The sequence below is a fragment of the Carica papaya genome, chromosome 2, assembly GCF_054855325.1.
Source record: "Carica papaya isolate Zhongbai chromosome 2, ASM5485532v1, whole genome shotgun sequence".
Classification (NCBI taxonomy): domain Eukaryota; kingdom Viridiplantae; phylum Streptophyta; class Magnoliopsida; order Brassicales; family Caricaceae; genus Carica; species Carica papaya.
The window spans coordinates 17,070,870-17,197,913 of NC_142310.1; the positions used below are offsets into that span (position 1 = coordinate 17,070,870).

At 35.5% G+C, this 127,044-nt stretch overlaps 4 protein-coding genes across 7 annotated transcripts; 2 read left to right on the forward strand and 2 right to left on the reverse strand.

The window, feature by feature from the left end:
* Positions 1 to 1,507: 1,507 nt before the first annotated feature.
* On the forward strand, positions 1,508 to 76,418 carry FTSH12 (FTSH protease 12). 4 transcript variants are annotated; one of them, XM_088213437.1, is made up of 19 exons: positions 1,508 to 2,031; positions 4,516 to 4,700; positions 11,321 to 11,559; positions 24,249 to 24,526; positions 24,881 to 24,958; positions 25,040 to 25,282; positions 25,368 to 25,508; positions 25,606 to 25,773; positions 28,035 to 28,147; positions 28,750 to 28,966; positions 40,796 to 40,867; positions 42,218 to 42,337; positions 42,432 to 42,548; positions 43,530 to 43,706; positions 51,621 to 51,740; positions 51,925 to 51,999; positions 52,633 to 52,740; positions 53,743 to 53,823; positions 75,756 to 76,418. In XM_088213437.1, the coding sequence occupies exons 1-19, from the start codon at positions 1,684 to 1,686 to the stop codon at positions 75,831 to 75,833; spliced, it is 2,958 nt and encodes a 985-aa protein (XP_088069563.1). In that variant the 5' UTR covers positions 1,508 to 1,683; the 3' UTR covers positions 75,834 to 76,418. The 4 variants fall into 4 exon arrangements, with proteins under 4 accessions (XP_088069563.1, XP_088069564.1, XP_088069565.1 ...); XM_088213438.1 differs by having other exon boundaries at positions 11,321 to 11,547; XM_088213439.1 differs by lacking the exon at positions 53,743 to 53,823.
* A 1,877-nt stretch (positions 76,419 to 78,295) lies between these two features.
* LOC110808853 (ATP-dependent zinc metalloprotease) lies at positions 78,296 to 100,234 on the reverse strand. The gene is made up of 7 exons (XM_088213441.1): positions 99,743 to 100,234; positions 96,820 to 96,879; positions 96,426 to 96,674; positions 96,058 to 96,134; positions 94,934 to 95,010; positions 78,681 to 78,813; positions 78,296 to 78,562 (listed from the first exon to the last, which is right to left on the reverse strand). Exons 1-7 carry the CDS (start codon positions 100,197 to 100,199, stop codon positions 78,407 to 78,409), a joined length of 1,209 nt encoding a protein of 402 aa, XP_088069567.1. The 5' UTR covers positions 100,200 to 100,234; the 3' UTR covers positions 78,296 to 78,406.
* Positions 100,235 to 103,685: 3,451 nt separating this feature from the next.
* Positions 103,686 to 106,154, forward strand: LOC110808310 (phosphoglycerate kinase, chloroplastic). The gene is made up of 6 exons (XM_022033778.2): positions 103,686 to 104,318; positions 104,473 to 104,550; positions 104,620 to 104,880; positions 105,007 to 105,324; positions 105,407 to 105,565; positions 105,773 to 106,154. Exons 1-6 carry the CDS (start codon positions 103,881 to 103,883, stop codon positions 105,980 to 105,982), a joined length of 1,464 nt encoding a protein of 487 aa, XP_021889470.1. The 5' UTR covers positions 103,686 to 103,880; the 3' UTR covers positions 105,983 to 106,154.
* Positions 106,155 to 108,974: 2,820 nt separating this feature from the next.
* LOC148268819 (secreted RxLR effector protein 161-like) lies at positions 108,975 to 109,546 on the reverse strand. Its single transcript, XM_088212192.1, has 3 exons — positions 109,444 to 109,546; positions 109,251 to 109,359; positions 108,975 to 109,200 (listed from the first exon to the last, which is right to left on the reverse strand). Exons 1-3 carry the CDS (start codon positions 109,544 to 109,546, stop codon positions 108,975 to 108,977), a joined length of 438 nt encoding a protein of 145 aa, XP_088068318.1.
* Between the last annotated feature and the right edge of the window lie 17,498 nt (positions 109,547 to 127,044).

Consider the following 127,044-nt stretch of genomic DNA (forward strand, 5'->3'; position numbering starts at 1 on the left):
CTAATGCTTTTTATATTTTTCGAACATTATTGTTGTTAGTTCTTTTATCATTTTATTTGAACTCAAAAGTCATCGAGATAAAGTCATTATAATCTCACACACTTTTGAAAATAAAAATTAGTGGTAATATATTTATTTTTATAAACAACTTGATCACAATATAGAAACTTTCAAGTATGGACAAATAATTTCAGCTAATTTACATTCATCCTCATTATGCAAAATGTTCTAACTTTGTTCATATTGTTGGAATCCATAAAATACTTCCTTATAGGCTAATGCAGTGCTAAGCATCAAGTAAGTAGAATTTCACATAGTTTTATAATCAAGAGATAATTATTTTCTACATAAAATATTTAATTATCAAGCTGCTATTTAAAATTTTTATTTTTTTATGACGTTATTCAATATGAAGCACTTTTATTAATTTTACTAATCCCCTCCTTAATGACATTTAAACCATCACTGACTATCGAATTTAATAGATGATATAATCTCACATATAGAAAAATCTATCACAAAAAATAAGAGAACTTTTATGAATTGTTTTTTATAAAAATATCAAACACGACATTTTTAGTGGAACAATTATCAAACATAATTATATATATATATATGTTACAATCAATGTTTCAGTCCAATAATAGTTTAACTAAAATTTCAATGGTTATGGAGATCATTTGTTTTCTTGGAGGTTTTGTTATAGGAGTGTCTCTTCCTTTGCTCTCTTGTTCTTGCTCTTGGAAAGGAAACTTAGTGAAGGATAAAACTTGCTCTTGCTTTGATGATTTCCTTTAATTTTTGGTTGCTTTTGAGAACTCTTTTTACATGTTGATATAGACCTCTATTTATAGGAATTATAAGTGGTTGGACTTTAAAAAATTGTACAATAAATTGAATGGTGTTCGTATCTTCTTGAACCCACTATTTAATTAAAATTTTATAAAAATTAAATTTATTAACATAATTAGGCTTGATCCACCTATGTGAATTGGGCCCGATTAAATAATAAATTTGTCTTATTAATTAATTAATTATTATTTAATTAATATTTTTATTAACTAATTAAATAATATATTTAGAGAAATTTATAATATTTTGATCTCTATACTATTATATGTACTATCACATTGATTATATTTTTGTATTTTAAAGATTTTGAATATTACTTAACTTTTATTTTTATATTTTAAAAATTTAAATAAATAAATATATTTAAATTAATTAAAAAAGATTTAAACGCTTATTAATTGTGTAATATGATAAACATACCAACACGCTAATTCTAGTTTCATATTTAAAAATTATTATTTTTTTAAAAAATTCACGCATAAAATTTTCAATTATATTTTTATATTCTACTATATTTTTTAATGTATAATAAACGAGTTAAATTGTATTTTTGTTTGTAATTTATTTAAAATTAAATATAATTAATTAAAAAAGTACTAGTTTTTAAAAGAATAAAATATAAAATTTAATTTTCCTAATTACAAAAGATACAGAATTAGCTGTTAGATTTTCTTGCCGGAGACTATAAGCAGCGGGGAATTCAGATAAACCTCCAAAACCCTCAAAATAGGCTACGAACTGCTTGGATGTTGAGTGACAGTCAACAGTCACAGAATCTCCGCATGTTGCAGTAGATTCCCGAGTAAAATACTCAAGTTGTATACACCAGAAATGGACATTGTTGTTTCATCCAGACCACCACCATTTATTTTCTCTTCAACCTCGCTCAGACGAAAACCTCTTGCTTTCACTCCTTATCAGTTACCCTTAAGGCGCAGACGTGGAAATGCCCCCAAAAAAATCATCTTTAGAATTCATTCTTCTGCAAATCAAGGTGGAGTTGATGGGTTTTCTTGGCCGAGCTTGGCTGCGTCTTTTCGACATGGCGTGGAACGGTTCTGGTTGAAACTCCGCGAGTCTGTGAAGAAGGAAACTGGTTTTGACTTGGAGGAGGCTAACGTGAAGGTGGATAAGTCTATGCAAGAGTTTGTGAATTGGAATCGTTGGGAGCGTTGGAAGGTAAGATTTCCTATGCACTTCGAGACTGTTGGGTTCATTTTATGTTTGGTTGCATGTCAAGTGTAGGGAAAGGAGGAGATAAAAAATAAAAGCTTCTATTCTTTAGTTCAGTTTGATTGGGAATCCTAATTCTGTGAAGTGACAATAACAGTACAATTATGACAGAAATTTGAATGAAGATAATATTTTGATTTCAAATCAATTTCATGTCTAAGTTTTTTGTAATGATGAGAACATAAATTTATGATTGTGGGTGAAGTTGATTTAATTATATACTAAACGGAAAAATTATAATTAACTATATATAAGAAGTAAGTAGGACATAGGAATTGAATGAGAATAGAATAAGTTTGAACCAAAAGCATTATTCTAATTTTTAAAACATGTAAGGATTCCAGTTTCATCAATGTAGGTTTTTTTTTTTTTTTTTTTTGAATAAACAAACATAATGTTGTGGTATGAATATATTCCAAGTCAAAATACTGGATTTCATCATATCAGATTGACCACTATGAATCAGCTCATGGAGTTTGCTTAAGTAGGCTTGACAGTGCTAAGGAGTGAAAATTCATGTCAAATGCATGGTTTTTTTGAGCACTTGCATAAGTTTTGCATGATGGACTAAGGAGACCAAACAAGAGAAATAAAATTGATGAAAGTGGCAAATTTTGGCATTTAGTGTAGTCAATATCTAGAAGAATGTGTTCTGGAAACTTCAAGTTCCTATAAAAATTAAGGTGTTTGTATGTATTGCATCTCTTAACAGGCTCAACATAAATGAGCTGTTGCAAATGTATAAAGCTGAATTGTGCTCTTTAACCCAATCTTTCTTGTACGAAGTTGTGGTGAGACACACCGTCGTGTTTTCTTGTAGTGTGATATGGCATGGCAATTTTGGACAAGGTTGTTTGCCACTTGTGGAGTGTTTCTTGAGTTACACTCTCTAGGGCTTTGGAGTGGGGAAGGGAGCATGACCTCTTTGATGAGGAGCAATGATTTTGCTAGAGAGGAACCATAGAGTTTTTGAAGATCGCTTTTCATTAGGTGTAGATATATGAGATATATGACTTTTTTGGCATCTCTCTTGGCCAAGGCTCATGGGAATCTTTTTGACATCACATTCTCCATATTACATGGAAACTAGGGGCTATAATTTTTGAACCTTTGTGGATTTGCATGTACGCTTGTTGCGTGCATGGTTTTCATGCCATATATATTTTTTTGATAGAGAAGAAGCTTTATTAATCGGAGAGGGGAAAGAATAACAAAATCAAAGGATGAGACATCCTCTTAAAAAAATCACAATGCCAGAAAAGTACAAAAATCGACTCCATCCTATGGGATGTCTTATTCTTTTTTCTTTTAGACAATTTGGAGGACGTTTTATTCTTTATTTTGTAATTATATCTTTCTAATCTTAATAATACTTCTTTTTCTATGAAAAAGTATATCTAGAAGAATGTATTGGGGATGACATGGAAGAATGTCTTGTGAAGCAATTGTTTGGTGAAGTCCAAAACTCAAATAAAATCTTCCAATTGTCTAGTAAATTTTTATGAAAAGATACTATTGAGAAGGAAAGAGAGTATAAAGAATGGGGATAAGGTATCCTCACACAAAAGGAAACAAAAACAAGGGAGAAACTAAAATTAAAGGTGGCTGATTTTAGTATAAGACCGCCTTCCCAGTTCCTTTACAAAATAGATAAAAGGCAACCATTTAATTGTTGGACTCATTTCCTCGTTGTAGGAGGATGTGGTGATGAGAAGTCCTTTTTGTCTAATTTACTTCTCGCTGCTAAAAGCTTTCTTCGCATAAATCATTTATCCTATTACTCTTAAAATTTGACACTTGTGTGATGTGTTCTTTAACACAAGAGGCAAATAACCATCGGCCAATTCATCATGGGGTGGCTTTACAACTTTGAAATAACAATATTGCACTGTTTGGGGAGTCTTGTATTTTTCCTATTCTTGATGTGATTTTCTTATCCTATTTGAGGGATTCTATGAAGAATATGGAGCATTGAGTGTCATGGAAGAGTGCCATTGTTGTTGAGTGTTAAGCTTTGGTGCTGGAACATGGTGCCATTATCTTTAATTATCATGTTAAACTTGCATATTTTATTTTTGAATTAGAATGATTTGCATGGCTTTTTTTGAGTTAGTTTTTCTTTGGGGTTCTTTTGTCAATTATGCAAAGCAATTGGAAGTTTATTTTACATATTCATTTGTCCTTTTTTTGATCTTCTGCATATGGTCTTTATTTATAGAGGCAACATATGCTCTCCCTTTGTACTTCTATTTTTATTTTGATAATATTTCTTTTTCTATCAAGAAAAAAATAGAGAAATACATGGTAAAATATAGATTTTTTTTTCTCTTGACCTTTGTGTTTGGTAGTAATATTACATGTCTTTCTTAATAACTCAATATAGACATTCGCTTGTCACCTAATTCATGATACAACTCTTAATATTATCAGGATATCAAGAATTGGGAACCCAAACGAATTGGCGTCTTGGTTCTTTATGCTTTTGTTGTGATATTTTGTTGTCGAAGAGTTTATGTTGCAGCTCGAGCTCCTCAATTAGCTCGAGAAAGAAAAGAATTAACAGAGGCTTATATGGAGGCATTGATACCTGAGCCCTCTCCAAGTAATATTAGAAAGTAAATGTTCTTTTTACCTTTTGCAATTGTTATATGCCAAATTCAAAGTTTAATTTGGTGGATAATGTCCTTTCAATATAATTATATGAAATTATTTGGTGGAAATGCTCGTGCTAGTTTTGAAATATTTTTTCTTCATTTCTTTTCATATGAAAAAAACTGTTAACAGTAATTTGATGTGTATTCTATTAGATATTACATCTCTATATATGCAGTTCTTCTCGGACAAAAAAGAAAATAAAAAATTAATTACAATTAATTATAAAAGGGAGTAATTTATACTTATACCCTGTAACTTAATTTATTTCCTCTTTAACATAACTTACTTCCTCTTTAACACTTTTCAAGCTTTAGAGTAAATGGTGTCTATTCCCAACTTACCAATAAGAGTTTGAAATGCTTGATTGCTTACGTCTTTAGTTAATACATCTGCTAGTTGAGTATTGGTGGGTATCTATGGAGTGTATATTAGACTGCTGTCGAGTTTTTCTTTGATAAAATATCTGTTGATCTTAATGTTTTTGGTCCAATCGTGTTGCATAAGATTGTGAACAATGCTTATGACCTACTTGTTATCATAATATAACCACATAGGATTTTTTCACTTAATTCTAAGATATTCCGAAATTCTTTTTATCCATGATGGTTTACATAGTCCTTGTACTATTGCATGAAACTCTGATTCTGCATTTGATCTTTATTTCATAAGATGATTAGGTTGCTTTCAAGGAAGGTACAGTAGCATGTAGTAGATCTTCTGTCGATAATTGACTCTGTGTAATCTGTATCAGTATAGACTTGTAGAAGCAATTTTTTATTCTTCTTGAATATAATTCCTATGTTTGGTGATCCTTTGAAGTATTGCAGTATTTTAATAAGCTGCTTGTAAGTGTACTTTTAGATTGTGCATAAATTGACTTATAATATTTATTGCATAAACGATGTTTGGTCTCATGTAGGATATGTAGATTAATCTCTCAACTAATTTTCTGATACATTTCCTTGTTAGACTGACGTATCTTATCTACCTAGAGTTTGTGATTAGGATCAGTAAGATTGCTAATTGGTTTGCATGCTAGCTTGCCGGTGTCCTTTAACAGATCATGAATATATTTTTGTTGAGAAATAAAAATTTTAAATTTAGAGCAAACAATTACAATTCTCAAAAAATTCTTTAACTTGCCTAGTTCTTTAATTTCGACGTGGTATACGAAAGAAAGAAGGATGATGAGATGTCGATAAGTGAAAACAGGAAAGGATTCAGAATTTCAATCTTGTTGGAGGAAGGTGACGTGAATTGGTTGATGGACTCTCTGGAGGATTTTTACTGGAGGAAGGGTGGGAGAATGTGGGGTAAAAATAGATTAGAGGAAAACCACAAATTGTGGTTTGCCTTAGGAAGAAACAAAAGTCGGTGTTTCTTGGTATTGACGGAAGAGAAAGGCAAGTCGGTCAAACTCTCTTCATTCCAGAAGGGATCGAAGTCGCTAGATGGCGGAATTTGATGCACGTGGTGCTTGAGCTGGTGGAGAGACCAATAGCGAATCTAGACACACCAAAACTAGAGGAAGCGGCGGTGGCTGATTAGGAGGAAGGGAAAAAGGAGATTATGCAAAAGAAAATTGCTTCAGATGCCCTCATCGTTAAGGGGAAATATGGTATGAAGTTGAGAAGTCGTATGTTGTACAGTGTTACACAGAGAAGTTGAGGGGAGTCAGGTTGAGAAGACGAGATCTGGTACAGAGTCGGGTCGGATGGTTTTTGAATTTCAAATTGGGAAAAAATGGGGCAAGGGTTTGTTTGATCAGAAGCAAGATTGGGTAGTCGTTTTGATCTAAGGGAGTCGGATAGGCTAGAGAAAACACGAAATAGGGGTAGAAGTAGAAATGAGCCAAGCATGGGCCGGAAGTACACTTGGGGATAGAAAGGCAAATGGGTTGACATACCTAGACCGAGTAGGATGCCCAAAAGAAGGAAGAGCCCAAGGATCAAATGGGTCTGGAGGCCCGTGGTGAAAAGCCCGGCCCAGATCCTTGACCCAATATCGCAAGAACACTCCAAGGTGTATGTGATGAACGAAGAAGGAGAAGCAACTGAAAGAAAGAAGAAGAGGAAAGAGAAACTGATGCGAATGTGTCAGAAACGGAGGTAATGAATGTGGTTGACGTTGCTGAGGATGCACAGTCTGAGCAGAAGGAAGAGGAGTTTCGGGTGGTTCGTGCGACGGAGGTACCGGAAGAGAGAGAAAGGAGGAATGGTGAGATGGCTAAAGACAAAGAAGGGAGAAGAAGGATGAAATGGCCATAGTGGTGAGAGGGGATGACCAAAAGTAGTTGGTGGTGAGAGAGGAGAGTGACTTCTGACTAGTTGGAAGATTAGATGTATCAGTTGTATCAATTGTTTGTAGAGATTGAAAGGAGAAGAAAGGAAAAAAAGATAGGAGAAGAACCAATGATAATAGAAAAAAGGAAGCAAGGGAAACTAGGCATAAGGGAGTTAGAAAGATTGGAAAATATCAATTAATTATGATAGTAGGGGGAGGAGGGACAAGAAAAGTGGAGGGAGCTGGAAAAATATTTAAAAATGTAAATGTCAACAAAATCATTTCATGGAATGTTAGAGGAAGTAATGTAGGAAGAAAAGACAAACAATTAAGGGATATTTGAATGGATGGAGGCCAGATATAGTATGTTTACAAGAAACAAAGATGGAAGATGTGAATGAGAGGGTCATCCAGAGTTTGTGGAGAGTAAAAAAAGTAGGATGCATTAAGTTACCTGTTATTGTATCAACCAATGGTATTATTGTTATACGGAGGAAGGAGAAAATTCAAATGTGGAGAGTGCTTGGCGGATGAGATCACCGTATCCTGTTTAATGAAAAATAGCAAGGGTGGGGAGGAGTGGGTTTTTACTAGTGTCTACTGTAGATGCAATTACAATGAAAAGGAGGCATTGTGGAGGGAGTAAGGGAAGAGTAAGAGGAAGTGGGGAGGGAGGTGGATTGTGGACAAGGATTTTTAATATGGTTTTGAGGAGAGGGGAAAGAACCAGCGAGACTATTTCCAGAGTCTTGGTTGAGGAATTCAAGATCACCTTGGAAAATCTAGACCTGGTGGATTTGCCTCTGACTGGAGGAAAGTGGACATGGACTAATCAGCGTAGCTGTCTGCTGTGATCCTAGAAGGCTCAAATTTAATTCCAATGATGCAATTCCGCACCAAGGAGGTATTCTTTGGTAATCAGGATTTCCGCAGGATAATTACACTCGAGTTTACAGCTATACGAGAAGGAAGACATGCAGCACGCACAAGCAAGCGCATAGATGATGCGCATGCATGCCACACGACACGCGGACACAGACCTGCACGCGCAACCCATGATGGACTCCGGTTAAGACTTTAGATGAAGCTAGCAGGATCGAACTTGAGAAGGAATTTTCTAAAAATGAAATACTTAAGGGTTGTAAGGATTGCAATGGGGAGAAAGCCCCATGGTAAGATGATTTTAATATGAATTTTCTTCAAGAGTTTTGGCCTATTATTAATTAAGATCTAATCGATGTATTTAATGAATTCCACAAGGTTGAGACTTTCGTGAAATCGTTGAACTCCACTTTCTTAATGCGTATAACAAAAGTTGAAGGAGGTAACACAATAATGAGTGCAGATCTATCAGTTTAGTGGGATATATTTATAAGTTAATTGCGAAGGTTTTGGCTAGAGAATGACCGAGGTATTGGGTCAGGTTATTGGTGAGAGTTAACATGCTTTTGTGGAAGGGAGATTGATCTTGGATACTGTTATGGTGACTTCTGAAATGGTGGATGATTTGATCAGTAATACCTCTTAGGGGCCCTTTGTAAGCTTGACATGAAAAAACTTATGATCATGTAAGTTAGGACTTTGTTTATTATATGCTGGGTAGGCTTGGTTTTGGGTAAATATGGAGGAGATTGATACTCATATGTATTACTTCACCTTTATTCGCTGTGATGGTGAAAGGTTTGTCCTCTTTTTTCAAGTCTCTTTGAGTTTGAGACAAGGCGACCTACTATCCTCATTGTTGTTCATTATTGTTATGGAGATTCTGCATAAGTTAATCGAGAAGGTAAAGGAAGTTGGTTCGCTGAGAGGCATTCAGATTGGGAGAGATGCTAATCAAGATTAAGATATCACACCTTTTAGTTGTTGATGATATTTTGATATTCAGTCATGCTGAGTTGGGGATACTGTTGAATTTGAGATGTATTCTGCTATGCTTTCAAGCAGTAACTGGGTTGAAATTAACCTTTCTAAATCTGAGATGGTGGTCTTTGGTGTCAACAAAGATGATGATAGTTTTGTTGGGGTTCTGGGTTATAAATTAGCTAAGTTGCCCATAATATATCTTAGATTCCTTTAGGCTCTAAATACAAAGATGAGAGTCTATGGGAGCCAGTTATTGGTAAATTTGAGAAAAGATTGGCAGGTTGGAAGAAAACTTTTTCGTTCAAAGGGGGTAGACTCACTCTTATTAAAAATCTCAAACCTTCCCATTTATTACTTGTATGTCTTAACTATCCTCATGAGGGTTGGAAAGAGGTTGGAGTCAGGTCGGAGCCATTTCCTATGGGGTGATATGAAGGGAAGTAGGAGGTGGGTATTATTTAGTGAAGTGAGGTGAAGTTACCTTTTGAGAGAGGGGATCTGGGGGTGAGATTTTTAATTGAGATGAATATAACACTTCAAGAAAAATGGATTCGGAGGTATCTAAGGTGAATATCTTTTGGAAGAGGGTGGTGGATGTTCGGTGGGGTTCAGGTGGAGGAGAGGGGGGTCTTGTCCAAAAATTTGGGAAGACCATATGGAAGGGCTATGGAAGAGCATTTGGGATAGGAGGCAGCTATTTCATGATTGTGTGTCCTGGAAGGTGGATAGAGGGGATAAGGTTCTCTTTTGGCGTGATAATTGGTTGGGCGAGGGTCGCCTGAAGGATCGATTCCCACAGATCTTTGCCATTGCTCAATTAAAGGACTTGTTGTGATGGACACGACTGAGGGTGATAACTCCAGAAGGGAGTGGATGGTTAGTGTGACAAAAAATCTGAATGACTGGGAGGTTGAAAAATATGAAGCATTACTTCAGCTCCTGGCCAATGTTCAACTGAATCCAAATGGTGATTAGCTTGTGTGGAAACTGAGCAAGAATGAATCTTTCACAATGAGATCTTTGTGTAATTATTTGACCACTAGAGAGAATGCAGAGGGGGGAGAGCATCTTTTTCTGACAAGCAAGTATGGAAGACTAAAGCACCACATAGAATTGTTTTTTTCTTTTTGGCGTGGGAAGCAGGTAGAGAATGTATTTTGACAATTGATAAACTGATGAGAAGAGGCAGAACCTGGCTGAATAGATGCTACTTGTGCAAGAATGTAGCAGAATCTTATAACCACATACTGCTTTGGTGCCCAGGTGGTATATAGTTTATGGTCTATGGTGTATAGTTTGCTAGGGATTTTTTGGGTTATTGCAGAGTTGGTTAAGGATGAGATATGAGCTTGTGAAAGCTTATGTAAAAAGAAAAAAAAATGTTGAACTCATTCATTTTATTATTTTTTGGGCAATCTAGAAAGAGAGAAATAGTAGGTTTTTTTATGGGATGGAAAAAGAAATTTATAAATTAAGGGATAAGTGGTTTCATTATTTTGGGTCTCTTTGGATAGGGCATGACATTTATGGGATGTAAGATTTTGGGTATATAGTTGATACCTTGACTAATATGTAAATATTTTGTACATGTGCAGTACCCCCTTGGTACCTTTGATTCTTTAATATAATTTTACCTTTTACATTAAAAAAAAGAATCATGAAGGATACTTTTTTTGTTGAAGAGGAAATAATTATATTTTTTGTAAACTATGTGAGGATGACAGTAGGTCTTTTCTTGAGGTTGTGGCATGGGTGTCCCATCCGTGATTTAAAAGCTAATTACAAAGAGAGACCTCTTAAGGAGGATGAAATTAAGACAGCTGTTTAGGAGTTCGCTGATGAAAAAGCCCAAGCCCAAATGATTTCTCGATTGCTTTTTTTTCCCCCCTGGTTTGAAAGAAACAACTCAAAAATTTTTAATCAGCAATTCTGTTCTGTTATTAATGTGTGGGACAAGATTGTGTTCTTAGCTTGTCTTTGGACTAAAGTGCAAGATTGTCAGGGGAATTCCTCTTTCTATGTTTAAGAGTGATTTTGTTATTATATTATATTGATTCCTTACGTTTTTCTTTTTGTTTTTCCTATTTTGGCATGTTTTCCTTTTTTCTTTACTGGATAATAGGTTGTCTTCCTATAGAATGTATTCCTTTTTTCTTTATCTAATATATCTAGTTTTCTATAAAAAAAGTTGATGAGTTATCAATCGATTATTTAGTATTTAGCATTAAAAAATATGTGGAATATTCTGCTGAGCATATATGATAGAAGAGATATACGGTGGATATAAAACGTTAAAAGTTCTTTCGTATAAAATCCAGGCACAGAAGATGCACTATTAGAAAATGTATTCTTTTTCACTTGGATTTTGCTTTCTAGGAAATTTGTTTTGATTTGATATTTCAGAGTGCATTGACTTTATGAAGAATGACAGGTTCAAGAAGAGTATATGGAGGAAGACAACCCCCAAGGGCCTGAAGTTGAAGAAATTTGTTGAAGGACCTGATGGAACACTTATTCATGATAGTTCTTATGTTGGAGAAAATGCATGGGACGATGATCCAGAGCCTCTCGAGGAAAATATGAAGCAAATTATAGATAAGGATGCAAAACTAGATTTTGAAGAAAAGAAGGAACTTGGTGAAGAGTTGGGCATTTCAGGTTTATATGCATGTAGATGTCGTTGATTTGAGCTTTGTATTTGCCTTATGTTCATTCAACATTCTCAAAATACTTCTGTTTCTTGCTTGTTAGAGGTAGGAACACTTTTTACATAGTTTATTAGGAAATAGTAGAGAATTTTCTTTTATCCAGAAAAACAATAAAATATTTTCCTTGCCGTCTCTTCCTATGTGGTTAACTAGAAAAACAGCTTGTGATCATCAAGGGCAACCTTTCATTTGTGCTAGACAATTGGGACAAGATATAAATATTTTCACAAAATACACTTTACAAATTTCAAGACTCTCCTCACTAACCTTTGAACAATTGGCAAAAGTTTCTGTAATCTCTTTGAATACTGTATGGAGTAGAGACAACAGCTTTACAGAGATGTAATTGCTTTCTTGTAAAGGGGTAGTTATAGTTATGTCTATTTATGAGAGAAGAGCCTTGCATAAAGATTGAATAGACTTCAGGAAGTGCTTGAACGTGTCCATAATGAATCCCTTACAATCAAGATTCAACATCACTAGTCACAGCCACATCTTGCAACCCTTTAATGAATTAAGATTTCCTAGACATGTGATTACCTAGTGCTATCATTTAAGATTTCCAGTGTAGAAACAGTCAACTCAAGAATCTTATTCATCTATGTACCATCATAAGAAATATGGTGAATTATTTCAGTTTGTTCACATATGCAATAAGAAAATTCAAGTTGTACATAAATATTTGAGTAGTTGAGAAGTAGATCATCTAACTGCGGGTTTTAGTAATAGACAGAGTGTTTCCCTAAGGGATTTGGTTGGTTCTTGGCATGATAAACAATATTTTACTTGGTCGAGAGTGCGTAGAAGTTCAATAGTTAAATGAGGAGGATGTACAAGCATAGAACCCTGCACATCTTTTTTTTACCATTGTGATATGCATCAAAGTTGTGGACCAAGATCATTGATCTATTTGGTCTACTGATGGCGCAAGCAATTATAGGATTTCATTTAGCGTTGGAGTATTTTTAGTTTATTATTTAAGAATCTTATTAGAGTTAGGAGTTTATTTTATTAGTATCGTTTTCTTTTTGTATTAGGATTAGTATTTTTAATTTTTTTTTTTGAAACAAAGGACTAGTATTCTTAATTATATTAGATTACTATTTCTCAATGTAATTCTATGTAGGAAAAGGTACTAAAAAATTATTATAAAACAACTTTATAATTTCATTTATTAATCATTCAAATATTCAATAATAATTTTTTGAGAATTTCATAATTAATTGTGTGATTCAATCAACCTTTAGATGTGATGTGTAAGAAACCTAGATATGATATCTAATTTTTTTCCCCAATTTCTTAGGAGGCAAATGAACCCTAATTTGTACCACATCAATTTGGTATTAGAGTTAAAAGTATCATACACCCATATTCTCAAAATACTACATTTAAAACAGTCCTAAATCCATCTAAAAAAAAATAAAAAATCCTAGAACAACCGCCAGCACCATTCACTAATCACTTGCTGGAGGTGGTGATGGCAGTGTCGACACTGCCATCACCACCAGCTACAGAAAGGCCCAATCAACAGATCCCTGAAGCCCCGTTGCAAAGCTCCACCAGAAACTGCCACACTTGCTGGCAGAAGCTCCCAATAGCCGCTGCCTTTGAAATTTTCAACTGCGAAGAAACTTAAAACTCCCTGGGAGGAACTCTGGAATAAATTATGATGTATGAGCAGGTTCTGCACAATGAGCTTTACCTCGGGAAAAAATCAATTCCCAATACAAGTGGCAACAAAATAGTTTGCTTCAGATGTGGGAGGCCAGACCATATGGGTTATCAATGCTCTAAGAAAAATGACTTGTGTGTTGGAATGGAGGAAGATGAAGTAGATAACAGAGTAGATAGAGAGGGTGATGTTTCCCTTGATGATGATGACTTAACTGATGATGACTGTTGAGTGGATCCTTTCCTTGTGTCTATTGTTTGCTGTATTCTTGGAACACCTAAAGTTGAGGAAGAAGATTGTCGTCGTATTACCAAAACCCTTGTTATTTGTGGACCAAAAGGCAAAAAGTTCATTATTGACAGGGGGGAGTTGCATGAATGTAGTAGCGGCTTCAACCATAGAGCACATCTCAATCTTCCAACAAAATGACATCTACAACCATGCAAGGTAGCATGGATTGATGACACAACAATTCCTGTAACTCAACAATGTCTTGTCTTTCTCCAATGTGATAAGTATAAAGATAATCATATGTGATATTGTTCGCATGCAAGTAATTCATATTATCCTTGGTCGCCCTTCGGTATATGATCACAATGTACACCATAAGGGAAGGAAAAATAAATATTCCTTTTCCATGGGAAAAAGAGACTTCTCTTAGAATCCATAAACACAAAAGATATCAGAAAATTCAAAGCCAAGAAGATTAAAAAAATTGCAACAGTTGATAAAAAGAAACAATTCCATTTTTGTCAAGGAGGCAGTTTGAAGTCGAAAGTAAAGAATGAAAATTTGTTTATGTTATAGATAGTCGTGAGGTAAAGGAACAAATACTTTGTTCAAAAAAACACTACGACCAGAAGTGACTAGTGTATTGTCTGACTATTCTAATATTGCTTCACTAGACCTGCCAAATGAACTTCCTCAACCTCATTGCATTCAACATGCGATTGACTTACTTATGGGATCTCAATTGCCTAACTTATCATCATATCATACGAATCCAAGTGAATGTGCTAAGCTTAAGCGACAAGTTGATGAATTACTGTATAAAGGTATGATAAGAAAGTTTAAGCTCATGAGCTATGCTGACATTATTCACACCCAAAAAAGATAGGACCTGGAGCATGGGTGTTGATAGTCGTGTAATCGACAAGATTACCATCAAGAATAGATTTTTCATACCTCGTCTTAATGATATGTTACATCTCATGTTAGGCTTGAAATACATTTCCAAGATAGAGTTAAGAGCTGAGATCACCAAATCCACATATGAATAGGGGATGAATGGAGAACAACATTCAAAGTAATAGATGGCTTGTATAAGTGGTTAGTCATCTCATTTGGACTGTCTAATTTCCTAAGTACCTTTTTGCGCTACATGAATCAAGTCTTCCAAGCTTTTAATGAGAGATTTTATGTTGTCTATTTTGATAATATTCTTATTGTCAGTAAATCTAAGGTAGAGCACATCTTTTATTTGCAACAAGTTATAAGAATGTCCCGGCAAGAGAATTTCTATATTAACATGAAAAAATGTGTATTTATGAGAATAAGTATTGTATTTTGGGATTTGTTGTCTCTTCCAAAGGATTAAAAGCTATCCAAGAATGGCCAACTCCCAAGATCTTACATGAAGCGCAAAGTTTCCATGGGTTGGCATCTTTTTACTGAAGTTTTATTGAAGATTGTAGTGCTATAATGACACTCATTCCGAACTGCACAAAGAATGGGAAATTTGCTTGGATTGAAATAGCTTTTAGAGCTTTTGAGATCATCAAGAAGAAATTGACAGAAGCACTAGTATTATGTCTTCTAGAGTTCTCCAAGATACTTGAAGTGACTTGTGATGCGTTTCAAGTAGGTAGTGGTAGCATACTTGTCAAGAAAGACATCAAATGTCTACTTTCAGAAGCCTAATGATGCAAAACATAGGTATACCACATACGACAAAAAATTTGTACCATCATCCAAGCTCTTAGACACTAGCGTTATTATCTATTCTCAAGAGGCTAAAACTTTATTATACATGCCAGATTCTATGATTTCAACTTGACGGAGTCGAGCCACCCTTCTTGGGCAGAGTAGATGGCACATAATCATGATAAGATTTTATTTATTGTGGGAGTATTTTTAGTTTATTATTTAAGAGTTTTACTAGAGTTAGGAGTTTATTTTTATTAGTATAATTTTTTATTTGTATTAGGATCAATATTCTTAATTTTATTAAATTATTGTTTCCTAGTTTAATTTTAATTAGGAAAAGTTACTTAGAAATTATTATAAATAGTTTTGTGATTTCATTTATTACTCATCTAAGTATTCAATAATAATTTTTTGATATTTTCTCATAATTTATTATGTGATTTAATCAGCCTTTATATATGATGTTTGAGAACCCTAGATGTGATATCTAGGTTTTTTTTCCAATTTCTTATTAGTAGACAAATTAACCCTAATTTGTTCAACATCATCTATATTGGATCATCCCCCATGGTAGAGGGCTTATGGGTTCATGTAATCGTGAAGTAGGGTTTTGGAAGGGAGCCAAGCTCCAATGGCAAGGGGTGATATTTGTAGGATTATGGGTGATTTGGCTGGAAAGGATCCGCGTAAGTTTTGATGACTATTATTCTTCTTTTCATGAGTTGTGGGATAGAGTTGCATTTCTTTGGATTATGGATCGAAAGTTATTAGAAATACTATTAGATAGCCAATCTAAGAGCTTCATTGAATCTAAGAACCTATTATTTTTGTATGTTAGAGTATTTTCATTCATGTATTTCTTTTCATTGTATCTGATCTAATTCTTTGAGGAGGATGTCTTGCTCTCTGCATTGTTTTTTTTTCTTTTTCTATAAAAAAGTAAAATAATTAAATAAAAGAAAACATAAATCCAAGGTATAATAACATAAATTAACAACAACCACGATAACAGGGTTAAAAAGAACTCCATTGAATGAGAGAAAATAAAATATTTTTATTCATAAGCAATGTGTTAAATAATAATTACTCACTCATGTATATATAGGGATTTTACATTGCTTAATATGACAAATTCTTAGATAGAAAAACAATAACAAAATAAAAATTTTAACTGACTCAGGAATAAAATGTTGAGCTTAATAAGTCTATTTTTAGCAGTTCCTTAAGCTAAATGTTCCTAGTTTTTTTTTTTTATAGAAAAAGAAGTCTTATTAAGAAAGGAAGAAAAGGAAGTACATAAAACTAAATATTCTTAATAATAGATAAAATTATAGTTAAATGAACATCTCATAAGAGTAAAACATATATATATTATAGGATATTCTTATTTTGCATCACTAGTTGCCCCTGAAAGTTGTGAACTCTTAGAGCTTGTTGTTCACTGGCAATAAAAGGCTTTTTGCCGTAAAGAATAAGTTTTTGATTTGTTGTTTGTTGAAATTGGTAGCAAGTTGTTGGTAAGGTTTATGGTTGTGGTTCATGTGAGGTCTATAGCTGCTGTTGGTGGATACAATGTCTAGTTGTTGAGGACAAGTAATAAGTTAATACCTGATTGAGCTCATTGATTTGCAATTTGTGGAACTTGCCAATCTTATTGTAATAATTTTTTTGAACTTACTGGTTTTATCGCAAGCATTTTGTGAATTCTGTCAAGCCACAAGGGTGCTAGTTTTGGTTTTTTCTTTTTTTTTTTTTCTAACAAACTTCAGCTTTTTTAACTTAGACTTGATGGGAAGTGTTAGAGAAATTGACTAAATCTTATATAGGTCTTCTGGGAGGGGGTACGACAGAAATTTTAACAATTGACAATGTAATGAAGAGTGCCAAAATCTTGGTGAACCAATGTTCTTGTGTCTAAATAAGCATTGAGGTGTGATAAAATCATACATGTCTTGTAACGGCTCTTTTTCTCTCTAAACTGTCTCTCTCTCTAAACTCTCTTGAAATACTTTGCTTGTAACGGCTATTTCTGGCCGATTTCGGCCGGATAGGCGGGGCTATTCTTATGAGCTCGCTTGGCAGACGATATCTCTACATTGAGAATAAAGCATTCGACTTGATCTGTGAAGGAAGAAACACAGAATGTTTGCGAGTCTGCGAAAATGGGAGAGGATTCAGAAGATTGGTATTTCTTGAATGAGACGAGTTTAGATGGTTCCTGGAAGGGCTTAACGAGTTTTGGTGGAGCAGAAAGCTGGGAACTTGGGTGAAACACCTGGTGAAGAACAACTATGAGCTGTGGCTTGCGCATGGAAGAACAGAAGAGGTGAGTTTCTTGCATTGACGGTCCAAAGCAATCGAAACACGAAGCGGATTGTCTTTCTGCCTGACGTCCAATGGAAAGGATGGTGGAAGCTGGTGGTGGCTGCGAACTCGCAAATAAACTGATTAAGCCGCCAAAAAGTGAACCACGAAACACAAAATCAAACTTCTCAGATCCTGCACCAAACGCAAGACACCCGGATTCCTCTTGAAACGTTACCATTAACTGTCCTCACTGTGCTTCTCCGATCCCATTCAATGTTGGATTCGGGAACTTTCAATCCTATGCGGCTGCTCTCCGATCTGTTGGGGGAAGGAGTTTTCGGGTAGGACAGATGATTCCGAATATGAAAACGGGCGGCTCTGACCTGGCTACTCACACTCGTAGAAAAGAGGGGCAGAAAAGGAATTTCAGACATAATATTAGGGTTAGTAATGATAGGCCAGTTGGAAAGGATAACCCAGTGTTACTGGGCTAAGAGAAAACAAAGAAATTCAAAAGAAGTGGGTTGTTAAAGAAGAGAAAGTTCACTTGGAAGGAAAAGGAAAAATGGCATGCTGATCCGTTTAGGAAGGAGGAAGATGCTTTAGGGCTGGGTCTTTCTGATGGTCCGGAGCAGGGCGTTTTCAACTCGACCCGAGGAGAACCCTTAGGTGCGAAATCAAGTCCCGACGCGTCTGTTTGCCCCGAACGGAGTATTGGTGGCTTGCATTTGAGTGACTGAACGAAGAAGGTGAAAAATGTATGTGATTTGGACGACGAAACCGGTAATGGGAGATTGGAGGAATGTGAAGATGATGACTTTCGGTCTGTTGCATCATCTAAAGAAGAGGTAAGTGTTGATGATGGTTTTTTCAGTTCTAAATCCCATGGCAACTATTTTCTGGATAAGAATATGTAGATGGTGTTGGTTGAAGAGGAAGGTCAAGCTTTAGTTACTTTCCCTAATCCAGAAATTGAGGAGATTCTGAAGTTAAGTTTAGAAGGGGTTAATGCGGTGGATGGAGTTGAAGACGGCTGCTCTACTTGGGTATTGCAGAACATTCAGAAATTCAGAAAAACTATGGAAATTTCTCTTGAAGGTGTGGAATCTATTTCTCTGCTATTTTTATCTAAATTGGAAAAAAAGGAAATTGCTGGCAAAAAAGAAGGGTCAATCCGATTTAAAAGAGAAGAAAAAACAAGGTAGTTATATTTCTAGAGAGCTTAAAAGATTAGAATCCTCTATCAACTATGATCGTAAAAGGAAGGAGGATAGGATGAGTGAGGAATTGGAGTTGTTACGTCAATGATTGGAAATATTGTCTCTTGGAATGTTAGGGGCATAAACAACCAATGTAAGAGGCTTTTCCTTAGAGGTTGTTTTCGAAAATAGAATCCTTCAGTCGTCTGTTTACAGGAAACCAAAATTGATAATTACATCGAGAAAGTGATCAAGGGGCATTGGGGCATCAAAAATTTGAGATGACATGGCATTCCTGCAAAGGGTTCGGCAAGTGGCATTGTCATCCTGTGGAATAAAAATTTTGTGAAATGCAAGGATGTCATAAAAGGGGAATGCTCGGTCTCTTGTCTATTTAAGAATTGTAGAGGTGGATTCACTTGAGCGTTCACGGGTGTTTATTACAAAGGAAGTAGAGAGGAAAAACATATCCTTTGAAAAGAACTAGGCAAGTGTAAAATGAAATGGGGTGGCAACTGGATTGTCGGCGATGACTTTAATATGGTCTTAGGAAAGGGGGAACGTAGTGGAAACAATATCTCGACTTTTGAGATGGATAAATTTAAAGATGAGGTGTACAGACTTGAGGTTATTGATCTCTCTTTATTTGGAGGTCAGTGGACCTGGTCCAATTGAATGAGCAGATTGATGATTGACAGATTTTTAGTATCAGCTAGTTTTATGACGCAACTTCTTGGGGTCTTTCAAAAAACCCTACCTAGGCCCACCTCTGATCACTTCCCTATATGCGTGATTGCTGATGTCCAATGGGGTCCTGTCCCATTCAGATTTGACAAGAAGTGGTTAGGGAATAACAATTTTTGATCTATGGTTGAAGAAAAATGGAAAAGTTATGATTTTAGTGGGTGTTTAAATTTTAGGATTGCTTTTAAGTTGAGGGTATTGAAAAATGACATCAAAGGATGGTCTAAGATGGGGAGCGAGAAGAAAGCGGTTAAGTTTGATTATATTATGGGTAAGATCAATGAGCTTGACTCAAAAGAGGAGAGTGGTGGGCTTAATGATGTTGAGCGCGAGAGGAGGGTTGAACCAAAGTTATAAATGGCCTCGACTCTGAAAGACGAGGAAATATTGTAGAGACAGAAATTCAGGGAAAGGTGGATTGCGGAGGGCGATCGTAATACAAAATATTTTCACGCCCTGGCCACCTATAGAAGAGATTGCAACTTCATTGGTGAAATTTGGTGTGGGGATAAGATGATCTTGGGCAATGAGGAGTTAAGGGAGGCAGCCAGGCAACACTTATTAATGCTCTACAATGAGGAGACTTGCTGTAGGTCTACCCTTGATGGCTTGGAGTTCAAAAGAATTTTTGAAGCTAGCTCCAGTATATACGTTGGAGGAGGAATTCTCTCTGAAAGAAGTGGGGGGATGCTTAAAATCCTATGGCGGCAACAAAGCTCCTTCAAACATTTTGGTACTTACTGAAAGATGATGTAATGAGTGTTTTTAAGGACTTCTATAGAACTAAAAAATTTGTTAGATCTCTGAACTCCACATTCATTGCACTCATCCCAAAGAGTTCAATGATTTCAGACCAATGAGTTTAGTGGGATGCATTTATAAGTTGATTGCTAAAGTGTTGGCCATGAGACTATCTAGGGTGCTTAGCGAGGTGATTGGGGAATGTCAGCATGCGTTCGTGGAAGGCAGACAAATTCTGGATGCCGTAATGACTGCTAATGAATCCATGGATGACCTTATTGTTAGGGGCAAGGACAGCCTATTGTGTAAATTGGATATGGAGAAAACATATGACAATGTCAATTGAAACTTTGTGGGTTAAATGCTTAGTAAGTTAGGTTTCAGGCAGAGATGGCAAGGCTGGATGAAGCATTGCATATCCACCTCTATGTTTGCGGTGTTCATGAATGGTGGTACATCCAAATTCTTTGATGCATCCAAAGGTCTAAGATAGGGTGATCCCCTTTCACCATTATTGTTTAACATAATGACCTCTTAACCAGGGCTGTTGATCTTCAGTTAGTGAAGGGGATCGTGGTAGGTAAAAAGAATCACGAGGTTCAGGTGTCTCACCTATTCTTCGCGGACGATATGCGCAAATTTTGTCAATCGGATGCGAGGTGCTTGCTGAATTTGAGATGTGTTCTCATTTGCTTTTAGGTTGTATCCGGTTTAAAAATTAATCTCGATAAATCTGAGTTGGCCATGATTGGCGGGAAGGGGAGGCTAAGCTGTTTGCTAGGGTGCTTAGGTGTAAAGCGGGTAGGTTCTCCATGAAGTAATTGGATATATCTCTAGGGGTTAAATATAAAGACACTACTTCTTGGGAACCAATTGTGGAATTATTTGAGAGAGAACTTGCAGGGTGGAAGCGTAACTTCCTCTCAAAGGGTGATAGATATACTTTAATCAAAAGCACTTTGGTTAACCTTCCGATCTATTATCTTTCTACTCTTTTGATACCAACAAAGGTGGCCGAGAGACTAGAAACAATTCAATGCCGCTTCCTTTGGAGGGATGTTGACGGGAAATGCAAGTACCATTTGATAATGTGGGAGGATATTAAAAAACCCCATTGTTTGGGTGGACTTGGCATTAAATCTATGGTGAAAATGAATGATGCTCTACTTGACAAATGGTTGTGGAAGTACATGATTAAGGATAAAAGGTTGTGGAGGAGGATTGTGGAGGCTCGTTGGGGTGATCCTAATACGATTATGAGAAGTAGACTCTCTACTCCGCATGACAGAGGCTTATGGCAGAAAATCTTATCTCTTTGGCTCCAATTCAGTCTGTGCTCACAATATAAGCTGAGGAAAGGTAATAAAATCAAATTTTGGACTAACGAGTGGCTGGAGAGGGGTAGTCTCAAAAATTATTTTTTGAGGATCTTTTCTATTGCCTAATCGACGAACATGGTCATTGAAGATGCGTATCAATGATCAATGGTAATGTAATTTGGGACATTAAAGTTGTAAGAAACTTAAATGATTGGGAAAACAGTAATTATGCGGAGATTTTTAAGGTGTTATATTCACAACAAATCTCTTCATCTCCTGAAAATTTGTTTGCAAATTAGGAGTCTGAAAGATTCTTGATTAGTTCCTACTACAACTTCTTAATGAAGGATATTACGGTGGTTCATTGGAACTTCCTTTACAAACAAATCTGGAAAACGAATATCGCTCAGAGGGTCGCTTTCTTTGCGTGGGAAGCCTGTTGGGAGAAGATTCTCACAATTGATAAACTCAGAGCTAGAGGTCAGATTTTTGTGAACGGGTGTTATATGTGTTTGATGGCTGAGGAGTCCTGTAATCATCTACTGCTTTGGTGCCCTGTGGTTTGGGACCTTTAGTGTGTGATCTATGGGTTGTTAGGGATTCAATGGGTGATGACGGGCTCAGTCCATGAGGAAATTTGGGCTTGGGATGGGCTATATGTAAAAAGAAACTTTGTAAACATTATTCCTTTAACTGTTTTATGAGTTTATCTGGAAAGAACGGAACTTAAGAGCTTTTGAGGGTAGAGTTTGCAGCCTATATAGCATTAGAGATAAATGGTTACATTCTTTTGAGAGCATATTGTTAAGTCATGACATTATTAGCGATATAAATTTTGGGAATGTCATTGAAACTTTAACTCTTTTGTAAATCTTTTGTACATAGGTGGTACTCCTGTTTTGGTACTCTGTTAATACAATACTTTATATCTTTTATTTTAAAAAAAATGTCTTATGTCTAAATAGCCTATGAATCTCCAGACCACTTTTTTATATGATGCTTGATAGTTAAAAGGCTTTAGAATTCAACTCCTAATTATCTAATTTAACTTGGATCCTCAATGACTTAGTAAGCTATGAGTTACAAAACAATGGTGTTTCTACGTCCAAGCATCAGAAAAAATTCTTGTCCCTCTTTCCTTTCTCCATTTTTTGAGTAACTTGAAAAGAGAGGAACTACATTTTTTGAGTCTCTTGAAAAAGGAGGACCTATAGAGCTTTTGAGAATTCATCTTCTTCTTTTGCCTCTATCAAGGACCATTGGTATAGACCTTTGTATGTTATACAAGGGTCATCATGGGGTGGATGGTGTAGATATTGTTGATCCTTTTCATCTTTTCTCTATGTAATCTTTTTACATGGATTACACCCCCTTGTTGCCCTTTTAATATATAATATGTTCTATCCTACAAGAAAAATCCATTACAAAATAGTAAGGTGGTTCCCACAGTATGGTCCATAAAGTCGATATTCCATACTAGTTAAGCTCTACTCTTAGTTTTTCTTTTTGATAGAAAAAAAAGTTTTATAAAGAGTAATAGGAAATAAATTACATCAACTAAGAATAAGATAGCCTCCTGGAATCTTTACATAGAAGAGCTCTGAACAAAAAAACAAATTATAAAAACGCAATTATACCCTGTAGGTCAATCTATTATTGGATCATAATTCCTATGAAGAATGGAAGTATAGATATCTGCAAATCTCCATTACCCTTCATCCATAATGTGGAGAAAATTTTGGTTTTCTCCTATAAATTGGATTGGGAGTGGACACTCTTGAAAAACCTTTTGATTCTTCTCAAGCATATGTCCACAAATCGGCAACCGAAGCACCTTGCCAAAGGAGCTTAGCCACTTTTCTTTAAGCTCTCTTCATAAAAGTAGGACTACATGAAACACTCCAAAGAGGGAGGTATAACCCAAGACAAATATATTAAATAACCGTGTCCAAAAATACCAAGCTACTGTAACATAAAAGGAATAGATGCTATGGGTCTTTGCTTTATTGCTACACATAACACAATATCTGCTAGTTGATTATTCTATCCTCATGGGTCTACTCTTAGTTTTTTTGTTCTTATTCATAGGTCTTCCTATAAATATCATGTATTCTAATAACAAGAGAAATACCACAGTATTACGATGGTTTATTATTCTAGCATGGCTGTTTTATTTTAAATTGAGGAAAATTTCTATATCATTTTAGAGAAAAGGAGGTTTTTTATAGAAAGCGAGAGAGATAGTTATAAACATGGAAAATAAGGCATCCTCCAAAAAATATTAAAAAGCAGTAGAATAGTGCACAAAATGTTGCATCCTATGTGCTAAAGATCATTTCATCCAGTTTTGGTGGGGCTCCAAGATATTTGTGTTGGGATAAAGCCCATGTACTTCAGCCCATAAGGTTTCCAGGAAATTTGCGCTTTCTAGCAACTTGTAGAATGAGGTGGGTCAATCATTGAATATCCGATGTTCCGTGTGCAAGTCAGATGCTCCATATTCCTGCAAATTTTACCCCTTTCCATGGAGGTTTAGCTTCTTTCCTCACACCTTCTTTCCTTTTGCTCTCAAGCAGTAAGCATCTTGTAGATTAAATTTCTTGGGATTAGCTCATTAAGGGATCGCAAATTTAACTCTAAGGCTAATCTTTGATTATTATTGTAACTGAAAATGAAGTTTTTGGTGGTTTTGGTTACTGTATCTCTTTGTAACATAATGGCCAGTTATGCCATATTTTGATAGGTCAAATTGAACGAAAAAGCGGAACATGGCATGAAAGGCTTAATACATGGAAGGAGATCTTGGAAAAGGATAAGCTATCAGAGCAGTTAGCTTCATTAAATGCCAAGTATGTAGTTGAATTCGACATGAAAGAGGTAGAAAACAGCCTTCGAAAGGATGTTCTTGACAAAGTAAAAAATCCACAAGGTGCTAGAGCTCTCTGGATATCAAAGAGATGGTGGCTATATCGTCCTAAACTTCCTTACACATATTTTCTTCAGAAACTTGATTGCTCTGAGGTAAACAGTTGTTTAATTTGATTCCCTCCTTGTGGGAAGAATTTTTCGTTGTTCTTGCTTCCTTGCATACAAATCTTTTCCCGCTTTCGTTTTCTGTTTGAGTAAGTTATTTGAAAATCTATTAAATTTTAATTCCTTCACATTATTGTGGTCATGCGCTGTGCACAGATGTATTCAATCTTTGTGCAAATATATGTGTCAATATATTTAATTTTTCAATAGTGTAAGAAGTAAAATTATTATATTCTCAAAACATTGACTGAAAGTTTTTTATTATTTAATTATTTCTTTATACTTCTGTCCTGCATCTAAATCTTACGCAGGCATTTATGAATCTCTGGGTTCTTTTAACAGGTTGCTGCTGTTGTATTCACAGAAGATCTGAAAAGATTGTATGTAACAATGAAAGAAGGTTTTCCATTAGAATATATTGTAAGTTTAATGTCTAATTTTTATCAGTACTGAAAACTGAATGACATATCCTAGTTTGTTGATATTAACTCTTATTTGCAGGTTGATATTCCTCTCGATCCCCACTTGTTTGAGTCAATCTCGAGCTCTGGAGTTGAAGTTGATCTCCTTCAGAAGCGGCAGATCCATTATTTTATGAAAGTCGTGATCTCATTGGTGCCTGGGATACTGATTCTGTGGCTAATTAGGGAATCTGTTATGCTTCTCAACATAACTTCTAAACGGTTTCTTTACAAGAAGTACAACCAATTATTCGATATGGCTTATGCAGAAAATTTCATCCTGGTAAAATTTTAATTTTCCAATAATTTTCCCTTGTATGTTTGTCATTGAGCTTCTTTAAATATCGCTACTTTTTGTACTCATCCAGCCAGTTGGCGATGTTGGTGAAACAAAATCCATGCACAAAGAAGTGGTGTTAGGAGGTGATGTTTGGGATCTTCTTGATGAGCTGATGATTTATATGGGGAATCCCATGCAATACTATGAAAGAGAAGTGCAGTTTGTTCGGGTTAACATTCTCTAATTTCATCAAATAGTAATATTGGAGTCTTACATGAAGCTGAAGATTGGTGATTTAAAAGTCTTTTACTTTTGTCTTATGGCAGGGTGTGCTTCTTTCTGGACCTCCTGGGACAGGCAAAACACTGTTTGCACGAACACTTGCAAAGGAAAGCGGGATGCCTTTTGTTTTTGCTTCCGGTGCAGAGTTTACAGATAGTGAAAAAAGTGGTGCTGCAAGGATCAATGAGATGTTTTCCATTGCAAGGAGAAATGTAAGCTCTCTAATTCTCTAATTTGAAATGCAATACGTCTCTTATTTTCTCTTGCAAGTCCTTTAGTTTTGGCTATTATTCACGCCAAAGTGTATGAACAGCTTTATGAGAATGTTCCATTCATCACTTTGTCCAGCGTTTTAGTCATCACACCCAATACGAAGATTAGTTTTGAAAACCGAATTTGAGTCAAGTAACTTATCAAATAATCCTTAAATTTAGGGATTGGAAACCTATCCGTCATGGTGATCGTATTAATGATTTTACCAGTCACAAGCACATTCCTGTGGTCATTACTATAAGACTCATTAGCATCCCCTCAAGCAATTTACTTGTTAAGTCATTAGATTTCACATCATTATTTTCATTTGTTGATTGATTCAATTCTGAAACAAAGTCAATGTTAAGCTTAGATGAATGTAGAGGCTTAGACTCAGAACGGTTTGAAGACATCAGATCAGAACTTTTTTCATCACTTGACCACGATTAGATCTAGTTTAGCAATGACCATTGAATCTGAAGACTTAGGTTCAAGAAGGTCGGGTGATACCACAAAAGAAGGTGGTTCAGAAGGTCAGAAGATATCACAAAAGAAAGTTAGTGTACTGAGCACTATCACATTTATATTTAGAAGAGCATAGGGCTTTAATACAAGGGGAGATCTCTTTAGATTCAGATGAACATAGTAATTACCCTCTCTCTCTTGTTTCTCAAGAACATTTTGACTCAGCATGTGACAATCCTTCGTGGTGGTAACTTGTGGAAAAATAGATTCTTCCTCCTCCTTAATACGATGAGAAGGTTTAACAACTGTTTCTTTTTTCTTTTATATTTAAACATATAGTTAACTCTTTCATGCACTATCACATGAAGGTAATAAAACCAAAGGTGACAGAAAAGTAAGTATTTTCACAGGCTAAACATCACATTTAATGTTATCCTTATAAATGCCCATCTCAGTCGGAAGTTTACACTTATGACTGACTATAAGCTTGGTAGTCATCCTCCAAAAGAACTTGAAAATGATTTGGATGTGGCTTTATCTAAGATGTAACTTGGTAGCAACGAACCAAATTCAGTACACAAGCATTATCAAGGATTAACTTGCATCTTTTGTTGTGGCAGCTAAGGATAGTCTGGAGTGTGATAGTGCTTGTTGATTTTCCAGTTCCTATTGACTTAGGATAAGGACTTGACTTGAGGATTGGCATCTCTAATTGCTTGAGGTCCAAGATTATCGGTATGCCCATGTCTATAGTTATATTTATCCTGTGAGTTCCCAAGAATATCCTAGTGAGGGTTAAGATTAGGACCCTTAAATTCCTGCCTCTCTTGGGCCCAAGACCTTTAAAGTGGACATATTTGCTAAGTCGGGATCCTTATCTGGACTAGGTTGGTGAACACATATACTATTGTTACAACACTTGTAAAACATCCTTGGATTCTGGAACATTTGTACCTTTGAAATATCTACCCCTTACGGGCCAAGGTTACAACTAGTTTCCTGAATTAATCTGGTTAGGGCATCAAGTGTTGCATCAAGCTTAACATTTGGAAGCATAGTAGCAGCAGTATTGAAGGCAGAGGTTGCCGATGGTGGGGGTGGTAATGTCTCAACTCTGGACGATGGCTGAAGATCTGAAGAAGCTAGTGATTGTTGTAATGTTTCTCTCTCATGCTGTTGGTGGTTGATTTCGGGTTTAGGGTTTTTTATTGTTTAAAAATTATGGCATTTTGTGGTGTGAAAGCATGATGCCAAAAGTAGGAAGTTTGCTGTAAGACAAAATTAATGTGCTCAAGGACGTTCTAGGTAACCATTCTAAGGAGCATAGGAAGCGAATTGGGCATTTTTGTGGGTCATTTGACTGGAACCGAATTCTAGTATTTCTAAGAATCACTTTCTGCCTCTTGTGGTTTATGGTTTGATTAGTTTCTTGCCTTCTCTTTTGGTTAATAAACATGATCTTTTTGGTGGGATGACTTTTTCTACTTTACGAAGTGATTTGGCTTCTATTATATCTATATTAGTGGTCGGAGGATGTTTTCTCCTCATTGCTTCTTGCTAAACTGCTATGTTACCTATCAGTCATATATTTCTTTTATCACAAAATGATGCTAGTCCAAATGTTCTAAAACTGCATATTTGCAGCTGCTTTTCATTTTTGCATTCTAGATGGTCAGTCTGTCTTCTCACTATAAGGAATAATACAACTCAGTCTTGGGAAATACAGATAACATTAAACATGTATCCTTTGGTGCAGGCCCCTTCGTTTGTATTTGTAGATGAAATTGATGCCATTGCCGGCAGGCATGCAAGAAAGGATCCACGGCGCAGAGCAACATTTGAGGCTCTGATTGCACAGCTTGATGGGGAGTAAGTGTATTAGTTTTTCTGATTGGTGATGTGTAACCTAATATTTTCTAGTCCAGATGCTTAAGAAGGCAATAGATGGGCTGCAGAAATTTGTGAATTATTTTGATCTCCTTCATTTTGTTATTTTTGATTTATTCTCTTTGGTTGTTTTTGAAAGTAATCAAGCCACTCTGATGGAGATCATTTCATGAGTTCTGGAATTGGTGATGATTAAACTGGATCTGGACTGCATGATATATGTCGCATGACCATATTATTTTCTTTGTTCCGTGTTTAATCTGTGGAGCTTCCTTTTAAGGGAACAATTTATCACCATTTGACCCGATTCTTTTGACCACTTCTGTAAACGAACTCTAGTTTCTGATATTTTTATTAGCTCTTCTTTTCTGTGCTTCTTTCACATGTCTTGTGCACTAGACATGTCTTCATGATTTTGACTACCAATCATTTGCTAGGCTGTCCACTAATTATAATTGGTTAATTCTAAACATAAAATGATGATTTATTTAAAAAATGATGATTTATTTAAAAAATGATGATTTATTTAATCCTATTACCTATTTTCAAATACATTTTCATATTAAATGTGGGATCATGTGCAGCAAGGAGAGAACTGGTGTTGATCGTTTTTCACTGAGACAAGCTGTGATATTTATTTGTGCTACCAATAGACCTGATGAATTGGACCTTGAATTTATCCGCCCTGGACGAATTGACCGTCGTTTATACATTGGTTTGCCTGATGCACAGCAACGTGTGGCGATATTTGGTGTGCATAGTGCAGGAAAACAACTTGCAGAAGATGTTGAATTTGAAAAAGTAAGTATTAACTGGACAACTGATTTACTTGTAAATGTTTGTAAGTATAATGAATTTTTATGTTGAAAAAGAAATATTATGTAATAGAGAGAAAAAAATGTACAAAAAAACAGAGGATTAAAAATCCTCCTGGAATAAAAGAACAGGAACAAAAAAGGGAAGTACTCCAGTGATTCTTAGAGAACAATAATTGGCTGATCTCTATGCAACATGGACAGAGAGTAATCTTTTTAAAATGCTCATGTACCTGAGGTAAGAAAGACTCCAAAAAGGACAAGTTATCCTAAGAAGCAAAAAAAGGGGAAAAATGATCTTCAAGATCTTTGTGTTCCTTTATGAAGAAATCACCCACAAACCGGTAAAAATGAAACTCCACCACACTCCCTTGCTAAGCAATCTTTCCTCTTGCCGCATTTGCAACTAGCAATTGTTGCAAACCCATCAAGGTTACAACCCATCAAGGTTACAACCCAAAGCAAATCACCAACGAAAAACTTTTATTGTGAACATCATTTTGAATGCAAGATCTATGGGTCGAAAGGGCAAAGAGAAAATTGAGAAGTACCCGAATAGTTTAAGGACCATCCTCCACAATCTGGGGTTACAGCAAAAGCAAGAGAAAATTGAGAAGTTGAAGCAAAGAGGTTGTATTGACAGCTTCATGATCGTTAAAATTTTGGAAAAAAGAGATAGGAGTTGATCCAAGAGAAGGGATGGGAGTATTATAAATGTTGGGATAATTTATATGAGCAGGGAATTGATTTGTTCAGAATTGCTAGGAGGTGAGAGAGGGTGAAGTGCGAAAGAGAGAGAGAGACACACATATTTTTAATGGTCTTTGGCCGGTCGATGCAGCCGACCACGTTGGGGAAAAATAAGATGTCAAATGGGCAAAGATTTTTGGCCATCGAAAACAAATTGTTTGATTTAGTGTGCAAGGGAAGGAGATTGGACGGGTTGAGAATCAGTGAGAACAGGTGTGGGTATGAAAATTGATTTTCTTAAATGGAGCAGAGTTATGGTTGTTAGATGCACTCGAAGGTTTTTTTGAAAGAGAAAAGATGGAACTTAGGCAAAACATTTGGTGCGAAGAAATTACGCGCTGTGGATTTCCTTCGGCAGCAACAGCCATGGTGAATATTTAGTGCTATCTATACAACGGGACAAGTATGCGAAAAGGATTTTCATCCTAGGAGTAGATAAAGGGAAAAGATGGGGGAAATTGATGGTCTCGGCTTTCGAACATGCGAACAGACCTTTTTGTAAACCTAAGTCTTGCGAGACAGTAATGGATGTTCACAAGTGAGTCACTCAGAACATTCAGAAGTTCAACAAATTGATGGAGGTCTCCTTGGAAGGCATGAAAAATCAAGCTTATCTATTTTTATCTGAAATTGAAAAAAGAAGATTAGTTAAAAAGAAAAAGCAGATAGTTTTGTCTAAGGGAAGGAAAAAATACATTGACAGTATTTGTAGAGAAATGAAAAAATTGGAGTCATCAGTTAACTATGAGGGGACAAGGAAAGAAGGCGAGAAAACAGGGAGGGGGAGAGAAGTTGCTGTTGTAAATAATTGGCAAGATAATTTCCTGGAATGTGAGGAGAATTAACAAACAAGAGACTTATAATTAGTGGCTGTCTAATCTAAATGGAAACTGTAAATAGTGTGTTTGCAAGAATATAAAATGGGTAAGTGGTCTGACAAAGTTATTAATAGTCTATGGCAGATTAAAGAGAAAGGGTGGCATAGCATACCTGCGATTAGTACAGCAGGAGGGGTAATCTTAATGTAGAGGGAGGAAAGTGTGAACTGTATTGAGGTTGTGAAAGGGGAGACCACTTTGTCCTCTCTCTTCAGAAGTTGCAGGGGGGAGATTAGAGTGGGCTTTCACAGGTGTTTATTGCAGGGGGTATGTCAGGAAAGGGAGACACTTTGGAGGGAGCTAGAGGAGTGTAGGAGGAAATGGGGCGAGAATTGGATCGTTGTGGGGATTTCAACATGATTATGAGGAGTGAGGAGAGGAATAACGGTAATTTTGTGGCTTCGGGTGCAAATGAGTTCAGGGAGATGATAGATAAGCTTATACTGGCTGACTTGCCGCTTTTGGGGGGTCAATGGATATGGACTAATATGAAGAATCAACTAGCCTGTTCACGGATAGATAGATTCCTCATTTCTCCAGGTTTTTTGGTACAGCTTACTGGTGTTTATCAAAAGATCCTTCTACGTCCTATCTCGAACCATTATCCTACTTTTTTAGAGTCGGAGGGCATCCAATGGGATTCAATACCTTTCTGGATAGATACTAAGTGGTTGAATGATTTGAAGTTTTGTGCTCTTGTTGAAGAAAAATGGAAAAATACAGTGATCCAGGGCAAAGCAAGTTTCAGAATAGCCAGAAAATTGAAAGAATTGAAGGACTTGATCAAGGTGTGGACGGGAAGAGAGGAAGAGGGAAGGGGAAGGTTTCGTCAACATTCTGAATGAAATCAGCAAGATCGACCAGAGGGAGGGTGAGGGAGAGGTGGAAGCGGCTGAGTTAACCAGAAGAGACAGCTTGAAGATGAACCTGACTAATTTGCTAAAGGCAGAAGAGATTTCCTGGAAACAAAAGTTTAGGGAAAGATGGCTGCAGGAAGGGGACAAAAACATAAAGTATTTCCATGCCCTGACTAGCCATAGGAGGAGAAGCAATTATATTTCTGAACTTTGGGTTGTTGACTAGAAGGTGTGTGATAAATTTGAGATGAGAGAAGTTGCTAGGGAGTTTTTTTTTTTTTCAAAGCTGTATGAGGAAGCTGAACTTCAGTAGGCTATCTGAGAGTAGCAGAGATCTACTGGAGGAAGAATTTTCTGAGGAAGAAATTAAAGAGAGTTTGAATATGCGTAATCGGGAAAAAGCCTTGGGGCCGGATGGTTTTAATATGAAGTTTTTGCAAACATTTCTGTATGTGATTAAGGGTGATATAGTGGAGCTGTTTAGAGAGTTGCATAAATCCAGCAAGTTCGTGAAAGCCCTCAATACCACATTTATAGTTCTCATTCCCAAGAAGCAAGGTGCTAAGAAGTTTAGTGACTTTAGACCAATAAGTTTGGTGAGATATATTTATAAACTTATTGCTAAAGTCTTGGCAAGAAGGCTTTCCAAGGTCATTAGGAAGATCATTGGGGAAAGTCAACACGCATTTATGGAAGGAAGACAAATCCTTGATGCTGTTATGACGGCAAATGAAGTGGTTGATGACTTAGTGGCCGGTAAGAAAGAGAGGTTGACATGTAAACTTGACATGGAGAAGGTGTATTACGATGTTAACTGGAATTTTGTGGACTATATGCTGGGGAGGCTAGGTTTTGGACAGAAATGGAGACGTTGGATGCACACGTGCATGAGTACAATCTGTTTTGCAGTCCTTATTAACAGTGGACTGTCGGTCTTCTTTAAGGCATTACGGGGGCTAAGACAGGGAGATATCCTTTCCCAGCTTCTGTTTATATTAGTTATGGAAGCTTTGAATGGACTGATGAATGAGGTGAAGGAGCTGCAAGTAGTTAAGGGGGTGAAAGTGGGCAGGGGCAATTTGTCTCTTGAGGTTTCCCACATTTTTTTCGCGGATGATACTTCAATATTTTGCCAGTCTGAAGTGAGGAACCTTCTTCATTTGAGATATATATTATTGTGTTTCCAGGGGGTCTGGGGTTTGAAGATTAACCTCCGAAAAACGGAATTGGTCAAAGTTGGGGGAGATGGGGATGGAAGACAATTTGCGAGTGTGCTGGAATGTAAAACATTATCTCTACCAATCAAGTACCTTGGTTTGCCGTTGGGAGCCAAATATAAAAATAAAGCTACATGAGAACCAGGTGGTTGAAATGCAGGAGAGAAGACTTGCTAGTTGGAAGATGAATTTTTTATCTAAGGGAGACAGACTTACCTAATAAAGAGAACTATGGCCAACCCACCTATCTATCATTTATCTACTCTTACGGTCTCGGTGAATATTGCTAAGAAATTGGAAGCCAGTCGATGTAAATTTTTTTGGGGCGATGATGAGGAGAACCGAAAATTCTATTTGGTTAAATGGGTGGATATCAAAAGGCCTCTCAAGCAAGGTAGACTGAGAATTAGGTCTATGGTAGCTTTGAATCAGGCTTTGCAAGAGAAATGACTTTGGAGATTTCTGATGGAGGAAAATAGGTTGTGGAGGAAGATAGTTCATATTAGAAGGAATGAATTGAACTGCGATAACAGAGACCGGGAGATTAGGAGACCGCATGGCAGGAGTTTATGGAGGAAAATCTTGATGCAGTGGCCTCATTTCCAGAATAATCTGCAGTGGAAAATTGGTAGGAGAAACAAGATCAGATTTTGGAGGGACATTTGGATTGATAATGATTGCTTGATAAGGAGGTTTCCTAGAGTTTTTGCTATAACACAGTAAAAAAATATGGTTGTGCAGGATGCATACAAAATCAATTATAGCAGTGTTGATTGGTCGATTAATGTTACAAGAAATCTTTATGACTGGGAAGTCAAAGAGTTTGAAGGTCTGTTACAGCTCTTGCATCTCAGCAGGTGAATCTTGGGGAGGATAGGGTGCTTTGGAAACTGGAAAAGAATGGAGGTTATTCTGTCAAATTCTATAATATTCATTTAATGAGGAGTGACCATGATAGGGTTCCTAAATTTCCGATTATGCGGATATGGAAAGCAAAGGTGCCCCCCAAGAGTAACCTTTTTTGCTTGGGAAGCTTGCAGGAAGTGTATTTTGACAATTGATAAATTAAGATCTAGAGGGCTGTTTATTCCAAACAGGTGCCATATGTGTATGAAAGATGAAGAATTTTGTAACTATGTATTGCTATGGTGTCCTGCAGCCTTCGGCTTTTGGAGTTCAATATATAGCCTCTTAGGTGTAAATTGGGTAATATCAGGGTCTGTAAGGGAGGAGTTATGAAAGTGTGCATTTAACTAGTAGAATGACTAAACTTATTCCATTGATCATTTTTTAGGTTCTTTAGAAAGAGAGAAATTCTAGAACTTATGAGGGTAAATAGGTAAAATTGTATAGAATGAGAGACAGATAGATGCATTATTTTGAGTCTATTTTATTAGAACGTGACGTTATTAGTAATGAGAATTTTGAAAATGTCATTGACACTCTAACTACATTATAAATTTTTTGTAAATGGGTGGTACCCCCTTCTTCTTGGTACTCTTTTAATATATAATTTATACTTTTTATTTTTTTAAAAATAATTTATATAAATAGGAAAAAGCAAAACCAATGGAAAAATATTCCTCCTAAAAGAGAAAAAAGGACCCATCACCCACCATCTACCTTAGCAATGGAAAAAAAGTCCTGCATAGGCAAGTGAATAGCTCTCTGAAGGCTCCTAAAAGTAGTTGAAACACTAACTTTGGTGTACACTGCTCACCGAACTTATTCTTAATCAATTTGTGCCATAAAGAGTTAGGTTCTAGCCATTTAACTAATTAAAGTAAATTTTTAAATAATTATTTCCAATGTCCATGCCTCTCTAACTTACGCAAACCACATACCCTCCTATTTGATTAAATGGTCCCTTGAAGTGGCCCTTGAACTCAATGAATGGAGATTCTTCATCATCCTCTCTATTCTTAGCTACACCTCTAGGAATTTTAAAGAGAGAGATAATAACGGGGAATACTAGAAAGACAAGCTAATTAACTTTACTGCTTAGGAAAAAAGGAGCGCCTTTCCAACACTGAAGAGACTTAGAAACCTTATTTATGACGGAATCCCAAGAAAGAGACAGCCCAAGGGTTGGCCAACCAAAGGAACGCCTAAATATTTAAGACATCACTCCTATAGATTGATGTAAGTTGAGGGACTTTCCTCTTATTAATCCCTGGTTTACATGGTCGGTTGATAATGGAGGAATTAAGTCTTCTCTCATGGATTAATTCTTGATGTCTGCTTTGCTCTATAGGATCACTTTTCTATCATCCTTGATTCTTATCACATTTAGAGAGGTCCTAATCATTTTCATTTTGAAAATATCTGGTTACAATTCCCTGATTTTTAGAAAATATGAAAGAGTATGTAGGACGATGCACTAGAGGCTTGGGAAGGATATAAATTAATGAAAAAGTGCTAATACCTTAAATATAAGCTAAAAATCATAGAAGGTGTTCGGAAGTCTGAAAATTGACTGAGTAAATTATCATTGTCCAAAAGTGAATATGAGGAAATGTTAGTGTAAGAGAAGATGAGTTGGAGACCAGAATCTTAAATAAAGTAGGTATAGGGGAGGGATGCTAATATGGAGCTGTTCCACGGAATCTAACATACAAAGGAAGAGTGATATCAAGGAGTTGAAACTGGAGAATGAGGTAATAAAACTGGATAGTGGTGCTATAGGGAGGCAGATAAGCATGGCCCTTTCCTAGAAGGAAATTATTAGAGTCTCATTGGAGTTGATAGAGCATAATCTTTGGAGGGGCCCTTCGAGGAGGAAGTTAAGAAAGCTTTTTCAAACCCTGGGTACTAATACGGGCGAATATTTTTCATATAGCTTTCTTCCAAATATGTTGGGATATTGTTTGCGTGGACTTAATAGGGGTTTTCCAAGAATTCCATCTCGATGGCAGTATTAGTAACAACAGGGATTCAACTTTCATTGTTTTGGTACCTAAAAAGTATAGATCTACGAAGTTTATCTGATCATTACACTACCGGTGAAGTGATGAGCTTACATAAGATCTTACTGAGGTACTAGCTTTAAGATTAAGCGAGGTTTTGGACAATATAGTTGTCCTAAATCAAAGTGTTTTTTTGAGTGGTCGACAAGTCTTGAATGCATCTCGTCACTAATGAAGTGGTGGAATATGTTATGAAATCCAAGGAGAAAAAAATTAGCTATAAAATTTGATTTTGAAAATGTTTACTTTTTTGAGATAAAAAGAATGTATATTAAGTATAAGACATTAAGTAGGTGTCATCCCTGTATAAAGTATTTATATATCTGTTAAAGCGCCAAAAACTTTCCCAAAATCATCCCACCCATATAAATCATGCTCCAAAATAAGAGCCCCAAAAGTAGTATCCACTTATCTCTAATTCTGCTCAGATCTCCCACATACCCTTCAAATGTTTTGTTGTTTCTCTCTTTTCATATCATCCAAAAAATAATTAAGGGAATGAGCTTTACAATTTTTGAATTTTTACAAAACCCATTTCGAGCCCAAAGTTCATCCTTCACATTATCCCTAATCGCCTAATTTATACGCAGTAAACTGTAAATCAGATTCCAAATATTATAAGTCACTGAATACCAGAGAAGGAGATGGTTGCATGATTCTGCCACCTCCTTAAACAAATAAAAACCATTAACCATAATGTGGTCCCTTCTTATCAACTTGTCTATAGTAAGAGTATATTCCTGACCTATTTCCCAAGTGAAACAAGCGATTCTCAGAAGCACCTTCATTTTCCATATCTGTAAAGCCGAAAATCTCACATCGTCCCCATTTTTATTGGTCAAATGCTCATAAAAGGATTTGACAGTAAACGTACCATATTTCTTCAATTTCCACACTGCCCTATCCTTGGTAACTTCTAAATGCATATTGGCCAGTAATTGAAGTAGCATTGTAAACCCATCAACCTCCCAATCATCAAGGTTTCTAGCCAAATTCGTGTTCCAACCTCTCCTCCCATCCACCCATTTGAAAATCTCCTCCACCGCCACATTTTTTCTTAGAGCTGAAGTATAAATTCTTGGGAATTGGTCCCTAAGTTTACCCCTCATTCCACTCATCCTCCCAAAAGTGAATGATATTACTCCTCCCAAGCTTCCATTGAATGTAATCAAGAAACTGAGGACGCCCCAAACCAATCTTCCTCCATAGCCCCAGACCATGAGGCCTTGCCATCTCCCTACTACTCCCTCTGCTAACTAACATCCCCCACCTTGCCGCAATGACCCGACACCACAACCTCCTCTCCTTCGATAAGTATCTCCACAACCACTTCCCCTTTAATGCCCTATTCAAATCCACCATAGACTAGAGACCCAGACCTCCCCTGCTAACCGGTTTCTTCACTTCCTCCCATTAACTAGATAATATTTTATGCTCCTCTCGTCATCCCCCCTCAAAAAACAATATTGAATATTCTCCAATTTCTTAACAATTTTTATAGGAATAGCCAATACTGATAAAAAATAAATAGGAAGATTGATGAGAATATTTTTGATAAGAGTTAATCTTCACCCTTTTGATAGAAGGTTCATTCTCCACCCTGCAAGTCTCCTCTCAAACAATTCAATTATTGGATCCCAAGTTCTCACATCTTTATATTTATCCATACAAAAGAATGCATATAGATTCAAGATAATATTCTCGTCAGGTTGACAGAAAATCAAGGTATCATCAACAAAAAATAAATATGAGACCTCGACTTGAGACCCACCTCTACCCACCACAATTCCCTTCAACAATTCCTCATCTCTAGTTTTGTCGAGTAGTCTGTTCAAAGCTTCAATAACAATGATGAATAAGAGTGAAAATAAAAATCCCCTTATCTCAAATCTCTGCAAACTTTGAAGAAATAAGGACCACCATTGACTATCACCACGAACAAAGTAGTAGTAACACAAGCCTTCATCCATCTCCTCCATATCCACCTAAATCCCAATCTGTCCAACATATAATCAACCAATTCCCAACTAACATGGTCATACGCCTTTTCCAATCCAATTTACATAGAAGGACATCCTTTCCTTTACCCACCATCTCATCTACTACTTCATTAGCCACCAAAATTGCATTAAGAATCCACCTTCCCTCCACAAAAGCATGCTGACACTCATCAATCACCCCCCTAACACTGGAGACAACCTTCTAGCAAGTACTTTCGACATGAGCTTGTAAATGCATCCCACTAAACTGATAGTTCTGAAATTTTTAATATTTTTGCTCCTTCCACCTTAGCTGTTAACACAATGAATGTAGAGTTGAGACATTCCACAAATGTGATTATAATTTTTGAAGATTTTAAAAAAGTTTATGATAGAGTAAATTAGAATTTTTTTGAAGACACTGATGTTAGGGAAAGGGTTTTGGGATAGACAACAGAGACAATGGGTTTATGGGTGCTTATCATTTGTATTTTTGTAGTAATTAATTGTGATACAATCTTAGTTCCCCTTTCTTTCTTCTCTTTATGTTGGTGGTTGATGTATTAAGTCGGATGTTGATGCAATGATCGAAGAGAGGTTTCGTCAAGAGACTTGTTGTTGGAGAGGGCAGAGTGGAAGTATCTCACCTCCAGTTTGTGGATGATATACTATATTATTACTATCATACAATGAGAGGTTAATTAAGAATGCGTTCACTATTGTTCAAAATATTTAGATTATTTTGGGCTCTCAAATAAAACTGTTTAATAGTGATCTAGTGGGGTTAATATGGAGGACAATATTGTCTAGTGATTTGGCAGAGGATATTGGGTGTGTTGTAAAAGAGGGTCAATGTTGTTCCTGGCAGCTTGAAAATTGTGTCAATCTTTAGGATGCTTAATCCAGGAAGATGGCATTCACTTAAACTTGATTTCCCCTCATGGCCCCATTCTCCCCTTTAGTTTTTATTTTACCAAAAATAACCTAGCAATTAGAAAACCACTAACCAAGATTCTCATCTGCCTCCCAATCCAAATCCCTTTCACCCACCTCGAGAAAGATGGCATGCTTCTGAAGCTTTTAAGCCAGATGATTGCTCAACCCTGTAGCAACAATAAAGCAGCACTTCTTTAAAACATGATCCAAGTTTCGAGGACCATTTCAGAAAAAGGGCATTTGCAATCCATGCACTATACCCTTCTTGATTATGTGATCTCTCGTTGGAGCAACATTAATTATTATCCCCAGTCAAAACTGTTAATTTTTCTGGCACATTCAACTTCATAATCTGTTTTGGTTAGACATAAAAGAAGTCTCCTTAGGTGAAGAAGGAAGTTGGTTGGGAACATCCCCTATCCCCTTCAGGAGTAGCTAATTTCTGCTCTTCACTGAATAAAGCCCATTCCTGTTATAATGCTGAATTCCGACTTCTTCATCCCTTCCTCACAGAAATTGGCATTGTGAAAATTATTCCTTGAATCATATCCTTCAAACATCGCCCTGATCCTTCCATATTTCAATTTTTGTTTTTCTATCACCAATTAAAGCAACCACCTTTTCCTCATTATTAAAATGTTGAGGAATACTAAAAAATATTTCTTCCTTCTTTTCCAAGGATTTTGCCAGATTCTAATCTTCACATCTACCAATTTTCTAATTCCACCAAGAACATCTCTACCTTCCATCAAAATACTCTAAACCATAGATGGGCGTTTCTTTGCTTCTGCATCTGAGAAGTCCTCATCAGGAAAGTATTTCCATCTAAAAACTCTGCTGCATAATCATCTACACAGACCTTCTGCCTTACTTTGCAAACATGGCCTTGTTAAACAACTTGTACTTATTGAAATACGGCTTTCTATTGCCCTTCCTTATACACATCTTTTTCTAAATCCAGTTAAGCTTCCTGCCATCTGACCCATTGCCCCATCAGAGATTAGCTTACAGAGCATTTATTTCATTAAAATTTCACTGGCATTTTGAAAACACATCGTGAACATTGGCATCGACTGTATAACAGCCTTAATTAGTAGTTCTTACTAGCTTGAGACAATAATTTTTCCTCCCACCTTCGAGCCTTTTAATTATCTTCCATTTCAATTTGAAAGCAAAAACAGAATTTCATACACATACACATACGTTGGTGACCCTACATACCTTTCATTTAGGAACAAACAATCATCACCACCAACACCTCCAAGTCCTTGCTTTCATCATCCCTGCAGTTACTAGTGATGGCCTCAACAATTCACATTTTCCCATGACCGCCTCCCTCACTTTTTTGTCATCTCCTTCAAGGACTCAAAACATCCCCATCTGCTTGCAAAATATTAGTCAATTAGTAGCTAAAAGTGGATGATGGGTAGTTCACAACTGTCATTTTCACTACACTATTCCATTGTACACCAATCTTTGGTAAATCAATCATCAATAGCTAACCCAAAGCCTTTCCAACTTTTTCAATAACAGACTTCAGTTTTGCACATATTGGAAAATAAGCAATTATGTAATTTAAGTTATTTAAAATAATATTTCTTTAATATACTTACTGACTTGTAAATAATTTTGTACATAGGAAGCATCCTTTTGGTGCTTGTATTTAATATATTTCGTATACTTTTTATTTAAAAAACAAAAAGTTATTTAAAATGATCATGTGCTTATTTACAAAATAAGAAATTATCTTTAAGAAGGCAAAGGAAAATTATTTAGATGAAAAATTATTACCAAAGAAAAACTTTGGAATGTGACACTTTTTCCCTGCTTAACGGTTGTTTTAAGCACCTTACCTTTCCTTTAGCAGATGCGTAAATTGAAGAGTGTCAAAAAGTTACTTGTAAGCGGCAATAAGTAATTCCAAACACCTTCTATATAACAGTTAGTTCAAGATCAGCGAAAATATTCTATGATGTAATTCAAATTAGAATAATGTCTATTTCATCATGTATTTTAGAGACTAGAGGTAACCCACCTGTGAAAAGGCTTATGAATTTTCCTTTCATTTTATGTTATTATGGTCCTCTTGTTTTCTTCAATAGTCATACTTAGATGGGCTCTTTGTTGTTTTCGCATTAGCTTTCACTTTATCTTTATATTTGAAATTTTAATTTGGTGTGTATATCTCTGTTTTTTCTTTTTTTGAAGAATTCTTTTTCATCCATTCTACAGTTGGTATTCCGCACGGTTGGCTTTTCTGGAGCAGATATTAGGAATCTGGTCAATGAAGCTGCAATAATGTCTGTAAGTTACATTTGCATATTAGTAAAAGTCAATAAAATTGTCACTGCCCCACCAAGGTAAATGGTATTCACTTGCAACTGCAATGACCTTACCTTGATAAGGGTTAGATAACCACTTTACAGTTAAGCAATTAACTATTAGGGGGTTGTCCATGTAATAATTTAATGGACAATTTAGGATAGTAATTTGTCCTTCAATCCTTGTTCTCCTTTTTCATCCCATGATAACTGCTTCTCATAAGGAAACGATGATTGGGTTGAAAATAATTGGGATTTTCCATCTGATACAGACCATAAGATGCTTTTCATCGTCATCTTCCCTTCTCTCATAGAGATGCATACCAGTGCCAATGGATCTATCTTGTGTTTTCTTTTCCTCCCTTGGTTTCTCTTGGTCTTCTTTTCTCCCCTTTTCATCATCTTCTTCTCTTTCAAGAATGGACACTTTTGGTGAAGGCTGCACCAGTTTCGCATCGGCATAACTTGGATTATGTTTCTTACTTTGAGATCCAAACAAAGTTAAGTACATCAATCTAATTGGTCATTTCCTGGTGTTGAGACACTCTAGAAGCCCTATTATGGTTCTTACTAGGGAAATCAAGTTTGATGTACTTTGAAAGGAAAGCACCCCTGTTCATGTGTCCACTTACGCTGACCGAAAGTTCTCCATATACTTCATCGAAACAAGTTGCCAACAAATAAAACTTGATGTAGGCTTGATCTTGATCCTCATTGTAAGTTTTGAGAAAAGATTCAAATATCGAATGTAAATCGTCCGTAACTTCTAGTTATGATACCAATTTTTATGATCCACTCGTAGGATCTAGTTATTATTAGATTTTGATAATAGTATGAGCTCGTTAAGAGAGAAGCCGATTATCTCTTAAGAGTTTAAAGTACGCAAGAATTTTTCTGATAAACTTTTCTGCATATCTTATTCAGATTATTTTTATATTTCTATACAAGAAAGCATAACTTCTCCCAAGAATAATAACTTCTTTAGTTGGAAGTAACTTTCGCCACGTGCTAGAAATTTCCTTCACACTTAATAACTACTTATGTTCTTAAATAAAAAAACTAGATACTGAAAAAATGTTAATTAGAATCTAATCCAACAACAGAATTTTTATTAAATAAAAATTCTGTTCTAGCAGCATGTGTCAATCATTTCCAGAGCCATGTGGCTCATAACAAAGTAGGGATTTGCAAATTTATAGTTAAAAAGGATATTTTGGTCATGCTATGGCTCCATGTTGAAGAACCTCACTGCATCCTCTTATGATTTTATGCATTTTAGCTGAAGCTTTTTATAGATCTAGTTTCAATGCATACAATCTTATAATTGTTGCAGGTAAGGAAAGGCCATTCCAAGATCTACCAGCAAGACATAGTTGATGTGTTAGATAAACAATTGCTTGAAGGTATGGGCGTACTTCTCACAGAGGAAGAGCAGCAGAAATGTGAACAGAGTGTAAGTTACTGGGTTGTGGTTTACTGGTGCATATGAAATTAAAGACTGCAATGAGGTTCTCACTACCTTCTTTCTTCAATGGATCTGACTTCAGGTGTCTTATGAAAAGAGGAGACTTCTGGCTGTTCATGAAGCTGGTCACATACTTTTGGCTCACTTGTTTCCTCGATTTGATTGGCATGCATTTTCTCAACTTCTACCTGGTGGCAAGGTATTAATTGCTTTCACAGGATTGAAGTGCAGCAAATGACCCGTTCCTGAAATGTTCTGTTCAATAAGACATGCTTCCCCTTTGTTTTCTTCATGATTTCCCACTACGTTGTCATAATGGTCGCGTTCAAACTAGGTTTCACTGTTCCACTTAGAGGTCTCATTTAAACTCGACTTTCATTTTAGTGTCAATGCACTCCATAAATTCACTTATCAGCCTCAAGCAGCAGCGTTTTACTGCTTGTTTCTAATAATCCATCTTTTGTTTATTTTTTATTTTTAAAAACTCTTTGTTGTAAAAAGAAGTTTTTACCATCAGCATTTTTACCTTCTGAACATGTTTTTGGAATTCAAATTGTCTGAAAACAACATATGAATAATGTGTTCTATTCAAGTTTAACTGGAGGGAAGAACATAGGGGATGGAGCTGGGTAGGAGAAAGTGCTTTGTGATGCAGCATAGGAAGTTTCTAAAGTAACATATTTCAATAGTAGGAAATGTGAGGTAGGACTAATAAAGAAATATAAACGGTTTGGGAAATTAATTAAAATGAATAAGAAGACTTAATTTCCTTTTCTGAGTTTTGGAAAGTTTAATAAAAGAAAATAGGAAGATTTATTTTCCTAATGTCTAGATTTCCTATCTCCTTTGTTCTTTCTATTTAATTTTTTTCATACATACTAGATCTTTTAGATTTTTAACTTTTGATGTATTTGGTGCCTATAAATAAGGTACCTAGTTTAGTTATTAGTTAAACTATTCATGATAATTATTTAAATATTGATATGTTACTTTGATTATTGAGATTCAGGATTTGTAAATGTAGTTCTTAATAAAATTTCTTGTATTTTTAAACTCTTTTTGTCCAACATCATTTTGGCAAAGATTATTTACAGAATGTCTAATGGCCAGCACCACGGAGGCTGTTGTTCATGGTTGGCTTTTATTAATTTTTTAACCCGTTGTTCCAATATATATACAGGAAACTGCAATATCTGTCTTCTATCCCCGTGAAGACATGGTTGACCAAGGTTATACAACATTTGGGTACATGAAAATGCAAATGGTGGTAGCTCATGGTGGGCGATGTGCTGAACAGATTGTGTTTGGTGATGACATAACAGATGGAGGAAGGGATGATCTAGAGAAGATAACTAAGGTTATTTTGTTTTCTCGTATATTCAGCACATTTTATGCTTTTGATGGAAATTTGTAAACTGCATATCTCTCTCTCTCTCTCTCTCTCTCTCTCATATGCCTACAAGGATGCATGCATAGGTCATACATCAACTATCAACTGACTAATACAAACACATGGAAATATTGTATAGATTTTGAACTTTGGCGTAATTTTCTTAAATGGTGAAGGAAGCAATTTTCTTGTTTAGATGATTTAGATGAAATCAGAAAGAGAAAGAGAAAGATGTTCTCTTAGAAGATAAAGATTGAAAAATTGAGAGAAACAAAAGTATTTATGGAAAACTGAATTATAACCAACCTTTCCAGCTATAGATCCTTCCTTATATGGTTCCTATGAATTTCTAAAACTGAAAGCCCATACAAGGCTGTCCTTTTGACTGGCTACTAAAGATTTATGCTTTGAGGAGATCTTGAAGCAACAACCATAAGAAATATATTTGTTGATTAGAATATTTTATTATTTAATTAGACTTCTATGACAATAGCAATTTTCTTATCTGTAAATTAAGAATTTTATAAATACTTTAGGTGCAATAACATAAAGAGTGTGGAAAATAAAATTTATATTTTTTCTCCAAAATTAACATAGTATTAGAGACAAATTAAAGGTATTTTAGGGTTTCCTTCAAACGCTAAAATAACACAATAAGCTGAGTTGATTCTTGTGTATCAAAGAGTTACATCCCACCAACAGCGGTTTGCCTCACTGTTGGCCTATTGCGCCTACTTTGGTGGTTTTTTCCGAGCGTGTAAGCCACACATGCCGTTAGAAATCTTCTCCTTCAGCTAGAATCGGTCTTCTGGTGTGTGCACGGGGACCAGCTTTATAGATTCGGTACATATTCCCCTCTGTCGTGCAAACTCGACCGCATCGGGATAGATTTCACAATTCGGCGCAGATCTACTTCCCCCGCACTCGAGCCGCTCCGACCGGCTTTATTTGGTCATTTTTCTAGCTCTTCCGCGCGCGTCCACCTTTGGTTTCGCGACACCGGCACTGATATGATTTTTCCGCACGTGAACTGCTCTGATTAGTTTTCTTTGCTCCTTTTTCCGGCTCTTTCATGCATGTTTGCCTCTACTTTTGAGATACCGGTGCTGATTCGGTTCCTTCGCGCGCGAGTCGCTCGAATTGACCTTATTTGGTCTTTTTCCTGAGCATCACCGCCATTGCTGCCGCCTCTTTGTCGGACTGGTCTTTTTCCGGTCACTATCTTCACGCTTGCAACATATTTTTTTGGAATTTGGTCTGCAAGTTGAGCATGCATGATATTTTTGTACCAACTTGGGGGAGTGTTGACTAAAATATTTTGTTATTTAATTCGTCAATATGATATAATTAGAATTATACTAGAATAATAATCTCATGTAATTAAAATTCTATTAAAATAGTAATTTTTTTATCTGTAGGTTAAGAATTTTATAAATATATCAAGTTTAACAATATAAAGGGTATGAAAAAATAATATTTATATTTTTTTTCTAAAATCAACAATATTATATACTATTTAAGATCTACAGTCAAACATTTTTCCATCAGAAGGACCTTGACATTTAGTATTTGCAGCTTTAAATTGATATTAAGATTACTGTTCGTAAAAAAAATTTAACTTGGTTCTATCTTTTCTTCTCTTGTTCACCCTGTAAGAATTTTTAAGTACTATTTCAAAAATTCATTTTCATTCCAAAATGCATAAGCATAAGGATTACCACCCAAAGGAACCGTATTTAAGTTAGGTGAATGATTGAGTTTCAATCGCGACTTCTTTGTATGCAACTATCATTCATCCTACTAGAGATGATTCGCTATATTCTGAGGCTTTCTAAGGATGGTATTTTCTCTGAGACCCTTTTATGAACATTTGAATGTTTTCCTCATTCCTATCGTTACTTTTTGGGTTATATAGAACACGAGGAATTGTAGAGCCTTTTGAAAACTCCAATTTTCCTTTTTCTTCTATTACTAATAAATTATTTCATAAACTTTGCATTTCATTTAGAGATTATCTACTATTTGATAGATGATCTAGGAGATGCTACTCCTATCTTGGCCTTTCTTTCTTTGTAAAATTTTGTATATGGGTGACACTTTCTTTTTGTCTTCTCAATGTTATATCCCTTTCTCTCTCTCTCTCTCTCTATATATATATGTCTCAAGTATATATATTGGCATCTCCACTTCTCTCTCTCTCTATATATATGTATATATGTCTCAAGTATATATGTTGGCATCTCCACTTAATGTAGTTTCTAGAGATCAGAGAATGCTATTGTTCATTTTATTTTGAAAATTAAATATATGGTATGTAGCAGGTACTTGATCGGTAATTTCACCACTTTATGCCCCAAGACTTTTGCCAATCTAGTAGTGTTACTCGCATAGTCCAGTCTCACAAGTTTTGAATTTGTAAAGTTGATATTAAGAGCAAAACGACTTGAAAGCACAAGAGAACAAGTCGAAGGTTGAATGGTGCACATTCGTCCGGTTTACAAAATATTAATGTATCATCTAAAAAAGACAAGTAGATTGCCTCCTGTCGCGAAGTCTTTAAGGTGTATAACAGGAGAAGGGTGAAAAGAGGAATTCATGTATAAGGGTTAAATAGAAAAAGCACACACTAGGGTAAATGTCATTTCACCGTTAAAAGAATATGGAAGAGCGGTTTGGGTTTTTTGGTAGGTGGTTTTGCCGATCGTTGTAACACCGACAATTGTAACAAATTTATTGCATTGGTTACAATTGATGCAAGCAATCAGTAACAAATCGACGCATCTAAAAATTAGTGTGCCCAATAATATTTGAGTTAGTTCGAGTCACTATAAAATTTAATTATGGAGATTTACTCATAGTACTTAACGAAACGACTTCTTTGAAAAGTCAACCACTTAAACAAAAGAAGGTAGAGTAAGGAAGTGGGCCAAACAAAAGCAAGCAATTGAGGGTGGCATCGAATTCTTGGTAATGAAAATTCCAAAAGAGATATAGACTCTAGAGATCTCCAACAAATCATTGGAAGAACTATTTAACCAATATAAGGATGTCTACTTGGAGCCCTAAGAGTTGCATTCAATCAGAGCCTTCGACTATGCCATCACATTATCTTAGGAGAATGTTACAGTGAATATACGTTCTTACAGATATTTGTTCCATAAGAAGAACAAAAAGGAGAAGCCAATAAACAGAATGTTAGATGACTTGCTAATTCGACTCAGTCGTAGCCATTTCTCTTCACCAATATTATTGGTCAAAAAGAAGGATGAGACCTTGAGGATTTGTGTTGATTATAGAAAATTCAATTCTCTGATTGTAAAACATAAGTTTCCAACACCTATTATTGATGATCTTCTTGATGAATTACATGATGTATCTATATTCTCTAAAATTAATCTTTGAGTAGAGTCTCATTAGATTCAGGTAAAGGAAGAAACAACCTTCAGAATGCATCAAGGTTACTATGTATTCAAACTTATGCCCTTCATCATCACTAATGCTAGATCTACATTCCAGATCCTCGTGAATCACATTTTCGAAGTCTTTTTACGAAATTTTGTTCTTGCTTTCTTTAATGATATATTGATTTATAGTACGACCGAACAAAAGTACCTTGACTAGTTGGAAGAAGTCCTAAAGTTACTCAAAAGCAGCAAGTTGTTTGATGAACAATCTAAATGCTGTTTTTTTCCAGATGAAGGTAGAATATGCGGATCATATAATCTCCTAACAAGACATAGAACTGGGCCCCCAAAAAATCATAGCTACAGTCAAGTAGCCGACTACAAAAATATTAAAAGCCGTAAGAAAGTTTCTAGGCCTAATATGGTACTATTACACATTCATATAAAATTATGGAGTCGTAGTGAAACTATTACTAACTTATTGAAGAAATGTGCCTTTTAGTGGAATAGAGAGACTGACCAAGTCTTTGAATTTTAAAAAAATCAACCATGATTTCTAGTCCCGTACTGAGACTACTAAAATTTGGGAACTTGTTCACTATAGAGAATGATAACAACAACAAAGGAATTTGTGTAGTTCTAATGTAAGACAATTGACCCATAGCTTTCATTAATAAAGCTCTCAGCCCAAGGAATCAAGCAAAATCAGTGTACGAAAAAAACTCATGGCGGTTTTGTATGTCGTAGGTCAATGATGACAGTATTTGGAAAGAACCCCTTTCGTCGTCAAAACCGACCAATGCAGCTTTAAGTATCTGTTCGATCAAAAAATGACCTAGATGATATAATAGAAGGGAATCGTGAAGCTATTAGGTTAAATTATACTACCTAGTACAAAAGAGGATCGTCCAACACCGTCGCCACCGATGCTCTCTCAAGAAAGGAATCGGATGATCCTGAGGCAGAAGTATTGTACATTGTATCCACCTCCACCCTTGCTTGGACAATAAGTAAGCAACAACTACGCCAATGATCTCTTCACTCGACAGTTATAGAATTGATGGTTTTTCCAAATAGCAGATCTCCTTTTAACCTGCAATAAGGCATCATTAGGTACAAATGAAGGTTGGTAATAGATGATAAAGAATTGTGGAATCAACTAATATACTAATGTCAACAACTTAGCAATGGTTGGGGGGGGCACTTAGGAACTAGAACCACTTTAAGTGGACCAAACAACACTTCTGTTGACGTAATATGAAGAATCATATTCTACTATGGGTCCAATAATATTATACAAATCTACGTTGCAAAACAGAGAAGATTCCTACATTGGGTCTACTCTGGTCATACCCTCAGATGCTTGAACTCATATATTCATAGATTTCATCAAGATGCTACCAAAATCTGATGGAAAAGACACCATATTAGTAGTTGTGAATCGTTTTACCAAATACGGATACTTCATATTATTACACCACCCGTTCATTGTAGCTTGAGTCGTCAGCTGTTATATGGATACTATGCATAGAGTACATGGAATTCCACAAGTTATAGTGTTTGACAGAGACAAAATTTTCAGCAATTTGTTCGGGAAAGAGTCGATGAAAGCGGTAGGAGCAAACTTGCATTTCAGTTTTGCATATCATCTGTAGATGGACGGTCAAACTAAATAGGTACCAATTTATCAGGATGTATCTATATTATATGGCTAATCAACAACCAAAGATTTGAGGTAAATAGATGGTCGCTGCTGAATGATGGTACAATACCTCCTATCACACGAGTCTAAAACTAACCCCTTTTTAAGCACTTTATGGATATCCTCCTCCAGATTTCTTAAACTATGTAGAACTTTATTCAGTTTCACCTTTAATCGAAATGCTCTTATCTGAAAGAGAAGAAACTAACAAAACAATCCATCAGTAGCTATTGAGAGCACAGTTAAGGATGAAATAGTACATAGACAACTACTAAAGTGAAAGAAGCTCTAAAGTCTAAGACTGAGTACTGCTCAACTTATAATCCTTCAAACAAGGGTCAGTAAAACAGGGAAGAGAGTCTAAATTATCTCCTCAATACCACAACCCATTTTAAGTCTCACAAAAAATTGGTGATGTAGCTTACAAACCCAAGTTGCCAACAACCTCACAAATCCACCCTGTCTTTCATGTGTCTCAACTCAAGAGATACGTCCCGAGCACAGAGATGATCCAACAAGACTTACCTCCCAATATTTATGAGGTTTCGTCAGTGTGCAACCTCAACGAGTCGTGCAACAACAAACTGTACTGCGTGGCAACTAGCCTGTGGATCAAGCTCTTGTCCAATGGAAAGCAGCTTCAGCTGAAGAATTTACATGGGAAGACTGTGAGTATATTTGGCATTAGTTTCTTAATCTCAACCTTGGGGATATGGTTGTTGTTAAAGGGAATTGTATTGTCACGAAGCCTTCGAAGGTGTATGGTAGGAGAAGGGTAAAAAGGGAATTAATTTACAAGGGTAATATGGGAAAAACACATAAAATGATAAAAATGTTAGTTGATCCTTAGAAGAATCTAGAAGATGTGGTTAAGGTTTTTCATTAGGTGGTTTCACTGGCCGTTGTAACAAATCCATTGCATCAATTGCAACCTTTGCAATCAATCTATAATGGATTGATGTGCCTAAAAATTGGCGCGTCCAACCCTCGATTATGCCTATAAGTAGGCTAATTTTATGTTATTTAAAAAAAGGCTAATTTTAGTGGAGAATGCATCGAAAAATTTATTTAGAAATATCTTTCATATTCTCTTTCGATCTTTGCTTCTCTGCTTTCTCTCTGTTCTTTCTCTCACTATCTTTTTCTCAAAAAACTCAGTCAGAATCATGATCGAGGGTTTTGACACCTCCTCAGTTAACTCTCCTTCTCCTTCCTTGAGTCCTCTGAACAGATCCATCTCCCTAGCTCTCAATATCAATTTGTTCAAAACTTCTATAACAACATTAAATAGTAGTAGAGATAGCTGAGTCTCATTTTCTAAGACTTCTAGATGCGTTAATGAAAGGAGATGGACCCCCATTCGCTAAGACTGCAAAAGATGTTGTAGTGATGCAGGAGTTGATTCATTTACATCATCTATCTTTGAAGCTTATTCGCACTAGCATATAGTCAATAAATCTCTAATTAAAATGATCATGGTTTTTCTTTATATCAAGTTCGCATAGGACTCCATCTCTATTCAGAAATAGTAAATCATCCACAACCTCATTAGCCACCTGAACTGCATCCATAATTTTTCATCCTTCCACAAAAGTATGTTGACATTCCCCTACCACTTTATCCATCATGTATACCATATGTCTAGCTAACACCTTCACTATGAGCTTGTATGTGCTCCCACCTAAACTGATAGGTCGGAAGTCCTTAATGTTAACTGCCCCTCCACCTTAGGAATTAATAACAACAAAGATTAGTTTAAAGATTTCACAAAAGTTCCTGCATCATGCAGTTCTTTAAAAAACTCTAAGATATCCTCTTTCATTAAATGTAAGAATTTCTAGAAAAAACCCATGCTAAAACCATCAGGTTTAGGAACTTTATCCTTACTGCAACGTAGAAGTCGCTCATAGATTCCTCTTCAGTGAATTCTTTTCCGAATGAAACACAACTTATCTCATCTTCTTCAGAGAATGCTATTGTTCACACAAGGTCAATTTTTTAAATTGATTTTTTTGGAAGCATACAATTCAAAATTAGACACTGCTACTGTGTGCTCATTCATAACATTTTAGAAATTTCTTTATTATTGTTATTAGAATTCTCCTAAACAAGCTTTTTCCATTTTAATCTAGTGTGCTCCCTTTTAATATTAATCTTTTCTTTATTTTCATTCATTCTTTTATCCATATGTTTTGCCTAAGTTATGACTATTCTTTGATCACTGGTATTATCTTGACTGCTATCTAGTGGCACCCTGCTTTAGTTGGTTTTGAAATTTCTTTAGACTCGAGATAAATACAGGTTAGCTAGGTTCTTTTCTGATGAAAATTGGGCTTTTCTCTTAGGAACATGAAAATACTTAACTGTTTATTTTCTTAAAATTTTCATTAAATCTGGTAGTAAAGAAATTTCGTACACAGTATATTCTGTGGTACTCTGAAGTTTGCAGCTTCATTTGTAGTCAATGATCTTGCTCAAATGTCCAATTGCTGCAAACAGTTTCTTCAATAAATCCAGTTTAATTACTTCTGTACTTTGAAGAGCACATTTGCAAGACTCAGTATGCTATAAACTCTAACTATAAACTTTTTTTCACAAAAACAAATCTTCTTACTGCAATTACTAGCAATTAGAGGGCTTTTATTTAAATCCGTGGTCTCTGGATTTAGTAATTTAGTGTTCGCCCTGTCCTAGATATTCATATTTATGTTCAGTTTTCTTTAAATTTGCAGGGCTCTTGTTCTAATGTATATTTCACTTCAATTTTCTCTTCAGATTGCTAGGGAAATGGTGATTAGTCCACAAAATGCTAGATTGGGGCTCACCCCTTTGACAAAAAGGATTGGACTCCTGGATCGTCCTGATAATGCTGATGGAGAGATGATAAGATACAGGGTATGTTAATCTATCATGAGTTGCAATTCGAAACAGAGATATTGTGAAGACCCTCTTCATTTTTTACAGATGCATGTATATATGGAGAGATGTTTGTCTGCACATGCATGTGCACAATGTATTTTTATATACTCAACAATCTTGATTTACTGACTCCTTGTTTCCTCTTCTTTATGTTGTTAAGTGGGATGATCCTCAAGTTATTCCTGCCAATATGACAGTTGAAGTTTCTGAGCTACTTACTCGCGAGTTGACGAGGGTAATATTTTGTTTCTTCCTTCATGATTGTTAGAATATGAAACAATGACAATAGATGATGGTGTCTCACTGCATCCCGAAAGTGAGTTTTCCTAAAGAAACCTTCTACTTTAAGCAGCTGTCATTATGTAGTGGATGCATATTGACATTACAAAATGAGCTAAAAGTACAAAGAGATGAGATGGTTTCAGTTGAGCTTCTTGGCTTTCTATGGTTGTTTGTGTTGAGCCACTTAAAAGGACATACTATTGATCACTTACGATAACAACTTCCTCCTCCTATCTGTGCTTTCCCACCTGCATATTAATATATTCTAATCAGATACAAGTATTTTGAAGTTTTCCCTCTTAGCGAATCAGCTACCATAAAGTAGTTCCTCATTTACAACGAAGTTACTTCTAATTTATTGTTTAACCTCAAAATATGCATCATGTTCTTCGAAGTGTATAACAGTAATCTGTCCAACATATACAGATAACTGCTGCTGGAAATCATTTCCAACCTGTGCATGGGATAAATCTGCAGATGGCTAAATAAATGATAACTGAAGATCATGAAACTTTGTTTGATGGCCTCTTTCATTTTTATATTGAGATCTAACCATTGAAGTTGTGATGTTTTATGCTGGTGACAGTATATTGAGGAGTCAGAAGACTTTGCCATCAATGGTCTTATGGCTAACCAACACGTACTGGACTGGATAGTGAGCGAACTGTTGGAAAAGTCAAGAATTACTGGATTGGTATGCTAGATTTATTTTTTGTTTACTCTATTCTTAGTAAATGGTTGTTCCAAAGGCGTCATTTTAGTTTCTTTCTTTCATAATCAATTCTTAAGTCCTTCTATCAGTTTCAGGTAGATTTACTAAGTTTTCCTCAACTTAAATTCAGTTCATAATTCTTGGAATTAGTATTGACTAAGATCTATTGATAGGCTGCTGAGGAGGAAAGCTGATTAACCCATTTTTCGGTGATGCATATTTTGGTTTTTCTAGCAATTGTGATACTACTAGAAATTAGGTGGTCGATGCCATGAGTGGCCCCCATTGCCATTTGAGAATTTGTACACTACCCTCTTAAAGTTACAATGCACGTATGTAGTGTTTCTTCCTCTTATTTTTAGGCCTATGGCCATCATAGACACTTGAACATGAGTTCTTGGTAAACCCTGAGAAGGGAAACTGCCAATACACCGAACTGACAGGCATGTTGTGCTACGAGATATTAAAACAAAGTGACTATTTCTCAAACGGAGGAGCTAAAAATGATAGCTTTGAAAAGTTTGTGACGGAGAGACATCTCAAGTAGTCGAGTGCTTTTCATTAGAGGTCTGTTTAAAATTAGCAACTGATTCAGGTCCTTGGTTGTGGTTCTATTTTAAGACAGAAATAACTCTTCCATCTTGGAAAGTTGTCCTCAATAAAGAAACATGAAAGAGGAAAGAGAAAAGAGAAAGTTAAGAATCCTACCCAAGCAACTTGGTCCTGTGTTTATTGGAGTACATTCTTGAAATATATAAATACTATCATTGTAGGTCGCAAATCATACCTTCTAGTAGAACCAACAGAATTTAACATTGTTTTTATATAAGATCATATATTTATTTATAGCCAAGTGACAGGAATCGATTGTTTCGTAAACTAATGATCTGCAAATAGTAGTGCATTGCCTTCTGCCCTAAAAACTAAACTTTCATTTATTTTGCGAACTAGCTCCAACCATATTTTCCTTGTTTCTTGTCATAGGAAGTTGAAGCAAAGATGAAGGAATTGTCTCCTATACTATTTGAGGATTTTGTGAAACCGTTCCAGATTAACATGGAAGAGGTACTTTCTTATTCTACCAATTAAGTCAACCATGTCAATCATGAAACAGATGGTTTCTTTTTCTTCTTGATTATTATTATTATTGTCATTGTTCTCCCTCCACCCCCCCCCCCCCCCCCCCCCCGGCTTGCCTTTGCCTTGCAGGGGTGTAGCAAGGTTATGAGCTAGGCAAACCATTCCTTTACTTTCGCCATGTGAACTTTTAGAGAAAGAGGATAAATCCTTGGTAACTTTTTTGAAGGGAAGATAAATGAAATCCTCGAGCTCCAAAAAATTGATTTTGATTTAATTTCTCCTTCTGCTTGTTTATTTTAGATTTCTTGGTTTTTCGTGTTTTTCTGCGAGTTCTAGGTAAAACATCGAAGGTCTCAAAAAGGGCTTTTAAAGTGTTGGTAATTCAATTTATGTCGTGGATAGATTAGAAATAAAAAAAATTTAGATGAGAAATAAAAGAATAGAGATAGATACTAGAGGAAATTTGTAATCAAGGTAAAGAAACATAGTGAGCAATACCTGAATTAGATAGATTAGATAAAATAATAACCAGAAGAACAAACAAAAAGGGAAATTCAGAGGATAAAACCCTAGCAAAGAAATATTAATTCATAATCATCTATCTATTCTTTGTAGGTAGCTACTAGTCTTTTATATGCAGCATTGGTTACATCTAATAAAGAAATTTGTAAGAAAAAAAAAATTAAAAGATTCTAATTGCTATAATACTTAAAATCTATCTAAATAACTCAAGTTTCAATTAATTTAAAAGATACCTAAATAAGCTTCTTTAGGAAAAAGAAAAACTACCTAAAAAAGCTAAAATAAATTAAAGATAGTAAATGCTAACAATAGTTACATAGATCTTTCTTGAGACACAAACTATTCCAATTTACCACTCTCGTGTGCTGTATCATTGTACCTTAGTTGGTAAAAACTTTATCTTGAGCTTTGAAGTGGCATAGTGTTAAGAGTGGAAAGACTTAGGCATACTTTTCACAATCTTCAAAAAATTCAAGGCTTATGATAATCTCCACGGAAAAATTGGAACGTAACCAAAATTATAGGTTCCTTAGGAGCATTAAGCTAACAAGAAAAATTAAATCATCCCAAATTATCTATTCAATGCAATCATCATAGACACTTACGACTTTAATAATACCTTGAGGTAGAGGAGGATTATTGAAAGCAGTAAGTTGTTTAACATCATTAGCATGAACAAAGCAACTTTAATGAGAATAAGAATTTCTCAAGCTGCAACTGCTGGACCTAAAGGAGCATCTTCTAAGATAAGGAAAGTGTTAGTCCTACTCTTGAGCTTAGAGTTGAATTATTGCAGAAAACTCCATACTTTTGACTTCCGAGTACAGGTCTTTTTTATGCATCGTATTTAACAGACAATAGTTAGCATTATATGCAACAACTATTGAAAGTAATTTTAGCATATATAGTATCTTCAACAAATTGATATTAGATATGAGCTAATTATAGATTGTCAACTACCATGTTTTATTATTTAATTAATTTATTAGTTTATTATTTAATTAATTGTTATGATATAATTTAGAATTTACCAGAATAGTAATTTAATGTAACTAGAATTTTAGTAAAATAGTAATTTCTTTATTAGTAGGTTAAAAATTTTATAAATATTTGAGATGTAACAATCTAAAAAATGAGAAATAAAATTATTATTTTTTCTTCAAAATTTGCATGGTATCAGAGAAAAATAAACTATCTTAAGGTTTTAATTTCAGGGTTTCCTTCAAAGTCTAAAATAACACAATAAGTTAGTACTCAATTATCCAGATCTACTCTCATCACTACCTCAACTAGTGTTAAAGACTCATAAGAGGCAGCGTCTTCTGGTGGAGAAGATGAAGCGGCGCGCGGCAGTCGATCAATAGTGGTGCGGCGGATGATCTATCAGATCAGTAGAGACCGTGGAAAAAGGCAGATTTATGCGTGAACGGCTTGTCCTGTTAGATTTGTGTAGGTGCATGGCCAGAAAGCTGGAAGACGAACCGACCGGCGATAGATTCGGTGAGCGACTTGAGACTAGAAAAGTCGTGGTTGCTCCCGATCTGCGCGAAGAGAGATCCGAAAAAGGAGAGCAACAAATCTGGTGAGAGAAGACAAACCCTCTGGCGAGCGAGAAGGCGGAGCAGCTCGCGTGACAAATCCATCTGGAGAAGGCGAATCCCGCTGTGTTTTTCCAAATCTGTCTGGAGGAGGAGTTAGAGCCATTTTTTAGTGAGTTCGAGCTAGTTTTGAGCTGAGTTCGAGTCGTTTTTGAGCCAATTTCAATCCATTTTTGAGCCGTTTTTTACCAAAGTTCGAGTTGTTTTTGAGCTGACTTCAAGCTATTTTTGAGCTGAACATGAGTTGTTTTTAAATCGAGTTTAAGCCGTTTTGAGCCAAGCAGAGTCAAGCTTTTGCCTGACAGATCTAGTTCCAGTTTGCAACACTTTTTGGGCATCCTTTGACACTGATAAAATGAAGGGATGGCTTTTCATAACTTGATCAGCAAGTTGAGCATGTGTGATATTCCTATACTAACTTGAGGGGGGTGTTGATTATCATATTTTATTATTTAATTATTTTATTAGTTTATTATTTAATTAGTTATGATGATATAACTAGAATTTTTCTACAATAGTAGTTTCATGTAACTAGAATTGTAGGAAAATAATAATTTTCTTATTAATAGGTTAAGAATTTTATAAATTTCTCAGATGTAACAATTTAAATAGTGAGAAACAAAATTATTATTTTTTTTCCAAAATCTACATAGACGTATCTTCATACTCTATTTGCATCTATAAAGACAAAAAACTTGGTGATGCAGAACAAGAAACTCATAAAATGAACATATTTCAATAATGCGAATATGAGGCAGAATCAGTAAAGAAACATAAATGTTTGAGGAAGTTAACTAAAAGGAATAAGAGGATTTAATTTTCTTACTTTAAGTTTTGAAAGTTTTACAATAAAGAAAAATAGGAAGATTTATCTCCTTATTTCCTAGATTTCCTATTTCCCTAATTCTTTTGAGTTAACTTATTTTCCTATTTATTGAGTTTTTTAGGTTTCCTGTTTTTGATATATTTGGTGCCCATAAATAAGGTATCTGGTTTAGTTATTGAGTGAACTATTCATGATAATTATTAAAATATTAAGAGAACTACTTTAATTATTGAGATTTGATATCTCCAAATTTTTGTTCTTAGTAATATTTTTCTATGTTTTGTTTATAAGCTCTTTTTGTCATACATCAGTTAAGTATTAGAGCCTAAATTCATTTCATCATGCTGTCTTAATTTACTCATTTCAAACGTACAAAGTACAACTCTACTATCTCCTAAAAAGAAACTCTAAGATCTTAAAATAGCTCCAGCAGCAACAAATAATGAAGATATCAATAGTTGACTTGTGATTTCTGGCCAACACCGTGAGGTGGTCAACACTGCACTTTTTGTTCACTTCAGATGCTGCTAAGCTCCTCCACCATATTTCAGCCTCTTACCGTCGCCGAAATCCTCCTTTCTCACCATAAACTCATAGGATTGACTCTGGAATCAGAAGATCTTCTCCTCGACCGTGACAAGTAGTGCCATGCCCAAATAAGAGACTAGCTCTATAGTAGAGCTCCCCACCACAAAAACAAAGTAAGAGGGTAACCGGAAGCTAGCCTGACCACTACACATGATCGGAGCATGTGGATTTCGGTATTCTGAAGCCCTTTGTTCACTGGTTCAAAGCAGTTTGACCATATTCGATTCGGCTTGTCCTAGTTCAGCTTTTCAGATTGGTTCTCTACATTTTTGGCATGATATTTCACTTGTCTAGGTTAGTTTCGTGGAATTCATATTCAGTCTCACTTTTCTTTTGGCTGGTTAATAATTTCAAGAAGTAAATCAATATCTATTCACGTGTTCAACAAAAGTAATTTGACTTAAGCGTAAATTATTGAGTCTCTAAATCGCATTGATGGAAGAGAAAATGAATGCATAGCTAGTAGCTTTATGACATCATGCGGAAAAAGGCTTGAAAGATGGCGTATGGACATCGATTATCTGCTTATTAACACTTGTCATTCAATCAGTGAGATTTTTTGACTTTTGAATCAAGTATTTCCTCTGAAAGGTATGTCAACAGCCATTGTGAGATGCCCTTTATCCATTATTAAAACCATTAGTTGTTGATCAACTTCTCAAGCACTCTAATACCAATGTAAAACTTGAAGTTGGTTATTGCAAATGTGAGTTAAGTAGAATAACTGCACTAGATATTCCTTATGATCATACAAAAATGAAAAAGGTTTTTGAGCAATTTATTTCTACATTTAAATTATTAAGGGATCGGACAAGACAATCACATTTTAGTGAAATCTTAATTCCTAAAATTTTTGCAAGAATTAGGCCATATCTGGTGATGTTGTCCTTGATTCTGAAGATTAATGATAGAAATGGTCAAGTACTTCTTCATGTCCATCCAATGGCAAAGGAAGAGATCATGATCACACTTTTACAAGAAAGTGATTATATCTCAATGGAATTGCTATCTCCACTTCTGCACAGTGTCCTCTAAAAGTCTCACAGTTTGAAGAGATAAGGAAAAATCTGCAGGAATTCTCTTGCAGGATTATAGTCATGTAGTAACGACCATATTTCACTATTTATCTCTTCCTATAGAACAAGATGATCTCAATATCATTGACGATAATGATCTAGTGACCACTAGATGCCACGACTTTGCTCTTTCTAGAGAGCAAGATTATCTCACTATCATTGATAATCTAACTCGTGAGAATAAGTTAATGAATGAGGTAAATGAAGAGATCACCATTTGAGCATCCAACTAATAGCAAGTCAATAAGTAAGACAATTGAGGAGACTATAAAGAATATTGCAATTTCTATCACACAATTTGACTCACCTAGTGATGCATCTCTTAATTAGTTGCAAGCAATGATGTTTCTAAAGTTGAAAAATAATGATAATTCTCAATAAAGAGGGCCCACCTGAAGGTACTACTTCAGAAATTTCTTTGGCTCCTACAACAATGAGGAAAATTTGGTTATTCCTTTTACGAATTTGTCATTTTTAATTGGTCCATTCTTCAAAATCCTTGATTTTGGAAGCATTCATGTTTTCTCAAGTTTCTTAAGCTTCATTTGTTTAGAAGACAAGTTACAACTTTGATATTCTTTTTACTTCAACATTTCAAAACTTGACTTCCAGTTTTCATCAAGTGAGAGAGAATGATGCAGATTAGAAAGTTTCTAAAATTGAAATCTTTCAATAATAAGAAATATGAAACAGAATCAATAAAGGAATATAAATGTTTTGAAAAGTTAAATAAAAGGAATTTGAAGATTTAATTTGCTTTTCTAAATTTTAGAAAGTTTAACAATAAAGGAATATGAAAAGCTTATTTTTCTATTTTTAGGTTTCCTATTTCACTAGCTTTTTCTTTTTTTTTTTTGAAATAAAAAGTGTGAAATGTATATTAATAAGGTATCAAAAGGGGATACCATCCATATACAAAAGATTTACAAGTGTGTTAAAGTGTTTACGACAATTTCAAAATTCTCATACCTAATAATGTCATAACCCAATAAAATAAAATCAAACTAGTGAAGCTATTTATCCCTTAACCTATACAAATCAATTTCTTTACCTTCAAACGCTCTACAATTTCTTTTCTTCGAAAGAACCCAAAAAACGATCAGTGGAATCATCTTTACAAAATTTCTTTTCCTATTTAAACCTTCCCATGCCCAAATCTCCTCAATGACAGGTCCCGCAATTACCCACTTGATACCCAGCAAGCCATAAACCACGGTCCACAACCCATAAGCCACCAACAGAACGTGCTTACAAGTTTCCTCAGCATTCGTGCATAAAAAATCTGTTAACCAACATCTATCCTCTATATTTCAATTTGTCGATAGTTATGATACATTTTTTACAAGCTTCCCAGCCAAAAAAGGCGATTTTGTGGACCCTGGTTTTCCATATCTAGAAGGCTGGGAAACAATGACTTCTCCCAAAATCCTCCCTCATAATATGTTTATAATAAGATCTAACTGAGAATTCCCCATCATTTTCCAGTTTCCATTTCACATGGTCCCTATTAGAGTTGATCCGTTGAGTTGCTAGAATCTGAAGAAGTTCTACATATTCTCTGACCTCCCAATCATTCAGGTTTCTTGTGACATTGACCGGATTTAGTGTTGCCATTAATAATCCTGTAGGGCTCTTCAATTACCATATTCCTAAATTGTGTTATTGCAAAAATTCTTGGGAATCTGCTGTTGAGACTTCTGCCTTCAGTCCACTCATTAGACCGGAATTTAAATTTGTCACCTCTGCCAAGCTCCCAGTGAATGCAGTTCTAGAAATGGGACCACTGGGACAAAATCTTCTTCAAAATTCCTAGGTCGTGGGGTTTTCTGTCCCTTCTCCCAGCACCACACGCCTCGAAATCACCCCACCTCAGTTGAACAATCGTCCTCCAAAGACTGTTTTCCTCCTTTAGAAATTTTCACAGCCATTTTTCTTGGAGTGCCTTATTCATCTCCACCAATGACTTGATGCCTAAACCACCATGGTTTAGTGGTTTTTTGATGTCATCCCACTTAATCAAGTGGTATTTTCTATTCCCACCTTCATCACCCCAAAAAAATCGGCATTGGATGGCTTCTAGCTCTTTGTTATATTCAAGGAATCGATAGAGTAGAAAAGAAATAAACGGGAAGATTGGCAAAGGTACTTTTGATTAAACTTAGCCTCTCACCCTTAACTAGCTTTTTTTATTTAACTTATTTTCCTTTTTACTAGATTTTCTGGACTTCTTATTTTTTATGTATTTGGTACTAATAGATAAGGTACCTAATTTAGTTATTAGGTATATTATTCACGATAATTTTTCAAATATTGGATATTAATTTGATTATTGAGATTTAAATCTCTAATTTTTTTCTTAATAAAATTTCTCTAAATGTTGTCTTTAAGCTCTTTTTGTCCTATGTAAGTTGGTACTAGAAATCATATGTAACTGGGTAGCATTACATGATTAGTTCTAACTAAAAGTTTATTTCATTCTTTGCCAAGTGGTCATCTTTAATGTTGATTTGCTCTGAAAGTATCCGTAAGGTGTTAATTGATCAAACTAACCTAAAATATTGATTCAACACGCTGGAAAACCTAAGAACCAATTTTTTAGCCAATGAAAAACTGGTTGACATGAATACTTATGAAAATTCAAAGGGTTATGGATTCTCCTTCATCGTCGATGAAGGGATAAAGATTCCTCAACTCTTCTTCTCTTTATAATATTTCCCATTAGTAATAAACAAATTTAGTTCCATTTTCATTAATTCATAATAATACTTGGGGACCAATTCGCACACTTCATATTTTGGGACTCAATGGTTTGGTCATTTGTTGACAATTGCAATAGAGTCACCTAACTATTTTTACTCACAACCTAATATGATGTTAGATATATCATATTTTAGTTCTACAACTTGATAAAAAATCAATTTGGAACTGTAAAAAAGATTTCGCACCGATAATATTGAATATTTTTTTAACCACACACTTTTGTCATTCTTCTATCGAGAAGAATTTCGCGCCATTACTATAGATTTCGTTTTTCAAACGATGTCCCAAAACAATATTGGGGCAAGTCGTTCTTACCATCACCTGGATTATTAACCGTTTGCCCATCAGCGTTCTTAACTTTAAAAGTCCTCTAGAAACATTTCAAAAATTTTACCCAGTAGTAAATGCCACAAATCATCTGGTCCCTCGAGTATTTAACATAATCTGTGGGCCCTGAAATGTATATTTGTAGTGTACTCCTCTGAAAATGGTAGAAATGTTACCATCTATTATCCAAAAGCTCAATGTGTCTGTAGATGTTACATTTGTTGAGTAAGAATTGTACTTTACCCAATCTTATTTTCAGGAGAGCCTATATTGAAGAAAAGGATATGGAATTCTTAACAGATTTTACCCGACCACCTTTGCCACACAATTATTACTACACACTTCAACACCATCACCACAAAAGAACTTTTAGAATTCACTAAAAAATTCAGTTAATCAAGAGATCATACCGACTCTAAGTTTTCTTAGGTGTATATAAGGAAGAAGATGCTGAGCACTAAACCTAAGCTAGTCAAAGAATCCGACCTTGATCATGAAACTGAGATAAGACATGACAAAACGATACAGTTTGATAATGACATACCCATTATACTTTGTAAAGATATGAGAGAATACATAAACATTCTCTTTATCTCATCTCATAGTTTGTGTCATTTGATAAGTGGTCACCATTCCATAGAAATTTCTTCACAAATTTGAATGCTGATTCTATTCGTAATATAGTATCTGAGGCATTATTTTGTGAGTTATGGAAGAATACTATGAATTGAGAAAAGTCAGACATGGGAAAATGTGACTCTACCTAAAGGATTGGGATGCAAATGAATCTTTACTATCAAATACAAGATAATTCGGACAATTGAGAGATATAAAGTGAGATTAGTAGCAAATGACTATACACAAACTTATGGAATATATTATCAGAAGACATTCACACTAGTAGCTAAGATGAACAAATCTTGTTGTTATTAGCTGCTCTTTTTTATTTATAACTAAAACAATTTGATATAAAAAATACTTTCTTAGATGAAAATTTAGAAGAAGAAATTTGCATGGATATCATACTAGACATTGATGAAGAAGTAGGACCCAATAAAGTATATAAACTAAAGAAAACTATGTATGAATTCAAACAACTGCCAAACAGAGTTTGGCAAGTTAAAAAGGATGATGATAAATCTGGAATCTAAGCAGGTTCAAGGAGACCATATTCTATTTACCAAACACTAAGAGGTAGGAGTTATAGCTCTCTTAATATACGTTGATGACATTATCGTAACAGAAGATGATGAGAAAGGAAAACTAATACTAAAACAGTGCCTAGGAAAAGATATGAAATCGAAGAACTTGATAAGAAGAAATATTTTCTAGGAATTAAAGTCGCCTACTCAAAATATGATATTTTTATTTTTCAACAAAAATACATTTATGACCTGTTGAGGGAAACTAACAAGTTAACATGCAAACCAGGTAACACTTCTATTGATTTTAATAACAAATTAGTAATAGCAAAAGAAAATATGCTGGTAAACTAGGAAATGTATCAGAGATTAGTTGGAAGATTGATATACTTATTCCGCATGAGAGTAGACATTGCCTATGTATTGAGTGTTCAATCAATTTATGCACAGTTCAAAAGAAATACACCTACAAGCAGTTTATAGAGTACTATATTATCTTAAAAGGTCATGTAGAAAAGAAATTATGTTCAGAAAGAGTGATAAGCTACTCCTAAAAGTCTATATTTATGCAAGGTTAGTCTTACACAGAGTGCTTACCACATAATACTGTATCTTTCTTGGGTGCAACTTAGTCACCTAGAGAAATAAGAAGCAACATATAGTTGCAAGATCAAGTAGAGAATCAGAATTCTTGGAAATGGTGCAAGGAGTATGTGAAATATTAAGAATAAAAAAATTCTAAAAGATCTTATAATCAAGTGGGAAAACCCTATATGCCTGTACTGTTTCAACAAATTAGCCATAAGATCGTTCAAACAATCTGGTGCAGTATAACTAGAGCAAACACATCGATATTAGTAGACATTTTATCAAAGAAACATTTGATAGTAATCTAATATATACGCCATATATGTCTACCAATTTTTAATTGGCAGATGTGTTAATTAAAGATTTAAGCAATCCAACATTTCAAGTTTTTATTGGCAAGTTAGGGATGAACAACATTTATTCTCCAGGTTAAGAAGTGTTAAAGAAATAATAAATTAGATTGGCTATATGAGTAAATTAGACCATTTGTGATTAATTATAATTTATTATTTATTTCTTTTTTCGTTCTCAAAATATGTGTATATATAGGCTGTAATATTCAATAAACTATACATCAAACTATTCTTAACCTTTTATTTTCCATTTTTTTTTCAAACTAGTAGGATATAGATTTAAATATTTTGTAGGTTTTTTCAAGTAGAAGGTAGGGATAGTAATTAGGCTTCGGTAGTAATTAGGGTCTGATTATTGCAAGATAGCAATGATTAAATTAACTCATTCTACAGATCGATTTAGAAGAGAAAAATTGAAGTTGCTAAAGGAAGTTGGAGATCAAATTAAAGAAATTTTGGGAGAAATAGAATGCATGGGATATGTTAGACAAAATAATAATAAGAACAATCATAGAGAAATGATAAGGAATAAAATCCTAGCAAAAGAATTCTTAATTCATGTATATGCATCAACTGCAACTTAGGAAATTAGAAAGGATAAATATAAAATATTTTAATTCCTATAATATTGAAAATCTACCTAAATAGGAGAAATATTATAATTCTTAAATATACCTAATTAGCATAACAAATTAAAAATTCAAAATAATAGTAATTATAAAAAAAATTTGCTTTAGTTAAAAATTTTTTTCCAAAATAATATTTTTTTATTCTACATCAAATGAAAGGGAGTTGTTTGTGAGTATAAAAAGTGAGAACTTCTTTAAGCTCAAAGAAGCGACAAGGGAGGTTTATGTAGATTTTGGAAAAAAAATATTAATTTTATTTTCTTATACAATTTATGTTGTTATAAGTGAGGTATTTATACAGAATTCCTATCTACAGATAAAAAAAATAACATTTTTGTAGAAATTTTAATTGATTTTAATTAATTACATCATTATGAGAATAATTATACAGGAAAAAATATTTCAACTAAATGGGCAACATAATCTTCTAGTCAACACTCTCCATCAAATTAGTGCAAAGATATCATATATGCCAACTTGCAGACCAAGTTATGGAAAGATTTGTTGTAACGTTTTTTAGTGAATACATCTGCCACCTGTTCACTCGAAGACACGTGATATAGGATAAAGAGTCATCAATTACTTTCTCTTTTATGAAGTGTCAATCAATCTCAATGTATTTTGTTCGGTCATGTTGAACTAAATTATGAGTTATGCTAATAGCTGTTTTATTGTTACAAAATAAGGATAAATTCTATTTTTGGAACAGTTTTAATTCTTTCACTACCTTTTGCAACTATAATAATTTACATATTCCTTGGGTCATTACTTTATATTCTGATTCAGCACTGAAATGAGCAACTACATTTTGTTTTTTATTTTTTCAAGTAATCAGATTGTTTCCTACAAGTGTGCAATAGCCAGTAATTGATCTCCTAACATTTAGAGATTTAGCTCAATCAGCATCTGTAAATGCTTCTATCTTACGGTGGTTATTTTTGGAGAATAGCAGATATTTTTCCTGATGCAGATTTTAAATATCTCAATATGCGAAAGATGGCATGTGAATGAAGCTCGCGAGGATCCTGCATGTACTGACTTACCAAGCCAACTACATACGCTATATTAGGTCTAGTATGTGAGAAATAAATGAGTTTTTCAACCAATATCTAATATCTTCCCAAGCCTACTGATGTACTAATTCCCACTTGTAGTTTGTGATTGCTTTAAATAGGAAACTTTGTCAGCTTGCAGCCCATCATACCAGTCTCTTCTAATAGGTGTAGGATATATCTTCTTTGAGAAATGAAGATTCCTTTATTAGATCTTGCAATTTCAATTCACAAGGAATACTATAGTTTTCTTAGATCCTTTATTTCAAACTCTTGAGGAAGAAGAAGTTTCAGTTGAGTCATCTCCTTTTTATCATGTCCAATGACAACAATATCATCTACATAAAAAACAAGAAGAGTAATCTTACCTTCATAATGTTTGATAAATAGGGTATGATCAATATTGCTTTGTTGATATGCAAAAAAGATCGTAATCCTTCTAAACTTTTTAAACCATGCTCTTAAAAACTGTTTCAACCCATATAAGGTCTTCTTTAATTTGCAAAACTTATTTTGTGTTTTTTCATCTTCATGCAAAAAAGATCGTAGTCCTTCTAAACCTTTCAAACCAACTCTTAAAGACTGTTCAACCCATATAAAGTCTTCTTTAATTTGCAAAACTTATTTTGTGTTTTTTCATCTTCAAACCCAAGGGAAATATGCACGTATATCTCTTCTTCTAAGTCTCTATGGAAGAGGGCATCTTTCACATCAAACTGTTGTAGATCCTAATCAAAGTTGATTGCACAAGATAGCAATATTCTGATTATTCATCTTCATAACATGTGCAAATGTCTCCTCATAATCTACTCCATCGGTTTGAGTAAACCTTTTAGTTACCAATCTAGTTTTATACCTTTCAATTGATCTGTTTGATTTGTGTTTCATAGTAAATACTCATTTACAGTCAATCATCTTTTTTCTCACTAGAGGCGAAACAAGTTTGCAGATTTCATTTTTTGCCAAATCTTTCATCTCTTCAATCATGACTTCCTTTTATTTAGTGTCCTGTAGAACTTCTCTCCAATCTTGTGGAATAGACACAGAGCAAATAGAAAAGAAAATGTTCTATAGGAGGGAGATGAAGAGTCATAAGAAACAAAAGTTAAATATAAAGTATTTAGTGCAAGATCTGATTGTTTTTCTAAGAGTAATAGGTTTATCCATATCATCAGATAAATCACAAAATAAAGGTAATTCACCAATATTTTCAAAACTAAGGAAGATTCTTGACCCAAGATAGACTGTATGATGACTTTCTATGTTTTATTCTTCCTTGATTATCTCTTTAAGTCTAGTTTATCCAGTCTCTAACATTATTTTCTTGAATGAAACTTTCCGAAGACTTTTCCCTTGAATATGATTGTCAAGAGTTAACAAATCGGCCATAATCTCTTCCTTCTCACTCTCCCCCTAAAGAGGTGTTGGGCTTGAACTGAAATAAGGCTCGAATTCCCCTAAAAGTAACATTCATGGTTACAAAGTATTTTCTATACGAATGATGATAACACTTGTAATATTTATGAGTAGGAGAATATTCAACAAATACATAAGAGATCTGTATTGTAACTTGCCAACATTTGTAGTATGGATAAAACAAATATATCCAAAGACTTTTAAGGGACCGGTATAAGAATTTTTTCCTTACAACACCTCCAAAGGACTTCTAAGGTCAAGAGTTCTAAAAAAATATTTTGTTGATAAGATAAGTGGCTAAAAGAACTGCATCTCCCATTAACTTTTTGGTAGATTCATGGTGAGTATAAGAGACCCAGCTACATCTAATATGTGTTTGTTTTTCTTTTCAGCAACACCATTTTGTTCGTTAGTGAAGGCATAATGCGTCTGATGGATTATCCCATTAGACTTTAAGTAGACACAAAATCCACCATCCATATATTCTGCACTGTTCTTAGAATTATAACTTTAGCATCAAAATGTGTACGTATTATTTTATTAAATAAGTGAAAGCATGAGAACACACCAATTTTTGTTTTCAACAGATAAATCCATGTTAATCTAATATAACCGTCAATAAAGTGTTGACTAACATATTTTATTATTTAATTATTTAGTATTATGTAATTAGGATTTTATTATAATAATAATCTCATTATTAGAATTATAGTAGAATAAGAATTTCGTTATTAATAGATTAGGAATTGTATAAATATCCTAAATGTAACAACACAAAAGGTGATAAATAAAATTATTTTTTTTCCAAACTCTATATTGTATCAGAGTTAAATAAATCTATTTTAGAGTTTTAATTTTATGATTTCCTTAAAATCCTAAAATAGCACAATAGTGTGAATTGGTACCTATTTATTCAAATCTACTCTCATTATCACCCCAGATGATGTTGTAGACTGACCGACGACCTTCACTCGACTCTGCCAGCCGCCAACAGCTACAACAAAAGAAAGGAAGTCGGATTTATTAGTGTGCTGCTCGGAGAACACAACTAAACTTGCTCCCGACCATGACACTAGAAGGTCGTGCAACAGGCAGAAGATGGAGTAGCATATAAAACATGATCCGCACGACTGGAAGCGGAGGAGACTAACTGTTTTCGGCTCTGCGCACGAAGAGACGACGATAGAAGAGGAATCAAAGATGGATCTCCAACATCCGTCCTCGTTTGTGTGAAAAATCAGAGCCGAAGAGAGAAAAGGTGCACCAGAGAAGATGAACCAGCACGCCAACGGCCTGATTGCGTGAAGCTTGATCTATGGTGTTTCTGGGCAGTTTTCAGCCCGATCTCACAAGATCCGTGCTTGATTTGGAACCGCTGGTGTTTTCTGTAGTGTTTTGGTGATTTCCGGCAACAATGTGTGGTGGTTGCTGGCGATGCTGGTAGTTCTGGCGAAGGCTCGTGGACGGCGTGTGACGGTCCGGTTAAGGCGCATGACACTCTAGTGGCTGCACGGGGTGGTGCTTTCAGCAGTGGCGCATGGTTGTCTGGTGACTGCTCGTTCATCGGCCCATGGCGGCATGTGAGAGCTCGTGTGGTACTCCAGTGGAAGCCGAGCCATTTTAGAGTTGAACCCAAGCTGTTTTGAGCCAGATCGAGCCGTTTTAAGTCAAGTCAAGCCGAGTTGCTGCCTGACAGATCTGGTTCCAGTTTGCAGCACTTATTTAGCATCATTTGGCACTGGTAAACTGCATGATAGCTCTTCAAAACTTGGTACATAAGTTGGGCATGTGTGATATCTTGCACCAACTTGGGGGGGTGTTGAGTAGCATATTTTATTATTTAATTATTTGGTATTATGTAATTAAAATTTTATGAGAATAATAATCTCATATTAGTAGAATTCTATTAGGATAAGAATTTCTTTATTAATAGGTTAGAAATTCTATAAATATCATAAATGTAGCAACCTGATAGGTGAGAAATAAAATTATTATTTTTTCTCCAAAATCTATAAATAGTAATAAATCATCTATAATAACATAAATAGGTATTCTGAGTAGGTCCCCGAACATCAAAATGAATAGTCATAAATGACAACTTTTATGGTTATTCATATGATATGAACTCTTTATATGTTTAGATAGTTCATATGTATTACAAAATTAAAAATTTATGGAAATTCTTTTAAATAAATTGAGATATAATTTTTCTAAAATAAAAAAATAAGGATGTTCCGACCATCAAGGCAACTGTAGAATTTTCCATTTGACCTTGGTATTTTCGAAGGCAATTTGATTTCCAATTAAATTGTAACTTCTATTTAAAACAAATAAGTCATCCTGTAGCCTACCAATGTCAATCTTCTTCCCTATTTGAAGATTTTAAAGGATATAATAATTAGGAAAAAATTTAATTTTACTGTTAAGTTCTCTAATGAGGGCACTATTAGACAAAAAACTGTTAGAAAAACTAAACTAAACGCATGAATGACTGAAGACAATATAATGGTAGGAGTACAATTAATAGAATCTGTTCCATATACAGGGGTGTATGATTCATCTGCTGTATGGGCATTTTCCCCTTTAGTAGAAAGAAAGTAGGTTAAGAAATATTTACAAGAGTTTATCATATGTCTGTTAATTTCAGAATCTATAATTTAAGTATTAAAATTAGAGATAGTAGGGAGATGAGCAATATTTGGTTTTACCATATTTGATGTACTAATAGTTGATGAAGGATTATCTAAACTAGGAACAACCAATCTCTATGCTTCTATCATGGTTTAAAGTAACAGAGAAAAAGCAACACGAAGTAATTAATCTCACAAAGATAGAAAAAACCTTCTAATCAGTACCCACGGGGTCGGGAACAATAAAACTAGACCAGAAAAGGGAAATATGTTGCGAGCCTGAAGTCAGTGACTAGAAACGTACCCATTTGGCGGCAGACGCGGCGGCTGAAGTGGCGGCTCAACTCAGTGCACGGACAAACCAGATCAGAAGGGCTCATCGTGTGGAATGGCCAGATCGGTCATCTATGTGTGCGGCGGGACACGGTGGAATGCACAGATCGGCGGAGTGTGCGGCAACCGCGTGAAGCTGGTTTAGAGAGGTGCGATTAGGCTCGAATTGCATGCAATAAGACCGAATCCGTCCTGATCGGGACTTTTTGGCAAGTACGATGCGATTCGGGCCGGAAAAAGGTTTTTTGGCGGCTGTCACCGACAGTGCATGTGGCTCACGCACTTCTATTGCTTACGGCACATGTGGTTCACACACATGTAAGATGGTCACCTCATTCAAGGGGTAGGCCAGCGGTGAGGCTACGACTCCGTCTAGGGGGATGGTGAGAATAGATTTTGATAGATGGATACCATATTAGTCTATTATGCCATTTAGGTTTTGAAAAAAAAAAACTGAAATTAAAATTCTAAAATAGTCTTATTTTGCCTTTGACACCATATAGGTTTTGGAGAAAAAATGTTAACTTTATTTTCTCATACAACTTATATTGTTACAATTTTGGTATTTATAGAGAATTTTTATATACAAATAAGAAAATTAATATTATAGTAGGAATTCTAATTGATTCTAATGAATCACATTATTATGGGAATGATTATATAGGTATAAGTATCTCAACAATTGAGCAGTAGAATATTTTAATTAACAATTCATGAATAATGATGTTTTTACAAGGAGTTTTTAAAAAGTGGGAACTTCCTAAAGTACAATGAGGATGAGTACGGTTAAACTAATTTATTTTGCAAGTTTTTCAGAAGTAGAGAAAATTTAAGCAATAAAGATAGGCAAGAGGAAATTAGAGATCAAGGTGAAGAATATAGAGAGAAATTGGTTGGAAGATAGGTTAGTTAGAATAGTAATTGGAAGAATGAAATAAAGAAAGATAATAGAAAGTAAAACCTTAGTAAAGAGATTCATAATTCATCACCGTCTACCATTTTCATTTAATTACTACTTTATATAAGCATTATTTACAACTAATAAGGAAAAGTATAAATTAAAAATTGAGGATATTCTAGTTCCTATATTAATCAACCTACCTAAATAGAAAACTAGATGTAATGTTTAAAAAATCTAAATGACTAGAAGATGCAAAATAATAATAATTCTTAGTAAAAGTTTTTGATAAAACAATTTGTTCCAAGATAAGATTTTCTTATTCTCCATAATTCCATCCTATCTGATGAAAATTGGATTTCGACTGTTCGGTTACAAAGCATCAAAAGAGGAAAGGTTAAACATGTTCTTCAAAATCTTCAAAAAGTCGAGGTGTGTAATAATTTTCATGGAAAAGTTGAAGGTTAACCAAAGTTATAAGACCCTCAGAATCACAATATCAAAATAAGATCATCTCCAAAAATCTCTTTAATGCAATCATCATAGATGAGAACTACTCTGGTTGTAACAGGAGAACAAAATTTAGAAAGGAGGAAGCTGTTTAACATCGCCAACATAAGCATAAACTTCAATAAGAGACAATATTTCTTGAGTTGCAATTAGTTCAAGAAAAATTTAAAGTTTTTCATCTTCTAACACATAAAGTTTTAGTTATGCTCTTAAACTTAGCTTTTAATTATTGTAGGGATTTTTTTGAGATAAAAGAGTAGGAAAAGTGTTGAGTAATATAATTTATTATTTAAATATTTTAGTTATTAGTTGGTATTATATAATTAGAATTCTATTAAAATAGTAATTTTATGTAATTAAGATTTTAGTAAAATAGTTGTTTCCTAATTAATAGTTTAAACATTCTATAAATATTCAAGTGTTACAACCTAAAGGGTTAGAAATAAAATTATATTTTTTCTCCAATTCTATATGGTTTCAGAGCAAAGTAAGGTTATTTTGGGGTTTAAAACAGCAAAAGAAAGCAGAGGAAAAAGAGAGTTAGACCAGGGGAAAGAGAGGAAAGATCAGAGGAAGGGAGAAGGCATCCGGATCCTTCCTCCACCAGTTTCTTCCTCCACCGCGCATAAAGTCGCGCGGCTAGTTCCTTCTTCCACCGTGCGCAGAGACACGAAGACGCTCTTAGTTTTCTTCTTCTTCAGCTGTGCGCAGAGACGCACAAGCCAGTTCCCTTCTTCAGCCACGCGCAGAGACGCACGACCCAGTTCCCTCTTCAACCGCGCCCAGAGCTGCGCAGGGCACCGAGGTTTCCTTCTTCTTTAGCCGCGCGCAGAGCCGTGCGACAACCTCTGGTTTCTTCTTCCTCCACGCGCAGAGACGCGCGATCTACCTCACTCCGATCGTACGAAGCCTCTGGCCGCGACCTACCGGCCTTTTACTAGGCACAAGTTTTCCCCTTCGCCGCACGCATAGCCGTGCGCAAGGAATTTTTTTGACCAGCTACATTGAGCAGATCTGATCTGTTGAGCCAATCTGATCCGTTGAGCCAAACTGATTTCATCCCGAGCCAAGCTGCCTGCACCAAGCCGAGCCGAGCCGTTTTCTGAGCTGAGCCGTTTTTCGAGCTGAGCTGTTTTTTCGACCCGAGCCATACAGATCTGATTTCAGTATTTTTTATCCTTTTTAGCTATTTTGGTGCAAATTACGAGGTCTATTTTTATTATTCCATATTTTTCTACTTATCTTTACTACTCTAAAATGATATAAACAAAAAAGTTGATGGTTTTTTATCCGGATAATCTCTCATTGCAAATCTATCCTGTAAAACTTGATGGAACTAATTATGTTGTTTGTCAAGATCTTATTTATTGTTTATCAAGGTTAAAGGATTGCAGTGGTAGATTACAAGTGATATGAAGAAACTAGAATACGTAATTTGGAATATAACATATAGGAGTCTGAAAATTCTTTAGTAATGTCTTGGCTAATCAATTACATGCATCCACATATTGCTCGAATATATTTGTTACTCGATATTGCAATAAAATTATGGAACACGACATCTTTTATATATTTAGAAGTGGGTAATGATGCCCAAGTTTATGAATTTCGCAGTAAAATTCATGACACAAAAAAAGAATACGACTATTTCACAATATTTTTTTGAACTGAGTGGATTATGTCAGGAATTAAATTACTATCAAAACCTTCAAGTAGATTGTTTTGCAGATGCAGTCAAATTTTAGAAATTGATAGAAAAAGAGCAAATTTATTATTTCTTAACTGGTTTGAATACCGAATATGATCAAATACGGATTCAGGTGCTTAGTAAAGATCTTTTTTCTTCATTAGAACAAACTTATGCGTATGTCCAGTAAGAAGAAAGTAGAAGGAATATCATGTTTTACATAGCACCAATTGAAAAAACTATATTAGTTGCTCAATCTAAACAATTCAAGGATTTACGGAGGTGTGACTATTGTGATAAGCCAAAACACACCAAAGAGACTTGCTGTAAGTTGCACGGAAAGCCAACTAGAGGTAGTGAGAGAAAGAATGGTGGACCTACGAGAGCTCAAGAAAATTTAGTTGAGAAAAGTGAAACACTCGACACACCAACAATTGGAGCTTTGTGAATGAAGAGATTCAAGTCTTGAAGCGTCTTTTGTCTCAATTTAATTCTTCATCAATTATAGGCGCAACAAATCTAGTAAAATCATAATTTTCGAACAAGGAAGAAGATTGGTACTGGTAAACTGTAGGATGACTCCTCAGAACTTGATCTGCAAGTTGGGCATGAGAGATATTTCTACACCAATTTGAGGGAGGGGGTGTTGAGTAGTATAATTTATTATTTAAGTATTTTAGTTATTAGTTGGTATTATGTAATTTAAATTTTATTAAAATAGTAATTTTATGTAATTATGATTCTAGTAGAATAGTTATTTTTTAATTAATAGTTTAAGAATTTTATAAATATTCAGGTGTTACAATTTAAAATGTGAGAAATAGAATTATATTTTTTCTCCAAATTCTACAAAAAGTTATTGAATTATAGGCACCAAGGAGGTACCGCCCATGTACTATGACAAGATATCCCATGCTTTCCTAACTTTTGAGTATAAGTCTATTACAAATATGAGTACTTGTAGAATGAAGGGATTAGATTTTAGGATCAGGACCAAAAGAAGGGTGAAAAGGTTCCAATAGAGTTATTGGAGATGCTAGATCTAAAGTTTCTCGCTCATTTGAGCTTCTATGAAAGTAGAGATTTCCAATAAATATATCACGAGGGTACAAAAAGAAGCAATGGGTAGATTTCTCTTGGTAGATAATTTGTGAAGGTTGGGAAAAAGGAAGATTTGTATATCCCCTGTCCACCTCCTTTTCCATAAAAGACAATAAGGTTGATTTCCGGCCCTAACCCCCAACAAGTGGGCGCAAAAAGCCATATAACTGACTAACTGCTTTCAAAAGGCTTTTACAGGAGATGAAGACCCTGATTTAATGTCCTAACCACTGTGGTCTGAGCTTTTTAAATAATAAACTTATTATCATAAAAGTTTAACCTGATAGCAAATGACCCATCTGTTACTTACACGTTAATACGTCCTTTGAGGCTTAAGTCTGTCACGCTGAATGCATGAATAGGCACATAAACATCCTACCTTCTGCTGAAACTAATAATAAAAATTGGAGGAGTCAAGATTCTATAGCTAGAAATCTGACTCTGTACCATATTAAACGATAAAGTTGAACTGTGTTTTCCAAACTGAGAGGAAAATACCAAATATATTGTTTCGTCATTAACAAGCCTGAACATGCTTCTGACTGCCTTTGCCATAAAGATATGTGTTCATTTGGAAAACATCATAACCATTTGGTTAAGAGGGCAGAGTTTTTGGAAACTAAATTCCCCAAATCTTAACTCCTTTCTTCTTAGGAAGATAATAAACGTAACAGCTTACAATATGCTCGCTAACTTCCTCGGAAGCACCTGAGCAGGAGAAGTCTTTTGTGATTGTCTAATGGTTCCCTTCCAACTTCGGAACCTCTTAGAGTCAGACACATAAATCATTTTTTCATTTTTCTCATTATCTAAAATGAGCCTAATTGCTTTCCAAGAAATAGAGAGGATAGGTCGGTCTTAGGACCCTTTGGTCTAGGGAAAAGGGAGGTCCTAATTTCAGGATGGAGCCATATGACACTGTAGTGAAGACTATTGAACTCATTTTTAGTGGTGAAGAAAAAAATCCTTTTTTTTCGTCTTTCCCACAATTGAATTCTAAGAAAAGAGTTTTTCCAATAAATGATTGACCAATATAAAATACTTCATCCCACAAGATTAGCCAGGTTCAATAATATTCCTTTCGAGATTGATGCCAGCCAAACCACTTTTGTACAAATTGATTACTTGAGAATTTTGCAAGAGAGAGATGGCAGTGAAAAAGTTAGTTTTCTTGGGGCGAAGAGAGGATCGAGTCATTTACAAACTGTAAAAGAGAAACTTACACCCAGTGTTTCTCGTGGAGAAGGTAGTTTTGCCTTCTCTTCTCTTTCCATGGTAAAACTAAGTTGCATCTTTGTCACTATTTATCTTGCATTTACCTGACCAAATAAGTTTATTAATGTAAATTGCTTTATCCCTTAAGCTAGCCAATTATATCAGATGTATGACAGTAATAGCTGTTTTTCTGCATGCATAAATTCATTTCCGGAAGTGTAGCTTGTCAAATGTGGTTTTTGGATTTGAAGGAAAGGTAACCTTATGCTTTGTTGTGGGTGGGGGAGAGGTTGATTCTAGAAGCAACATAGTAGTCTCCTTCCTTGAATCGTCATTTCCACTCTACCCGTTATCATTTAACTAATATTTTTGCATGGAAAACTAAAACCTTATTTTTCCTAAAGTTTGCATGCTATGCTTCACTATCTGTTTTATGGTCTTCCTTATTGATTGTTGTTGTCTGTCCTAGCTAATTCACATTAGCTGACTAGGCTCCTTGTCATTCATTGATGTCAATTTCCAGTTTATCCACACAAATTTGTGTCATTTCCAATTTATCCATACATACAGATACAAAAACCATGAATGCTGGTTGGTTAGCATCTTGGTCTTGTTTACTTAATCAAGTTTGATATCCATTAACATGTCCGTTTGATTCAATTTCAGGAGGGGCCACTGCCTCGAAATGATAGACTCCGATATCAACCACTGGAAGTATATCCTGCACCCCTTCACAGATGCTAAACATTACATCAGTATTAATGCCAATGTTCATGGGCAATTTTCCTTGGTTGGTTTGATCAATCTGTAACAAGGATGTTAAGGGCTGCCTGACGGATGTGCTTCTAGAGAAAGTTCATGATGGCAAGAATTTGCAGTGACCACTCTCTAGCTGGAAGCTTTACAATCAGTGAGACCTGTAACAGCCTTGTTTGAACTGAAGCATTTTTTGAGTACCTTTATGCAGGATAACAACAACAATTTTTGCGGTCAATCCTGTATATATCCCTCAATCAAACATGAGCTTATAGATTTTGGAATCGGACTGAGCGGCATGTGTCCATTTTTGGTTATTAAGCATTGTCCGTTCGTCCACAGCAAAAAGTCAAAGTTGTAGTCCTGTAACATTTGCTCAAAGAACGAATAGTAGTACTTTTCAGTCATATTTTAAAGCAGGTAATTATAGCTTGCGGTTATGAATCATCTTTTGGAAGAAACAATAAAGTTTGAGTATTGTTCGTTAGGGTTACAGCACCTTATTGCTCATTATTACATCTTTTGTCTGGTGCACTAACAATGAAAATAATAATAATGTCTTTTGATCCCTAAGCATTGGCATGTTGATTAGTTCTATTGACTTTTCTTCACTTTCCTGTAAGTGTTATGGTTAGAATCGTTTAAAGGATAAAAATATTACGTTTATCGATGGTAGTGCTAGCAGCAACAATAACAATAATAATGATAATGTCTTTTATTTGTTTGGTAGGTTGTAATAATTTTTTCTTGTTCGGTTTTTGATCTTTTATTTATGATATTGGATAAAATATTTTATATTAAATATTTTATTTTATTATTAATATATTGATGATTTTAGTATAACTGTGATAATGGATTGAAAATTGAATAAGAACTTAAACATAAGAAAGGAGACTTTTATATTAATTTACCACAGTTGTCAAAGCTGATTTAATATGATTTCAAGGTTGTGGGTAGCAGGTTTGCTCTTTTGTTTCAGAGAAATCTGATTCATCTGCAACCCTAATGTTCCATGAGGATGAAGTGAAACCCAGTGAAGGATGGTGGAATGGGGAGAGGATAGGGGTGAATTTTTTTGTTTTTTATTTATTTTATTTCTTTTGTTTCTAGTAGTTGAAACTCTAGTTGAGGTGAATAATGTATGCCTTCCAAAGTTTTAAAGTTTCTACGTTTCTGTGTTAATTATAAGTAAACGTCAATAGTTCCATCTTTGTATTGGAGATAAAGAAAGATAACTTTTTTTTTTTTTTTTAAATTCCTTGTCTAATGGCAAAGATTACACAGTATGAAACTCCAACCCATACGTTATTTTTGTTTGTGTATTATTAAAATGTATATTTATTCATATGCTTAGATTAAAATATATTAAAAACAATTAATTTTATGTGTTTAATGAATGTGTATCATCTACATTACAGATAAGTAGAGTTTGAAAATTAGCTTAATTTCCCTTTTTTTCCATTTTCATTTATGAATCTGAAACCTTTTTTTAATTATTAGTTTCTAAAATCTTAAAATTGATAATTCAGATTTTTTTTCTAATATCTATTCTCTTTGAAAAAATGGTTTTTTTTCTTACTTAATCAAAGTTATGCTGTATTTGCCAACTCTTCTCATTCCAACCACAAAACTTAGGCGTGGAAGATCCATTGAAGCTATTCAAACAGATTCTTCTGAGAACCATAATTCTATGACAACCAAAATTTTAGCATGAATTTTGATCAACATCGTAACGGATTGCACTATATATTATGTCTAGCATTTGTTTACAGTTTCTGTAAATTTCCTAAGAATCTCGTATGTATCAAAAGGATCAACATGGAATTCATTCCACTATCATCCCCCACCTTCGTTTGAATTGAAGAAAGTAATGAAAATCGATTATTATCAAACTGATTATAACTTTTCTTTCCGTTTATGAAAATTTCACAAGAACACCTTCTACTTCTAAAAAGTCATGAATTATATTAGTATCATTCTCAATTTATTCATAAGAAATAATTCTTTTTTTTTATCAGATATGAGTAAAAATTAAAAATTTTAAGTGACCGATCCCGTATAACAACTGAAAATATAAAAATATATCATTAATTTTTTATACTAGCTCCAAAATTTAAATATTATTTGTTCAAATAAAATTTCATTCATTACATAATTTTTTCTTCAGATAGATAAATATAAAATTTATGGAGCAATTATTTTTAAGTATATTTTATGCACTAATCTTTCATATCTGATAGAAAATAATTATATGATTTTAACCAATCTTAAAATGCACGTAAAATCCAAATTTGTCTTAAAAAGCATATCTAATTGTGTTAGTTTGTAAAACTGATTTCTTATGTGTAAAATTAATCAATAGAATTTTTTCAAGATCCCGTGCAAAATCCAGACATAAATGGCTTGGTGGCTCTACGTCTCTCCACCTCCAACACCTACTGCACACAGCATTTCTTTTCAAGTTATTCTAGAATTTCCACCAGGAAGAAGCAAATTTACAAAAAATAGAAGCTCTTACCATTTATATACATGAACAAAGCACTTATGTTTACAACATTATTTCATCTGCAGGAAGACATGGCTTCCTCAATGCTTCTTATTACAACACTAAGAGGAGCCCCATTTTCCAGAGCTTTAACTGCAGCACGATGAGCGTGCCTGTGCCATTTAAGTAGATTGTAAGATTGTAGAACTGACCACCGTGCTTGATTTGACATCTACCCAGCAAAATGGCCAAGATTTAGTTTTTATCTTATATAAGAATACTGCCTAAGGTGAGGGTTAAAAATATAAAACAAAAAAAAAAAAAACCAGGTGCATTTGTTGGAGAGATACCTGGGCTACTGACGATGGGGGCTGCAGAAGAACACAGATGCTCCTGAACAAATTTTCATCATTCTCTCCACCCTCAGCCTCCCCGTAGACAAGTGCTTCAGCAGCAATACCGGCAAAAAGAACCATGCAGTACCTGACAACAAAATATGCCCCCAACATCAGATGTAATTCTCCACGACAGTAGGCCAATTGGTTGAGTTAAACTGCAGTGACAGTTTCTTGGATATTTAAATGTCAAAATGCAAACCCTGATGGCAACTGAACATTTAAGATAAAGGCTTTAAAAATTCAAAGAAGAAGAAATACCATTTGCGTACTAACACGAATATGAATAACAATGGAAAACTAATTCTTTGTAACAAAGACAGGAGACATAATTCTCTCAATACATAATAGATAATTGGTATTTAAATGGAACATTAAATTACTACGGATTAAAAGGCAACATGAAAAGAAATCAGTTTACCCATTAACTGGTAAAGAAAGGTCCTATTCTAGAGTGCTATTATACAATATTATACCCATTCAATACCATACTTCAGGCCACTGATGAGACTAGTATATAGGACAAAGATGCCAAAGACAGCAATTATTTGATGTTTTATCTGTTCTGACTTGGAAAGGAATGAGCATCTGGAGTTGAAATCCTTTTATGGAAGTCAAAAATGATTGTCCGTCCCAAAGCTGTCTAAAAATTGAGTCCATCTAAAGAAAACTATTACGGCTCATTTGATCAGTCTAATAGACTAAGAAACCACAGAAATAAATAAAGGAATTCTTTTTATAGAAAAAGAAACACTATTAGCAATGGAAAGAAAAGAATACATATACGGAGAATAAGACATCCTCTCAAACAATGTTAAAAGAGAAAATTACATGCGGTCAAAAAAAGCAAACATGGAACCAAAAAACCACCTATAGGAAAAAAATAATTGCTTCCAATTCCGGAGAAGGCCGAAGAAAGCTAGACTAGAGTAATTCAAAAGAGTTTTAGCCCATAGAATGACAAGCAAAGGTCCTCAAATATCTTGCAGTTCCTCTGAGGCCATGTACTCCACAATCTAGTAAAAGAGTCCCTTGCTAGAGAGGTTTTGCCACCTTCTTGACCCCTTACCCATGAATACATAAACTCATCAAGCTTTCAACCGTAGGAGTAACCCAGCATAAACCAAACCAAACAGATATTCTCATCCACATTTTCCATACCTTTCACAATATATGAAGTAGTAGGAATGTCTCCCCTCCTCTATAACACATGACATAAAATATTCGGAGACATAGCGCGGTTAGGCCAAAGGACTTTTAACATCTTATTAGTGTTAAGCCATTGATATATAGCCATCTATATAAACGCCTCTATTTCTGACCGAACTGGAGCTTTCCAAAAGTCCTTGGCACTGGTAAAATGGTTAAGGGCTGAGTGTTTTAGTAAGAGGAACAAAGAAAGGCTTACAAGTGTATAAACCCGAAGGTTCCAAGGTCCAAATTCCAGTATCAGGCTGTGTATTACTATGAACCGGCCGCAACAAGGTCAAGACGTTGAGCACATCAGGAGCCTCCCTATTGCAAAGGTTATGATGCAAAAGAGGTTAGGGAAGGAGAGAAGGGCAACCATCACGAGATATTTTTACACCTCAGTAGAAGAGAAAATACAAGATTCCGCAAGTGTTCTTCATCAAGGAGTGACAGATATTTAAACAAAATAATTAAAGAACCTAGTAAGTCTTATACCGTCCTACATCCACCATTCTACAAACTTCTGAAGAGGGGACCCCATGCACAAAAGATATTTACACCTCAGCAGATGACAAAATAGCAGATTCCTTAAATCAGATGTCCTAAAATTTCTACTACTTTCTTCCAGTACGCTAAAAGGATGGCCAAAGGAAATGGGGAAACAAGCTTCTTCCTAGCCTTGCAACTCTTATAAAATCCTAATCCACCATGCTAAAACTTAGAAGATTGAGGGTTGAGTCGGAAAACCTTTAGCCTGTAGACACCAACAGAAAAAATGATTCCAGAATTCGTTCTCACAAAATAATGGGAGAGAAAATATAAATCTGAAATTGTTTGGTGGAAATTGTATTCTTGCTCTTTAAACAGGAGAGCTCTTCGATCAGCTTAAATCATACAAAGCCCAAAATTACAGTAACCTACTGCTACTGAGGTTACAGACTTACAACAAAGTAGTGGACTGCTAAACAGAAAGCTAGATTGCACAGTGAAAGATGCAAACTGATGAGGCAGATGCTAGTTATTTTCAATATCCCCTTCCCTGATGTCGAGACTGTAAAGGTGGATGAATTCACTATATTCAGTTCAGTAGGAACCAGTGTATAAAAAATACAAGTGTGGAGCCAACAAAAGTGGGAGTGAAACAGTAAAATATAATTAAAATCAACAACTGAACATACATATTGTTATAAGATTACAGAATATTTCTATATATAATAGTGTGATTATCTTTCAATATATATTAGCATAATTATAGACAGTAAATTAATAGGGTAATATATATTAGTTACCATACATAGATTCTTCTATATGTATATCTATCCCTAGCCTATTGGAATTAAACACAAGAAATATTTTACCTAGTTTTTCTATTATTTTACATGGTATCAGAGTCATGCGTTAGAGAGAGAAAGATCACTCCCAACCGCCACCTGAAGGAGGAACCAGAGACAGCAGTGCGGCGGCTTTACCAGCGACAACAAGATCTGTGAGTGGCAACCAGATCCGGCACAGGAACAGAAGAACGTGCATTCCCGGCAAAACGATCGGCGCAGAAGCCCCGATCAAACAGAACAGTACGCAGCTCTGCGCAAAGTGAAGCAGATCACAGTGGAAGAAGTTGTGTGGATGGTGCGCGGCACGGCAGAAGGCCAAATCTATGCGCGGCGCAGCCAGAGAGTTTTGTGCGCGTGGCTTTGCACACGGCGGAAGAAGAAGATCATTGTGTAGCGGACAGATCTGCATGTTAGTGGCGGACCCAATCGGAGAAGTCGAATCACGTGGTGGTTTTCCACATCTGCATGCAACGCGGCTTCGACCAGATCCCCAACGTTTTCTATCCATTCCGGCGAGTTTAAGCGCTCCTTTCGGTGATTTCCGACGGCAACGCGTGGTGGCCGGAGGCAGCGCGTGAAGCTCCAGTGACAGTGCGTGGCGGTGCGTGAGAACGCATGGATACTCCGGCGATTGAGCATGGTAGTTTTGTACAGTGGTGTTTCCCAGTGAGTGGTTGTCTATTTTTAACAGTGGTAATTATCTATATTTATTTTTCGTTTACTTTAAGTGTTTATAGTTGTTGATTTTCTAGTTGTTTCAAGTGGTTTTTTATCGAATAGTTTAATTCTTGGATTAAAGTGGGTGGTGATATTATCTGCTACTACTACAGTAAACAAGGGTATACAAAGCGATACTGTAAAAAACTGCATAATCGGAAAAGGAGAACACAGACCACTAATCTTGTTGCTGCTACTATTAACTCATTTTCTGAGACAATTGTTATGATTTCAACTGACAAGTACACTAAATTCTCTTACTATCAGGAATTTTTGAAAAAAATTTCTACTCTTTCTAAATCAATCGAAAAATGTCTTATTTTCTTTTCAAACAGTTGGGTGATTAATTTTAATATTACAGATCACATGACAGACAATACTAATATTTTTTTTAGTTTTCGACCACACAAAAAATATTTTCTTGTAACCATTGTTGATTGGTTAACTTATAACATTGTGATTTCTGAGACTACAAAACCAACTTCATGTATTACCTTGTCATTTGTATTTAAATCTGCCTAAACTTACTTTAAAGCTGATTTTTGTTAGTCTGACTTACTAAGGCAACTATTGTATCACATTCTTTTATGATCATTGTTTTTTTCAAGATCTTATGACAAAACGAATTATTGGTAAGGGACATGTATCAGATGATCTCTACATTCTTGATACTTGGGTGACTCGATCGGTTGCTTACTCTAGTATCGTTTCTTCATTTGAAGCACATTATCAATTAGAACATCCTTCTCTTCCTATATTGAAGAAACTATGTCCCTAGTTTCATGATGCACCTTCATTAGATTGCGAGTTATGTCGATTTACAAAATATCACCATAGTTTATCAGGTCTAAGAATTAATAAATAAGTTGAGTTTGTTTTTGAATTAATTCATTCTAATGTTCGGAGTCCTTGTCCTGTTCCGTCTAAAACAGAATTTAAATATTTTGTTATTTTTGTGAATGATCATTTTAGAATGACTTAAATATATTTTATGAAAAATCATTTCAAAATATTTTCTCACTTTTGTACCTTTTGTGCAGAAGTCAAAACCCAATTTGATATTTCTGTGTATATATTGAGAAGTGATAATATCAAAAAATATATGTTAAATTCATTTCAAAACTATATGAATCAACATGGGATTCTTCACCAATCCTCTTATCTTGATACACCCTCTCAAAATGGAATCGCTGCTAGGAAGAACAAACATTTACTTGAGACAACTTGAATCTTTTTGTTTCAGATGCAGGTCCCTAAGCAATTTTGAGCCAATGTTGTTTCCACGACTTGTTTTTTTATTAATCGCCTAATATCTACAGTACTCGATGGAGATGTCCCTTACAGTGTTCTTTTTCCAAACAAGTCTTTGTTTCCAGTACAACCTAAAGTATTTTTAGTAGCACCTGTTATGTTCGAGATGTGCGGCCTAATATTACAAAATTGAATCCAAAGGTCTTGAAGTGTGTTTTTTTTGGGGATATTCTCTCCTTTAAAAAGGATATCAGTGCTACTCTCCAGATATTAATAAATATTTGGTATCAACCGATGTGGTCTTCTCAGAGAATAAACCGTTCTTCTCTTCATTATTCAATTCTACAAGTCAGGGGGAGGACGATGAGTGGTTCATCTATAGGTTCGCACCAAATGTCTCTACTGAGCAAACAGATAATAGTGTTTCTCCGGATGATGTAATTCTATCTCTAATTAAGCAAGTTGATGATAGTGTTGGTATGCCTCTGATCCAAGTATCACCTCAAATTGTTTGTGTTTATTTTAGAAGACAACAGACGAATGATACATATCTTGCACCAACTTTCTCGTCATCTGATCCTGCCTTACATGATCTTGATCTTTTTAGTAGTTTTTGTAAAAGTAAACGTCATTGCACCATTCCTAAATCTACTCATCTTATTATTAATTTTATTTCATATGACCATCTATCTCCTTCATAACTCTTTAATTGATTTTATAGATTTAATTTTCATACTCAATATAGTTAAAGAGGCTTTGAATCACCCTAATGGGTATATTTAACGTTTGGGGAGATAAATGCTCTCGATAAAAATTATACTTGGGATTTGGTGGATTTATCCAATGGCAAACAGGTTGTGGGTTACAAATGGGCATTTTCAATCAGAGTGAACCCAGATGGTGTGACAAGGCTTAAAATCATACTTGTAGCAAAAGACTATGTTCAAACTTATAAAGTAAATTATTTGATACATTCTCTCCTGTGGCCAAACTTACATATGTCTGTTTATTTATCTCTATTGCGGCCTCCCGAAACTAACCTTTATACTAGTTGGATTTTAAGAATGTATTTTTTCATGGTGATCTCTTATAAGAAGTGTATCTGAAGCAACTACCTGCATTTGTTGCTCAGGGAGAGATTGAAAAGTTTGTCATTTGAAGAAATTTTTGTATAGTTTGAAGCAGAGTTCTCGTGCGTGGTTTGGCAAGTTTAGTAAAGTAGTTTTAGAGTTTGGACTGAAGAATAGCAAATGTGATCATTCGGTCTTCTATAGAGAATCAACAGCTGATATTATACCTCTTACTATTTATATTGATGATATTGTTATTATAGAAGATAATCATGCAGGAATATCTTCTCTCAAGTCATTCATGCATACCAAATTTCACACCAAATACTTTGATCAGCTAAAATACTTTTTGGGAATCGAAGTAACAAGCAAGAGGAATTTTTTTATCTCAGATGAAATATGTACTCAATCTACTGGCAAAAATCGAAAAATTGGGAGCTAAGCCATGTAATACACTGATGGTGTCAAATGTTCATGTTACAAAAGATGATGGAGATCTTCCTGATGATCCGGAAAAGTACAAGCGACTAGTTGAAAAATTGAACTACCTCATAGTGACTTGTCTATATATTGCATATTTTGTCAATGTTGCTAACTAATTTATATCTATAACTACAATTAAATACTGAAATGCTCAGGAACAGATTCTGTGTTACTTAAAATGTGCTCCGTAACTTGACATATTATTCAGCAATCATGGCCACACTCATATTAAGTGATTTACAAATGTTGATTGGGCTGGATCTAAAATTGATAGACCATCCACTACAAGCTATTGCATTTTCGTTAGTAGGAACCTCGTATCATGGAGAAGAAGCAGATCGCTGCGTTCCGATCCAATGTAGAGTCCAACTATAGAGATATGACCCACTCCACATGTGAAGTCTTATGGATACATCACATTTTACTTGAAATGGGTTTGAAGCTCATGTTACTTGCAAAACTCTGGTGTAATAATCAGGTTGTCCTTCATATTATCTCAAATCCGGTATACCATGAAAGAACCAAACATATCGAGACTGATTGTCACTTCATTCGTGAGAAGATTCAGGAAAACTTGATCTCTATTGCCTATGTGAAAACAGAAGAACAACTAGGTAATATAGAATATCTTCGTAACAAAATGCGCATGAATCATATTTATACTCTAACTTGAAGGAAAGTGTATTACAATATCACAGAATATTCTCATGTATAATAGCGTGATTATCTTTCTATATATATTAGCATAATTATAGACAGCAAATTAATAGGGTAATTTATATTGGTTACCATACATAAACTCTTTTGTATATATATATATATATCCTTAACCTACTGAAATAAAGTACAATAAATATTTTATCTATTTTTTCTGTTATTTTACACATATAATATATCATATAGATTATATCATAGTAACTCAAAACACCTAGACAGGAGTCCTTTGATGAAAACATCCACAAGTTTCTCTTGAGTGGAAACATATCTTAATTGAAGTAGATAGCAAGAACTGCTCATGCGCAAAACTAATGTGCAATTCAACATGTTTAAAATGAGCATGTCGGATTGAACTAGAGGCCATACAAGTTTCACTTACACAAAACTACTAGAAATTTCAACTAGTAAATGGTTGCAGATACAAAAAAATCCACAATGAGATGCCATCGCATGATACTCCATTTTAGCCTGGAGCAAGAAATATTAGGCTATTTCTTAACACTCCATCAAATTAAATGGAATTGAGAAACCAAAATAGTCAGTGATTTATCTGCAAGTGTCAGAAAATCCAGCCCAATCGAGAATAGCAAAGCCTGCAAGTTGTTGAGAAGAACTTGAGTACAATTGTAAGCCACAATGAAATATACTATTGATGTCGTGCAGAACAAACTTTCATTGCTTGAAAGTGACCATCACGAGGGTCATGCAGGAATTGGTAGATTTGATTAAGAGTATGGACAATATCTTATCTTGTGAAGGCTAGATATTGCAACACTTTAACCAAATTGCAATAGTGAGTTGCACCATATACTAGCAGACTTGATTCTTATGGTAATTTTGCATTAAACTAATATAGGAAAGAAACTTCAAGAATTCCAAATCACTGTCCCTAAAAAAGATTTTGCGCCTACATAGATTGGCTCATAAACAAAAGCTTCCTAATTCTTAGTGACCTTAATACCCAAGAAATAATGAAGGGTTAGATCATTTAGTTAAAATTGAAGCTTTAAGGGGTGCAACATAACCTATAATGGACTCATGAGACATGGTCAAAAACATATTGTCCTCTTATAGCATGCAGGAGGATCCCATGCCATTACCTGACTAATAAATGAACAAAGAAGGGGTCAACTTTACTTCTCACATAACCATATAAAAAAAATTGGCAAACCTATAGGCACAAGCACAGGGAGCTTATTTCTAACTTTACAAGGACTATTGTAATTTTCAAACAAATTCTAGATGAGAAGAATCTTCAAATTGTCGTGATTGGTACGTGTAAACTTCTTTCAGGTGACCATTCAAGAGTGATCTCTTTACATCAAGTTCATAAATTGAGCACTCGTGTGAAATAACCAGAGAAAGAAGAAAAGGAATAAAGGCCAATTTCAGCATTGTACTGTAAGTCACATAACAATTGATCCCCTCCAGCTACTTAAAGCCTTAAGCCACCAAAAGCGTCTTGTGTCGCTCCACAGAATCATTAGAAAGTTGGTTTTGAAACCCATTCGGGTCGAGAATCTTAACTTCAGGAGAAATATGTGTTTGTGTCTTGTTGTTAAGACAATAAATTCATATGCCATCTTGTCTCATTTCCAACTTTTTCTTGGATTTGGTGAATTATTTAAGTTGAAAATGCAGGATAGAGTATGGAGCAAAGGGAAGAAAAATGGTACTTTGGCTTGACAATACCAGCTTAGCACTAGTCAGCATGGGGTTGAACCTTGGTGAGTATCAGGGAAGAGAAGCAATTTGAGTACTGGTGGATTTCATATTAATGACCTTGTACATCTGATACATTCAAAAGATTAGTGAATAAGGTGTGAGGTGCCCCAGGTAAGTTTGAATTTCTGTGGAAGGAAGAACTAGATAAGGCTTTTGAAGAACAATGGCAAGAAGAATGATAGGTAGTTTTGGCTTGAAACTATCAACTTAGCACCGGTCAGCATGGGGGTGAACCTTAGTGAGAATCAGGGAAGAAAAAAGCAATACGAGTAGTGGAGGATTTCCATATTAATGACCTTGTACATCAGATACATTCAAAAGATATGAGGATAAGGTGCGAGGTGCCCTGGGTAAGTTTGAATTTCTATGGAAAAAAGAACCAGATTAGGTTGTTGAAGGAGAAAAGAGGATTAACCAAGGTAGACATCTACGTCAGGGGTGATGATAAGTTTGGGTTTTAGACAAACAGTAAAAGCTAACTATGTGAGATATTTGGAGAGGTTGGATGACGTGAGAAATTTAAATTGGGTTAGTTCATAACAAAATGTTTATCAATTTCTATATGTTTAGTTCGATCATGATGAATTGGGTTCTTTGCTATGCTTATTGTGGATTGAAGTCACATAACATATTGAAGAAAATAAAGAAAAAAAGTTTGTGAGAAGAGGAGAATTCCTCTGATTTTCCTTGTGATTACATGGGCACAAATGTGTCATTATATAGGCCATCGACCAAGACAAAAACCGTTAAAAAATATTAACAAAATAGTTAAAAATGGAGAGAAATACCCAACTGTCCTAACAATATCAGCTATCCTAACAACTTGAGAAAAGACTAAGTTGCCCCTAGTATAAGTATACATGTATATATCAACATTTCCTACATATGTATATTCTACACTCCCCCTCAGTCTAGGTTACATAGATATTAAGTAACCCTAGATTGGATACAAGATTATTAAACTCCCTTTTTGATAGTACTTTAGTGAGTATGTCTGTTATTTGTTGATTTATCGAGATGTATAGAAGTGACATATCTTGACTTTCAATTTTTTCTCTGATGAAGTGGCGATCAATCTCAATGTGTTTAATTCTATCATGGTACACATGATTTTTGACCACACTAATAGTTGATTGATTGTCACACCAAATCCTCATTGCAATGGGAGCAGAAAATCTTAATTCAAATAGAATCTTTTTAAGCCATACTTCTTCACATATTCTATGTGTAAGTGATCGTAATTCAGCTTCAGCGCTGCTTCTTGATACAACATATTGTTTTTTACTACGCCAAGTGACTAAATTACTTCACATATATGAGCAATAACCAGAAGTGGATCTCCTATCTATTATAGATCCAGCCCAATCAGCATCAGTATAGATTTCAATATCTCTTACCATAGTCTTTTGAAAGAATAATCCCTGTCCAGGTGTCATCTTTAGGTATCTCAAAATACGATAGACAGCATTCATGTGTTCCTCAGTAGGTTGAGACATGAACTGACTCACAGTACTAACAGCAAAATAGATGTCAGATCTTATTTGAACCAAGTAGATAAGTTTGCCTACAAGTCTTTGATACCTCTCTTTATCAACAGGTTTACTGTCACTTTTGCAACTAAGTTTAGTATTTCTTTCCATAGGAGTCTCTGTAGGTTTACAACCAAGCATACATGTCTTATTCAGGAGATCTAAGATGTACTTCCGCTGAAATATAGAAAGTCCCTTCTTGGATCTGACAATTTCCATTCCAAGGAACTATTTGAGTATCCCAATGTCTTTGATTTCAAATTCTCTAACTAGAAAGTCTTTCAATTTCTGAATCTCTTCACTATGATCACCTGTTAGGATAATATCATCCACATAAACAATTAGTATAACTCTATTTCCTGTGATACAATGCTTGACAAACAGTGTGCGATCAGATTGACATTGTTCATATCCCATATGTTTCACCACCCCAATGAATCTTTCAAACCACGCCCTTAGAGACTGTTTGAGACCATACAGTGTCTTTTTTAGTTTGCATACTTTTTGAGGATTCATCTTGAGTCCAGGTGGGACTTCCATATACACTACTTCCTCTAGATCACCATTAAAGAAAGCATTTTTCACATCAAGTTAGAAGAAAGGTCAATCAAGATTAGAAACTAAAGAGAATAATACCCGAATTGTGTTATACTTGGCTACAGGAGCAAATGTCTCTTGATAGTCGATTCCATAAGATTGAGTAAACCCTTAATAACAAATCGAGCTTTGTAGCTGCTTACACTACCATTAGGATTGTACTTAGTGGTGAAAATCCACTTGCATCCTACAAGAGTCTTCCCTGAAGGTAGATCAGATAACTCTCATATCCCATTTTTCTCGAACTATAATTTCTTCTTGGATAGCAGTATTCCATTCAGGGATCTTGAGAGCTTCATGAACTGTTCTTGGTTCAGGAGGGATACTGTCAAACTTACTCACAAGTGCATGATATTTTGAAGACAGCTTGCCATAAGAGACATAATCCTGTATGGGATGCACTGTACAATAACGAACACCCTTTTCTAAAGCGATAGGTAACCAATATCAACAGTTGAGTCAGAGATCTCATTACCTGTGCTATTCTAGGTGCTTGGTTCAGGAGTTGAGTCATGACAGTGTATAGCTGGCTCCAATACTTTATCTTTACCTTGAGTTTTGTTCCTCCTAGTATAGACATGTAACTTACTAACTGCAGGTAATGTGCTATCAGTCTCTGTGGTGGGTTCAAGTTCTTTGGTGGTTTCAAGAACAGGTTCTTTTTCTGAAGTTATTAATGGAATCTGTAGTGGAGGTATGTTCACATCCCACAATTGATATTCCTGAATTCTAAATGTCTCCCCATGAATATCAAGAGTGGGATAAAAGAGTTGGTTTTCAAAAAAAGTGATATTCATAGTGTTATAGAACCGGCGGATTATTGGACAAAAACATTTATAACCTTTCTGAGAAGTGGAATACTCGACAAAAACACATTTGAGGGCTCTAAAATCTAGTTTTCCTCTGAGGTGACTGTGAATGTGAACATAGACAGAGCAGCCAAAGACTTTAAAAGGAATTGTGTGAAGAATGTGTGATATTGGGAATGCTTGAACAAGAAAATCATAAAGTATTTTAAACTTAAGGATACGAGAGGGCATCCTGTTGATCAGACATGTAGCAGTGAGAATAGTCCATCTCCAAAAGAATTTAGGAACATTTGTAGTAAACATAAGTGAACGGGATACTTCAAGAATGTGTCTATTTTTCCTTTTGGCTACACCGTTCTATTGAGGTATGTAAGGACAAGAAATTTGATGGATAATGCCTTGATCAGTAAGAAATTTTCCTAGATTGGATGCAAAATACTCACATGCATTGTCAGTTTTCAACATTTGTATTTTTGTTTGAAATTGGGTTTGAATCATAGTGTTGAATTTGTGAAAGATTGGACCAACCTCAGATCTTTCTTTCATCAGATAGACCCAGATTATTTTAATGTGATTATCAATAAAGGATACAAACCATTTTGTGCCAGTAACATTTTTTATCTGTGTCGATCCCCAGACATCACTATGAATCAATCCAAAGTGTTTTGATGGTGAGTAAGTAATACCGGGATATGAATTGCGGATATATTTAGAAAATTGACATATTTCACATTGAAATGAACTCAAATTTTTATTTCTGAATAAAGTAGAAAATAGTTATTTTAAGTACATAAAGTTTGGATATCCTAATCTATAATGGCATAACATAACATATTGGTCAATATTAGAACATCCTACAGATACTGAGTTAGCACATACTGCACTTAAAGTTTATCCATTTCGAGGATAGTTTCTAACTGGTAGAAGATAAAGTCCTGATTCATTCTTAGCCCAACCAATCATCGTTCCTGTGACCAAGTCCTGAAAAATACATAAATCACTATCAATTTTAATAACACAATTCAAGTCTTTACATAATTTTCTTACAGATAGCAGATTGCAGTCGAGATTTAGCACATAAAGAACAAACTGCAATATCATATTTGGTGATATAATGGTTGAGCTAACCCCTGCTACTTTAGAAATGGTTCCATCAACAATCTTGATGGAAGAAATTTTCTTATTCATTGTACCGATGAAGGAGTGTAATATCTCCGGTCATATGATCGGATCCCCCTTAATCAATAATCCACATTTGTTTTTTCACAGGGTAAGCAGATAAACTGAGTAAACAATTATCTCTTTGAGCAACGGAAGCATTACCGAGAATACCTTTCTGAGAAAACGTTTGCAGGAGAGCCTCCATCTAAGCTGGACCGAAAGAAGAACTCTCTGTAGGTGTGGATGCAAGGGATGATTCCTCTAAAATGACCATATTGCCCTGAGTGTCATTTCTGGAATTCTTTTTATCTGTTGGTTTACCCTGTAATTTTCAGCACTTATCTTTAATGTGACCTAGTTTTTTGCAAAAGTCACACCAAGGTCTTCCTTTCCTTCCTCTTGTTTCTGAAGCACGGCCGACGAGAGAAGAGGCATGCTCGGGAGCTAGGGCACCGAGCTGGAATTCACCCAACAGCAACTTCCTCTGAGCAGCAAGAGTAGAGTTCATCTCTGTCGAGTTCGGGCTAGAGTAAAGATCCCCCATCATGATTCTCTTCTACTCTCTTCTCGACGAATCTCAGAGAAGGCTTCTATGAGACTTGGCAGCGGTTTGGCACCCAAAACGCGACCTTGAACTTCATCTAGATTCTTGTTGAGACCCATCAAAAATTTGAAGACCTGTTTGCGTTCGGTGAGAGTTTTGAAGAATTTTGAGTTCTCGGGACAGCTCCACTGATGTTCTTTGAAGACGTCAAGCTGCTGCCAGTTTCAAGTGAATGGGTTGTAATATTGGGTCACAGTGAGTTCCTCCTATCGCAGGTCATGCAGATGTGTTTCAATCTCGAAGATAATCGAGGTATTGTCTCGGCTGGAGTAGAACTCACGCGCGGCCACCCAGATGTCGTGCACGGTTTCATACAACAAGAAATTCTCTCCAATCTCTGTTGTCATTGAGTTGACCAACCAAAACATTACAAGGTTGCTTTTGGCCTTCCATGAACGAGTTCCTGGATCATCCACTGGTGGTTGAACGGCTTCTCCCGTAAGCTTTTCATCTCTACTCTTCCCTCGGATGAACATGAGTACAGACGATGACCATTGGAGATAATTGCTCACATTCAGTTTGTGTCTAGTGACAAATGAAGGTGTCTGATCAACGTGAGAATGGTTGATAGGCATTGAATTATAAGAACCTGAAATAACTTCAGGAGGAGAGGAGTTTTGCTCATCCATGGCCATTTCGGCTTAAGTTGGATGATGAATGATTATGGATCAGAGTTGCTGCTCTGATACTATGAAGAAATAAAGAAAGAGGGTTTGTGATAAGAGGAGAATTCCTCTGATTTTCCTTGTGATTACATGGGCACAAATGTACCATTATATAGGCCATCGGCTAGGACAAAAAACCGTTAAAAAGATACTAACAAAATAGCTAAAAATGGTGGAGAAAAATACCCAACTGTCCTAACATTATCAGTTGTCCTAACAACCTGAGAAAAGATTAAGTTGCCCCTAATGTAAGTATACATGTATATATATATACATTTCCTACATATGTACATTCTACACATATCATAGACTCTGAAGAGAGAATTCTCAATTCACCAAATACTCTTTATAGACGCATTCTTTCACATATACCATATGCTAAATCTCTAAACTCAGCCTCAATACTACTTCTTAATACCACAAACTGCTTGTTGCTTCTCCAAGTAACTAAATTTCTCTAAACATATATACAGTATTCAGATATGAATCTTCTATCAGTTATAAAATTATCCCAATCTGCAATATATACTTTAATTTCTTAGCTTCCGTTTTTCTTAAAAAATAGTCTCTGCTCAGCTATCATTTTTAGATACTTGAAAATATGAAATACTGTCTCCATAAGTTTTTCAGTTGGGTTATTTATGATTAACTCATCACATTGATTGCAAATTGATATCTGGTCTAATATGTGAGAGGTGAATCAATTTACTCATTAAATGTTGGTATCTTTCTTTGTTAACTGGAGCACTATCAATTTAACTTCTCAGTTCAATGTTGGGATCCATGTGTGTCTGTGCGCTTGCTTCCAAGTATTATTGTCTTTTAGAAGACCTAACACATATTTTGTTGAGAAACCAAAATTCCTCCTTGACATAACAATGTCCATTCCCAAAAAATATTTTAGATTTCCTACATCTTTAATTTCAAATTTTTAAGCTAAAATTTTTTTAAATTTGAGTATCTACTCTATTTCATCCCTTGCAATTAATATATTATCTACATATACGATGAGGGTTTTCTTTTTTTCTGAAGGATCATGCTTAACAAACATAATATGATCTATTTGGCATTGATTATACCCAATTCTCTTAACTGCGTTAGTAAATTTTTCAAACCATGCTATTGGAGATTGTTCGAATCCATATAGGGACTTTTTCAATCAACAGACTTTTCTATTAGTGACTTAACTTTCAAAATTTGACGTCATCTCCATATAGGCTTCTTCCTCTAGTTCTCCATTAGAAAAAGCATCCTTCACATCTGGTTGGAATAGTGGCTAATCCAGATTGGCAACTAGAGACATTAGTATTTGAAGTGTGTTAAGCTTTACTACTGATATAAATGTCTCTAGATAATCGATTTCATAGAACTGAGTAAAATCTTTATCTACTAATCAAGCTTTAAACCTATTGATACTACCATCAGCATTCTACTTGATTGTGAACACCCATTTGCAGCCACCTAGGTTTTTCCCAGGTGGTAATTCTGCTATTCCCAAGTTTCGTTTTTTTATAAGGCTTGGATTTTCTACATGATTGCAGTTTTTCATTCGGTTACTTTTAGTGCTTCATGTATCGTTCTTGGTATCTGTACTTTGTCAATATTACTAACAAATGTCTGGTGAGTTAATGAAAGTCACATTTTCTTATACTTGCATAAGACATTCTTGTACCCAAACCTTATAGCACCATTTGAAAAAATTCTTGAATCATTTTTGGAGCTATAATTGATTACCTATACCATAGGCAAACACCATAATGGTAAGATCACTATCCTCACTATACATAATTGTGTCAAGAATAGATAACAAAGTTGAAGAAATATCAAGTTAATGAATTTGAGAAAGCACTTGACAAGCTACAGTACTTCCTTGATATGAAGGTTGCCAAATGGAAAAAGGCATCTTTATGTCCCAAAGAAAACATCTTCAGTTACTTGAAGGGAATGGTCTATTGGGGTACAAACCTACTGGTTCTCTGATCCTTTTATTGAGGCTAATGTCCATCTTCGACATACAATATATACATATATTATATTGTAACTCTGGTGTCCAACCATTAGATCAATGGAAGATGGACGATTTCTGAACACATATGAAACAACATATAAGAAATATTAAGAGTTTGCATATGATATGAATATCTGATTCAGAATGCGAAGTGGAAAAAATGTGAGTTAAAGCACCCTTAGAGAACCATTAAGTAAATACTCATAGATATCTAAATATTTTTTACCATACAAACCAGAAGCAGAAGCCTTATACTCTCCCTTCTAGCCATATGACAAGAATTCTACTTTCAACTATAGCAGTAAAAACACTAGAGCCATACACAGAGAACTTTATGTCATAACCACCTGTCAAATGCGATACCACTCAGTTGTCCTTTGGCAATTTCATTATCCATTTTCTCATCCCAAAACTGCGTTCCAGCCTGCATGAACAAAATGAATACGAGGAAATGCTGCTATTCTAGAAGCTTACACTATATAATGAAGTACAAAGTTTTTCACGTAGGGATTAAAATTCAAAACATCATTGGAGAAAATAAAATGTATAAATCATTAATGCCTGATCAAAAAGTAAAAGATAATTTCTGAAATTTAGAGAGAAACTGATATCTTCATATATTGAGAATGAGCATATACATGGATATATAAAGCTGTTATAAATAGAAAAAATAGAAAACTGATTTCAGCAAATCAAATTCCATATCAATGGGATTCCCTAACCAGTAACCCATGTTTTTAGGAAGATTAATTCCTAATATTGAGACAGAATATTAAAGGATTTTCCAAGGATTTCCCTTTCAAAGTGGTGAATATGCATATTTCATTCTCAGCTTGGGGGAAAGTCCCTAGAATGTCACAGTACTGAGTCCTCTTGTTAGCACATCTGCAAGTGGATCATTAATTCACATATAGGGTACAAATTAACCCCCTATCCAACTTTTCCTTTATGAAATGTCTATTAACTTCAATGTGCTTCATTTTGTCATATTCCGCAGGATTGTGGGAAATATTAATGATAAACCTGATTATGAGGAAGCAGTTTGCTGCTCATAACAAATACTGAAAACAACAAAAAAGAGAAAAACTCTCCTTTACAGAAATACTAGGAAACAGCTAAGGAAGTGAATCTCATTTGATCACAACAGTCCAACTAGTCTCTGTTTCACCCATCAGGAAAGTGTTCTATCATTTTTTTTCCAAAACGAAAAGGCATAAATTTGACCAATTCCACACCAGTATCTTCCTTATTAGACACTGGTTTTGTATTTGAACCCATCACAGAGCTGAAACAAATATAGTCATGACATAATGTTAGCGACAAGTTGCAATAAGTCGTCAAATCAATTAAAGGTACATTTTGAACTGGTTTTTCAGCCTTTGTTTGTGAAGTGTCAGGGAAAAAAAACCAAAACAACTTATATAGACAAAATACAGACAAGATAAACATGAAAAGAAGTACAAAGGAGTACCTGCCCTTGAATGCCCATCTGCATTGCAACAATTGGGTCTAAAATCACCCCTCGAATTGGACAACCCATAAGATATGCTACAAAATATATCAAGAATGAAAATTTATGTTGGTAAGAACAAAAAAATATATATTCTTTATTCTAAATTATTGATTTAATTATGAGAAACTGTTGTGCTTAATACAAAACAAATTCAAAGCACCATTAAAGAAGTGCTAGGATGATTTTCGATCAATCTTATGTTTGATATTCATTTAAGATGATGATTTTTGGATGTGGGTGAATAATCCTCTAATTAGAATCTAATGGAAGGAGGCAGGATAAATTATCCTGTTCAAAGAAGATGAACATATCTACTGTGTTCATACCTACCAACAAATGACCTGCTTCATGAACTAGGATCCTTCGTTTATACGGAGGCCAATAACTAGAAATTTGAGCTAAACAGCTACCACCAAGGAAAATGGAATCTACAATGGCTAGCCCTAATATTGCTGCAAGGTTAGGCCTTATATCAATTCCATGAGAAAGAAGAAAAGACACTCCAGCCAGAAAAGCAGCCAGTATAATGCTCGAGCTTCCAGAAAGACCCCACTTCTTAGGAGAAAGTTTAGACACTGAAAGAAGAAAGGAAGGAAAGATTAAAATGACACTCCTCAAAGGGATTTAGAATTTTCACTTATACAAGTCAAAGCAGTAAGATAAAATCATTGAACAAAAAATCAAAAAGATCAAAGTATGGTTAAAAATATTTACAAGTACCTTCTAGACCAGTTGAAGACTTCAGAACAGTCGGTGTAACGTCTCTAGGTCCCTCCAAAACTGTGGTAGGCATGGAGAAGGAAAATGTCTAAGCGAAATTAAGGAATGAAGTAATAAAATGGACCTCATAAAAATGGAGCTATCATTTTCAGATAAGAAACCATTTGAAGTGATTGCAAAACATGTAGTTAGCTTTAGATGAGTATATTATAACAACAACTATACTAATGCTCCAAGTTTGCAGGCTGAATCATGCTTTGTCCCCAAGGATATGTATGATGTGTTCTCATGTTGGCGAGTCTCACAACCATCTTTCTTTTTATATGGCCTGCACACTTTTTACTCTGATTTATTCAACACTTTCAGTGTTTCCTAGGTTCCTCCCCAAAACCTTAAGAGCTTCGATTACATTTTTCTTTTTTTTTTTTTTTTTTGCAATATTGGGTAGAAAAAAAAAAAAAGTTAGGTCTCTTATGAGATGCACTTTTTTACTAAGTTATAGTTGTGTTTGGAGAAAAATGCTAAGACCCTTGAGGTTTCTTTTCTTTTTTCTATTTTTGGTTTCTGTGGGATAGGTTAACTTTTTTAGCCTCTTTGGCTAACATGCATGGCCTTTACAAAAGATTTATTCGTCTATTTTACATAGAGATTAGCTGGCTATCCTTGCTCTATTTTCATTTTGGCTTTTATGCTTTTTCACCTTTTCGGAAGGATAACTAATTCTCCTGTTATGTGCTTTTGGTTTTCTCTCTAATAATTTTTCTTTTTCTATCAAAAGGAACAAAGACACTATTATAATTCTAAAGGTAAGTCAAGGAAATTATCATTGAGATGCACATATATTAGCAAAGGTACTTTATAACCAAAGTTAGCAAATAGGTGAATGCCAAGATGTGAAGACCAAAAATATTTAACTCATAATTCAACAGCTGCAAGATGACATCTAATGTTAGAATGACAAGATAATCAACAGGTGTACCTGATTCTTATTTCAAGTACAAAGCTACGTTTACAGGAGGCTGAAGGGATGTGAAGGAGCAAGTGGTTGAATATTTAACCTTGTTAGGACGGTATTTAAATAACAAAGCAGAAAGAGAACGAGGCAAATATTTCACCCAAGTTCCCTCCAGATGATAAAGCTCTTCTTCCCAAAACTAGAGGGTGAATGGGAAGTAACTGGGAGTCAAATATTATTTCTTGTGATCCCACAAGAACGTTTTTCTTCATTTCCGTTTGTGCTGGAGATTATGGGCTTGGCTTTTCAAAATTTTTGGAGTGAGTTTGGTTTGTCTCCCATCCATTGAAGCCTTTGTTTCTTCCTCTCTAACAATTTTTGGTAGGAACATAGGATTAAAAAATGTTTCAAAGAGGGTTTATTTTTGCTAGTTTGTGGTCTTCTGAATGGAAAGAACTGTCCGGTTTCTCAGACAGATCCATTGTGCTTTTTTGTTGAATAACATGTTAGACTTTTTGGCATCTCAATAGGTAAAGCTTGTGGCCTTTTTTTCCATGTTCTCTTCAACTATTTTACAGACTGGCTACTATCTTTTTTTTCCTTATGTCGAATTTACTTTTAGCAATGCATTTGGTTCACTAAATGAAATAAGACAAAAATAAAGCACCGATTAAATGACAATCAAATGACATTGTTACAATTAAGTTCAATGTGCAATTCAGGAATAGCTCATTAGTTCGATATTTTTTTTAGAGAAAAAAAAAATGCACAATTTTATTAAATAAAGCACCTACCGGCGTCTCCCTTGCACAACAATTATGAATTTATGAATTGATCAAAATGTCTATTAAGTCGCCCAAAATACCCTTGAAGCAAAACGCCCAAGGTTTAGAACTATAAATCTCTAAGTCTACCAAAAGAAGATGAAATGTCCTCAAAATTTCTTCTATTTCTCTCTTTCCAAACCCTGTCACACCCATATACCCCATAACACCTATAGCTCCCTTTGCACAGTTTGCACCATCATGCAATTCAAACACAAATAGTCAAAGCAGAGTATCATAACTGATAAGGTAGCTGAAAATGCAAGAAATTAATATCGATATTTGGCATCCCTCTTACATAAATAGCATTTGATTGGCTAGGATTGCCTCTCTTTCTCAGATTATCAACCATGAAGCCTTGCAAGCAAAATATTTCTAAAAAGAAACCTTACAGAACTTTCTCAACAATCTAGACCAATCTTGTGACAAGGAAACATAATCATAGCCCCTAGAAATGCTTAAACACAAATAATAACCCAACTTGGCTCTGAGTCAATGATGGAACATTTCTCAATTAACCAATTTACAAAATTAACAAATTTCAATCAGCAGAACAGAGACAAATCTGCAAATTCTCATCTTTCTTTTTAGAGATAGAGTCATAGAGGCACACCAATTATTGCTTTCAAATGAGCAACGAAATCCTCTCATCTAATTGATGCCACAAACAACAATAAACAAAAGGAATCATACATTTTCCCGTGAACATATAACAAGTATCAAATGAACAGAACACCAGATAGGGTTAGTTTTGTAAGAAATCCGGAAATAAAGTAGAATTCATTTGTAAATCCACAAGAAGTTTAAGTAGAAAAATGTGTAAATTAGGTTAACATAACTAAAAAAATAAGCACCAATAGAATTTGAAATGTAATATTCTAATTTCACAAAGAATTCTATACAAATTCAAATTTGATTATTTTAGTAAAACTCTAGTCATTTAATAATTTATAAAGTTCGAAATTCTAAATAGACTCAAACTTTATAATTTTAGTAGAACTCTGTATATCTTATAATCAAACTAAAATATTACTTTGCAAATCCATTTGACTCTAATTTTACATCTATTACAAACAACGCAAGTTGCAGCTTTACCAATACCAGCAATAATGTAATAGTATGAAGTCGTAGCTCATGTGGTTACCAATACTGCCGAATTTTCCAAAATTGGGCAAAAATCCTCTCTCCTTAAGAAACCTAAAAGCACTGCCGACAAGCCTCATATCATCCGCATTCAAGCATGTATCTAAAACTTCCCAGTCTCTCTCGTATTCAAGCATCCCCAAAGCATCGAGCCGGGGCGTAGTTGACTCAGCCGATAAAGAAACGCCAGCTTGTTTATTTGGCTCGCTGCTGTTATTGTTTTCAATTGATTTCAAGAACCTTAGAGCCCTCGCTAGGTCCTTCCGCTTCACCGCCTCCTCGTATTCTTTCCATTCTCTCAGAGCCCTCGGAGTGAACTGTTTTAGTATTAAGGTTCTCGTGGTAGTTTGTGGGGGTTTTGCGGGGAAACCGAAGGAAAATCGGCAAGAAAATGGATCAACAGAGAGAAAATGAGGGAGTTTTTCTATTGTTGGGAAAGTGGAAAAAGAGACTGCCATGAGAAAAGACTGATTATTAACAGAAACATCTTTTATTTGATTTTATAACGGTTCTGCTAAGTCCACCATTAACGGACAAAATTTTCATTTAAAAAAAAAAAAAATTCTTTAATGCAATTACAATTATGTTTTTAAGCTTTTAAATAGTATTTAATTAAACATTAAATATATCAATAATTCAGAAGAAATATATAAATTTCTATTGGAAGAAATTAAATATTAGACATAATAGTTTAACTTAAATATATATGACATATTAAAGAAATTTAATTTTATATTTTTAAAACCTATTTAATATGTTGATGGGATATTAATGATTCGTCTAATATTAAAATTTATTTAACAAAAATTGTACTTGTATTGCAAGTGATAACCATGCTACTAAAATAATTTTTAAATAAAAATATTTTTAGTAAAAAAATTATAATGTTTTAGATAAAAATAATTGAAAAATATATTGTTTACTTTACAAATTACTTATAATTTTTAGATTATTTTAATTATCTATTTGATTCGATTTGCATTTTATATTAGTTGAACTATTTATTTTAGGTTTAAAATATAATTAAACAATTATTATTAAGTTATTATGACATAGAATAATGTTTAAATGTTGAATTAATAAAAAAATGTTAAAAATAAATTTAATTTGAATTATTATTCGTACAACAATCTCATAAATAAATATTAATTAAGTTATTATTTTTTTAATTTTAATAATATTTAAATAATAAAAATAAATTTTATTTCATTTCTCTTCGAAATAACAATCCACTAATAATCATAAGACGGTGTAAGGATTTTCTAAAATGTCGATTTGAAATAAGTAAATGAGGTATAATTTTTGTGTAATTAAATAGAGATATAGTTAAATAATTTGAATGAAAATAATTTTGACAATAAATTTGGTTTTCCTTGAAAGCAGAAGTATATTAGCAAAAAAAGGTTTGATACGTGGAATATGCTATGAACAGAATAGAACTTGGCATAATAAGCATGCTATAAAATTTGATTTGGTCAATTTAAATCCACCATAGAGGGATGTTTAATCAAAAAATGATTTCACATAAGTTAATACATTTTAATACGATCTAATATATAATCTACATACAAAAAATATTTGAAAACTAATCTAATTAGGATAGTTAATTATGCCTTAAAAATGACAATTAATTAAACAATCCAAAATTCTACCATTACATCCATGTTCAATAATTAGACTAACTTATTCATGACTCTTTCCTAACATTTATTTGCCATTGGATTTTACTCTTGCAAAGAATGCTATAGTTATAAGTTTAATTTTTTTTTTTTATCTTTTTAATTGGAATTATTCTTGTTTTGATATAGTTATATTATAACGCAATAAATTTAATCAATCATTATAGAAACAAGATCTTATATATCATTATAATACTTGTACGCCTAATGTTTTTACTAATTTATTTAGGTTGCATTATCTAGTATTTGGTAGAATACATAAACATTATTGTTGAGTGCATTGGTATAAACTCGTTTTTTAGCTTATACTCTTACCTAAGGACTAAAACTTATTGTGTTTAAGGAAACATAAGTATTTTGGAGTTTTTTAGTGTACTGAGCTATTAAGAGTTTAACTTATCAATGTATGAATCATTTTGACTATTATTCGAGTCTATTATGTAATTGAGTAGTGTTTCACGATATGGAATAGAATTCATGATGCTTATCATTTTATTGTTCAATATGCGCTCTTTTTTAGATGCATGAATTAATGACATGTCATGATTATGAAACCATGAGTCTTGGTGTCAGCTTTAAGTATGATTATCATATTAATTTTAGCTTGTAACACGAAATTTGAGTTAAAAATATATTTTTTTCTTAAAAGTATAGAAAAAAATTTAGATATATCGTATATAATATTTTGGTAATGAAAAATAGTGTTATGAACAAATAAATGAAATAACTTGTTAAGATTTACATTTCGATTATTTCTTGTTGTATTATCATTTCTATAATCATTTTCAATATCATGTTAAGAAACGTCATTATAACTAGTTATATATAATTACAAAATAGACCAACCATCTTTATTCATTATTGATTGATTTTATTATAGTTGATTGGTCTTGAGAGGTGTGTCCATAACCATTTATTTTTTTTTAAAATTTCTTACATAAAAATTTAACTATTTAGTGTATAATTTTTTTTTACTTATATCTTTATGTAAATAATAATAATTATTAAAACTCAATTAATGATTGATAAGTTGACCATTATTAAAATTAATTGGTTTTTATTTAATTACAAACTTATAGTTTATTGAAAATTGGCTCAACCAAAACTTTAGACATAATTAAATTGGGCAAATTATGTTATCTAAATAAAATATGTGTAGTTTATTTAGAATATTAAGAATATTGACTCAACTTAGTATAGGATCATACATAACCTAAGAATAAACACATAACGAGAGGGTTTTGTATGAGAAATCACTCGAGGTAGCATCATTCTCGCCATTCTTATATATATAACTCATTGCACTAGGAGTCACCATTGTGGAAAAATAAGATGCGGAAGACTTAGATGTGACTTTGATAATTAGTAATTGATATGCTTTAATGGAATATGTTGTGCATTATAATATCTCAATTAAATATGTATGCTGCATATTATTTAGTTTATTATACATTTTAGATTTGTTTAATTGAGTGTAGATTTATATGTGCTATCAAAAGTCTTATCGTATTAGAGAAAGACGTCATATTTCATATAATGTTCATGGTGTTATAACTCTACATTGTACATTTATTTTAATAGGATAAAATATATTTATTTATTTTGACTTATACAGAAGTAATATGTTTAAATTTAATTAGAGTAATCACGATCTGTTGTATGACAACAAGAGCGCATTGGGTCTGAATGAAAAATTTGATCAAGAATTGTATGAGGTAAAATTGGTAAGAATAACGAATTGTGAAATTGACTTTGACTTCTACCTTTGCATGATCATAGTGCTATATAGATTAATAGAATATTGAATTAGTAGGCAAAAAACATGTTTTATATAATGTAGGATTTATTGAATTTAAAAAATGTAATAAGAGAATAACACATTAACTAAGACATTATTAATTCAGTTTATTATAGTTAAAATAAATTTTATACTGTTTAAAAATATATAATAAATTATTAAATAATGTGGTTCAAACTTTATTAATTCTGTAAAAATGTGTAAAATGTTCTTACCAAAAAATGAAAATTGTTTATTTTTACAATAAATTCGAAATTTATTTATAACTGAATTATTATTATTTTTAAAGTATAATAGAATGTAATGATATAAATTTGATACAATTTTTAAATAAAAAATAATTTTATTATTTTCTCAATTATTGTATCATTTTTATGATAAAAAAATAGTTTTATTTCAAACACGGAAGGGAGCATAGTGTCTCTCTGTACTGTAACTTTACAGTTTAAAAAGAATCGATCTTCAACCTCTCCTCAACGATAAGAGAAAATCTGAAGCCTCTACATATTGCCCAATCATTCTCATCGCTCTTCCCCTCCACATCTTCTCTCTCTCTCTCTCTCTCTCTCTCTGCAAAAACCATTTTCACATCTACAAAAACCTTCCCATCTCTCTACACTCTCTCTCACTCTCCGCACAAACTCATACCTCTATCTACCAAAATGGCCTCTGCAACTACAAGCACTGCCCTCTCCCTCCTCAAATCTACAACCGCTTCTGGTTCCTCCAACGTCACTAGTCGCACCCGCGCCTCGCTCTTGCGCATGCCGGCCACCACCTCCCGCAATGGTGGATTCTCTGCCGTCCGTCGTCTTGGATTCTCCGCCGTGGCAGACCCACTCTTCTCCCTCTATGTGACCTCCAAAGTCCGATCTGTGAGCAGAAAAGCCTCGAGAGGAGTGGTGTCAATGGCCAAGAAGAGCGTGGGCGACTTGACCGAGGCGGACTTGAAAGGGAAGAAGGTGTTCGTGAGAGCCGACTTGAATGTACCTTTGGATGATAACCAGAATATCACAGACGATACAAGAGTCAGGGCCGCGATTCCGACTATCAAGCATTTGATTGAAAAGGGAGCCAAAGTCATTCTGTCGAGCCATTTGGTATGTTGACTATCTATGGATTTGCGTTTGAGTTTATCGGTTTGGTCTGGTGATGTTCTGTTGATCATTGGGGATTTTAGGTTTTGATTTTCTGGATTTTCCTACAAGTGAATTCAATTTGAGATGATTTTGTATTTGATTGAAAATTTTTCAGGGAAGACCAAAGGGAGTGACTCCCAAATTCAGCTTGGCGCCTCTTGTACCTAGGCTTTCTGAACTCCTTGGCATTCGGGTAACTGGTTCAGCATTATATTTTTTTGATGTTTCTGTGATGTAAGACGGATTATGTGGTTGTGGACAGGTAGTGAAAGCTGATGACTGTATTGGTCCTGAGGTTGAAAAGCTAGTTGCTTCTCTTCCTGAAGGTGGTGTTCTTCTTCTTGAGAATGTAAGGTTTTACAAGGAAGAAGAGAAGAATGAGCCAGAATTTGCTAAGAAGCTTGCATCTCTGGCTGATCTGTATGTTAATGATGCATTTGGAACTGCTCACAGAGCCCATGCCTCAACTGAAGGGGTAACAAAGTTCTTGAAGCCATCAGTTGCTGGTTTTCTTTTGCAGAAGGTCAGATTCCCATGTCTTCTTCAGTGATCATAATAAATTACTCATAACTGCTTTTCTTAGGCATCTTTTACTGTTATGGATGGGACAGGATGATCTCAGAATTACTGTCTTGTTATGTTGCTACAGGAGCTAGACTACCTTGTTGGTGCAGTTTCAAGCCCCAAGAGACCATTTGCTGCCATTGTAGGTGGTTCAAAGGTCTCATCTAAGATTGGGGTTATTGAATCGCTTCTGGAGAAGTGTGATATCCTATTACTTGGTGGTGGTATGATTTTCACATTTTACAAGGCACAAGGCCTCTCAGTTGGTTCATCCTTGGTAGAGGAAGATAAGCTTGAACTGGCAACATCTCTGCTTGAAAAGGCCAAGGCTAAAGGAGTATCTCTTTTGCTACCAACTGATGTTGTCATTGCAGACAAGTTTGCTTCTGATGCTAACAGCAAGGTTTGTTACTCAAATTCTTCTATTGGGATTAATCCATAAAAATTTGATTGGTTAATCCCCATTCAATAATTGATTATTGCAGGTTGTCGCTGCATCTGCCATCCCAGATGGGTGGATGGGATTGGACATCGGACCAGAATCCGTGAAGACATTCAACGAAGCTTTGGATACTACCCAGACCATAATCTGGAATGGCCCAATGGGAGTTTTTGAGTTTGACAAGTTTGCTGTTGGGACAGAGGTAAGCAAGAAGTTAAACAAGCTTCGAGGAGATTGCTTATTTAGTACTTATAAATTACTTTTAAGCGCTCATACAGCTAAAATATTTGTATATTTCTTTAAGCACCCTATTATATAAGAAGTATATTTCTTTTGGTAATTTGAAACATCCTCTCAAATGTTAGCTACCGGGGCGATAACGAATTGAAATGAGGGGCTTTTGTTGCAGGCTATTGCAAAGAAACTCGCAGAGCTTAGCGGGAAGGGAGTGACAACAATCATTGGAGGTGGAGACTCAGTTGCAGCTGTAGAAAAGGTAGGAGTTGCTAACGTGATGAGCCACATATCAACCGGTGGTGGTGCTAGTTTGGAGCTGCTGGAAGGCAAGGAACTCCCTGGTGTGCTCGCTCTCGATGAAGCAGTACCAGTTGCCGTTTAATACCAATATATATATATATATATATATATATATTTTTCCCTTTTCCGAATCCAACATTATTTTTGAAGGAGAATTGAGAATGTTGTAGGGAGAGACAAGTTGTTGCTGTTGTTGTAGTTGTAAATTTTAACAGTGGCTTCAGGCTCAATAAAAATTCCAACTTGTTCTGCCATGTTGTGGCTAAGATTACTGGAACAGACAGTAAGGACAGCAAAACAGAGCAATTCAAACAAGTTTCATGGCTTTCTTAATCATTGCCTAAGTTATACTTTTTTATTATATTTATTTTCATTAACAAAATAAAATTTATATATATTGTATTTATTGATAGAAATTTAATAGAAGTAAATTCTGAAACATGTGTTTTAAGCATGCAACTTATTAAGTTGTAAAAATCCCCTTCATTTTTTTTTTCCCGTCCAGAATGATGGTTTGCTCCTTCTAAACTTTTGCAATTTTTGGTGCAAAATAGAATTGCAAATTTATTGGTTGAATTGGACAAGCTATTGTATCTTTGATGACGGGTGGTGGGGTCATTGAGTTGTGGAGAGTCTTAACCTCTCTCTGGTCTCCACCAATGGTTGTGGTGGAGATACTTCAACTGCCCCCCCCCCCCCCCCCCCCCAATACATGGTATTGACAAAGAAGGTATGGAAAGAGACGTAGGAGTCCTCCCTCTTTCACAATTCAAGGCCAGCAAACTTAAAAAAAATCACAAGAAAGATCTAAATCAAAATTAAATCTATAGAATAGAAATTATGCATTTTTACCTAAGATTTCTCGAGAATTTTTGGTAGTATTTGGTTCATAGAAGTCATTTTCAATTCTATTGTAATTTCTAGATAGATCAAAATGCTATGTTACATTTTGCAATATTATAAGATAACTGGGTTTAATTTGCTTATAATAATTTTGACATTGAAAAATATATGTTGGATGCTCATAAATCCTTTTGATATTTAGAATTTCTAGATCTATGATTATCCAATTTACCTCAATTTTGGAAAAAAAAAAAAATTGAATCATAATTATCACCACATATATTATTTTCCGATATTTCTCAATTTAAAATACATAATTTATTTTAAATAAATTTTAAAAATTGAAATAAATTTTTAATTTAAAATCCGAGCCGATTAGAATTTTTAACATCATTACAATTTAAATATACATGTAAAGTTAATGGGCGGAGAAGTCTAGTGTTATACATACTGTGAGAAATTAGGATTAACCTTACTGCGAAGCAATATGAACATATACTTGTTTACTGCCCACAGAGAATGATTCCCCTTGTTGAAGCTCTTAAGTATCTTTGTCTTCTCTCAGATACTATTACATTACCGGGTAATATTTACACCCCAAAATATAAGTCTATTAATTGTCTGATTTAATGTGAGAGAAAAAACGATGATATCGTGTTTTACTGGGTGCAATCTACCTCTTGATAAACAATAGCAATTTTTTTTTTTTGTATAGGCTCACAAAGAGTCGTTATTTGACTCATCTACATCCCTAGAAAATAAGGCGTTGAATAGGAAGTGGAACTGCCCACAACTCCCTTTGTGGCTATTGTGGGCGTTCATAATATTATGCAACGTATCTCAATCAGCCAAATAAGTCATACTAACCAAAATATATATTACCACAGTAACATATCCTCACGTTTCATACAGAAAATAGGGCGTGTGACTAAAAAGTAATAAGTAGTGTTATAGTAAATCACCATCTAACTAATACAACACTTCATATTTGTAATACCCCAAATCATTTGAATATCATCATTAGCATACATTGTCCCTCTATGCTATAATTATATTACTTGGCTGTATACAAAATATAACCACCTGGACTTATGTGATGATATCAGAAATATTCTTTTTTAGACACTCGTGATAATTTATCTCAACTTGATTGTTTTCCTAACATGCTCTGCTGGACTGTATATATCGTGGCCCTTATAAAGATATTAAAGTAGCAACACCAAATCTTGACTTCATGTGATCGCTCTAAATCGAAGGGTATCATACAAGGAGGACACAAGAGTCCATAGGTTTCACACAATGACAAAGCTGGGAATCATTTTGTTACTTCCTATATCGGTCATCATATAACACATACAGTATGATATATATGTCATAACACAACTTTTGTTAAGTTGGGCATGTCACTCTTATATGTTGTGTGAATCATAAGTCTAGATTCTATTCAAGTATCTAACTCGAGCCACTTGATCAACATACTCAAGCGTAATCTGACACTTGAGATTCGGCTATAAGGCTTTAGTATGAAACCGTGTATATTTCATACTTGACTCTCTAGAATATCATCTTAGACATACTTAAATGACTATAAAACCTTAATATTTTGTCATTAATACAACACAAATATAAAAAGTACATACATATTGCATATACTTAACACTAATATGATTTAGTCTTATCCTACTTCTTACTCAAACATTAGGGAGATCACCAGCGTGATAAAGTCGATCATAAAGTCTGGTGACATTGTTATGTATCTAATCATGTAATTGTGTTCATGAATATTTTATAAGAAAATAACAACTTTTATTTCATAAATGCTCAATACACAAAAATATATGTCCATTACATATCAAATCCTAATTGAAAACTAAAGCCTACACAAACCTATATTATTCACATGAGCCTGAAAAACATCTCTAAATATAGGCCTAGTCGAAGGATTCACAACTATTTTGCTAGTAGAAATATACTTAATGACAACCTTTTTTTTTATGATGGCATCTCGAACGAAGTGATACCACCTCTTAATATGCCTGATTTTCTTAAGAAATTTTGGATATCTAGCATATTGGATAACAATAGTATTGTCATAGTGCATTTCTACAGGTTCATCAAACTTTAGGGGTTATATTGAGATCCTGCAGAAAGTTTCTCAACCAAATTGCCTCATAAACAACAAGACAACTAGCGACATATTTTGCTTCCATTATAGATAAAGTAATGCAATTTTATTTTGCCATAACATCTCCACGAAGAATAAAAACATATCTTGAGGTCAACTTAAACTCATCCAATTTGTTATCCCAGTCTGCATCTGAATATCTTTTCAACCTTAACTTTCCTCCTTGATGACAGAGGACTAGATCACTGGTACTACGAAGGTAGTGCAAGATTCTTTGAACCGGCTCACTGCTTGTTAGTGAGCAGGTCCAGAGTTGTTTTGATAACGACTTACTAAACCAACCACAAAATAAATATCCAACCGTGTATACAATATGACATACATTAAACTGCCTATTACACTAGTATAAGGAACATTGCTCTTTTTCTCATCATCTATCTTTGGGCAATGATTAAGACTTAAGGTTAGACCATTCTCAATAGGAGTGTCAACTAATTTGGAGTAATGCATTTGAAATCGTTCCAAGACTTTTTTAATATATGCTTCCTAGCATAGTTCTAGAAGTTTCTTAGAACAGTCTCTCATTATTTCCATGTCAAGGATAAACCTAGCTTCACCCATATCCTTCATCTTAAAAACAGAAGACAACCACTGCTTTGTGGCATTGATCATCTCCATGTTGCTTTTAGCCAATAGTATGTCATCAACGCATGATGAGAGAAACATAATCCCTTCTTTTTCTCATACACACAATGGTATTCATCTACCATCGACAAGCCAAATGAAGTAATAGTTTCATAGAATTTGAAATACCATTACCTGAAAGACTACTTGAGACTATATATGGATCTTTTAAGACGACAAACTTTATTTTCTTGACTTTTTAAGACAAATCTAATTGTTGATTCATATATATCTCTTCCTTAAGTGTACCATTGAGGAAAGTAGTTTTTACATCCATTTAAAACAACTCCAAGTCTAAATGGACAACCAAAACTAGAATGAGACGAGTGGAGAAAAATCTCACCACATGAAAAAAAATCTCTTCATAGTTTATACCCTCAATTTGGGTAAAACCTTTTGCCACTAGTCGAGCCTTAAAATTTTTATTCGATCCATCCGCCCCACGTTTTATCTTAAAAACCCACTTATTTCCAATTGATTTATGTTGAGGCGGGAGATCAATTAGTTCCTAAATCTTATTTATTGCCATCAAGTCCATCTCATCTCTTATGGCATGAATCCACTATTTATTGTTTGGTGAATTCGTAGTCTCCTCAAAAGATGTGGGTTCCTCAATTTTTAAAAGAATGTAAAGGAAAATTTCTCATTCAATTTGAAAATATCACTGGAGAATTTTTCTATGTTAATTCCTTCGAATTTTAGGACCCTCATCACCTGCATGACTAGATAATAAATCTCTCCCACTATCCCTTGTTGGCATGAAATTTGGAACCTGAGGACTAATCTCATGTTCCAAACTCGGATCTTGAGGACTAACCTCATTTTCTGATAGATTGTCATTTATAGGTAAGTTTCCACCATCTAGGATAATAGGATCACTCTCATTACCTCTTTCATTTAGTGGAATCTCACTATCTTTAGTGTCTTAGTATGTTTTCAATATCTCTCACACACTAATAGATAGTTGCATGTCTTCCTGTAATTCATATAGTTCGAGATTCTTTTTTATTTCACTAATGCTTGGGAACTCATTCTCAAGAAATTAACATTGCGAGAGTTAATCTCAGTCATGCCACCATTCGAGTGTTCTCCAAATATTATATATCATTTTGAATGTTCGAGATATCTAATGAACACTGTCTTAATTGCTCTTGAACTGAGTTTTCGTGCTTGTGGGTTGGGTTATGCATATAGTCTGCGAAACCCCAAGAATGTAAATAATCCAAAATGGGCTTCTTACTATTCCATAACTGATATAGAGTGATATTTACATTTCTACTTGAAACACGATTAAGGATGTAAGTTACCGTAAGTAACACATCTCTTCAAAATTTGTTAGAGAGGTTGGCATGTACTATCATCATTCTAATCATGTATAGTAATATATGATTCCTTCGTTCTGCAATACAATTTTGATGCAGAGTATGGAGAATTTTAAGTTGTCTACAGATACCATTTTTTTCACAATATTCTTTGAATACATTAGAAAGATATTCGCGACCACGATTATTTCGAAGAGTCTTCACTCATCGATCCATTTGATTTTCTACTTCTGTTATAAAACGTTTAAACATATGTAGTGCTTCATAGCGATGAGATATTAGATACATATACTCATATCATGAATAGTCATCTATAAAGTGAGAAATTATATGGTACTAAAACGTGTTTTGATATTTAAAGGCTCACAAATGTTAGAATATATTAATTTTAAGGGACTTGACGCTCTTGAAGTCTTACCAAAAGGCTTCTTACTCTCTTTATCAACTAAACATAACTCACATTCAGGCAACTTAACCTTAATAAACTGGTCCAAAAGACTTTCTTTAACTAGTCTACTCATTCAATCTTGATCAATATGACCAAGTCTAGCATGTCATTTAACATATTCAAAATCACAATTAAAGTGAGAAACATAAACAAACATAAAATAATTACAAATTTTATCATCCAAGTCAATAATAAAGAAATTCTCTCTTAAAGACCCATAATCAAACACATCGCCATGACATAAAATGTCCAAAGTAGTAGACTTAAAATTTAAAATGAATCCCAATTTTAACAAGAAAACAACTGAAAGTAAACAATATCGCACCCCAGGTACATAGAGAGTATCATGAAAGACCAAAGTATTTCTTTCACGTAGCTTGAGCTGCTATGTTATGATTCTAAAGATGTCATCTTCGCTACCGTTGCCCAATACAATAGTTTATAAACCCACCAGGACACGATAGTAGTCCACAAATCTAACTCGATCTTGAACTACATGTTTATTTACTCATGTGTCTATAATTTAATTAGGAAGAAAATTAACAATTAATGCATGGGAACAAATAAATAAATCAAGAGGCAAAGTAAAAAAAGGTATCTTCCTCAGCTTGGAACAATCATGAGTGAAGTGACCCTTGTTGCCATAGTTGTAGCACTTCACACGCGCTATATTTTTCTCTCTATGGCCCTTAGCCGTATGTTATTTGGCTACACAACCTTTAAGTCCATTGCCTTGAGATGGGCACTAATCTTTCTTAAATTGTTGGCACGATTAGGCTTGTTTTCTTTGAGTTTGGCCCCATGGACAACAAGTGTCACATTGGAATGATTTAGAGCCTTTTGACTCTCAACATTCATTTTAATGTTCCTAACAATTTCAGAGAAAATATTGATGTGTTCACTGTGAACCATCAAGAGTTTAAAAATTTTCCAATCTTCAAGTTCATCTGAAAGTGAATGAAGCACATTCAGAACCTACTCCTGATCTCTCATGTCACGCCCTCCAACCTTAAGTTAATGAAGCATAACATTCATGACACATAAGTATTCAACTATACTGTGCTCTGGATCCATTTCATTCTTCATCTACTTTAAATCCAAGGCATAAAGTCTTGTAACGGATGTCTTGTCATAAGTGACATTTAGTTTTTCCCTCATGTCCTTAGCCGTGGAATAACTCTCGAACTCTCCAACGAGATCGTTATGCATGCAATACAACATAGTATAATGTATAGAATGATTCTTTTTATACCATTCTTGGTATATATCCAGATCCTCATTGTACCGGTCACTATCAATATTTTTTACCTCAAGTACAGTAGTGGTCAAAGTTTCTAAAAGCTTGTGCTCATGAAAAAGATAATGAATCTTCCTATATCATATATCATAACTTGTCACATCCGACTTCTTGTTGGTAGACAAATCAGTAATCATGTTATTGGTTGTCATTTCTACAAGTATAAAAATAAATATTAGGCACGATTTTTCATAATTAAATTATCAAAATTTTATTATCTCTATCACATGTTCGAAAATTTCTCTATGCTCATAATCATCGCTTATGACACAAATTAAAAATATTATAGTTTAATTATCATAACTAAAAATTAAGTGGAACATATTCATGTAACTCTTTAATTTTACCAAACTAATTAGCATAAAAAAAAATAAAATATCACATAGGTATGTGTAGTTATCTCTACTTAACAAAAGATGTGTAACAAACTAATATACATAAATTAATTAATAGTTCAGTTATGATAAAAAAAAAAATAGCATAACAAAATACTAATATTGCAGTCCAAATAAAATAAATATGCATACATGGAATATTTTAATAAAAAATGTACTGTATTATTAAAACTACCTATATTACTGTCCAAATAAAATGCTTAAGAATATAAACATGCATGTATGTGTTGAGATGACCAAGTTGGTCTAAGGTCCCAAATTAAGGTTCTGGTTCCAAAGAGCTTGGGTTCAAATCTTAGTCTCAATTTGATTTTTTTTCTAAGGAAAAAACGAAATAGATGACATCATGAGAGAGAAGTAAATAACAAGATAAAAAACCCTCTTTCTTCTCTCTTCTCTCCTTTTTTTTTCTTCTTTCACCCACACATAGTGCAATGTCTCTCTCTCTTTATCTTTTTTTTTTCTTTCGGCTTCTACTCTTTTCAGGTTTTTTTTATAATGCCTCTCTAGGAAACCAATGTACCTAGATATTCTATTGTCGGCGACCACAGCCACCGCAAACGCGTAGATTGTCCAAAGGCAAGTCAGAGGAAGTCAAACGTGCCACTCAAGCGGTCAACCACAAAAGGTCATGCGTCACTTCGTCCGAGCGAAGTCAGTCTACTGAGGTATTTGAAGTTTTTGGGTTTCACTAATTAGGCCATTTTAGTGTTCTACACAGAAGGAAAAAATGGGAGTTACTAATTCTAGATGATAAAAAAATATTGTTAATGTATTGGTTCTCATAGTAGCATAAAGATGAAATAACTTAGATTTACATGTAACTAAAAGAATATTGTGCACAAATATACATGAGTAAAAAATATCATGTTTTCTGGATTCATCATCATCAAGTTAATATACAAAAAAGAAAAAAATCGATGAGCTTAATCCGTAACAGAGCATGATTATTACGAGGTCAGAAGCAAACAACTAGGCTCTTATACCACTGTGGAAAATTATGAGTAACCTTAGTGCGGAAGCAATTAGACCATATACTCGCATACTGCCCACAGAGAACGATTTTCCTTGTTGAAGCTCTTGACTGCCTCCATCTTCTCTTGGATATTACTAGTGTACCAGGTAATATTCGTACCCCAAAATGTAAGTCTATTAATGGCCTGACTTAACGTGAGAGAAAAAAGAATGGTATCATATTTTTCTAGGTGCAATCTACCTCTTGATAAACAATAGCAATTTTTTTCTTATAGGCTCATAAAGAGTCGTTATTTTACTCATCCACATCTCTGGAAACTAGGGAGTTGAATAGGAAGTGGAACTACCCACGACTCCATTTGTGGCTACTGTAAGTGTTCTTAATATTATGCAACACATACACTAGAAGATATTTAGATGGATCAAGGGACAAAACACCACCATTGTCATGGTATATAAATACTCGATTATGTCTTATCTTACACAATTTAATGAACCAGAGCTGTGGAGAAGATTGAAACGGATCATGTAGTAGAATGAAGTAATAATAAATGCACTCAATTTTTTTAAAAGCTTTTGTTATATGTGGAGCTTTTATTTTTGAGATTTGTAAAAATGGTTGAGTTGAGTGTGTTGCATGTTAAACCTAGTGATAAAATAGAATAAATTGTCTAGTCTTACAATGCATGTTGTAGGATCTCATTGTTTGTGATTGTTTATTGTTTGGTTAGGCCAAAAATAGAATAAATCTGATATGAATGAGGGTTAAAGTAAGATTTATTTCAAAATTGTGTTCTAGATATAAACATATTATTGCATAAAGTAGAAAAGATAACCAGGTGCTGTTATCTCTCCCAATGAAATTATGTGAGTCTAATGCCCCAGGGGGATTGGAACCATAGTAGTTGGTGAATGGATATTCCACCAGGATGTGATGATAAAAATCTAAACATTTTTACATAACCTGCAAGGTGTATGATTAATAAAAGAAAACTAAGGGCATACTTGGTAGAGTATAGCAGAGAACTCTATGAAAAAAATTTATGCCTCAATAATATAAGGCTTTTTCATATACATCTCTAAAGATAAAATTCAATGTGGTGTCTAAGTATATTAAAGGGGGATCTTTGAATCAAAACTTTGGTATCTTGTTTTCATTATATAGTGATGGGTAGAGGTGGATTTCTAAGCACAAAAATTAGGAGTCTAGTGGTGAGGGGTATTATGAGTTAGGTAATAAGAGAGATAATATAAGGACGAAAACTAGTAAATAATAGGTGGGAATTCTAAGAATGAGTATGGGGGTGGAAGAAAGTTGCTTCTGTTTATTTAAGATTATGGCTACACAACATTAATGATTTTTGTTTTTTGTGCTTTTGCCTAGACCATTTACAAAATACAGGTGATACAACCCATAAGCGCTTAAATTTCTTTCTTTTTCTCCTAAGAAAGATAATTAGCTCATTTGCAAACAATAAATTATAATTAGTCACTTTGATGCCATGTATATAATTCTCTTCTTCAGCACTATTAAGTATTTTTTATAATGTTTCTATATATAAGATAAATAGATAAGAGGAAAATAGATCTCCTTTTCTGAGCCCCCTTTTAGAATAACCCCTATAAAAGGGTAACCATTAATAACAAATTGACTAGAAGAAGTTGTAATGCATTGTTGTATTAGATTTATTATGTCCTTAAAAAAAAATGAGATTCACCATACTTTACTTTTAAAAAACTCCATTCACTCTATCAAAAGCTTTTTTCATATTGCATTTTATGGCTAGCTAGCTTCTCTTCCCTTTTTTCTTCTTCTCATATTGGATTGTTTGTTGTGCAATGATCACATTATCTTGTATATTATGTCCTTTCACAAAGGCAACTTACATAGGGAGTACAATCTTTTGCATTAAAGATTTGATTATGAAGGTCACAGATTTTGAATATTAGTTTGTAAATCAAATTGCACAAGGAAACATGTAGCACCCGGAAAGGAGGAGGAAAAAAAAAAAAAAAAAAAAAAAAAAAAAAAAAAAGGGGGGGCCACGTCAGCAGCCGCGTCAGCAGCCACGTCAGCAGTCCCGGCCAACCAGGGCCTGCCACGTGGCAAGATCGCGTCACTCCGAAAGGAGCCACGTTGGCGATCCGCGTGGGTGCGATCCGACGGCCCAGATCAATCACGCGATCGGACGGCCCAGATTCAATCGCACGGACGGCCCAGATTCAATCAAAAACGAACGGCCCAGATTAAAACAAAATGAACGGCTGTGATCAAAAGGCAAGGGGTTATAAATAGAACCCCCACACCAGACCACAAACCCTAGCCGCCAGCCGCTCGCCGGAGAAGACGAACCAGAGGCCGACCGCCGCCACCCGCCGCCGCTCGCCGCCGCACCGGGGAAATTTCCGACCGCCGATCGAGGTAAATTTCATACCCCCGACTCGTTTTTCCCCACTGATTCCTCCTATGGCCAAATCGAAGCCGAAATCCCGGCCAAACGGCCGGAATACGCGGCCGAAGCCCAGCGGCGCCGCCGCGCCCCCTCTCGGTTTTTGCCTCCGACGAGGCCCTTCCCGGCCTCCGTTCGATGCAATTTTTATATCACCGTGATCACCTTTCTTTTCTCTACAGGTTGACCGGAGCCGAATCACCAAAACACGAACCTCGCCGGAGAGCCGCTGCACCCGAGAGCGCCGCCACCGGTAAGCTCCGTTTTTCCGTGATTTTTTGGCCCCCCGAGGGCCCTAGGGTTGTTTTCTGACAAGGACCAATGCGAGTGTGGCCGAATTCGGCCGGAAACGGCCGAAAAACAGTCAACCCGAGGTGACTCGCCGCCGCCAGCGGCGGCGCCGTCGCCGGAGCACGGCGGAGCCGCCGTGCCGGAGTTGCGATTTGGGCCGAAAGAGGCCCTGGGCTTAATTTGGAATTTTTTTGGAACACGTGCAGGTACTGTTAGTGTGTTTCAGTTCCCCGAGAAAAATTCAGGGAAAATTAGGGACAGCCTGCAGGCGCACTGTGAATCGTATTCGGATCTCGAAAACAAGTAAGGACCCCTCACCCTATTTCCTATCATGGTATTAAAGTTCAAAATGATAAAACGGTATTTCTTGAATTAACGCATGTGTGAAATTGCTTAAGGTTGCTAATGGAGCCCGAGTCTAGTGTGATTGATGATTTACTGTTATTTGGCCTGTTTTACACTGTTTTACAGCTTTAAATGCATTATGGGGTTTGATGTGTTCATTTTACAGATTTGTGTGCATATACTACGTTTTTACTAATTATGGGTTGAATGACTGAAAAAAACTGATATTGTATGTTGTCTGTTGATATGAATTACGATTTGCTTGTTTAAATGTGAATTGATGATGTTGATTGAGGAAAAGGAAAATGAAAGATTGTATAGACTGATAATTGTATTATGGGGGTCAGCCTGACTAGATATCCTGGGAGATGGTGGACGGACCGGGTCCGTAGGGAACCCTACCGGGATCGTGGTCTCACATGCCGGACGGGGTATGGAGATCTTATGGTTTTGGCGCCCATACCGGACGGGGTATGGGGACGGCCCGTTTCACCCTCATACCGGACGGGGTATTGAGGTTTATGGTTTTGGCGCCCATACCGGACGGGGTATGGGGACGGCCCGTTTCACCCTCATACCGGACGGGGTATTGAGGTTCATGGTTTTGGCGCCCATACCGGACGGGGTATGGGGACGGCCCTGGAAACTGATTATGAATGTTAAAGGTTAACGGGTAGCGGAACCCCTATGGACCCCCATGGATACTAGTAGGCTGGTAAATGAGAAAAAAGATATGTTGTACAATGATTGTATTACAAGGGGTGTGATAAGTGTTATGCTTTACAGCTTAGATTATTCAATGATTATGATAATGTTATTGTTTTCTCATATTGTTTTCATAAATTCCACCAAGGTAAGTGGATGGTAAAAGTTTTATTATTGATAAAAGGTTTTGTTGTAAATTATGCTCCATTGGTCTTTTTGTGGTTTTCTACCCACCTTTATCTCCGTGACGGTGAGATATCGTGATGTTCTTACTGGGCTAGTGTAGCTCACTCCTTAATTAACCATTTCAGATCAGGAAGACATGGTTCCCGAGCCCGTTCCGCAGGAGGACGACGAAGGGGATGCCTAGAGACTCTGTAGTCATACGCATAGTTTATTTTCGAGTTTTCTTTCTTAGTTAGTTTAACCTTTTATATTTTAAGTACGTTTGTTTGGTTTTTCGTGTAAGGGATGTTAATTGAAATTTTGATCTCGCTTCCGCATTCGATATGATTTAAATACTCATTTCATTTTAATATTTTCCGGGGCCGTTACAGTTGGTATCAGAGCCGCGTTTCCTCGGACCCATCCCTTACACTATAGTCCTTCAAAAAAAAAAAAAAAATACTCACCGATGGGTCGTTACTCAACCATTCCTTGTAAATGCAGGTACACAGAAATGAGGAGAGGAAGGCCCCCACTAAACCGAGCGGCACAAGATAATTCACTTCGGGAGGATTTGGACAGATTATATGAGATGGTGGAAGCTCTCGTAGCTGCCCAGCGAAGACAAGAGGAGAGAAGGGAGTTACCCGGACCTCCTCCGCTAGCGCAGGTTGAGCCCCCGTTACAGCAGGCTGATCCCGAGCCACCCCGGCAGGAGCCTGTTCCTCCACAGTACCACCCGGCACCACAGCCGCGGTACGACCCGGTACCACAGCCACAGTACCAACAGGTACCGCCACAGCATATTCCAGTGCCCCCACCCCATCAGTAGGCGCCACCACAGGGTCCCCCAGTTCACCCTCAGCCGGCCCCAGTTCCTTTACCTCGGGACCCCGCTCCCTCCTTGATCGACCCCGGCTTCATAGAGAGGTACAGGAGACTGAACCCTTCTACTTTTTCAGGGGGATCCTCTTTCGAAGAGGCCCAATACTGGCTGGCGGAGACTGAGAGAGCCTTTGAGACCTTGGGAGTAATTCCTGAGCAGAGGGCTGCCATTGCCTCCTACATGCTGGTAGGGGAAGCAGTACGCTGGTGGGAGCTCAAGCGGGCCACCCTGCCTGTACCAGTTACTTGGGAGCAGTTCCTAGCGGCTTTCCATGCGGAGTATCTCCCTAAACACATCCAACATTTAAAGGAAATGGAATTTGCTCAGTTGGTCCAGGGTAATATGACAGTGTCGGAATATGCCCGCAAGTTCCTGGAGCTGGGCCGACATGCCCCGGAGACATTGTTGGATGAGGGCCGAAAGGCCAGGAAATTCCAGTGGGGTCTCCGCCCGGCGATCAGACAGCACTTGTTGGTGATGGAGCTCGAGACATATTCGGCAGTCCTAGCAAAGGCGCAGATCATAGAAAGGAGCTTCGACACCCGCCCTCAGCTAGCGGGAAGTTCCCGACCTTCAGCCCCGCTCCGCAGGCCAGCGCCTACCATGCCTGTCCAACCCAGCAAGAGACCCAGGCCTGCCGCTCAGGGCCCTCCTCAGGCTATGGGGGCAGCTCGTGGGAAGATCTGCCAGTACTGCGGCAGGGATCATGGGGACCGACCCTGCTACCGCCTCAACAACACCTGTCGCATATGCGGCAGTGCCCAGCACTATGCGAGGGAGTGTCCTAGGAACCAGAATCAAGGGAGGCCTCCAATCCAGGGCAGAGTTTACAACCTTACCCAGAAGGATGCCGATGCAGACCCGGACGTGGTACATGGTAAACCCAAGAAGGAAGTTTGTATCCAAGAGATTCCAGTAGTCCGAGACTTTCCAGACGTATTTCCGGATGAACTGCCCGGTCTACCAGGGGACAGAGAGGTCGAGTTCACCATAGACTTACAGCCAGGAACCCAACCCATCTCGGTAGCTCCTTACCGAATGAGCCGCATCGAGATGGAAGAGCTAAGGAAACAAATCACTGAGCTACAAAACAGTGGCTTCATTAGACACAGCATTTCCCCATGGGGTGCCGGGGTTACTTTTGCAAGGAAAGGAGATGGGACGTTGAGGCTGTGTATTGATTATAGAAGGATAAACAAGGTAACAATTAAAAACAAGTATCCTCTCCCCCGGATTGATGACCTTTTCGATCAGTTGCAGGGTGCACAGGTCTTTTCTAAAATAGATCTACGGTCAGGTTACCATCAGGTAAAAGTGAGAGCAGAAGACATCCCCAAGACGGCATTCCGAACCAGGTACGGACACTATGAGTTCCTAGTTATGCCGTTTGGGCTAACCAACGCCCCGGCCATCTTTATGGATCTAATGAACAGAATCTTCAGAGAGTTTCTGGATAAATTTGTCATCGTGTTCATCGATGATATCTTAGTCTACTCAAAAAGTAGAGAAGAACATGCTCATCATCTTGCCCAAGTCCTCCAGGTACTCAGGGAAAAGAAGTTGTATGCAAAGTTGAGCAAATGTGGATTTTGGCTCGAGCAAACCGCCTTCCTAGGACATGTTATATCGAAGGAAGGGGTGTCGGTGAACCCCGAAAAGGTTGAAGCGGTACTTGGTTGGAAAAGGCTGACAACAGTTAAGGAAATTCGCAGTTTCCTAGGGATGGCGGGTTATTACCGCCGGTTTGTCGAAGGGTTCTCCAGTCTAGCGGCCCCTCTAACCCGACTCACCAAGAAGAATGCAAAGTTTGATTGGAATGAGAACTGCGAAAGGAGTTTTTCAGAATTGAAGAAGCGACTGACTACTGCACCCGTGCTGGCTCTACCGAGCGGATCAGGAGGGTATACAGTCTATAGTGATGCCTCCTATCTGGGCCTGGGTTGTGTCCTGATGCAGCATGGAAAGGTTATAGCATATGGGTCTAGACAGCTAAAGAATCATGAGAAGAACTATCCTACCCATGACTTGGAGCTTGCCGCAATCATACACGCCTTGAAAATATGGCGCCATTATTTGTATGGAGAGACCTTTCAGATCTACACCGATCATAAGAGCTTGAAGCACATCTTCACTCAGAAGGATCTCAACATGCGTCAGAGAAGGTGGATGGAACTCCTCAAGGACTATGATTGTGACATCCTATACCATCCAGGTAAGGGCAACGTAGTAGCCGATGCCCTCAGTAGGAAGAGTGCAGGCACCCTAGCCCATCTGATGGTTTCGGAATGCAGGTCCATTGGGGCTACGCAGCAGGTTCGACTGCAAGATCTGAAGAGGGCCACATGTTTGAGCCACCTAGCAGTCCAACCCGAGTTAATCCAAAGAATAAAGGAAGCCCAGTCAGTCGACCCCGCCCTAGTAAACCGCAAGAAGGATGCAGAACAAGGAGTGAACTCAGACTTTCAGATCTCCGCCGACGGATTGATTCGTTTCAAGGACAGAATGTGTGTCCCAGACGACAATGAATTAAAAGAGACATCATGACAGAGTCCCATAGTTCAAGGTTCGCCATGCATCCAGGAAGTACAAAAATGTACCAAACTATGCGACCCCGATTCTGGTGGAATGGGATGAAGAGAGATATAGCCGACTTTGTATCTAAGTGCTTGGTATGTCAGCAGGTCAAAGCAGAACATCAACGCCCAGGGGGGTTGCTTCAGCCTTTACTGATTCCAGAATGGAAGTGGGAACACATCACCATGGACTTCGTATCGGGACTACCCAAGGCACGATCGGGACACGATGCCATATGGGTAATTGTTGATCGACTCACTAAGTCTTCCCACTTCCTGGCCATCAGAATGACTGATTCGTTGGACAAGTTGGCAAGAATGTATGTCCGGGAAATAGTCAGACTGCATGGGGTCCCGGTAACAGTGGTGTCCGACAGGGATCCCAGATTCACTTCTCGGTTCTGGAATAGTTTCCAGCAAGCTATGGGAACAAAGCTGTCCCTTAGTACTGCCTTCCACCCCCAAACCGATGGACAATCAGAGAGGACAATCCGTACGCTGGAGGATATGCTCCGAGCTTGTGTCCTTGACTCCGGAGGCCATTGGGACGACCACCTACCCCTGATAGAGTTTGCCTACAACAACAGTTACCAAGCAAGCATCGGCATGGCCCCATACGAGGCGCTATACGGGCGTCCGTGCAGGTCACCGATTTGTTGGGAGGAAGTGGGTGATAGAAGATTGTTTGGCCCGGATTTGGTAGAAGAAACCACGTCCAAGATAGTTAAGATCAAGAAGAACATCCAGACAGCTCAGAGTAGGCAAAAGAGCTATGCTGATACCCGGAGGAGAGACCTGGCCTTTGAGAAAGGTGACCGTGTGTTTCTTAAAGTCACCCCCTTCAAGGGAATTAGTAGGTTCGGCAGAAGGGGAAAATTAAACCCCAGATACATTGGACCCTTTGAAATCTTAGATAAGATTGGTACCACTGCCTACAGACTTGCACTGCCCCCTGAGCTCTCCCGGGTCCACAATGTGTTTCATGTATCCATGCTGCGCAAGTACAATCCGGACCCTTCTCATGTCGTGGCTCATGAACCGCTTTCACTCCGAGAGGACTTGTCTTATGAAGAAGTACCGGTCAGTATCACAGACCGAGAAAGCAGAATACTCCGTAACCGGGAAATATCATTTGTAAAAGTCTTGTGGCAGAACCACACACCTAGGGAGGCGACTTGGGAGCTGGAATCAGAATTTAGGGCCCAATATCCTCATCTGTTTGATCAAGAGTAATGAGGCAAATTTGGGGACCAAATTTCTTTATGGGGGGGAGAGTTGTAGCACCCGGAAAGGAGGAGGAAAAAAAAAAAAAAAAAAAAAAAAAAAAAAAAAAGGGGGGGCCACGTCAGCAGCCGCGTCAGCAGCCACGTCAGCAGTCCCGGCCAACCAGGGCCTGCCACGTGGCAAGATCGCGTCACTCCGAAAGGAGCCACGTTGGCGATCCGCGTGGGTGCGATCCGACGGCCCAGATCAATCACGCGATCGGACGGCCCAGATTCAATCGCACGGACGTCCCAGATTCAATCAAAAACGAACGGCCCAGATTAAAACAAAATGAACGGCTGTGATCAAAAGGCAAGGGGTTATAAATAGAACCCCCACACCAGACCACAAACCCTAGCCGCCAGCCGCTCGCCGGAGAAGACGAACCAGAGGCCGACCGCCGCCACCCGCCGCCGCACCGGGGAAATTTCCGACCGCCGATCGAGGTAAATTTCATACCCCCGACTCGTTTTTCCCCACTGATTCCTCCTATGGCCAAATCGAAGCCGAAATCCCGGCCAAACGGCCGGAATACGCGGCCGAAGCCCAGCGGCGCCGCCGCGCCCCCTCTCGGTTTTTGCCTCCGACGAGGCCCTTCCCGGCCTCCGTTCGATGCAATTTTTATATCACCGTGATCACCTTTCTTTTCTCTACAGGTTGATCGGAGCCGAATCACCAAAACACGAACCTCGCCGGAGAGCCGCTGCACCCGAGAGCGCCGCCACCGGTAAGCTCCGTTTTTCCGTGATTTTTTGGCCCCCCGAGGGCCCTAGGGTTGTTTTCTGACAAGGACCAATGCGAGTGTGGCCGAATTCGGCCGGAAACGGCCGAAAAACAGTCAACCCGAGGTGACTCGCCGCCGCCAGCGGCGGCGCCGTCGCCGGAGCACGGCGGAGCCGCCGTGCCGGAGTTGCGATTTGGGCCGAAAGAGGCCCTGGGCTTAATTTGGAATTTTTTTGGAACACGTGCAGGTACTGTTAGTGTGTTTCAGTTCCCCGAGAAAAATTCAGGGAAAATTAGGGACAGCCTGCAGGCGCACTGTGAATCGTATTCGGATCTCGAAAACAAGTAAGGACCCCTCACCCTATTTCCTATCACGGTATTAAAGTTCAAAATGATAAAACGGTATTTCTTGAATTAACACATGTGTGAAATTGCTTAAGGTTGCTAATGGAGCCCGAGTCTAGTGTGATTGATGATTTACTGTTATTTGGCCTGTTTTACACTGTTTTACAGCTTTAAATGCATTATGGGGTTTGATGTGTTCATTTTACAGATTTGTGTGCATATACTACGTTTTTACTAATTATGGGTTGAATGACTGAAAAAAACTGATATTGTATGTTGTCTGTTGATATGAATTACGATTTGCTTGTTTAAATGTGAATTGATGATGTTGATTGAGGAAAAGGAAAATGAAAGATTGTATAGACTGATAATTGTATTATGGGGGTCAGCCTGACTAGATATCCTGGGAGATGGTGGACGGACCGGGTCCGTAGGGAACCCTACCGGGATCGTGGTCTCACATGCCGGACGGGGTATGGAGATCTTATGGTTTTGGCGCCCATACCGGACGGGGTATGGGGACGGCCCGTTTCACCCTCATACCGGACGGGGTATTGAGGTTTATGGTTTTGGCGCCCATACCGGACGGGGTATGGGGACGGCCCGTTTCACCCTCATACCGGACGGGGTATTGAGGTTCATGGTTTTGGCGCCCATACCGGACGGGGTATGGGGACGGCCCTGGAAACTGATTATGAATGTTAAAGGTTAACGGGTAGCGGAACCCCTATGGACCCCCATGGATACTAGTAGGCTGGTAAATGAGAAAAAAGATATGTTGTACAATGATTGTATTACAAGGGGTGTGATAAGTGTTATGCTTTACAGCTTAGATTATTCAATGATTATGATAATGTTATTGTTTTCTCATATTGTTTTCATAAATTCCACCAAGGTAAGTGGATGGTAAAAGTTTTATTATTGATAAAAGGTTTTGTTGTAAATTATGCTCCATTGGTCTTTTTGTGGTTTTCTACCCACCTTTATCTCCGTGACGGTGAGATATCGTGATGTTCTTACTGGGCTAGTGTAGCTCACTCCTTAATTAACCATTTCAGATCAGGAAGACATGGTTCCCGAGCCCGTTCCGCAGGAGGACGACGAAGGGGATGCCTAGAGACTCTGTAGTCATACGCATAGTTTATTTTCGAGTTTTCTTTCTTAGTTAGTTTAACCTTTTATATTTTAAGTACGTTTGTTTGGTTTTTCGTGTAAGGGATGTTAATTGAAATTTTGATCTCGCTTCCGCATTCGATATGATTTAAATACTCATTTCATTTTAATATTTTCCGGGGCCGTTACAAAACATATCTATAATGCATAATAAGTTTACACCCTTCAGGTTTAGCCAAAAGGAAAATATTTGTTTGATTAAATTGTTCTAAGAGAATAATCGACCTGAAGAAGGTACAAGCTACTTCTATGACTTCCTTCTTAATAACTATAGTGTTCTGTCTAGTTTAGGTGACTTATGGACATCTAAGTTTTTGGTACTATTATAAATCTCCTTTTATGGAGGAATACTAGCAAGATTGTAATTTTCTTCATAAATTATTATGTGTTAGAATAAATTGTATATATCTCATGGGAAGATAGGATTTCCACTTTTGAAGAGATTTGAGTAAAAATTCATAGATTGTTATGCAATTCCTTTTGGTTCAATATGCAAGGTTCCCTCTTCGTCTTTAGTTGCATGAATAGTATTCCTTCTTCTATTAGCCACTATAGTTACATCGAAAAATTTGGTGTTAAAGCCTCTTTAGTCCACCAGTATCTTTATAAACTTTTTGTCTCCATAGAATTTTGGATAAATTATTTTTTTATTAGATTGGTTTTTATAGGCTCCTCCTACAATTCAACCAGCTTCTTTTATAATCACTTTATATTTTGCTGGGTGTTTCTAAAATGTTGCTTGTTCCACTTCGTGATTGCTCTTTTCACATTTTTTATTTTCTGAAAATATTTAAAAGTTCTTCAGCATTTGACATTCATTCCCCACACACTTTTTACTACTTAGTACATGTACTATCTCTAAGTCAAGCTTATTCAAATCTGATAAGTCTCTTTTTTGCATAAATTTTCCTGTTTTGCCTTAATAATAAAGGAGAATGATTTAAAGTTAAAACAATTAGATTTCACCAATCCTTTATTAAGCCTTGCCTTCCCATTTGTCATTGATGATCATTGAAGAGATTATATGGATTAACTATTGCTTTACCCTTCAATTCATAGTCATGGCAGATGCATCGATTCACCATACTAAATGAGTTTAACATTAAAAGCTTTTTTCTTTTGAGCTTTTAGGGTATTGTAGATACTAGAATACCCAAAAAGAAAAATGTCATGATCCATAATTCTAGCATGAACTAAGTTTTCATCAATAGGATCCATAATCGGATTAATATAACTCCTCTATGCCGTGCATTATCCTCCCTTCATAAGGTGCATATATTTTATTCAATTATAAATATATGGTACAAATTGATAGAAAGTTAATAACAGAATAATATCTTTTAATATTTTTTAAAATATTATTTATGTTAATTTTAAATTAAAAGATATTTTAAAAGTGAAAAGAATAATCTAATTAGATAAGTTTTAGTTTTAATTTAAAAAGTTTGCATTTTTAATTGTAATCCAATTCGTATTAAATTATAAATTATAATTTTGCAAAATTATCAAAAAATTTAAATCATAGATACTGAATCTAAAGACTTCAAACCATAATGTATTAAATTATAAATTATTGAAAAGAAAATATTATTATCATCCGCTATATTATATCTTTGTACTTTTAGTTGGAGTAATTAGTATGTCATATAATTTATTATTGTAACAAATAGAACATTCTTGTAATTAATTTTAACTAAAAACAAAGATAAAAATGTATTTTTTACCATTCTATAAGCTAAAATAATTGTATTTCTATCTATCTCACTTATAAAAATTAATTCTAAATATTTCAAAATTTTCACTAATTCTCTTTATTTTATTCTATTTGACAATAATATTATATATTTGTACAAAGAAAACACTAGTAATAATAGGTATTTTACCACTCTACTACTGAGTATAATGTGGTTTAAATTTTGTACTAAGTGGAAAACTAATTAAATTAGTTAAAATTAAATAAATTGGTGAAAACTAATTATACTAATTGATACAAGCAGTACAGCTGATACTAATAAAAATAAAACAAAATAATTATTAAGAAATTAAAATGAATAGCAAGAAAATAATAAGATCAAAGTATTATTAAGAGAAAAAAATATTAATAGTAGAAAATTAAAATATTAGTATTAATTTTTT

Coding starts and splice junctions, on each gene's coding strand:
- FTSH12 (XM_088213437.1), top strand. CDS start 1,684: ATGGACATTGTTGTTTCATCCAGACCACCACCATTTATTTTCTCTTCA. Junction 25,774..28,034: donor TTTCCATTGCAAGGAGAAAT/GTAAGCTCTCTA, acceptor CCTTTGGTGCAG/GCCCCTTCGTTTGTATTTGT. Junction 43,707..51,620: donor ATCTAGAGAAGATAACTAAG/GTTATTTTGTTT, acceptor TTTTCTCTTCAG/ATTGCTAGGGAAATGGTGAT.
- LOC110808310 (XM_022033778.2), top strand. CDS start 103,881: ATGGCCTCTGCAACTACAAGCACTGCCCTCTCCCTCCTCAAATCTACA. Junction 104,551..104,619: donor CTGAACTCCTTGGCATTCGG/GTAACTGGTTCA, acceptor GGTTGTGGACAG/GTAGTGAAAGCTGATGACTG. Junction 104,881..105,006: donor CTGGTTTTCTTTTGCAGAAG/GTCAGATTCCCA, acceptor ATGTTGCTACAG/GAGCTAGACTACCTTGTTGG.
- LOC110808853 (XM_088213441.1), bottom strand. CDS start 100,199: ATGGCAGTCTCTTTTTCCACTTTCCCAACAATAGAAAAACTCCCTCAT. Junction 96,880..99,742: donor TGGAAAATTCGGCAGTATTG/GTAACCACATGA, acceptor TGCCTACCACAG/TTTTGGAGGGACCTAGAGAC. Junction 78,814..94,933: donor AGTGGTATCGCATTTGACAG/GTGGTTATGACA, acceptor TTTTGTTGTCAG/GTACTGCATGGTTCTTTTTG.
- LOC148268819 (XM_088212192.1), bottom strand. CDS start 109,546: ATGGAGATGATCAATGCCACAAAGCAGTGGTTGTCTTCTGTTTTTAAG. Junction 109,360..109,443: donor CATGGAAATAATGAGAGACT/GTTCTAAGAAAC, acceptor ACTCCAAATTAG/TTGACACTCCTATTGAGAAT. Junction 109,201..109,250: donor AGTGTAATAGGCAGTTTAAT/GTATGTCATATT, acceptor TGGTTGGTTTAG/TAAGTCGTTATCAAAACAAC.